The 143738-nt window shown below is 45.1% G+C and overlaps 2 protein-coding genes across 7 annotated transcripts; both read left to right on the plus strand.

Annotated features, from left to right (window-relative positions):
• The first annotated feature begins 1674 nt into the window (after positions 1-1674).
• Positions 1675-39307, plus strand: PAQR5 (progestin and adipoQ receptor family member 5). Of its 6 annotated transcripts, none has more exons than XM_075007283.1 (9): positions 1675-1733; positions 5745-5914; positions 17654-17840; positions 21613-21740; positions 22075-22280; positions 26552-26678; positions 34800-34899; positions 36817-36958; positions 37587-39307. In XM_075007283.1, the coding sequence occupies exons 3-9, from the start codon at positions 17790-17792 to the stop codon at positions 37817-37819; spliced, it is 987 nt and encodes a 328-aa protein (XP_074863384.1). In that variant the 5' UTR covers positions 1675-1733; positions 5745-5914; positions 17654-17789; the 3' UTR covers positions 37820-39307. The 6 variants fall into 6 exon arrangements, with proteins under 6 accessions (XP_074863384.1, XP_074863387.1, XP_074863385.1 ...); XM_075007284.1 differs by lacking the exon at positions 1675-1733 and adding an exon at positions 3150-3281; XM_075007286.1 differs by lacking the exons at positions 1675-1733; positions 5745-5914 and adding an exon at positions 1870-1964.
• Positions 39308-41419: 2112 nt separating this feature from the next.
• On the plus strand, positions 41420-70320 carry KIF23 (kinesin family member 23). The gene is made up of 24 exons (XM_075006867.1): positions 41420-41445; positions 42329-42398; positions 44241-44369; positions 45582-45687; positions 47287-47423; positions 47760-47869; positions 50746-50916; positions 52385-52426; positions 52861-52973; positions 53118-53239; positions 53675-53777; positions 54143-54222; positions 54316-54435; positions 54923-55082; positions 55964-56131; positions 56461-56618; positions 57035-57208; positions 58828-59007; positions 59385-59693; positions 62444-62674; positions 63751-63833; positions 64201-64282; positions 64442-64512; positions 68821-70320. The coding sequence occupies exons 1-24, from the start codon at positions 41435-41437 to the stop codon at positions 68834-68836; spliced, it is 2946 nt and encodes a 981-aa protein (XP_074862968.1). The 5' UTR covers positions 41420-41434; the 3' UTR covers positions 68837-70320.
• Positions 70321-143738: the final 73418 nt, after the last annotated feature.

The raw sequence follows: 143738 nt of genomic DNA on the forward strand, positions 1-143738 counted from the left end.
TACAGCGCACATGTTTATTAGATCCAGGACACGGACCGGATTAGGCGTAACTCTGGGCAAGGTCATGTCTCCTGCGCATGCCCATGATGGCAGTGCAGCCGGCGCTCACTTTATGGAGCGTGTGTAACTCACACAACTGCTGAGTTGGGTCACTGTCCCATGTAGTGGCACCTACACCGCTTAGAGTGATGGAATAAGTCTCCTCTCCAGCCTTAGCTGAGAGCTGTGGGCTCTTAGCTCAAGCTGCAGAGAGCCCCTGTGCTATGCTCCTGAGGTCCCAGGTTCAAGCCCTCCTGTTGGCAGTTACATGTGCTATCTTAGCAAGGCTTGGGAGAGTCCAGTCAGCTGACATTCAAATGGTGTTTGTGCAGAGCATGGCTTGTGGCACTTAGCTCCCCCCTCCCTGCCAGGCCTGGAGTATCCTTTGAAGATGCAGTTGGGGCCAATGATGCAGAGTGGCTGAGAGGAGAGCAAGACCAAAGTCAGAAGTGGGTTGGAAGTACACAGGCCCTGCTGATGGTGAGGAGGGGACAGAAAGCCCCTGTCTTTCCATCCTTGGGCAGTGTAACTGAACACTCTGAAGTGCTTCCAAAGCAGCACCCTGCTCACGCTTCCACCATGTGAAGTTAATGGCAGTGTCCCCACTGCTGTACTGTGTGGAAAGGTGGCTCTGGCTCTGAACTGAAGATGTGCTGGCCAAATATCAAGTTCACTGGGGAAGTGTTTTCCCATTGGTTTGCTTCCTAGTGTCAAGCCAATGGACCCAGAGCAGGAGCAGGTGGGCTGGGGCCTGTGGGGCTAAAGCCATGTGCCTCTGCCACAGGTACTAAAAGCCACTGGGTACTTAGCTAAATTGCATAAGTGCCTCTGGATTACACTGGTGAATCAGTTTTCTGCCCTTTTGCTGGCAACGGGGTGGGGGTGGGGGGGAAGGTAACCACTTTGTACCTCTGAAGAGCATTTTCTTGTTCTCTGGCACTGTGCTGCAGACCCCAAGGATTTTGTGGTGGAATGCTGGTGTCTATGTCGTGCACGATGGTTTGAGTTTATCAATATGAATGAATCAGCTGCATACAGATTGTACCCAAAGTACGCCCACACCTGACCTTATCCAGAGCCATCTGGCTGTCAGAGGGGATCAGTGACTCACCTCCACTGTTCCAGGTAAGCTGAGCACTTGGGCAACCACCCAGGAGAGATTCAGGTGCCACCCAGTTGATCAGCAGAATGCCCACAGCTGCCCACGGCCAGCAGCTTGCGTTTCGTCTGGTGGTGCACATCGGCAAATGCCTTGACACCTGTAACAAAATTCATTCCACCTGGCCAGAAAAAACGTAGCGGGACCCTGCCCACCTGCAGTTGGAAAACTCATTTCCCAGAGCTTGCAGAGAGGCACTTGACGGGAATGTGTAGCCTGGCAAGGGTCCTGTCAGGTGCTGTCACAAGGCTCCTTTTGCTTCAAGGGCTGGATTTACTGCCTGACCTCTGCTTCTGCATGCTGAGTGTTTTCCATGGTGTAGAGCTACCTGCACTGATTTCTCAGGAGTCTGGCTTTTCTGCGCCCTTGGCATAGGGTGTGCACACATTAACCTCATGATGGGCGGGGTTCTGCAGTCTTTCCCCACACCCACTCTGCTGCCTGTCTTGGGCACTGCACATTATTTCCCCAACACTAAGCTAACAAGAAGCACCTTAGAGACACACACAGTTCTCAGTGGCTGGTGGAGTATTTGGTATGTCTGGAATTCTTTTTTCATTTATCCTTGTAGCAAAGGCCAGCGTTCACTGCTGGGATTGACCGTGTGTTTCCAGCTGCTCTGGGCTACCAGAGCTGCTCGTGGAGTAGTCATGCAGCCAGAAATCAGAGTCATTTCTGATTAGAGCGTTGAGAGCCATGTGGGAGCTGGCCCTGTTTAGCTGCACATGCAGTCAGCAGTGACTGGCAGACCAGCCCAGACCCAGGTGTAAGTATTAGCAGGAAATGGTTTGTATGTGTAGCTGTAACCATAGCCGGGTGTTTTGAGCATTTGAACTATTTGCAGAGCAAAGCTGGTCATGTGACATTTGGTTCTGCTCCCTGAGTGGCCAACAAACTTTTTAGCAGGACAACAACAAAAGCCGAAATAAGTGCTTCTGGCACGAAGGTGCAAAACATCCAGGGCTTGGCAAAATTTTTCTGACTGTCACAGGGATCACCTGACTGTTCAGAAATGCTGAACTGCATGGCCCACAGCTGCCACGGAAGGGAGTGTGAGCTGTTTTGTCACTATGTTACTAGACCTGTGTCACAAATATGAGAGGTTGTATGTAGCAAGAGGTCTGAAATACTCGTGTAGCTAATCTTCAGTGTGATTTCTTGTACAAATTCAGAGCCAGCAAGGCGGCCATGAAGAATATTGCTGTTTGGTTTTGCATGGCACATGCTGGTACCAATAGCGTGTCTATTTCATTGTCCTGAGCACTTCGTTGGCACTGTATTTTACATAGCTGCCTTGGGTGGATAATTTTATAGCCCTAGTGAATGAAGTGGCATTGAAAAAAGACTGCAGAACAGTTGTGATGCAGGCTGATATATTTCAGTCTGAGGTTCAAAAGAAAAAGTTTCAATGCAGTAGTTTGAGTACATGGTAACTCTCATCCAAGGCAAAGCCTTGGTTCTAGTTTTGGTTCTCTATGCCTTAAATATTGAGTCTGTTCTGGTCTGGCTATGGTCTGAAGAAGTGGGTCTGTCCCACAAAAGCTCACCACCTAATAAATTATTTTGTTAGTCTTTAAAGTGCTACTGGACTGCTTTTTTGTTCCAAGACAAAGCCATGATTAAAGGCCTGGAGCTGGAAAGGGGAGGGTTAACATACCCACAGTTTAAGTTTATTTCGAGATTCTTTCCCCTCCTTGTGATTAAAACCTGGGACATTGTTGTATATTCATGAAGCCTGATTTTAAAATGGCCATTATTTGTGGCCTTCCTGAGTGGTGAATAATGCATTGTGCCTCAATACAGGTTTTTAACAACTTAATAATAATAGTAGAGTAATGGCCTTGTATCACACTTGAGTGATTTCAATTATCTTAATCAGTTGCTATATTCAAATATAAACTACTCACATCAGCGAGGGCTGAACTAAAAATTGGGGCCTTATCAAAGAGAAGAAGAATTCACTTGGTTTTGCGTCCAGTGACTTTGGCTAGTCAAAAGAACTGTGACCAGCAATGCTGTGAGCTTGGAGGGCACAGAACTGCCCAGTCCCAGCAGGAATACCAGGGACTCTGCTTTGTATGAGGTATGTTGTCTCCCAGAGTTTTTGTGCATGGTGGGTATATGATCTATTCCAGCGACTCAGAGGGGATTGATTGCTCCCCTCCCTGCGAAGTGGTATCTTCACCTGAAGGTCAGTGGGAAAGAAGCTATGAGCAGCATTCCTTGTAAGCTGAGTGCTTGGGTGGCCACCCAGTTGAGATCCAGGTACCACTCAGTTGATCAGCAGAGCGCCTGCAGCTGGCAGCGTGTGTTTCTATTGGTGGTGCACAGCCACACATGCATCTGCGCACAGAACAAAATTTATTCCACCCACAGATGGAAAACAATAATGGTAACGTTGGCTGTGACCCCCCCCCGCCCATCCTGCTTGCCCTTTTGTGATCTGTCCACTTTTTCCCTGGCATTTTCTTTCTTTTTGGAGGGCCTGTTCCTGTCCCATTAAAGCCAAAGGAAGTTTTGCCATTGACTTTACAGAGTAGGGTGGAGGCCCTGATGTGTGGTTTTACTCTGCGGAATGGTGGTGGGAAATATTGTATCTATTGTGTCTGTGTCCAGTGTGCATAACTGCCACACACAATGATCTGGACTATTTTTTCCCCCCTGGGGAACCTCTGGTTTGGCAGGCTCTGAAACTCAGGCTGTTCTCTGGCTCATGTGCTGTTGCTAGCTGTAAAGATAAGGCTGTTGAGACTTGTGCTTAATTAACAGCTCTGTTGATGGGGTGTTTGTGTGAGTGAGAGCGTGTGGCGTGCCAAGAGCCCCTTCTCACAAGGCATGTCCTTCATTTTTCTTCTCTGTGCAGCAAAATTGGGAGTTGCTGAGTCCTGCCAAAAAGCAGCGAGAAGTATCCAGGTGACAGCCAGTGAGTCCCACTCCCTGTTGTTGTTAAGAATGATGCTCACCATAGCAGCGTCTGGAGGCAGGGGCAGGGTGCTAAGGAAGCAAAGCCTTATTTGTGAAATACGACGCTGGCAGCGCTGTTGGGAATGAAGGGGCCATTTTCACACGGTCTTTTTCCTGCCTGTAACTGTACCTTTGAGCAGTCCCCATCTTGTAACCTCTTTGGCTGCTCCAGAAGCGAGTTGTGGCCATGTGCTGCTCTGTGCATCTCCCGCCCTCCCCATGTCGCTCAGGAAATGTGGCCTTCAGGGCAAAAGGGCGAATTAGGCTCTGGTGGATCCCGGCAGCTGAGTTTGTCATAAGCAGGTTTGAATTCACAATGGGACACGTGTGTTTATCTGACCAGGTTTTTGAGCTATGCGATTATTTCTCCTGTTCTTTCTATTTCAACTGATGACAGTGGGACCGACTCTGCCCCTCTTACTCATGTTGAATGGTCTCTTCCTCCACTCTAGTGCCACTGAAGTCTGCGGAAGTGCATGTGACGTGTGGTTGGACCGGTATAAAGGTGCCAGGATCGGGTCCAATATAACAGTCTGTTTCTGTAGTACAAGTTGGAGCTCCTAAAACTGACACTCTCTGATCTGACAACATACCTCGTCTGGCAGGGCCATGGATGCCACTGGGCCAGACAGCGGGGCAGGAAGGTGCAGCCTCTGTCCTCTGGCAGCAATGGGATTGGGACGCTGCAGCAAAGCCCATGTCTCCCCGTCAACCCTGGGGGAGCTGCCACACAGGGCTGGGGCTGACATTCCCTGGCAGCCCTCCTCCTGGGGCTGGAGCCAGCTTTCCCGAGTCCAGCTTCTTCCGACAGCCCTGCAGGGCCAGCAGCAGCCACACAGGGGTAGAGCTGCATCCCCAGTGCAGGCTGGAGCAGGCTTCCCCTGGCAGACCTGGGGCGGTGGCAGAGGGCATGCTGCAGCAGCATAAGTGGTAGCCTAGCAGCAGCTGCAGACCCGCAGCCCAGCCCAACAGCAGGTCGGGGAGCAGCCCAGTGGCGGTGGAGAGGCAGATGGGGATGGCAGCCTTCCCTGGCCCAACACATTCTCTTGTTTGGGATAGTTAAGTCCTGATCGTGCTGGACCAGGGAGGTGCAACCTGTATTTGATAGTCTCAGAGCTCTTTGACATGAATGAATTTGGATCTACAGACCCCTTGAGGGTAAGCAGGCCTGTGAGGTCTTTATCCCCATTTCAGAGGTGGGTAAATTGAGCCATAGAGAGGTTGGACTTGGGATGCTAAAGAGACAGGTGGGTTTATGCCCTGGGTGCCTGCGCTCTGCTTCCTGCAGGTCTAAGTCAACTTAATCCAGATCGTCATCTAATCTTATTCTGGAAATCAAACGTGACTCAGCATTCATTTGCCCCTAGTTCTGGAGATCGGCATGCGTGCTTGCTCACCTGGCCTGCCGGAGCCCACATGCAGTGCACCACAGCTGGCTAATGTGTGTGCCCTGCAATCGTACCTCCGGCAGAACTTTCCTGCTTCTGCTGCCCTGCCCTTAGGAGTCCGACAGGTTGTTTTTGTTGCTTTTGCAAACCCGTCAGCCCACTTCCACTCACGTAGGTGTTTTCCTACACCCTAGGTCAGCCCCCAGGAATGCTGCCACTTGCCACATATTTCTAGAGCAGGGCTGATGTGCGAGTGTTCGCCTGCACAAAGAGGAATAGCACTGCCACCTGGGTGGCGACAAGGCTGCCAGTTCTCTTGTTACAGGGCATCAGCAAGTGCACCCCAGCTCCCAGAGGCAGAAATGTAAGTACAGTGCATATTTCCTTCCCTGCTGGTTGGCTAGGTTTTATGCTGGTTTTTTATGATCTTTTATGTTGCTTGCAGTGGAATGTACTGAAACGTTACATAGGACATGTAAACAGCACCTTGGCTGTAAGTAAGCTTGGAAGAATTAGATTTTTTTATTGTTAAATGTTGATTTCACCATACACACAAACTAATGAAAAAATATTTCCATTGAAAACAATAAAAATTTGCCACTCGGCAAAGTAAGAAAAATGTTCCTTGAGGACTTGTCAGGGTATTGACTTCATTTTCACATCACACTGGCAATTTGTGTTTTAATGCTTATTTAGTACCCAGAGGTACTGAGACCTCATCTGGGGTGAGTGAAGTGTCTGCTCTACAGCCTCAGGTGAGAGGCAGCTGGCCTTTAGGTCATGTGGTAGAGTGCAGGGCTTTAGATCCTATGCTCACAGGCTCTATCCCTGGGGCTAGCAACCCAGGTCTGTTGGTGTTACACTTATAAAGCTTTAACTTTTTGACTCTCAACCTCTATTAGCATTAAACAATTATTGTCTAAATCCCCAGGCCTGACCACTCCACAATTTCACACAACTGGGAAAATTTAAACCAATCGAAAACTTTATAAGTGCTTTAAAAAGAACCTGTCAGTATTACCTGTCAGAATTTAAAACAAACAAACAAACAAAAAACCCTGCAAAGCCTGACTACATCCGGTCTGCGAAAGAAAGCGCGAACTCTCTGTGTCCACTGAGAGAGAGGATGGAAATGAATATGTATTTTGCATGTGCCATGAGAACAGTTGGTTTAAGGAGTTACTTCCTTTGTCCAGTCCTGCACCTTCATTCCAAAATACTATACAAGCAGACATGCGTCCCACTAAAATGCAGCTGTCTTGGGCCCTGGACTCAACAAAGTGCCTTCCCACTTGCTTAAGTCTGCTTGACGCTGACTGCCCTAGGACTTAGGCATACACTTAAAACTTCTTTGCAGTTACGTGCTTTACTGGGTTGGGCCCCAAATAAGTAATAAATTATATGATGATAGTAAAAATCCTATTATGAACTCCTCACCCTTCTGCCAACAAGCTTTTGGCATTTCTCATGTTGTTACCTTTAGAGGCAATTGTGCAGGATGGCTCAGTCTCTGGTTTTCGAGTTGAACAATTCTCTCTTGTGCTGTACTGATTAAATCGTAAAAGTTAATTATTAACAGCTAAAATATTTCTCTTGAATTTAAATCCTCTCGTGTGTGCTGCTGTGTTTTAACGCTGATTGTGTCCATATGCAGCCAGTGCTAATAAATGTAACTATAGAAACTCTCCAATGTGAGGCAGAGCTGGTTACCTTAAGTCCATAGTTCCCTGCATGAAAGCAGGTCCTTGTAAAAGAGAAGTGATTCTATTATGGGAATGTCTGGGCTTGTCATTTACTGAAACCCACCTGCAAAAGCTGGAAGTTAAACTGTCAGGCTGAAATTTTCCTGTGTAAACCAAACACTGAGCGAAAGGATGGCTCCTGCGCTGGGACATGCGGGCATGCACCGAGTGTTATGTCTGTTGTAGGAATAGCTACTCGGTGTATGTGGGCGTATGCTTTGCTGAGTTTGCAAGATAAGCAGGGAGGTGTTTCTCCGAATTCAAGCTTCAAAGCCAAACATGGGTCAGAACTGTGAGGCCGTTTAGGTGCAAGTTGACTGGAGAAGGACATGAAGCTTGAGCAAGGGGAAGTTGCGTTGAAGGGAGCTGGCGGAACGGTGAGGAAGTTTGTTTCTGGGTTCAGGGCAGAGGGGCTGTAACTTTCCCCAGGAACTCCCTGATGCTGGCAGCTGTATGCCGCACTCACTGGCGTGTGCATCTCACCCCCTTTGCTATGCTGCTCTCAGGAGGCTCGTTAATGTTTCTCTCCATTCAAATTGGTGCAGTGGCCCAGAGGTCACAAGTGCTTCCTCTGCTGGGGGAACAGAGGGCAGTGGGCCGGGTGCTGCTCCTTGCTGGTCGTTTCATCCCTTCTCAAGTTACTCACCTTTTCCTTGGGGCTTGAAAGCTGGGATTGCTTTTCGGACACTCTGGCAGTGAGGACAGAAGGCATTTTAACGGTGCAATTAACAGCATCTGTCTAATGAGATGTGGTTGTCTCCACTGCAGTTTTTGACATTCTGGCTGCAGAGAAGCAAACACACTTGCCCCAGCCTGGCTCACTCCATTCTCCCTCCCTCTGTCTCTTCCTCACGTTCAGTGGGCTGGGTCCAGGCTTGGGATACAGGAGGGGCGGGGGTGGGGGCGGTGAGCTGGGGGGGCAGGTTTGGAGGGGCAGGGCATGAGGGGTTTGGGGTACAGGGCTGGGGGAGAGGTAGATGAAGCAGGAGGGAGGGGTTCAGGGCTAGGGCAAGAGGTCGGAGCAGGGGAGGCAGTGCAGGCTGCTGGTGATGCTTACCTCAGGCAGTTTCTGGAAATGACCAAAATCTCCTCTGCTGGCAGAGGCATGGTCTGTGCCCTGCCCTTTCTGCAGATGCTGCTCCTGTCGCTCCCATCAGTGCTGGCTCCCAGCCAATGGGAGCTGTGAAGTCAGGTAGCATGCGGAGCTGCCCCGGCTACTCGTGAGCTGAGGAGCCAGAGGGGAGACATGCTGTCCACTTCTGGGAACCTCATGGAGCCAGGGCAAGCAGGGAGCCTGTCTTCTCCGAACTGTGCTGCTGACTGGACCTTTCATGGCCCAGTCATCACTGCTGATCCGAGCGGCCAGGGTCCCTTTTGGACCAGGCAGGCGGCTCGGCAGTGGGGCGCCTAGCAACCCTAATATCAGGGTAGCTTCTTGGGTACTTTGACTCTCCATGGTCAGCTGTGAAGGACAATGCAGACAGCAAACTGACAAGATAGTTGCACAGGGGGAAATGGCTTGTTCCGATGGCATCTCGGCCGGAAAGGAGAAGGGTCCCAACTCTGAGGAGTGACTTGTTGGAGCAGCCGCCCATTTGGTGTAATGCAGGCTAACAAGCTAGGTAGTTTGAAGATGGGGCCTGTGAAACTTAAGATTGGAGTTGTATGAGGGAGCTGCCTAGGATGGTACAAAGCTGGACAAGACATGCCAGGAGGTCCTTTCCATCTGGCCCTACGTATGCTGGTTTGTATTGATACCCGACAGTAACTCTCTCTGAGGGCACACTGCTCACCCAGGGTGCATTTCAGAAATGTACTACTAGCTGCTCGTAGATACTGTACAGGTGAATGCAAATTCAAGAACCAAGATCCATACAGAGTCAGAGGCTGGTCATTTGTATGCCCAGTTACTGATTTGCATTCCTGGGAACCCAGTGTTTCAGGTACTTGGCTTTGTCTGAAACTAAAACTATGGGTCATACGCTGATCAGCAATCCAAGGTATCAGCCAAACAAACAGGTAGACTAGCTCACCCTTCTAGTTTGGCTAAAATAACTGAGTTTGTTTTTATACTCTCCCATGACTCCCTTCAATTGTGTCCACAGCAAACATGCTTGGGCAAAGGATACAAACTGGTAGAGCTTGTTCCAAGGTTGTGAGGATCTGAGCACCAGAGGGCTTGATCCTGCATGACCTGGCATTCTTCCAAGGGGATTGGAAGCATCCCTCCCAGGATTTGGCCCCTGGCTTGTAGCACGGTCAGAAAAATACCTAACAGACCATGCACGGCATGGGATGAGACGAAGCCCAGTGCCTGTAGGATCTTCACTGGAAAGGCTGAGCGAAGGCAGGCAATTGCAGATCATGGCAGAAACCAGACCTGAAGCCAACGCTTCAGAAGCATTTCTGCTTGTTGTGCTGGCACGCACCACGCATCCGGGAGATGCACATATTGTTCTTTCCAAATTGATGATCAAACGTTAATCCTTTCTTCAGACATGCAGCTTTGTGGGGTGGAGTTCAACAATACCTCACTCGTCACGCAGCACAGCTTGGGTTTTGCACAGTTACAGACTGCACAATGCCACTGGAAGCTTGCATAGGAGAGAATGAAGCAAATCCCAGGTACAAAGCATGGGACATTTGCAGGATAAGAAGAGGGGAGTGTGTTCAATTCTCCAGGTAGAGGATAATTGTAAGGTGGAAAAGTATATCAAAAGCTTTGCTTTATATGCAGTTTCTCTACTGTTACTGCTGAGTATGTGTGTGGCACAGCTCAGAATTCCTCTGATTCTGTATGGGCTGGTGCCCGTCAGCTCTTAGCACGGTTGTGATTGGGACGTTACGTGCAAGAGAAAAAGAGAAGATGGAATAATTGGGCTGTCTATGGAAAGAGGTGTTTACTGATATTGCAAATAATGAAACTGCCATTTCCAACTCTCTTGTGGTGCCAGTTTTTCTGTCACTTGGATAAGGCTGTTTTAAATACTGTCCAGGCACTGGGGTTGGTATGTGACTATCTGAGTAACCCTGGGCTACCAATCTTCTAGTAGGTGAGGCAAGCTGATAAAATACCCATGTGGAGACTAACCCTTACATGGCCCGTCTCCAGAATCTTTGACTCACAGTGGAACACATGCTCAGTCTGAAAAAAGTTTGAGAGCCTGGGGCTGATTAGTCTCTGGCAGCCTGCAACAGACCTTGCAAATAGGGCTGTGCAAAGTTGTCCCAAAAAAAAAAAAAAAAAAAGAAATCTTTATGGCTATGTCTACTTGACTTAAATCCTTGTACTCTGGGTAGAGCATAGATTATCTACAAGTCTCCTCTGCTTCACTCTGTCTCGAGACAAAACTTCTAGCTGACTCCAGGAGTACCCCAGGTGTTGTCCTTCGGTTTCAGTAGATCTTCTCCGTGTTGTCCAATGTCTTCCCCTTTTGTATTTTTCCTTTGTGGGTTCCATGTGAGAGCTTGACAGACTGTGCTGGATGATGGTTTTCTGAGAGCATGGCCTAGCCAGCCCCATTTTCTTCTCTTGATTTGAATGTCAAGTGGCTCTTATCTTGCTCTGTTCCAAAGCTCCTCATTTGTGACAAAGTCTTGCCATTTGATGTGAAGGACGCACCTCAGGTATCTGTTCACAAATGTCTGTGGCTTGTGATTTGGAGACTTTTTAGTACACCAGGTCTCGCCTCCAAGCAAAAGCACATTCTTCACATTTGTGTTGAAGATCCATGGTTTCGTCTTACATAAGAACGGTCATACTGGGTCAGACCAAAGGTCCATCTAGCCCAGTATCCTGTCTGCCCACAGTAGCCAATACCAGGTGCCCCAGAAGAGGTGAACCGAAGACAATGATCAAGCAATTTGTCTCCTGCCATCCATCTCCCATTCTCAGATGTAATTTGTGAACTCCACATGGGACAAAGAGTCTTGGATGCAGCTGTTGCTTTCCCTATCCTGGCATTGATATCCTTATCTGTTCCTCCATCTATGCCCATAATACTCCCCAAGTAGGTAAACTGCTCCACATCATCCTCTTCCAGTGTGATGATGGTGGTGGTGTTGGACTGGTTGATCCTCGTTGTCTTGGTCTTTCCCTTGTTAATGCTCAGTCCAGTCACCTGAGGCAGTTTTGTCTAGTGTTGTGACCTTTTCTTCTATGCTTTCGTGTTGGTGTGAAAGGAGGGTGACCTTGTTGGCAAAATCAATGTCCTTTAGCTGTTTGAAAAGTGTCCACTGAAATGGCTACATCTACACTGCAAAGTTATTCTGAAATAACTTTGCTATCATCTATACTACCCACACACACAAATAAATTCAAAATAGTGGGTTCATTATTTCGAATTTCATAAACCTCTTTCTATGAGGCATAACACCTATTTCGAGATAGGGTGCTGTTAAGACACAGAATAGGACTATTTTGAAATAAACCATAATGGCATCCAATGGCACTATTTTGAAATTGACACTATATGTCCGGACATGCTGTTTCAAATTGCATTTCGAGTGTAGCTGTGTTACTTCAAAATAAACTATTCCAGAATGGATTATAGTAAGGTCTCAAAGTACGTGAATCCAGAGTACGCGACCCCGCTGTTACAGAGCTGACCCCCCAATTCATACTTACGCTCGTGATTTGTACGTATGCGCTATGCATGGGGCGAGAAGCAAGTGTACAGTACTCACCCCCAATATCTCTCACTAGCATCATTTGGAAAGGGAGTTTACCCACACGGTATCTTTCTTCTCACATAAGAAAAGCGAGACTTCCACCACTCTGCATCTTTTGCCCCGAATAAGAAACAAGTCCACACAACTGACATGTTTTGTATGTATTTTTCATGTCATACTTAATAAAATATATATTTTGTATCATCTAAACACTGTATTTATTTAGATGGTTCATTGTGTTGGGATTATTGCTGCATGGGCTGCCTAAATAAATTACATAAGAATCTCGCATGTTAGTGTGTAAGCTTACGGACTCTTGTACAACACATCTTCCTTCTCTCTCGTGCTCTCATTCTGTGAATGTCTTCCTCTTACACGCGTGTAAAATTTTTCTTTATCAGTGAATTTTACCACAGTCATGGGCCCTAAGAGGAAAATTAGCAGTGGAGCTAGTGTTGAAAGTGAGAAGAAGAGGAAAGCTCACACTGTGAGAACTTTTGAAGAAAAAGGTCAAGGTTTTGGACTCATTAAGAAGTGGCGCATCGAACTCTGAGGTTGTGCTGAAGTTCAACATGAACGAATCCTCCATGCGTTCTATTAAAATTCATGAAAGTAAAATATGCAAAGTAGTGGAAGACTGTGAACCAGCAACAGCCAAATTGATCCAACATGCGCAGGATCCAATTCTTACTAAGACTGAGAAGGCCTTAAATTTATGGCTAGAGGACATGAATAAAAAGCACGTGCCATGTGATGGAAGGGTGTTCCAGGAAAAAGCTCTCTCTTTGTATGAGCACTTCAAGACATCCATGGGTGGTGGAGGATCTACCACATCTACAAAAGCATTTTCAGCAAGTAAAGCGTGGCTGGCAAGATTCAAAACCCGATACTTGCTGCATAACATACAGTTAACAGGGGAATCAGCATCTGCCGACCATGCTGCAGCCAAAAAATACCCAGCAAAACTAAAGAAGTTGATCCAGAAGAAGGGATATAGGCCAGAACAAGTGTTTAATGCAGACAAGACCGGCCTTTTCTGAAAGAAAATGCCCAATCGAACCTACATTTCAAAGGCTGAGAAGCAGACACCTGGGTTTAAGACAGAGAAGGACAGAGTTACACTCCTATTTTGTGGCAATGCTGCTGGGCATATGATCAAGCCTGGGATGCTGTATCGCTCTGCAAACCCCAGAGTATTGAAAGGAAAGAATAAAAATCTCCTCCCTGTGCTTTAGCAGTCTAATAAGAAGGCATGGGTAATGGCACAGATATTTTTGGACTGGTTCCACAAGTGTTTTGTCCCTGAAGTGGAAAAATATCTGGCTGCAAAGGGAATGGAATTCAAGGTGCTGCTCATCATAGATAATGCTCCTGGGCATCCCAAGTCTCTACAATTGGCACACCCCAATGTGGAAGTTGTATTCCTTCCTCCCAATATGACCTCCTTTATCCAGGCACTTGATCAAGGTGTGATAGGCACATTCAAGGCTATCTACACTTACCTCACCTTCTCCTGCATCCGAACTGCTATGGATCTCGATCCCGAGTTTGATGTAAGCCGTTGTTGGAAGGACTACAGCACCTGGGACTGCATTACGCATGTCAAGGAGGCTATGGAGGAACTTAAGCCTGAAACTGTGAATGAGTGCTGGAAGAATATTTGGGAGGAAGCTGTGAATAACCTCACAGGCTTCCCCAAGGTAGACGATGAAATCAAGTGGATTGTTAATGTTGCTCATCAGGTAGGCGGTGAAGGATTCAATGACATGGCAGAGGGCGATATAGAAGAATTACTGAATGGTGATGGGGATGAGCTAACAGAAGACAACCTAGAAGAACTTGTGAAGAGTGCAGAGGAGGAAGAATTAGAAGAGGAAGAAGAGATCAAGCAGGCATCATGGGACCGCCATAAGTTCAGCAAAGTCTTTCAATTCCTTAAACAGCTAATTGACAAGCTGCAGGAGTATGATCCTTCAGTGGTAAGGAGTTTAAGGACCACTTGGAAAGTGAACAGATGTTTCTTCCCATTAAGGGTGATGTTCACGGAACTCCAGTGCAAGGAGCAGCAACTTTCTATCACCACGTTTTTCAGGAAAGTGCCGCAAAGAACGCGATCTCCCTCACCAATCTCTACCATCACAGTCTCCCACTGCATTGCCGCAAGGACCCTCCTTGCACACTCCTGCTTTGTCGCCTGCACACAAATAGGTTGTGAAATAACCCACTAAAACTTCTGTCACAACTCAAGCCTTGCATTCTCCTGCTTCGTCACCTGCGCTAATCGAAGTGTCGCATTCTCCTCCTACCTTGATGTCTGCATCACCTGTTCACAAGAGAACTTCACAACTTCTACCCTTTTCTGAAGTGGGCCCCGATGACCCTCCATCTCTTCAGGGATTGGAGGAAGAGGATCAGGAATAAAAAGCCCCCATCAAGCTGTATAATGCACTTCATCATTGTCTTGATCCATCATCTCACTGTATAACATTGTCATCATCATCATCAACATTTCTATAGGGAGACCCCAATTTACATGAATTCAAGCTTACACAGGGCTAACAGGAACCGAACCCTTGTGTACTTTGAGACCTTACTGTATTTCAAAATAAGGCTGCAGCGTAGGGGTAGCCTATAAGGCCGAAAGAAGAGCTGTCAGGAATCAGAATAAGCTGCCTGAGTTAGATTTTGAAAAGGTTTCTCAGAAATAAAGATAACCCTCCCCCAAATCTCCAGGGAACTGTGATCAGTCCACAGCTATTTCGCTGTTCCCCTGCCATTCACACGAGTCCAGGATTCAGCCTCTGAAAGTCTCCCACTCGCAGCCTGCATCGGTCGTGCCAGCCACGACCAGGGCCTGACAGCTTTATGGATAGGAAAAGATGCCAGGAGACGGGGAGATAAAGGGGAGACTTACTTATTTCCCAGGGGTTGTGTGCTGTTACCACGGCTGAACTGCCAGAAAGCATGGAGGAGTTTGTACTCTGCACCTTGTTGCATTGGACTGGAAGCACTGAACACTTCAACTGATACCTGCTGGAATGAGGAGAGGCTCCCAGTAGTGAGATTACTCATAAAAGCGGAAGGTTTGGCAGCATTGCCTGGCTTCCCACTCCTTTCAGGAGACCCCACCTGCCACTCATCTCACCACCAGAGCCTGCTGATGCCCAAGGACGTGATGGAGCTGAGACCGTCTGCATAGTAGCACAATACTGCCCAGGGAAGGCTGGTCTTCATTCCATTTCACCAGGGTCGCTCTAGATTTACTCTTGATAATGATAAATACAGTAAAAAATTCAGACGCTGCTGGATGGAGCATTAAGGAAATGCCACTCCTGCTGCACGGCCCCTTTGACACCCACTCCTATGGGGTACCACCTAGGGAAGAATTTGAGGAACAAGTGACATTCTGCAAAGAGTCAAATCCTGCCTTGAGCAGAACCCATGGCAAGGATGACGGGAGTTTTCAGTGCAGATCGATTGGTGGCTACAGACCCCAGGATATTAAGATAAGTGGGCATTTGAGCATCTTCCCAATACTTCTTGTTTAGTCTAGAAAAAGACAGACTGAGAGCGGACATAACTTTCAAGTACCTAAATGGTTGCTACAAGGAGTAGGGAGATCATTCTTTGTGTCCTAACCTCTGAGGTTAGGACAAGAAGTAATGCAAGGAAGGGAGGTTTAGGTTGGACTTCCTAGCTGTTGGTGGTTAATTACTGGAATAAATTGCTGAAGGTGATTGTAGAATCTCCATCATTGGAGAGATTTAAGAACAGGTTGGATAAATATCTAACTGGGATCATAAAGATGGTGCTTGGTCCTGCCATGAGCGCAGGGCACTGGACTCAATGATCTATCTATTCTTCTACTTATAGTATTCTGCGATTCTATCAATTGTGTGGAATTTTGACTCCCCCATGACAGAACAGATGGACAATTTTTATCATGAAACAATGCAGTTATGGGATGACCAAAACAGTCTGTGAATTCAGCTAGATTTTGGCAATAGTTTTTTGGTCCAAAAAAATAAAAATAAAAAAAAAGGTCGGGGGGGAGGTCCAAAAAGTTTCAGAAATGATTCAGACTGAAATGTTTCCATTGTTTTGCAAGATGTTTCCATTTTGAATTTCCCTAAACTATGTCTCAAACCCAAAAAAATGAAATTGTTTCAACTTTTTCAGAGAAGTTTCATTTTGGTGTAATTGGAAACAATTTTTTTTTTCCAGCTCAGCCACCAGACTGAAATACCGAATATTTGCTCAGTTCCATCCCAAACATACAGGTTTACTAAGGTCCACATAGACATAAGAATGTAAAAACAGCCATCCTGGTGCAGACTAAAGGTCCATCTTGCCCTGTCTTCTGACAGTGGCCAATGCCCAATGTCTCTCAAGGAATGTACAGAGCGGATAATCAAATGATCCATCCTCTGTTGCCCGTTCCCAGCTTCTGACAAACAGAGGCTCAGGGCTCCGTCCCTGTCCATCCTGGCTAGTCGCCATTGATGGGTCTATCCTCCAAGAACTTACCTATTTCTTTTTTTGAACCCTATAATAGTCTTGGCCTTCACCACATCCTTGGGCAAATGAGTACCACAGGTTGACTGTCTGTTGTGTGAAGAAGTACTTCCTTTTGTCTGTTTTAAACCTGCTGCCTATTAACTTCATTTGGTGACACCCCCCTCACCCCAGTTCTTGTGCTTTGAGAAGGAGTAATTAGCACTTCCTTGTTTTTCTCCACACCAGTCATGAATTCATAGACCTCTCTTATATGCCCCCTTAGCCCTCCCTTTTCCAAGCTGAAAAATTCCAGCTTGAGTCCCCTCTTCCCACAGGGCAGCCGTTCCATACCCCAATCATTTTGGTTGTCCTTCTTTGTACCTTTTCCAATTCCAACATAACATTTTCGAGATGGGGTGACCTGATCTGCACTCAGTATTCAAGGGTCACCCCTGCAGATGGCCAGTACCTCCATCATTTCCCTGGCCTGTGCCAGGGCTGGCCTGCCAACTAGCCCCTACTGTAGGCATTTCACTTGCTGGCAGAGGATCTGTGTTGCACAACATCCTGATTTCCTCCTTGGTCTCTAGAGGCCTGGGCCCAGCCCTCACCATCCATAATACCTCGGAGTACCCACAGAGCAGCTTCCAAGGGATTATGCAGAAGGGCATTACCCTGGAGGTACCCTTCTCCTTTCCATGCTTGGAACTCGTGTCCTCCAGCTCTGGCTATCCTCCGCTCTCTGAAGAAGTAGGACCGATCAAGCCTTGAGTAAGGGCTACAGGGGCTGGTGCAGATTTAAGTATCCATATCTACCCATTGCTTTAGGGTGAGGTTCCCTCCTGCAAAAGATCATCCTAAGGCACAGCTTTTACCCCAGCCCATTGCGATGGCCTAAGCTGTGTCTAGGCCTCACATGGGTGAACATCACTGTACTGCCTTCCCCATCACACCTGCCTTTGCTACACCCTAAGATGCTACAGAAATGAAAATGGGAGAAGCTGATGATGAGGTGACACAGACTAGACCTGCCAATGACCATTTGAATCCATTTACCTGGCCTGGGGTCCTTTCATAGATGATTCATAGACTCATAGGGCTGGAAGGGACCTCATGAGGTCATCGAGTCCAGTCCTTGTTTGTTTCTCTTGCTGTAGCACTTTTCCTTATATTTGTCATCTTGCTCTCCCTAGTACCATCTGGAAGGCACAAATAAGGAGGAATTTGGCTTCAGGTGCAGAAGACAACTTTTCAGGAGTCTGTGTCTAAGGCGGTGAAGACTTAACAAACATTCCCAGCCAAAATCAACACCACACAGCCCAATGCGCAATGTTGAGTCTGAAGTTTCCCAGGCTACTCAGTATTAATCAAGTGCCGAAAGTAAGGTTTTGTTAAGCTATCTGCTGTTTGTCTGCTGATCTGTGTGGGCTTAGGAGCCTCTTAAAACCTGAGTCAACTTTTTAATGATAACTTTCTTCCAGTACAGGATTGTGCAAGGTGGAGGGCAGGCCCCCTTGGTGGTGGTGGGAGTGAAATTTCATAAGGGGGGCATGCAGCACAATCAGCTGGGTTTCAGGCTCACTCATCGCATTAACAATGTTGAAATCCGTCACTGTTTTTATATCTATGTACTCGCATTTATATACCGATTGATGGGGAAGGGGGTTTCATATGAACACAACTGAAATTTCCATCTGTTCAGTTTACATTACACAGGTTGCGGGGACCCTGTCAACTGCAGGGACAAAAAGTGGGGCCTGTCATAAAAAGTTTGCTCTCTCTTGTTTTAATGCTCCACATATAAGTCTTTTGACTAAAGCATGTGCATCAACCCCTGTGTGACCCTCCAGCTGGCTGAGAAAAGCACCTGTTCTTGTGGAAAAATTTTGAAATAGTGAAGTTGTTTTGTTTTGTGAGAAGCTTTTTGTTTGGAAGATCTTGAAACAGAGGCATTTTTTTAGAAAGCAATGTAGAGAATTTTTTCAGCATGTTTTTAATTTTGTAAATTGGAAACACTATGAAAATTGTTATAAAACCTACATTCACTAAAATCCAGGGTTTTGATCAAATATTTTGATAATTTTCAATAATATTTGAAATTAGTTGAAATCCCGATATGTGTGCACTCCTACACTCAAAGCAAGAATATTTTTGTGGTGGAAGATAGAAAAAACGTAAAGATTTGTTGCATAAAATTTCATTTTCCCAGTAAGGTCATTTATTGGATGAAAATACCTGTAGTTCAAAAGACGTTGGCCAATTAGCATGACCTTTTCTGGGGGCGGAAAAAAAAAGAAAAAAGCTTAATGAGTCAGAAAAAAGGTAGGGAATGAAATTTGGCCCACCTTTAGGCACTCTCTTTCTGAAGAAGACACACAAATGTGGCTTTTATTATGATTACTTTTGATTTAAAGGAAAAATGGAGAAGACGCTGGAGTTTAATGTTGTCTTGACTTTGGTCAGATCAAGGTCAAGAAAACCTGCCTGTTCTTGCCTGTGGTGAAGCGTCATTTAAATGAGGTCATGCGCTCACAGTACAGGAGGGTATTTCACCCACTTAGGAAATACAATAGCGTGTTGCTAGAGAAACTAGAAACTTGTCTGGACCGTTAGCTGTCAGGTGACCATATTAGCCAAAAGGAAAATGGGATGCTGCCTGGGGCTACCCTCATCTTGCCTCTCTCATGCGGGGCTGGCCTGAGACACTCATCTAAACCCTTTCTCCGCAAGCAAGTCTGGATTTGCTGCTTGCCAAGCCCTGCGTCCAGTGGTCACTCAAGGCTGGCTTGCCTCCTACCTATGCCTTGCCTTCTTGCCCTCCTTGGGTCTGACATCACTGATCGCGCTCTGCGCGATTTGGGCAAAGCGGGCACTGGCATTTGTTCTGTTTTCTCTGGACAGCTGATCAAGTTAGCAAGAGCAACTGGGACAAATGCCTGGTTTTGCACAAAAAATTTGGGACAGTCAGAACAGGGCTTTAAAAGGGGACTGTCTCAGCTAGAATGGGGCATATGAGTCACTATAATTAGTTACAACTTCCTAGTGCTGGATTTTGCCATCATTGCTCCTGTTAAATAACAGCATTAATGTTCCCTGTAAGCCGAACACTTGGGCGGCCACCCGAGGAGATTCGGGTGCCACCCAGCTGATTAGCAGAGCGCTCACAGCTGGCAGTGTGTGTTTCTATTGGTGGTGCACAGCCACACATCCATTGGTGCACATAACAAAATTTATCTTGCCCATGGGTGGAAAAGAATTAGAGAGGCCACTGAAAAGCATATCCAAAGTGGAGTCCCAGGAGATTGCTTGCTGAATACAGATGGCATAATCTAGCCCTTGGAAAGGAGCAGCTCATATGTTAGCCTGGGCTGTGTGGGAGGACACGGCATGCTCGTCACTGTCACAGCTGAGTGCCAGAGCAGCAATTCATTTTACATTTTTTTGGAAGAGGCTGAACTTTAAGGACAAGTGTTTGAAGACAGGTGCCCAAAGCCATGTCTGCACTGTATCTGGGAAAGCGCCTCCCAGCTGGGGCCGGAGGTTTGTGCTGGTGGGGCTTGCGCTAGCATGTGGAATAGCGCTGTACACAAACTGTGACTCATGCCTCCTCCGCCACGACAGTTTGAGAGCTAGCTCCAGCCCAAGCCACAACATGCATGCTGCAATTTATAATGTGCTGGTGCAAGCCCTGCCACGCAAGTCTGTGGAGTGAGGATGGGAGGCTCCCTCCCAGCCAGAGGTGGGAAAAGTACTTTTAAAAGTTACTGAGTAAAAGAGCATCTGCTTTGGGGGTGTACTTAAGTACGTCACTGGTGTCCATCTGGAGAACTACTTGAGTAAAAGCACCCCCCCATTGTACTCAATTATCTAGCAGTGAAAGCAGCTGCACTTTTACCCAAGTAACTTTCTGGGTACTTTTTCCACCTCTGCTCCCAGCTGCAGTGTAGTGATACCCTTTGTTCAGATGGAGGTATGTAACTCAGGGGGCTCATTTTCAGAACTGCTGAGGACCCAGCAGCTGCTGCTTTCTTCCTGATCTCTGGAAATCAGACCCAAAGAGATTCAGATTTGGCTCCCAAATGGAAGCACCGCAAACCAGTGAGCAGTTTTGGAATGTCCTAATTTTGCAGAAATGGGTAGGGCAGGAGCCGAGCTGCAGCCTTGCTAGTCATTCTTCTGCTCTACTCTGCACTGATTACGGCTCAGTAGGAGTATTGTGTCCAGTTCTGGGCACCATGTTCCAAAAAAGCCGTGGAGAAGTTGGGGAAGGTCCAGAGAAGAGGAACACGAATGATGAAAGGTCTAGAGAACGTGAGCTATGAGGGAAGACTGAAAGAACCAGGCTTGTTTAGTTTAGAAAAGAGAAGACTGAGAGCGGACATGACAGTGGTTTTCAAGTACTTAAAAGAGAGTTACAAGGAGGAGGGAGAAGAATTGTTCTCCTTAGCTCCGAGGATAGGACAAGGACCAACAGCAGCAAGGGAGGTTTAGGCTGGACATTACGAAAAACTTCCTAACTGTCAGGGTGGTTAAACACTGGAATAAGTTGCCTTGGGAGGCTGTGGAATCTCCATCACTGGAAATATTCAAGAGCAGGTTAGACAGACATCTGTCAGGGATGGTCTATATGGTGCTTGGTCCTGCCATCAGAGCAGGAGACTGGACTCACTGACCTCTTGAGGTCCCTTCCAGTGTTCTATGATTCCACCTGCCCCAGAGGGAACAGAGGCTAGATGCAGTCAGCAGCTGGAAGACCAGACATCATCTGCAGTTCTGCCACAGCCTGGCAGAGGGTCAGCTTCTGCATGTCAATGTCCTGTGAGCTCAAGGTCCTAAACAAGAATTTCCCCATGATCCTCAGACTCTTTAGCAGCTCTGGTCGCAATAGTCCTCACCCAGCTGGCCCAGCTCCTGAAAACCTACTGCCAATTTTCTGCCACAAACCTCCTGCCCTGTAGTCTCCATCCTGTGAATAAAACACAGTTCCTAGTATTCTGCACTGCTGCTTGCTGAAGTGCTGGGAGATGTTTAGTCAGAGTGTTGCTGCAGGACTGGGCATCTCGTGCTCTGGATACAATTACAATGAGACAAGGTGAAATAGACAGACTGTCCTGCCTATCCAAACCATGGGCTTCTGATCACCCCCTTGCAGGTGTTTCAGGAGCCGGGCATACTGTTTGGCTATCGCCATCCAAGAAGTTCTGCAGCAGACTGTCTCTTCAGCCTCTTCCAGATGACAAATGAAACACTAAATATATGGACACACTTCTTGCCTGCCTGGTACTTGAGGGTTCCTTCCCACCCCCCCTTAACTGCTGTGTTGTTAAATGTTTAAAATCACCCCCAGTGGATGGCGGCTTGTGATGGGGGTGACTGAAGGAGTAGAGGAGGTGGGTGGGAAATGTATTCTAATGCAGTGTGAGTCAACAGGAAGGAGGGGCAGGAAAAATCTAACTGAGAACTCACCTGATAATCAGTGCATTCGTCTTACTGCTGACAAAAACCCAATCAGCATGATGAAGCCCTTGGGAGTGGGAGTTTGGTTGTGGGTTTTAGAGGGGCTGGGCTTTCACCAGCAATGCCTATGGTCCTAACTCTGTGCTTTGTGTTTCAGGTACTTCCTGTGGAAGTTATTTGCCTTGTCCTCTACGCTGGATGTCAGCAATGACATGTATACCTGGCCCTTTCTTGCTTACATGGTCACATGCTGTATTTATCCTTTCACATCCAGCTGTGCCCATACATTCAGTACAATGTCCACCCAGGCGAGACATATTTGTTATTTCTTTGATTACGGTGCCCTTAGTACGTACAGCTTAGGTAAGTCTTCCAACGTTGTCTTACTACATGTGTACAGAAACAATTGGCAACATCTCCAGAAGTGCTCAGGTGACAGAAGACCCAGATCATCAGGGAAATTAGGCCCCGAACTCCCATGGATTTCAGTGAGAATTGCGAACCTAAAGACCTCTGAGGATCTGGACTGAAGTCTCATTTTCAAAAGGCGACTTTGGCATTTAGGAGCCTAAATCTAATTAAAAGTCAGAGGAACACAGGCCTTTAGGCTTTTAAGTCACTAAGTCACTTTTGAAAATGTTGCCCAATGTCTCACGTCTTCTTGTTAGTCTGTAATGCCAGAAGTATTTGCGCATTGCTGTAGGCATTTTTCAGCTATAAATAATAATTCATGCTTTGCACTTGCATAGTACCTTGAAACATGGAGATATGCGTATCTCACAGAGCTGGAAGAGACCTTGAGAGGTCATTGAGTCCAGCCCCCTGCACCCATGGCAGGGCTTATCACCATCCCTCATAGACTTTTTGTTCAATCTAATCTGTCCCAGTACCTTGAAAGGCCACCTCATGGATTGAACTCACAACTGTGGGTTTACAAGGTGAGTGGTCTAACCACTGAACTATCCTACCCATCTACCCACCATTCAAGAATCTCCAACCACTGTGCAAACATTAATGACAACACCCTCCTAAGGTATGTCAGTATTATTTGATCCCTGCTACAGAAACCAAAGCACGTGGAGTTTAAGCGACTTGGCTGAGGTCACACAGGAAGTCCTGAGGCTGCTGTAATTGATGCTGGGAGTCAAGAGATGGGAAAAGTGGTTTAGAGCTCCCTTTGGTAGTGCTCTACCCTGCCCCCATCAAGTCCTGCACCAGTCCAAGGATTTGAGGTCCTTCTCCTTTAGGCAACCACAGTAAGACTAGGGACCAAATGCTACCTGAATCTTGACCACCCCTGGGTTCTCTGAGGGTCATTCTGCGATGCGCAGAGTGGGATAGTTCCTTTGCCCTGGCTGGTGCATGCTACTGCCAGCAGCAGGCATGCTAGCCGGTGGGGGCACTTCCCATGCTGCCTGCGGGGTGGACGACATCTCCCTAGAGCTGCTGTGGAAGTGGGTCACGTGTTCTTCCCTCAGGTACCACCTTCAAACCCTGCTCCACAGATTACCAAGGGGAGATGTGGAAGACCATTTACCCTTTACACTTGCAACATGACCATGTTGAAGACACATCCAGAGCCTGAGCATATTGAATAATGCTTTTGTTCTCATAGGTTCATACTCTCAATCTAACTCTGATGCCTGCCAAAGTCAAAGAAACGGTTTGCTAGTTACTGGTACAGCTTGAACCTCTCTACCTGGGCACCCTCGGGACCTGACTGGTGCTGGACAAGAGAATTTGCCAGACTACAGGAAGTCAATATTGTCTAGCAGCTTTACCAGCACTCCCACTGCTTACTGCGCTCTTAGAAGGCATATAGGGGTAAATTACAGCTGAATAACAACACAGCACACTGAGAACCAGAACTGCTGGCTGGAAACTAACTTTATGGGACTGTAGGAGACTTGGCCACACCTATGAAAGGTGGTCATCCAGCTAACCCTATGAAAGATGGTCATCTGGCTAACTAAAATCATGCTGGATTACGGATGTTGCCCGATGAGAGTGTTCCAGATTAGAGAGGTTCAACCTGTAGTTCCCCGTAGAGCACTTTCTTAATTTTTTTGAGACTGCAGAACACTGAACAAAAATACTTGTTATGCGGAAATACTTGTTATGCAGGAAAAAAAAACCCACACCTGAATACCAACATATACAGCAAAACCAAATGAAGTAATTTAATCGGTATCAGAGCAATGAAGAGGTAAACTTGCATCTGATTTTAATAACAGAAAATATATACTTTTGAATTATTTTTACAAATTTTTACACCTGCGACTTGTTCAGGGAAACACCAGTGTTTCGCAGCACATAGTTTAAAACACACTGCTCTACAGCATGTAAACATACAATCCTGCATGGACTGGATCTGTTAATATTTGGCAAAACCACTCTGCTTTGGAGCTGGGAAGTAAAACGGTGACTCTCTTCTATCGTGATTCTGTGCTGTGTATTAATGGCTAATCTGGGAGGTAGGCAGGACCAAAATGACACTGTGATGGCTCTGTAGCAGCAGTTCTCAAACTGCGGGTGTCCCCAAAGTGGGCCACAAATAATGTTCCCTCTAATTTTTTCCATACATGTTCAGAATAAATTTTTATGTGCACTGAGGTATGTGCTAATGTGCACCACCAGTAGGAACAAACACTGCTGGGCACGCTCCGCTAATCAGTGAGGTGGAACTGGACTCTCTCCTGAGTGGCTGCACAAGCGCTCCGCTTATGGGGAGAGCTGGTCATGACCTTGTTTTAAAGAGGTCACCAGGGCTGGCTTACACTTGCTGGGACTGAAGCAGAGGCCAAAGCCTGAGCCCCACTGCCTAAACCAAAGCTGTGGGCAGCAAGACTCAGGTTACAAGCCCTCTGCTTGCGGCTGAAGCCCTTGTGGTGGGGTTGGGACGGGTTCAGGCTTCAGTCCACCCCATTTAGGCTTATATAGTAATTTTTGTCTGTGCTGTGACGTTTGAGAACTTCTGCTGTATAGCTCAAATGCTGAGTGCATGAAAAGTGCGGGAGAATAGCACCATGCCCGAGATGCAGACCTCTCACCATCTCTGAATTAATCCCATGCTTTGGGCTAGAGTGAATTTCATCAGCTGTTTATGTGCGGAGTAGCTGTTGGCTTGTAAAACATGTGCCACTGATGTCATTAGATTTTGCCAATGCACAGAGTAAAAGGATTAAATTGCAGGTTCCCAACAGCTCCAAATCCCCATTGTCCCCACTAAAAACCAAGTCAAGCAAATTCGCCCTGACTCACTGGTTTGGATGTCCTGCAGTGCCAACATAGCCTATTGTGTCTCTTCTCAGGAGACGTGTCCAGCCTCCTTGGAAGTTGCTGGTAATTCTTATCCAGGCATTGCGATACCAGGGGATGCTCAAAGTGCCCTGCCCTGAGTCAGAGCTTCACCTCTGTGATGTGTCTAATCTGCATCTACACAAGGATCTGGAGGGACCTGGCTTTCTTGCTTACAAATCAGAGCTATTTTGACATGAAGTTACTGCCCTTGGGGTTATTTATTATGGTTGTAAAGGAATGGGCCTTGTGGGAGGCATCATCTCCGTTACAAGGAATTCGTGCTGACAGCGACTGGAATGATAAAGTTATCTTGAGCACTTAATAAAATAATTCAAGCATAGATCTCAATACACACACAAAAAAGCACATATGCGGCAACCATGTAAGTACAACAGAGATGTCAGAACATCACTGCAGTTTAAAAACATCCGCTGATGGGTCGGATCTTGCAATCCTGACTTAGCCCTACCAATCACTGGGGGAAAGTGCCACAGTTAGGACTGGCTGCAGGGTGAAGCTCGTGGGGGTTTCTGGGGAAAAAAAAAATCTGAGCGGAGCAAGCTGAAGCAAAGTATAACTGGTCACTTTACAACAGGAAAAGCAAATGGGTTCTTCTCAAGCTTTATACTGCGGTGAAGCAGGAGGGATCGGCTGAAGTCAATGGCATTGCATTTACACAAACCCCAAAGTGAGTGAGAACAGAATCAGCCCAGAGTGACATAATTTGCCTTAATTTTTTAAAACAGTAAAAGAGGTGTAAACCTCACTAGCAGAAAGCATTCAGGCTGAGCTGCCAATAAACAGGCGAATGCTGCTGTTCTTAGTTAATTTGTTTCTCTCCTGCTTTTGATGCAGACCAGCTTCAAAGGTCTAATTAATGAAGTGTTTAACCTCAGATCTGAAATGATTCAACTTTTCCTTATTTCATCTTTCTCTTGTGTTTAAATGAAGGTCCTTAGTACCCCCGCACACATCTGATCAAGTCAATGGCAGACTATCCACTATCAGAGCAACAAAGGTGGTTGAAATCATGTCATTTACTGGAAGAGCTTCTGTTGGGGGGAGAGAGAGAGAGAGAGAGAGAGAGAGAGTGTGTGTGCACGCATGCATGTGCAAGATACATCTCTCAGCCGCAGACGCTGGTGCAGTAAGAGAGTGCTTCACCCACCTTGTCTCTAGACCAGCACAGCTACGACGCTACACACCTGCCATCAGTCAGCTTCAAACAACAATGGACTTATTCTAATAGTCTTGCCCCGACTCTGGAGGCTTATTTAAAAATCAATACTGCTAATAATAATCAAAACTAACGTGGGCACTGATTTTATTTTCAGGTTCCGCAATTGCTTATTCAGCATATGCCTTCCCAGAAGAATGGATCAATAGCACTTTCCATCACGGTTATGTACCCATAGCTGTGCTTAACACAGTCATTAGCACTGGTCTTTCCTGCTACTCCAGGTACAGTTACCTCCTGATTACCCCACTGCGGCTGCTAAAGAAGGTTTATTTACAAATGTAGCTTTGGGATGTGTAATAAGTGCTGGGGACACAAAAGGGAAAAGGATGTTTAATTTTAGAACCACATCAAACACGTGGAGCAGCTTCACAAGAAAACGTGAAATAATTTATCAGTGAAGCTTTATTTTTAGAGTTGCTGAAAGCTAGCTTGATATCTTGCTGTGTTTAATATGTCTGCCCAAAGTAACTGTTTTGTTTTGTTTTTTTCTTTAAATACAGTATGCGTGTTATGTGTGGTAAAGGGTTTAGACCCCTGTGCTGCAAACATTTAAGCATGGATTTAACTTTAAGCACCCAGAGAGTCTGACTGATGTTAAGAGGGCTGCTCATGGGCATAAAATTTGGAATGGCATAATGGTTTGCACAACTGGGGCCTCACATGTAACTGCCTCCTTTGTGAAGGGTAATAAACATGAGTGCACTTTATGCTTACCATGAGAAAATCATTAAACTCTAACTGACCTGAAAATCTGACTTGCTTATAAGCTGAAAGTACCCTGGCATGGAATTTGCATTGGAGCAACGTTTCTAAAAACTTCCATAGTACTCAGCTAGCTTCTGGTTAAGGAATCCAATTTTAATTTGTGACAGAAATCCTCTTTAAAGCCTTTTTTTGTAGAATGTTAGTTTCTCCCATTATGATGACACAGTTTGCTTCTGCAGCTGATCATGGATGTTTGGTTTTGGAGCTGCATGACTAATTCAGCATTATTGGTCAACTGTCCTTTTTGTGGCATAATGATCACAATTTTTCCTGTTAACGTGTGTCCATTACAAGAAACACATACAGCAGTCACAATAGCATCTGCTTATTGAGGGGTGCTTCCCTTACTGTTCCAGTGGCTCTAAGTACACTTCTAGCCTGGGGCCACTGCTGGCATGTAAATATGTTTGAACTGCTATTGCCACAGACCTGGGAGAGCTGAATTCCAAAAGGTAAAAACATCAGAGCAAAATGGAAGAGTAGTGGAGGGGATTCTGCTGGGGCAGAGACAAAAAGCAGCTCTGGGGGGAACACACTGATAGCAGTACAACAATCATGGGGCAAAGCTTGGGTGTCCCAAGTGGGTAATGAGGCAGTCACTTACTCAGAGAAGCAGCGCCTTTGAGTTTGTAGCGGTGCTTGTGGATAACTACTCGCTTGAGTCACAGCTGCAGGCTGGCACCCATTGTTATGTGGGCTGTATTGTACTGTATGTGGCAAGTATTATGTGGGCTGCAGAATTATGAAATGGTCTTTTCAGACCACCTCACTTGTCTTGCGGTTTTGTCCCCCTGCTCTTTCTTTTTTTTTTTTCTTTTCTTTTCTTTCCCTCAGTGTCTTACTGCTTCGTTTGTTTGTTTTTCCTCCTTGTTATATTGGTTGACTTTTTCTGTTGTCTCTTCAGACAAAGAAAGATGGGCAACAATAGTTTCACTATAAGATTTGCAATGTCATGTATTACCAGTTAACACAGTTTTGAAATGTCAATGACATTTGATTGGTCCAAGTGTAGTTTTTTAACATATTTTAAATTCTTTTTAATGTACAAAACAAAACGCCAGCATCACCCAACTGCATAACTGTAGATATGGTCATGTAAAAAGTTTTATACTGCTCAGTAAATCAGCTAAGACTGTGTAACATATTTGTGTCAGTTGTACCAGTGGTGCTGCCATCAAATGTCACCTTTTTAACTAATAAGAAATATTGTGGCTATTGGGCCTGATTCTGCTCTGACTGTACACCAGCATGATTCTATAGACTCAAATAATATGATTCCTGATTTTAAGCTAGTTTGAGTGGAGAATAAGACCTGCTGGTTTCTTAACTCCATCTCTGATGGGAAGAGAGTCCTTCCCCTTCCTACCAAACCATCATGTTCCTTTATGATCAGCAGTGCAAATTGTTGTCCCCTGTGAGTGGGCAACTTTGTATTGTTCATAATAAACATGTGTAGTTGATGCTGAACTTTTATTGGAAGTTTTTATATATTTCCTTAACATGCCTTTGCAAAACAGAACTTACCTGTCAAATGAACTGCAGTAGCATGGAGCTTCAGCTTACACTGTGCCAGCAATGACTTTGTTGGCTACAAGACTCTTCATCTCTTCTTTTGTTTCTGTCTGTCTGTCTCCTTTCTTTTAGGCTCAGGCGTGCAGCTGCAGAGGAAGAGCATTGCCACCCTGTGGCACGGAATCACTCCCCCCCCAGGGGTCTTGATGTTCAGTGAAATACACTAGGAGGGTACACTTCCGTAAAATCCATAGTTTTGTGAATGTTTCTGCACCAAACTCCTCTTCCTGGTTTATGTAAATGGCCAACTCCCGACTGCACCCCCAAAGGGTGCATTAGACACACAAGGGGCAGAGAGGCTACTCCAACAGGAAAAGAAAAGGTTGGCAAGAAAATGGCAGAGAAGTTTAGGATGTGACTGAGTCACTGGGAAGTGAAGGCGTTCAGCACCATGAAGGAAATGTAATGCTTAATGACAGCTACAAATCTCACTTGCTTTTGTGTAACACAATCCTTCAGTAGTCTTAATTGCTATAGCAAGTTACACCGATGCAACTCTGCCTTAAAATCAATAAGAATTATAAACAGCAAAATTTGGTCTAAACTGCTGCATGTTGCAAGCAGGGTAGATGAACACATTTAGACTTGCTGCTACTCATGAATCTCCCTCTTCTGTCTTTGTAAAAAAACCACTTTGTAGTATGCCATTGTAGTCTTGGGCAATCCACATAGCTTTTATCATTGTTCCGTCCCTCCCCCCCCCGCCCCCACCCCAAAAAAAACCCAAACACACCATATTACCAGCTGCTTGCAGGTATTTCTAACGTGTCTGTCTGTGTTTCCACTCCTCCAAAAATACAGGGCACTAATTTTCATAGGCACGTAGATCATCTGAGTGAGTGAAAGATGTAGTTGCAACAATATGAAGTAACAATTTCAGGCTGAGTCACACTGAGGCCATCGGCAATTAAACATCACCTTGGTAAATCCCAAAAGTATGTGACTTCCTTGTAAAGCAACCAGCATCTGGATCATTTTCTGGCATGGTGCTTAAGACTAGCTGTATGTTGAGGTTTCTATCCATCACTGGCAATCTTGTCTTGCCACCGAAGCATTTGGTACCCACACGGTGTCTGGACAGGCAGCAGCATTCATTGCTACTTTTGTTGGAACTCATTGGTCTTCCATTCTTATAATATGACCCTACCAAGAAAACTATTGAAGCTAAACCAGTGGTGATGGAGACGAATATTGGATTTGACTTCTTTCTCATCGGATCCTGCCACTTGATATGGTGCAGTTGATGGAGGCGACAAAAAAATAAGAAACATCAGTCCAGTGATCTTCTGACTTCCAATACACCCTCTTTTCATTTCCATGCAACAGAGTTGGTGCAACTGTCCTTTGACAAACCTGAAACTTATTAGAAAACTGTCATGGTGTCCCCACAGAGGCCACTGAACCCAGGCTGCTGCTATTCGAGGATCAATATTTTCTGAGAGTCTTTCAGCATTGTCTGATATTGCTCAAGTATTTGGCAGCTTGACATCTGCTCCATGTCCCATGGGTACAGGTTAACAGCGAGCAGGTTATAAACAGAAAAGAAGCGTGCATGGGTCTGGATATTAATCTCAACAAAACTAAATCTGTAGCCATTACCATCAGAGTCTGCAGCTCCAGATTACAGCCAGTCAGTATTAACCTGTCCACAGGGGACATCAAGGAAGTAGCAGCTATTTTCATTTGCTTTAACTAAAAATCGAATACGACTTTTGGGTATTGGTAGGATTTCTCAGGGTACTTGGAGCCTTTAACTTCAAGTGTAGCTATACACAAAGGCAAGAATTATGGGGAATAAACAGGATGGACTGGAAGTATTAGTTGATAGGCTAAATGATGACTTAACTGGCATCAGAGAGACTTGATGGGATAAATCTCATGACTGGAAAATTGGTAGAAGTGGGGTATAGATGGTAGAGGAAGGACTGGCAGGGAAAGGGCACTTATTTGGTCTAGAAGGAAGTGAGAAGCAGATCAGATGAAACATTTGAACAAAGATAAAAGGGGAAACAATTGGCATGGCCTCATGGTAGGGAAATATGGTCTGGATGAAATTGGTATAAAGTGAGTGCACTGCAGGTTGAATGATCACATTCAACCATTGTTATCACTAGTTTACTGTCCAAATGAGATGGATTATCTTCTGTGGTTGTGCAAAGGTCACTCCTGAGTCCAGTACTATTAAATATGATCACTAATGCCTTGGATGATGGAGTGCAGGAGGACCTTATAGAATGTGTAGACAACACCAAGATCAACAGAAATATGAATCAGTGTGTCAGCATGAAGATGGAACGTCTCAATGAAGGCAGGAAATTTATCATGGTCATCAGAAAAAAGTTACTGTTTGCATACTCTGACCATACAGCTTGTCAGCTTCTTTGGAATCTTTCCATACTGGAGAGTTGGCTGGTGAGTAATATAGCATTGTGTTCTTTTATGTAGTTTACAAATACTAACAAGTCAAATGGGGAAGTGTATAAAAATGGCTGAAAACTTATTTGTGACTTTCAGAAGAATCAGGATGTTCTCTCACTGAGAGTTTCACTTCTCATATCCTTCTCAACCAATCTGTGCTGTAGTTGCACCTCAAGATTTCTTGCATGTTTTAGAACTTGGAAATCTCCCTTCAGATTCCCACATGGACCTAGTATGAAGACTGGATGTACTGAAGAAAAAAAGTATTTCTGGTTTGTTACATCTCACTTAAAACTTTTTGTAGAGCATAAAATCCCATGGATGATTGTGCACTTGGGTTTAAGAATTGGTGTTACATTTCAGCACTAGAAGTAAATGTAGATTTGTACATTGCTAAAAAGATGTACCAAAATGAGGGGCAAATAGTAGCATAGGTTTTCAATGAGTGGCAGGTCAGATGACAAATGGGATGGGAACCTACACTTGCACCTGAAGCTCAGCACCCTACAAGGAGGATGAAGAAAACCAGTAGGATTTAATTTGTTATGGTTTTTAATACCCAATGTTTACAGACCTTAATACAGGCTTTCACAGAGAGGTCCAAATTGTGTCAGAGCTTTGTTTGGGGCCAGCTACACATCTGCTTTGAAGAGTACTAGTAAGTACCTAATTCACTTCCGGAAAATCTGAGTTGTGTTGCAGGAAGTATTAAATGAGTGGAGAAATTGGCAGGGAGCCTTAGATGGCCTGCATGTAGAAGTATAAAGGCAAGGAGCAGTGAGGAACTTGAACTTGCTGTAATGAAACAGCTGCTGTGCAGCTACCATGCTAGTTCTCCTTGACAGCAAAAATAAGTGCACAGTTAATACCCAAATTAGCACGGAGACACACCAATTCAATACCCTGCACATAAACACACTGTGGAAGCAGCAAGGAGGAGATCTGAGGCTTACTTTCATCATGCTACACACCAGGCTTAATTTGCCTTGCTCTCACATGTAGCTTCCACTTGTGCTACACCACTCAAGGAGTTATAGGATCAAGGCCTCTGTCCCATCTTTTCAGATGCTAAAAGAAAGGAAAAATAGAAAAGTGCAGCTGAGGCTGCCATGAGAAACCACTGTCACACAACTAAATACCCCAAACTGTCAAGACAGTTGAAAACAATAGTTTTAACTGAGGCTTCCATTGTTTTCTTCCAGGAACTGTGAAAATGAAAATAAACTTGTTTGATTCCCCATCTGTACTTTCCAATCCACATCTTTACTCTTTTCTAGTTTTAAAATGAATAAAATGCAAATACAAAATTAGTGGACACCGTTCATTCCTTGATTAGTGAGTAAAACAACAGGGCTGTGAGCAGTGTAGTGCAGTAATTGTCATACAAATATATGTGCAGTTTACAAATGAATGGCTGTGAAGAAGGAGGTAGGTGATAACTTACTTATACTGAACTTGGTGGCCAAAATTCCATTTGACAAGACTGGGCCTGTTAGGTGTTGAGTAGCCCTTCCGTATCCAAACTCTTTTCACATCTTTCCAGAATACATTTGCGGTTGCATTGATAGTAGTGCTCTTTAGGTATGGAAGAATCTTAATGGTGAGGGAGCAGATGATTCACAATTCAGGTGAAAGCACAGACTGCTGAAGATGTGTGCCCATCATCTCCCACGAGCCTTGTCTGTGAGGTGGAAAAACATTAGGCCTTTTCTGGTCAATCCATGAGAAAAATCATATGTCATAGGGCCAGATTTACCACTGGCCTGCAACATCTTCATTTGTACCAGTGCATACGTGGTGTTTGATGCTACCCAGTTAGTATGGTGTCCTTTTTACACCCACTTTATAAATGATACAAGATAAACTGCACTGGCAGTGCTATGTGTGGAGTGACTTCTATATCAGCCATGAAGAGGAATCTGACTCCAAGGGATAAGTGAAGAGTCTGTAATCAATGACATTCCAAATGGATTTCTGCTCTGAATGGATTTGTAATACATTGTATTTACCATCTCTGTAAGTCTATGAACTTTGTTGTGTGCCATTGAGCAAGAACATGTCTGTCTAGTTCTGTCTTGGTCTCAAGCTCTTCATGTGAGTAAATGGAAGTCATCAATGAACATTTTTTTCTGCTGAAAGGTGTGGTGTTCTTTCTAACTCTCCTTTTCAGCATAATTGCCATTTCTTTCACTTTTTTTTTTTTGCACATTTGCTGAGGACTGCTACATTTTATTTAGATTTTGCACCAATAAAGTGCATCTCAACAATTTGTTTCTTGTGCTAACAAATTTCAGCATGTTATTTCTCCACCCAAATATTCTTTCTATCTCATTTACCATATGATTGTAACCAACAGGCTTGGTGCTCCTTATGTCCATTATAACAGTGATATCACAGAAAGGTAATAAGGGCCAGATTTATTTTGGATTTTAACAGATATGTTTGTATTCCCTGAAATGCTGAATTTACAGAATCTTGGCTGGGTGTAAAATAAGTGTTCCGGGACGTGTTTCATGCATTCTGAACTGAAACTCTGATTTAGCTGCATGAATGAACTTTAATGAGTATGGTATGAATTCTGCATTACTTATAAGGCCCTGCAAATCAATATAAACAGATCTCTCTTTATGACAACACTGAGTCTGATATCTAATCAAGCAGTACAAAAACCCACAGGTCAAAATAACTAGTCTGGCAACTATTTAAGAAAGTAAACTCTGTTTTTATTTTCCTGCTGATGTATGTTGCTAAATTTAAATGAAGCACTCCTAGTGTTTTACCTTAGGCTGCTAATACTACCTTGAAATGTGTGCCAAGATGATGTAAAAAGATTTCATACTTTCCCTGCTCTTCTCAGAGTCTGTGTTGAAGAGCCTGGTGCATGCTAATTTACATCTAGAAATGACATTAATTTTCGTCAATCAGAGCTTAGAAAATTGTGTCTGATTTGCTTTCTGTTCTGTAATTTTACAAAATGGTAAGAATCTTGTAATTTTGGATATCAATTTGTGTGATTCAACCATTATGGAAATAACTAGAGGATCCTCACTATGCTGTTAATTCCACTACGGCCTTCAGAAAGCAGCTGGGGAGGTGGCTATAATAAACTGCAGAAGGAACCAACAATTTCAACACTGCTCCCAATGCTGGACTCTTGTCACCTCAATGCTAGCAATAAGGCAGGAGGCCCAACAGGGAAGTGTCTGCCAAACTGTAGAATCCTCTGCTCCATTCATCGTTCCTTATTAATGATGAATGACCTCCTCTGGTCCTGAATTAGCTGATTCGTGCATTATTTTCAATGTAATTGTCTTCCCCACAATATGAGAGCCAAGGGAGGCAGAGGAAGTGCAGAACTGATGGAATTTAGTGGGGAGTGATTGTGGGTGCCTTCTCTCTTCTGCAGTTCCACTTGTCGAGTCAGACAGCTTTTTGTATGCTAGTATAGATTACAACTGCTATGAAAAAATGGCCTCGGCAACAACTTACATAAAAAGCATGCTCTGCCAGCCACTATGCCTTCAAAAACGTTCCTGGCAGTTGAACAATCACTATTTGCCTTTTTTAATTTGAAATGCTTTTTTAAGTAGGTTCTCCAAGATGCAGCAGCGCAGGCTCAGTAAGACTCTTCGCATGCTTGCCTTTGTGTACCCGTACCTGTTTGACAGTACCCCTCTCTTCTACAGGGTATGCTCTAAGCATTCAACCTTTATAAAGATACTGTAACATAACTTGGCTTCCTATGGTGAAGTAATGATCAACTATAAACAGGAGAGTGCATGAATTCAGGAAAATATATAGACTTAATTTTAAACACACATCATATCAGCCAGAAAGCACTGTTTGCTATTTTGAACAAATACTTGTTGGTGTACAGATTATTTTGTGCTTCTCCTAGGTCCTGGTCTGGGGTGTTGGGGGAGCTGTGCCTGAGCAAAATGTTAATAAGGTCATCAGTATTTAGACCATAATTTGCATAGACTGCAGACTGCTTCTATTGCTGGGTTCTACATCCAGTGTTTCAAACCCCAGAGTGCACTAATCCAGGCTGAGCCAGTGGCCACTCTGGCCGCGTCTACACGTGCACGCTACTTCAAAGTAGCGGCGCCAACTTCGAAATAGCACCCGTCACGGCTACATGTGTTGGGCACTATTTCGAAGTTAACTTCGACATTAGGCGGCGAGACGTCGAAGTCGCTAACCCCATGGGGGATGGGAGTAGCGCCCTACTTCGAAGTTGAACGTCGAAGTCAGGCACGTGTAGACGATCTGCGTCCCGCAACTTCAAAATAGCGGGGTCCGCCATGGCGGCCATCAGCTGAGGGGTTGAGAAACGCTCTCTCTCCAGCCCCTGCAGGGCTCTATGGTCACCGTGTGCAGCAGCCCTTAGCCCAGGGCTTCTGGCTGCTGCTGCTGCTGCAGCTGGAGATCCATGCTGCATGCACAGGGTCTGCAACCAGATCTTGTGGTGTTTAGTGCAACTGTGTCTGGGAGGGGCCCTTTAAGGAAGCGGCTTGCTGTTGAGTCCGCCCTGTGACCCTGTCTGCAGCTGTTGCTGGCACCCTTATTTCGATGTGTGCTACTTTGGCGTGTAGACGTTCCCTCGCAGCGCCTCGATGTGGTGCTGCCCAACGTTGAAGTTGAACGTCGACATTGCCAGCCCTGGAGGACGTGTAGACGTTATTCATCGAAATAGACTATTTCGATGTAGCGTGCACGTGTAGACGTAGCCTCTTAGTCCTCATACAAGGAGGGCTAATAGTCAAAGACAAGAAACCCTCATCACCTTCATACACAGAGCTTCAAGGATAGGTGGCATATCCTTTGGGAACACAGACAGGCAGACCTGCTGATGGGGCTGGGGCAAAAGGGACAGTGCCCCCGGGCCTGGTCTGGAGCTCCAGCCATGGCCGCAGTAGCAGTGGATGGACCTCCAGCCCTGTTTGAAACACTGCAGAATGCTGTGCCATCACTCTTCATGCGGTACAGAGAACCCTTAGGGCACTTCTGCCCTTGGCCCTGCAGCATCTGGGAAGGTGGAGTCAGGGCCTCCTCCCACCTTGCCCCTGGCCCTGCAGCAGTTGTCAGTGCCTTTGTAGACAATGAACCTGTTACATATAGATAGCTTTGGGCTTGAGTCTCCACTGTTTTCCAGTAGGGCGGGCACTGGAGCTGTGTGATTCTCAGCCATTGTCTAAACTGAAGCTCTGGGAAAAGGGCTTTACTTACAACACTGGCATATAAGGATCCTTTGGGACCTTACACTACTGATGAATAAGACTCAGATATACCAACATGCACTTGATTGTCCTTCCCACTTATGCCCCAATACATGAATACCGCTGCCCCAGCCCCACTCTCTGCTTACACTTGAGGTAAAGTGACTAGCACAGGAGACAGGAGAATGGCCTATGCAAGTTTTCTGCTTGTGAAAAGTTCTGCTTAGCAAAGTCACTCCGTCAGCCACCTCTAGCCATTTTGAGGCCAGAAGGTGACCTTAGCAGTGCAGCAGATCTTGCACCAATCCAGAGGTATTCCTCAGTAGTTTTCTAATTTTCCTTTTCTTGGTATCCCCATGTGTAATTGTTCCTTTTGCTATCACAGCTATATTTGTGTACTGGGGAGAGCTGCATGGAAGGTGTAATTCCAGTCCACTACAGGCACTGCGTGTTTGCCTTCCTCACGGGTTTTGTTTTTGTTGCACATTTGCCTGAGAGACTTGCACCAGGCTGCTTTGACTACATTGGTGAGTTTGGAACAGTGACTCTTTTATAGTAATTATTCTTTATTTCAAGATTCTAAAAGACAAAAGCTTGGGTCTCTCAAGAGGGATACAGTATGTCTGGAGCAGAATAAATGGTTCGTCTCAGGAAGTCTAGATACATTCACTGTTTCCCAGTCATGGTGAGAGTAGCCATGCATAGTTGTGCACGAAGCCATCTGCTGTTTCAGGAAGTTTCATAGGATCTTTAATGACCACAACATGGTCCTTTGCCATCCAAAAATGCACACCATAATGTCATGCAACATAGCACTGAGCTGGAAGAAAAACTGACTCACCAATACCACTTCTTGCAGCATATAGGCATTTCCTGGTGGACTCCCATCCAAGCAAGGATCCACCCTAGTTCTGCTTATCTTATGTAATCTCTAGCAGGCTCACAGCACAAAGCAGTATACCCAGAGCTTTGATTTATAATAGGAAGGGGTATAGTCAGTTGCCAAATAGATATTTGCCTTAGTTTAGCAGCACCATAATAACTATATAAACTAGTAAAATATAGAAATTTTTGCACATAAGATTTTCTAAGCTGTAAAGGTGTATTTTAATGAAATCTAGAGAAGTTTGTTAAATATATTTGTCTCTGTTGCAGGGCACAGCCATCAGCTTTTCCATGTGCTTGGGATCATTGGCACACACACCCAAATGGAGGCCATCTTTATGGACATGAATGCACGTCGTGACTGGCTCTTAGCTTCCTCATCCCTTATCTCTCTTCCTCAAATAGTTGGTTCAGTTATTATCTCTCTTATCATTACCCTAACTATCATTGGGGCTTTCTCAATGGCGCTCTATTCAACACCAAAATCTTCTAGGAAAGAATAACAAAGGCATTAGAGACGGATTTTTAGTTACATTGCTACAAAATGGAGATACAAAGTAATATTAGTACTGGTGGTGAGATTTTTCATGAATGTTTCCTCTGGGGGAAGACACTCAAGGGTTTGAGTGAAACATTTTATATTGCACTACTTTTCGTACTGATGACTTTAAACTTGAAGACTTTATAAAATGACTTTAAATCAGGTCAAGTTGATATTTTGGCATTAAATTATTTAAAAAATAAAGCTTTGTAAAAGGGAGAAATGTCATATTTTGCAAGCCAACACCTGAAGGGCAGATTTCACTCAAAGGATGAAACTCACTGTGGTCGCATCTTCTTAGTCAATGACTATTTAGCTGATTGATTTGATTGATCTGGGAAGGAATCATAAAACTTGATTATAACATGATGGTAGATTGTGTTTGTCATTCCATAGGCGTTTTATATATTTAATACATGGGGTGACATCTTGGGTCCAATGAAGTTAATGGCAGTTTTGCAACTATCTTCAATAAGAGCCAGGATTTCACCCTTGAATCCTAGTTGTAACGTCTCTTGGAAGATTATTGCACTCTGAGTTCAACGTTAGTATGGTATCTGATAGGGAGTCTAAAATTCCCTTGGCTTGCGTCTGCGCTTGTTTAGGGCCTGATCTGGAGCCCAATGAAGTCAATAGGCATTTTCCATTGACTACAATGACCTGCCATTCAGGTTCTCACATTGGGGAAAGTTCCTCTGACTTCAGCAGTTACTCCTGATTTACAGTAATGTGAATGACAGGAGAAACAAGCCACCATTGCTCCTATTTAAAACCTCCTGCCACTATGCACTTGGTGTAAGCAGACATTTCCTTGAAAGACTATCACTGAAAAGCCATGAAGATTGCAGTCTGGAATCGTAAACATTGGCTGGTAGTAGGTGGCACCCAGCCAGTGGACTGACTCTCAGCTGGTGACCAGAGTGTAATAGACTAGGTTGTAATGTTCATTAGAGTATTTTCACTACTGTTTTTATACGTAGGAGCGGTGCTCATATGTCTCAGGTCTTCAGGTTATTTGTAACCTGGCTATACATTGGATTATCTAAAACCTTGAAAGGTAATATTTTTGTTAGGCACAGAAATATCTAGGACAGAAGATGACTACAGCGAGATTATCAAGCTTCTAGATAACTGAATTGGTTTATTATTTCTTTTGAAAACAGTAGCCTCCATGAAGGTGTAATAGATGCACTTTGAGGTGACAGTACAACAAATCTTTTAAATATATTTTGGGAAAAGCAGAACTTGGAAATTCTTACTTTCTTCTGAAAGTTGATTTAAGATTTCTAACAGCATTTCTTAGAACTGGAACATAATGATCTTTTATCCAATATTTAACTTAAAATCATAACCATGACAAGAAAATGCTAATATCTGCAGTATGTACCAAGTCTGTTATAACAGAGCCACATGAAAACAGCTGTTCATGAAAATAAACACTAGGAAAATACTACTGATCTGTGTATTTTTTTTTTTTTTTTTTTAGTATAAAAAAGGAAATGTCTGGCTTTACTTACAAGGAGTGATCTGATTCTACTTCATTAATTCATTAATCTGGTACATCTTTCTCAATTAGTAGTCTAACTTTTCGGATGCAATAAGTCCTATTTTCAGTGATTATTGCAGTGGTTTATAGGGGTACAAGCTGTAAAAATAAAATGGATTTCTGTTTGAAATGATAGTGTGTACTTTAATGAAAGTATCACATAGGAATCTGGTCTTATGCTTACTCATTTTAACAGAGTAAGCTAGTTCAATTCCAAACCATATTCTAAATTAAGTCACACCAATGTAAAGAAGTAGTCTATTTATAAATTCATCATGTCATATAATTATATGTGAAGAATGCCAGACTGTTTCCTTCAGCCTGCCTATCAAGTCTGTATTCCCAGCACAAAGTCCTCCAAACTTAAGATCAATTTTTGGCCTATCCCATGCCAAACCTGCATTGTGTTCATCAGATCACCCCCAACAGAGACACAGGCCAGGGACAGGCAACCAAAAGCACAAGAAGAGCCATTTTTTTTCAAATTTGGTAAAAAGCTCAATAACCCAAACATGACAGTGCATGTGCATACGCGACGGTCCTTAATAAATAACACCAAACCATGCTTTTTGTAACCCATTTTAAGAACAGTGCACGCATCCCACAATGCATTGCACATATTAAAGGAGGAGTTAGCTAGCATTTCAAGATCACATATTGTTTGCTATTTTTGATGAGTTGTTCATTGTTTGGCTTTTACCGAAATATCAAAAATAATCAGGAGTGATTTTTTTTAAACTTTGGAACTATACCTTTGGGAGCTACAAAGAAGTCCTTAAAGAGCCACGTTACAATGGATAGTAACTTTTTTTTTTTGCAGTAATTTACTTACATGTACACCTGCCTTTTTATTTCCACTCTATTCCATCTGCCACAGTGGGTTTTACCCACAAAAGTGTATGCCCTAATAAAGGGGTCAGCAACCATTCTGAAATTTGACCTTTATGTATGGTTCGAGTGCCACTAAAGTCACCAATAGTCCTTACAACAGCTTCATTAATACAGAGGCACAGCTCTACAGTGTAGCTGGTGGGTGGTAGCATTAGCTGGTCTTTTGTTAAAACTCAAAGGGCATGAGTTTGAGCAAACTTCCAGATGCAAGGGGGGTAGGAAGGGCAGGGCTGAGCTCCCACCTTGCATGCTGATGAAAATTGACTTGTGTGCTGCTCTTGGCACTTCTGCTGGTGGTCGCAGACCCCTGCCCCAATAAATCCATTGGTCTTTAAGGTGGTACCGGGCTCCTTGTTGTTTTTCCAGCTATAGGCTAATATAGCTCCCCTCTAAGACTTTCCAAAATTAAGTGCATCCTAAGCACCGTCACTCTCAGCCTGCCTGGTGACTTCATGATTTAATACTCGATTTAATCAATCCACCTTGATGCCGGGGCGCAGGCCCCCGACTCGGGGCAGAAGCGGCCTCTGCTCTCCAGCTGGGAGCTGGAAGGAAAGAGACACGCGCTGGGTGTGCCAACAGATTTGATTGGGGCAACCTGGGTTAGCGATCAGTGGACGGTCCGTGGCTCCCTGGCAACGCTGCCCGGCCTGGCACGGACCGGGCCCACCTGCAAAGCCGCCCCGCCCTCCCCGGCGGGGAGAGTAAACAGGCCCGGCACCAAATCCGTGCTGCGGGGCGGAGCCGCCCTGCCCCACTCCCCGTCCAGCGGAGCAGCCCGGCTGCCACCCCAGGACTGCGGCGCTAATACGCGGGGATCCACCAACTCGCTGCCCCGGGGACTAGGCCTCCTCCGCCCACCTGCAGCCCTCCGTGTGTTAGTGCCCGCGTCGCCATGGTGACGGGATTGTCCTTGACGCGCCCGCACGCCACAGACGCTGCGTAGCGACGCAGGCCGGGCGAACGGCGCGGCCTGATTGGCCGGATTTGAATCACAGCGGCGCGCGGGCCGATGGGAGCGGAGGGAACGTTCAAATCGAAGAAAGAGAGACCTGGTTCCCTACCCTGCCCGCGCCTCGAGAGCGGCCCCGCCCGGCCACCGTCCCGCACCCCGGAGAGCGGCCCTGCAGCGCTGGCACCATGAAGGCGGCGTGAGTGCGGGGCAGCCCCGCGGGGGGGGCGGTCTCTTTCCTCCCCCTGGGCTGGAGGCGGCGCCCCGTTCGCTTCGCTCCCTTGTCCCGCTCGGCGCAGCCCCATGGAGCGGCGGGTGGGCCTCTGTGGGCCCGGCGCGTGGCACGGTGAAGGGCCGGATTACGCGCGGCCCTGAGAGACGCCCCCCCGCCTTGCTGTAAAGACACAGCCAGTTTGGTTCCGTAACAGCCCCCCCGGTCTCCTTCCCCCGCTTCCCTGAGGCGCTGGGGCCCGGGCGACCGCAGCAGCGAAGTGCAGAGGCCAGCCCCGGGGTCCTGTACCACCCGGGCGCGCAGCCCCCGCTCAGTCGCGCCCGCTGGGTCCTTGTCTCCTCCGGTGTGCGGCTTGGCGGCCGAGCTGGGATCCTGCTGGTCCCCCGCTGGCAGCGAGACAAAGAGCGGGTCTCGCTCCCCCGCCCCCGAGCGGGTCCGGCTCTAGGTGTTACCTCACCAGGTCTCTCTGCTCTTTGGCCTGTTTGCTGTGCGCTAGTTCTGTAGGCCCCAGGCTGGGGGCGCACAGCTGGATCAGAAATGTAAACTGACCGGCTCTAGGTTAGCTTGCAGCTGTGGCAGTAGTGACTGGTGGCTCACGTCCCTGCTGTTCTCTGTCTGCAGTGCGTGGCCTCGCCTGGAGTGTGTCCACACCTTAAGAGAGTCGGTGTGTGTGTGGGGAACAATTGCCCGTGTGCAGCCCTCCACTGGGAGGAAGCCTGAGGGGAGCCCCACACCCACCCTCTTGAGAGCCTGGCTTTCTTGTCCATTTCATAGCTCTGCCATAAATGTCAGCCAGCACTGGCACATAAGTCACCGTGTTCAGTTCTAATTTTCAGTTTTTTATTTTCAGTAGAACTAAAACTCCCAGAAAACCAGTGCTTAAGAAGCCTTCCAACTCAAGTCTGAAAGATCCAGTTGGGGTAAGGTGTCTTTGCTTTCCCCTCTTGCCCTCTTTTGGGTCATCTGGAAAGCAAACCAGCTGTAGCTTTTTGGTAAATCTTAGTAACATTTCAGAAATGGTGTTACAGTGTTAATGGCTGAGTGAGTTTCTACCAAACACCTGACTGGTAGTACTGTACAGGGATACTGACTTCTGTGATTAACTTCCCACTAGCACTGTGGTCTCCTTGGTTTGTGTGTGCCTGAGATAACTGGCTTACATTTATTTTGTGCTCAGCCTTCCCCCACACCCCCTGACTTTTTCTACCCCGGCTGGCACCCCTTGGGTTCCTGTGGCTGGGCCTGCTGGATGGGCAGGGGGGGTGTATGTTCCACCTCCCAGCACCTGTTGTGGGGCATGGGGGGCTCTAGCTCCCAGCCTTTGCACTACTGCGGGTCTGGCGGTGGCTCTGGTTGCCAGCCCTCATGCTGCTGTGGGGCTGACTGCAGGAATCCTGGTGAGGAGGTGCTGTCAGGTACCACCATAAAAAAGCCCTGATTGTGGTTAAGTATTTCTGGAGTCCATTTGTTGTGATCAGGCTTATGCATTTTTAGTTAATTTCTGATGTGTTTTTCTGATTGTTTGTTTGGTTTTCTGCTGAAAACCATCTGTGGTTATGGGGAATGAAGAGAGAAATTGAGGCATTCTCTCTGCCACTACATGGCTTTCCTTTCTTCTTTCCTATCCCCAGCAGTTGTTTTCCTCTTGTCTTTCCCTGATGCCATGACTTAAGGTGCTAAGTTAAATTTCTTGCTAACAAGAATTATATGGGATAGTAAGAATGTGTCAGTGGCACTCCCGGATTGACTGGAGGCATTTGAGAGAACAGTTTTCAGACACTGGTAGCGTGCTTCATAATCTTAGTCTGGCATGTCTGTGTGGTAACTTGGAATGGAAAGATTTTCAAGGACAGCACTGTCAGTAGGCAGTGGTAAGTGACAGAAGTAGACACAAGTCTGTTTAAAAGAGTGACTCTGTTAATCTGCTCATGTCACTGGGCAGTATTTTTTTGCCTTAAAATTCTCCTGTATTTGTCATAGTGGAAATCTCCCTAAAGAGAAGTAACCAGAGGATTTCCTGATGTGGCTCACTTCTGTAAATTGTGTGCTTCCAAGTACATATGAGCTGGCGCATTAGAAGATGCTGAAATAAAGTGATTCTTTTGGTGACTTTAAAGTAGAACATGCACTATTAAGAACTGCGCCGTGCAAAGTTTGCTGTAAAAATGTCACTACGTGGAAACATTTATCTAATATACATTCAACAGATCATATGTTCAGGGGCACTAAAATGTGTTGTAACTTTCAAAGGTACTTACAAACTCTTGAAGCAAGTGTGAATATTTCAGTTTCATCTTACTGGCTATGTCTGCACTAGCCCAAAACTTCGAAATGGCCATGCAAATAGCCATTTTGAAGTTTACTAATGAAGTGCTGAAATACATATTCAGCGCCTCATTAGCCTGTGGGCGGCCGCGGCACTTCGAAATTGACAGGGCTGCTTTTCGAAAGGACCCCGGCTACTTCGAAGTCCCCTTATTCCCATGAGCAGATGGGAATAAGGGGACTTCGAAGTAGCCGGGGTCCTTTCGAAAAGCAGCCCTGTCAATTTCGAAGTGCCGCGGCCGCCCGCAGGCTAATGAGGCGCTGAATATATATTTCAGCACTTATTAGTAAACTTCAAAATGGGCATTTTCATGGCCATTTTGAAGTTTTGGGCTAGTGTAGACATAGCCACTATGTCAAAAAACTGAAGAAGAGTAATTGTTGTTGTCACTATTATTATACTTTTATTCTGAGAAAACTGACTCCTTTTTCCCTAGGTGTACTGCAGGGTGCGTCCCCTCAGTGTTCAGGATCAGGAGTGTTGCATAGAAGTGATCAGTGAAACAACAGTTCAGATTCATCCTCCTGATGGCTACAGAATATTTCGGAATGGGGAATACAGGGAGGTACAGTGTATATTACTACTTAAGATTAACAGTAGAAACAAATTTTAGAAGGGAAAGCTTATATCTAATGCTCATGGTGACTTTGTCCAGCAAACTTCGGAGTTAATCTTGTCATAGACTTGTTTGACCGTTGTTATATCAATCTACAGAATGCTAGCTTTCATATCTGGCAACCAGGAGGTTGCCGGATAATCAGATATTCTGGCTAATAGACAGGTATACCTAGCAATACGTAACTATAAAGAAAAACAAGATTAGCTATTAAGAAACAAACAAATGTATGCAGAGTACTTTATTTACCAACAACAGTAGTATTGTACACTGTAAACTTATACTGTATTTGCTGCATTTATTTTGTATTTACTTTCACTATACCATACTTATGGAAAAGGTAACTAAAATTATTTACTTATGGCTAAAATACCAATTGTTTGACACTTCCGGGTGATAGAAAAGAGTTTACTGTATTTTTTTTTTTGCTTTCTTGCAAACTTTGATTAAATTATACATGTATTCCCACCTTGAGGTATTTAATTTTAAAGTTAAATTGCTTAAACACAATCACTAAAAATTGGGGAGCAAACATCCACAAACCCTCAACTCTTATGCTTTTAACTTCCACACATATATATTAGCACATTATCAAGAGCCTGATCTAATGCTCATTGAAGTTGGTGGAAAGTGTCATTTTGACTTCAGTACATGTTGAAACAAGCCTCAGCTTTGCAGCCTCACAACAGACACCCCTTTGATCCCATAATGGAGTCATAAACCATGCACATATCCAGTTTTTCATCCTCCCATTCAGACCTAATTCTAAACTCTTATTTTGGGAGAAGGAGGCTGGTGATTATTTTTCTGTGCCTGGAATGTGCAAGGTACTTTCTGAACACACACGAAGGCCCAACAAGCACGTGTTCTAACTTTAAAAAAGATGGTAGGCAGCAACAAAGTCATATGGTGGTGATTGGTATGTCCTAATACTATAGCATGAATGTTATTTGTGTAATGTAGTTATCTGTAGTATTAGACTTCACCAGAGTTGGAACCGTGTGTAATCCTGTGCATATATAACTTGATTATTCAAAATCTTATGCCAAAGAATCTACATTGCTTTTTTGCTAGTCTACTGAAAAGCAAAGTTTTAGTTATATAGACAGATATCTAAAAGACATTTACATTTGTGTGTGGGTTTTTTTTCCTGTTTGCCAGACACAGTACACATTTAAAGAAGTATTTGGAACTCTTGTCACTCAGAAAGCTCTCTTTGATGTTGTTGCTAAACCTCTAGTAGAAGATCTCATTCGTGGGAAAAATGGTATGCAGCTCTTTTGTATTTAACATACTGTAATGGCATTAGTCTCAGAAGGGTAGCTGTGGTTAGTCTGTAGCTTCACAAAAAAGGCGTGCTCCTGTAGCAGCTAAAGACTGACTAATGCGTTGATTAGGTAATGAGCTTAGAAGGGGTGTTACCCGTAGTCTCATTACCTAATAAAATGAGAAGTCCTGAGGCACTTTATAGACTAACAGATTTATTGGAGCATAAGCTTTCGTAGGCATCTGACAGAGTGGGTCTTTTGCTCACGAAAGCTTATGCTCCGATAAATCTGTTAGTCTAATAGGCGCTACAGGACTTCTCATTGTTTTTGCAAAAACAGGCTGACATAGCTACCCTGCTGATACTTTGTTAATCTTTAAGGTGCTACAGGACTGCTTGTTTTTGTAAAAGGATTTTAGGTATGAAATGCTTCTATTTATTTTTCAAACTGTTTGCGTTTCTCCTGGAATTTCTTTTTACCATGGTTAAAGCTGTTCAAAACTTAATGCCTGTTTTTTCTTCGCTTTTGCTTCTTATTCTGGCTTTCTCCCACATCATCATCTTCTAAATTTCCTCAGTTTGTTTGCTAAAAACATGTCTTCAATAGTCCTGTTCATGAAAATAGCAAAAGCTTCCTTGTAATAAGAGTGCAAAGAACCCCATCCACTCTAATTCCAAATTACTCCTGTTTCAGATGGATGTAGGACCTGTATGTTGAAGCTTAATTTTCTTGCATACCAATAAACCATAGTGACTTTTGGCTCTAAAACCATGATGCGGTACAATTTTTGCAAATAGCGTGGAGTCTTGGCTGGCAGCATAGCAGGTAGAGCATGAACCTGGGATTTGGGAGACCTGTGTTCTATTTTATGTTCAGTTGCTGGTCTGCTGAGTGACCTTGTGAAGTTGCTCCTCCCACTCCATGCCTCAGTTTCCCCACTGCACAGTGGAGACAGTGATGCTTTCTTTGTAAACCACTTTGAGATATACAGATGAGAAGTATACTTGAAGAGCTAAATGATGGTGGTAATCTGGTGACTGGCTCACATGACTGGTCAGAAACTGATAGCATGATGCCGGACTCTTCAGGTCCATTTGGCTGCTATATGTGATGCTGTTCAGAGCAGAATGAAAACAAACAAGCTTCACGTAATCATCTTTTAAACAATGGTCAAAATGGCTGCCTTCATTCTCATCTTTTAAATATGCTTCGTTGGAAAAGAGGACTCTGAGCACCTAGTTAATTACAGAGTTTTCCTAGTACTTTACTAAGCTCAGGCTGCTTGTGCCAGCTAGCCTTGTACTGAGCAGCATATTGGGGGAATAGCTTCAGGGTAGCTTGCCCAGTCTTGCTATCTGGCCAGTCACTGCACTGAAGACACACTGCTGTAGTCTTACCTCCTTTGGGCTAACTCTTCTCATTCCAACCCCTGTGTTGGTACCAATATGTCTTCAGTATCAAGTGCCTATAATTCCAGATGAGGCCTTTTTTCCCCCTAATCCCCTATCTTTATTGGATAGGATCAAGTGATGGTTCAAGCTGAAGTTTTTCTAGTTAATAAAGTCCAACTGGTAAACGTTTAATTGTTTTACTCCTAGGTCTCCTTTTTACCTATGGTGTGACAGGTAGTGGGAAAACACACACAATGACAGGTTCTCCTGGTGATGGAGGACTTCTTCCTCGGTGTTTAGACATGATCTTCAACAGTATAGGACCATTTCAGGCCAAACGATTTGTAAGTTGCTTTGTTTTAAGTCTTAAGAGAAACTTTTTTCCTGGAAACAGTCTAAAACATGGTAAAAGTTATGCTCGCTTCTAAATATTTAAATTGAAGGATTGCAGTCTTACAATCAAATTAATGTAACAAACAGCTGTATCAGAAGCAGAGCCTGGTCAGAAAAGGAGAATCACTTCACTGATGTGCCATTCTGTAATCAAATAGTTTGGTCTTTTTAGTCATGTTTTCACTGTTTCGGTGCTGAAACTTTATCACAGCTAATCTTTGCCACAACCTGCTGTTTTCAGTGTTTAAGAACATTACATGACAGCTAACGCCATTTGTTGCCCTCAGGTTTTTAAACTTGATGACAAGAATGGTGTGGATGTACAGTGTGAAGTCGATGCTCTGTTGGAGCGTCAGAAAAGAGATGCTATGCCAATTCTAAAGACTCCCTCCGGCAAGTAAGTAATGTAGCTTGTGGAATGAAATAGTTTCTTAATACGTATGTATGCAGTGTGTTAGGTGTGTTGCTCTCTGGATATTAGAGAGCCAAGGAAATATCTTTTATTTAAACCAACTTCCGTAAGTGAGAGAGACAAAAGTTTAAGCTACAGAGCTGTGCTCTTCAGGGCTAGCAAAGGTGCTCGTACTGTCATAGATGAATACAAGGTGGAACAGATGCAATGAGTTTACTACTTATACTAAAAACTAAGGGACCATTCAAAGTGAAGTGGGCCTTTAACATCTTTCCACTCACGTGTAAGTTTCCTCTGAGGATGAGGGCAGAAAACTCAGATGTCAAGGTGGAAAGAGTTTACCCTCAGGTGGGGTGACACCTGATGGGGTGCCCCCACAAAGGCTGTGGTTGGGAGTGAGGCAGAGGGCCAGCAGCCAGTCCTGTCGGAAGACAATGGCCTGTCCCTGCACTCATCAGCAACAGTGGGAAGAAGAGTGACATGCCCCCAAGCTGACTGTGCTCCCCTGGCTCTCAATTGTGTCACTTGTGGGAGGGGGCTTAGAGGAGGAAATGCAACCGTCCCCCATACTTAGCAGCAGCAGAGACTGGAGCAGGCTGAGACTGCTGTCGCCAGGCCTTTCCCTGCACCTATGACACTAGTCAACTCACATCTTTGGAGGTGGGGGAAGGGTGGTCACATGGTTGGCGGGGGGGCAGGTCTCTCCCCAGCAGTTACCACTGTTGTCAAATGGCAATTGTTTTTATCTTTCCATTTTTCTGGGAAAGTTTTATTTAGCTGTGACACTCAGGAATGGGAAGTGTACTGAAGCAGCTCTGTGTGATGTCATGAGATTGGCTTCACTTATCTTGTTTCTGTTGATAGATGTTGCTCCAAAACTTGAGTATCGACTGACCACTCAGGTAGATTTGAAGTGTTACCATATTTAAGTTACTTAAACTGTCTGCGTGTACATCATAGGGGTTTGTTGACTAAAGTTACTGTCAGGACATATTTCCCAACAAAACCTTGCTCAACAGAGGGTACCTCTACTAGGTGTTGACAACGTGGCCAGACTGCCCAGCTGTCTTATGACAAAACAGCCAACTGGAATCTCTGCGAACAGGGCTACCTGTTGAACCGGGAGCCCCCTCTGTTGACAGAGGGTCCTCCAGAGCATCTACGTGATTTTTTTTGTTGACAGAAACTGTCGACAAAGGCATTATGCCTTGTATGGGAGCGACTTAACTCTCCTGAGAAACCAGCTGCATTCTGTGGACAGTTTCTCAACGGAATACATTAGTAGTGTGGATGCCCCATGAGTTTTATTGACAAATGCAGCCTCTGTGCTTTAGTCTCTTGTTAGTAAACAGTGTGTTTTGTTTGAGTTCAGTAAATGGAAGGTTCTGTAAATATTACTGAGCTCTGCATAGAATTGACTGTCTTTAACTGCTTGGTAACACAGCTGCAGCTGAAAATTGTATCACTTTGTAATAAACATGACTGGTTAATCTTTCAACTGTTTTCTAAACTATTCTGGAGAGCTGGATATCTGGCATCAGTATTCAACAAGGACATTTTTGGCACTGTCGCTACATACCTATGCTTGCCCAATGCCAGCTGACTCTGGTGAAGGGGCTGTTTTAATTGTAGTATAGACATATTGGGCTATGGTTACAATCTGAGCTTTGGGACCCTCCCATCTTTTGGGGTACTAGAGCCTGGACTGCAGTGGGAGCCTGAAAACATTTACGTTGCATTTGCTCAGTGTCTTAGCCTGAGTCCAAATCCGTTGGCACAGTCCAGCCACAGGTTTTCAGTAGCATTGTAGACATAGTCCATAGACCAGGGCTTGACAGCTTTTCAAATACGAAAAGCCTTTGGTTTGGCTTGTCTTTGAAAATATTTTGAGAGCTACATCACATACAAAGGTACATACAGGCAGAGATAGTAAGTATATGGCAGGTGGCAAACAAATCCTGACAAACTAGGTGACGGAATAAACTATTGAGGGTTATCTTCTCCTCCCTGTCCCCTCCTTGGCTGTTCATTAAAAATACAGTTTGAGTGTACGTTTTGTTGTCACCATAGTGGCCAATTCCCTGTCATATTTAATGAGTTGCTTATCTTTGCATTAAATAATGTATAAATTGATTTGAATGACAGAATTTATCAGTAACTGAAAATATTGTTACTATTCACCAACCCTCTTCTGCTGTGATTACCGTTGAACATCTTTAGAGTTCCTCTGTTTGAATGTCAGAGTTTTCAGGACTTGAGAGGGTGTGGGGTACAGGCTTTGAGAGGATGATCAGGGCTGTGGTTCAGGGTACAGGAGGGGAATGTGAGCTGCTGGTGGGCTGGAGACTAGGTTGCAGTCTTCTGCCAGACGACATTCACCATGAGTAATTCCTGGTTGGCAGCACTGTGAGGCTAAGGCAGGCTTCCCGCCTGATCAAGGCTCCCACTGCCATCAGAAGGGGCCAGTGTGCTGTGTGGGGCACATGGCTGTGTGCTGCTCCACTCTGCTGGCACCACCTCCTCCATTCCCATTGGCCAATCACAGCTGTAGGAATGGTGTTTGCAGGTAGGACTAGTGTGTCAATATCTCTGCTTCCTCCCCACCGCATGCCTGTACTGGCCACTTGCAGGAGCAGCATGTGGGGTTGGGGCAGGCAGGGAGTAAGCCAACCTTAGTGGCAGCCTTGCTACACCTCTGGAAATCACAGCCAAAGAGCCATGTGTTAGTGACCTTTGCCTCAGTCAATTTTCTTTCCTGCTACCGTGCTGGTTTCAGTACATTCTCTAGAATTAAAAGCTATGTGATATGTTATCAGCTTGCTATGGATGCTGCATTGTAATAATCTCACTTGTTTTAACAGAAGACAAATAGATCCAGAATTTGCTGATATGATCCACGTACAAGATCATTGCAAAGTGGAAGAGGTTGAAGAAGACAATGTCTACAGTGTCTTTGTGTCATATATTGAAATCTACAATAACTACATATATGACCTGCTGGAGGAAATTCCCTTTGATCCAATAAAACCCAAGTGAGTGTCCTTTTTTCCCCCAATACTGCTCTTTGAGTGGTATCACCTGTCCAGGTTGTAATTTTGATATTAGGTTACCCTGATACTTGTTCACAACCCCCCATCTCTTTGTCCTGAGTCCAAAGACCCTGCCTTGGACTACCCAAAGAAATACTGGGGACAGTGGTGTAAGATATAAGCCACTAAACTAGACAGTTAAATCTGATCTGATTTTGCCACTGATGCCCTCTTGGATATGACTGTCTGTCTCAACATCATCTGAAAAATGGGGTCTTCCTGTGAGGTATGTGGAAGTGACTTGTTTAAGTGGTCATACAAGGTCTAAAAATGCAGAATTAGCTGTTTTGTTATTGGTATGCATTTTTTATTGTCTCTAGGTTAATTCTCTGTGCAGGGGTGCTGGCAGAATTGCCAGGCTCCTAGGCGAGGGTAGGGAGCCAGCTCTGTGCTCCTGTAAGGAGTGGGTTTAGGACAGCCATCCCTCAGCACTAGCTGGTGCATGTTATGTGGTGCTCCAGCAGGGGTTTAAAGGGTCTCTAGCTCCAGTGTTGCCACTGTTTCAATAGCAGCACTGTCTGGAAGCCCTTGGCCTTTTTGGAATTGCTGACCTCCCTGTCGGCAGGCCTGTCTCTGTCTTCTTTAAATAGATGTAAAATTACAACTACTGGTAAACACACATCTTTGTGAAACTTGACATGTTTATAGCAGCAATTAATGCAAATAAATTTGCCATGGCTCCAGCCAGCTTGTAGTCTTTTGGCTCTGTTCTTTCGGGGTTCCTGCTCTGATTAGGGTCCTCAGACAGACAAGTAGAACATACTGGCTATGTCATGAGGTTTTAACAGGAAAATTAGTTATTTGGTTTAGCCCTTCCTACATCCTCACTAGGGCTATGTCTACACTGGCCCCTCCCTTTGGAAAGGGGCATACAAACATTGTGGATTGAACATGCAGATGAGGCACTAATTTGCATATTTGGCTCATTTGCATGATGGCCACTTGCCATTCCAGAAGAGCTGCTTTCGAAATGCAAAACTGCCGTGTAGATGGGGTTCCCTGAAAAGGAAGCCCCACTCTTGAAAGCACCCTTCTTCCTGGAAAAAAATTAGGAAGAAGGGTGCTTTCGAAAGCAGCGCTTCCTTTCAAGGGAACCCTATCTATATGGCTTTTTTTTTTTTTTTTTTTTTTTCTTTTGCATTTCAAAAGCAGATCTTCCAGTATGGCGAGTGGCTGGCATTATGCAAATGGTGCATCAGATATGCAAATTAGCACCTCATTTGCGTGTTCAAGCTGCTTTTGAAAGGGAGGGGCCAGTGTGGACATAGCCTGGGGGATCACTATGTTGTCAATTTCTATGCATTGACTTAGGTTTTACATTATTTCCTGTTTTGTTGTACAAACCACCACCATTTCAAAGACTAGGTGATAGCTGTGGGTGCTGTAATATTTTACCCTATTCCTTCGGTAGGTGGAACAGTTGCAACACTCCTGTGCGGAATGGTGATTTTATGTATGTGCCCAGCCTATTGTCCCATCTCTTAGAAATGGAGATGCTGAATTTATTTTATGGTATCGTGCTGTAAATAAATTCAGACCCCATCTCTTCCCTGCTTCTCTAACCAAATCAGAATAATGCTGAAGTCTGTTACATGCTTCTGTGTGAGCTTCTGCATGTAGGAGAGTAGCAACAGTCCTTCAGCTTCACAGTGCATACTAGTCATTGCAGTTAAATATGGTTTATGAACTAGAGCAAACCAATAACTGAAGTGTAACTAATCCTGCTTGACTATGTCCCTATGCAATTGTATTGGCTCTTTGTTTTCTTGGCATGGGATAATGTTTAATGTCTGTTCAGGATGAGTTTAGTCCTCTAAGGATTTGCATGGGGCTTGCTGTAAAGGGCTTGCTGTCTGTCAGCTTGAGCCTAAAATATGTTCTTTGCAGACCACCACAATCCAAAGTACTCCGTGAGGACCAGAATCACAACATGTACGTTATAGGCTGCACAGAAGTAGAGGTCAAATCGACTGAAGAAGCTTTTGAAGTTTTTTGGAGAGGTAAGAAATGTGCAGAAGTAGCAGTCACTTCAGTCATGTATAGCCCTTCAGGTTATTGCTGTGTACAGTAGAAACCCTGTAGTCTGACAGCTTGGGTGGCCTCTAGATCTTCCCCTCAGGTTAAAGGTCTCTTTCGTTAAGCAGGTCAAAAGAAGAGGCGCATTGCTAACACTCAGCTGAATCGGGAATCCAGCCGTTCTCACAGTGTATTCATGATAAAATTGGCTCAGGCTCCGCTGGATGCAGATGGAGATAATGTCCTGCAGGTAAAATCCAGAGGCTAATTGTTTAGGCAAATGAGTTTGTGGGAATGGTGGTGCCTCCCTAGACCCCGGCTCATGTATGGGGTGTTCTAATAACTAGTAATTAGATGCAGTTTTTAAACAACTCATAAGTCAAAGCCCACTCTGTCAAGGTGAGCATTAATGCAATAAAGAGGGAACTTGTTATTCCCTTGTTCTTTCTTGTGGCTACTCTTTTATACAAATACTAAGCGTGCTTCACCTGGGAGAGGTTTTGCAAAAGGCATTCATGGTCTGAGACTGCATGAGATGGACTATGAATTCTTGGTTCCAGAACTGCAATTGCTAGGGCACTCAGTTATTAGTAGCTTAAGTTCAATGCATTTTTATTTCTTTTCCTGTATTGGAGAAGCATTGGAAATGGTATTACACTTTTTTTTTTTTCTCCCCCTTGAACAGGAGAGAGAACAAATAACTTTAAGCCAGCTGTCCTTGGTTGATTTAGCTGGAAGTGAAAGAACTAACAGAACAAAAGCTGAAGGAAATAGACTACGTGAAGCAGGTACACAGTTTGAATGGTCTCTTGCTTTTTCAACTATTTGTGGAGTAGGAAGCTGGTTGAATGGTAATGCCTCCTGGCTCAAGGTAAATTTTGTGGGAAAACCTGGAGGGGTGTCTCTGTTCTATTTAAATCAAATGATGATGCTCTTATATCCCCTGGTCCAGAAGGCTGGACACTACTCATTGTAGCATATACTTGGTGTGTTTTAATATAGCCAGAAAAAGCATGAAATGTTCCTGGTTTAATTAGACTAGTTTTCCTCCAAACAATGCTATTTTAGGCACAAACTGGTCACTAAGCCTGGAATATTGTAATGGAGGGGCAGTATCCAACTGAGCACTTAACACAAGTGCTGTTTCTTTCAGGTAATATTAACCAGTCACTAATGACCTTAAGAACATGTATTGAAGTTCTACGGGAGAATCAGATGTATGGAACCAACAAGGTACACAACAGTCCCCATCCTGTGTTTTCTAACCTGTTGAGATTTTTTGCTTGTGGTGAGAATGTTGTTAGATTTATTTTTCAATTTTCTTAGATGGTTCCTTATCGAGACTCCAAATTAACCCACCTGTTCAAGAACTACTTTGATGGTGAAGGAAAAGTGCGTATGATTGTGTGCGTCAACCCCAAGGCTGAGGACTATGAGGAAAGCTTGGTAACTTGCACGCGATTCCCTCCTACCCTTTCTCCATTTACACCAAACTTGAAGTGAATAGGGGAGGGAATCTCTTGCTTTGTCTCCCAAGGAACAAAACTGAAACTTGAAGGGGAAAACCACAATCTAACAATCCTGTTTCCCTACTCTTAGGAATGGTACTGAGGACTAATATACCTGAAAAGAGACATCTTCCTTCCTTCCTTCCTTCCTTCCTCTCTCCCCGCCCCCGGGCATTAAGTAGGCATCAGGGAGTGGAAAAATATGCACTTACGTATGTGTACACGGCCACTACAGGAACTGGGTGGGTTCTGCAGTGGTTGGAACTAACTGTAACTTGTGTGTGTTGGTTTTTAAAAAAAAAAAAAAAAAAAACTTTGCAACTTCATATTGTCCCTTTTAATGTGTGTCTCAGTACTGGAAAGTTTAGTTGGTGGCCATAGATGGTGTAACTAAAGTGTCTAATGCTGAATATTGTGTCTCGTAGCAAGTCATGCGATTTGCAGAAATGACTCAAGAAGTTGAAGTTGCAAGACCTGTTGATAAACCGCTGTGTGGTTTAACTCCAGGACGCCGATTTAGAAACCAGGCCTTTAAGGATGAACTGTCACGAAAACTTGAGAGTCGAGGTGGCCCAATTGGTGGAGGTAAAACCTGGAATGATGTTACATGGTTTCGTAACACATGCTTAGTCAAGTCAGCACTTCTGACTGATTAAGTACACTAAAATAAAACCAATCCTACATAATCTCTAACTTAGCCTTTTCGATAAAGTTGTGGGTATCTACTGCAGGGTTATTAATTATAATTATCACAGTTGGTTTTAGTATGTATGTATGTTTAAAATAAATTTTTTAATATAGGTTGAACCTCTCATCTGGCACCCTCAGGACCTGATTGATGCTCAATGAGAGAATTTGCTGGACCACAGAAGGACAATATTGTCTAGCACATTACCAATGCTTCCTGGGCTCTTAGAGTACATTTAGGATTAAATCGCAGCTAAACAGCACAGAACACTGAGATCCAGGACCTGTGGCTGGAAACAAACTTTATGGGACCATGGGAAACTTGGCTGTGCCCATGACAATTAGTCATCTGGCTGACTAAAATCATGTTTGATTATGGATGTGAGTCCATATTTAGAGAGGTTCAACCTGTATACGCTTTGTCCTTTGAGAAGTAATGGGTGTAGAAATAGGGCAATATTTGGACAAAAATAATTTTTAAACTGGATAAAAATTGTATGCTCAAAGGACTTCTAATCTCACTATGCTTTTCCCGTGCACATATCTTTTGTGTATAACTTTTTATTGAAGTTCTTACTACATGCAGCATGTCCCAGTCAAACCCTCATTTTGTGATGCTTGTGCCCCATCAAAAACTTCCACCAATTAAATGGTAGCTGATTTAAAATTCTCACGTTTTTATATTCCCAAAATGCTTTTGGGGTGAGAGGGACTGAGTGTGCCATGTCTGCTGTGGTACTGGAATGTTGTTTAAACCAGATTGCTTTAAATTCTTGCAGAAACAGAAGAACAATCTGTTACAGAAATGCTTCTGCAAAACTTTCCTCCATTACCATCATGTGAAATATTGGATGTGAATGATGACCAAACACTTCCTAGGCTGATTGAAGTCCTTGAGAAACGCCACAGAATGCGACAAATGTTGTCAGAAGAGTTCAACAAAAATGGTAAGCACGGATTCTTCCTCTGAAACCATTCCTCTGTTTAATGTAATGTACAAAAGGTGTTTGGGCAAAGCATCGGGACTAAAATAGCCTTATCTCCTGTCCCAGTGTGCATGTGGCTGAACATGCTTTTGTGCTTCTAAATTTGTTAGTGATGCTTTATGAACTACCTTGTAGTGTGGTGTACTAAATCGGACTTTAGGCAGAGTTGTGTCAGCAAGTAAGCTAGCAGAGAACAGGCAAGAGTTGACCTAGTCTAATAATCTGGAGTGGGGATGCAAAGAATTTTCTCAGTGAATTTATATGGATTACAATGTCTGAATCTGTTCCAGTACTCGCATTTAAATCTATGCTGCAAGAATTTGATAGCAGCATTGTATCCAAGGAAAACTACACACAAGGAAAACTTGCTGAAAAAGAGAAAACAATAGGAGGACAGAGAATGGAGATTGAACGTCTGGAAAAAAAGATTAAAACATTAGAGTACAAGGTTTGTTCTTGCATAATCTGAAATTGTCCAGTTCTTAAGCACAAAGCTAATACCCTATTTAGCAAATGGCAAACTTAATTCAGAGCCAGTTTTCCACTAACCCTTTTTCTCTTTTGGGGTGGGGAGTTGGAGGGAAGATTTTAATCAAAATATTTTATTTGTTTTGGCTCTAGCATGGGAAGAAGCTAAATTGCTTTAGTAGAATTAGATATTGCTTAACAGTTATGTGCTACAAACTTCTGAAATTGTTTTGAAATTTCAAAGGACTCTTACTGGAGAGTCTGTATTAAAATTGTGGATTGTATTCTAAAGCATGTTGAAATATGATTTTTCTCCTTTCCTCTGTTGTACACCCTGTCAAGAAAGCGCTTCCTAAGGAAACTTAAAAGAAAAAAATACTATGCTCTTTCCTCCAGATTGAGATTTTAGAGAAGACCACTACAATTTATGAGGAAGACAAACGTAATTTACAACAGGAGCTTGAAAGTAAGAGCCAGAAATTGCAGCGTCAGGCTTCTGATAAGCGTAGATTGGAAGCACGATTGCAAGGCATGGTAACAGAGACAACAATGAAGTGGGAGAAGGAATGTGTAAGTGTGCTGGCCTGTTAGAAAGACTTAATGGAGCAATGTTTATTATACCACGCTAAGGCTGACATTAACTTTTGTGTACTCAGCTTTGAAAGTAAGACAAGTTGATCTATTCTCATCTTGAAATCTGACAAGTTTAGAATCTATTCCTTCTGGTTCATGTTTTTTTTTTTGCCTCCTGAAATCAGTTTCTTTGTTAGTTGCGTCAGTGACATAAGCACGTGGGTTTTGTACCATGGAAAGAACATTAGCAACAGTGTATTTTCTGCCAATTGCATGTGACTGTAGGGAAGAAAATAGCTTCTGAGCTGTCTTTAGCCTTTGCAGAAGCTGCAAACAGACAATAGGGATGTATCCTTTCAGGATTACCTGTTCTGTTCATTCCCTCTGGGGCACCTGGCATTGACCACTGGTCGAAAGACAGGATACTAGGCGAGATGGAACTTTGGTTTAACCCAGTATGGCCTGTCTTATGTTCTTATCAACTTGCTATAGCAGCAATGAAGGGTCCTGTGGCACCTTACAGACTAACAGAAAAGTTTAGAGCATGAGCTTTCGTGAGTTAACTCACTTCTTCAGATGCTGGTCCTGGAAATCTGCAAGGCCAGGTATAAATAGGCCAGAGCAAGGCTGGGGATAACGAGGTTAGCTCAGTCAGGCAGGCTGAGTTGTATTGTCATCAGTAGATCTGGAGGTGTGAACTCCAAGAGAGGGGAAGCTGCTTTTGTATTTAGCCAGCCATTCACAGTCTTTGTTTAATCCTGAGCTGAGGGTATTGAATTTGCAGATGAATTGTAGCTCAGCAGTTTCTCTTTGGAGTCTGTTCTTGAAATTTCTTTGCTGCAGGATAGCTACTTTTAAATCTGCTACTGTGTGTCCTGGGAGATTGTAGTGCTCTCCTATGGGTTTTTGTATATTGCCATTTCTGATGTCTGATTTGTGTGCATTTATTCTTTTACATAGAGACTGTCCAGTTTGTCCAATGTATATGGCAGAGGGGCATTGCTGGCACATGATGGCATAAATTACAAAATTATGATGGCATAAATTATAAAAGCAGCTTCCCCTCTCTTGGAGTTCACACCTCCCAGATCTACTGATGACAATACAACTCAGCCTGCCTGCCTGAGCTAACCTTGTTATCCCCAGCCTTGCTCTGGCCTATTTATACCTGGCCTTGCAGATTTCCAGGACCAGCATCTGAAGAAGTGAGTTAACTCATGAAAGCTCATGCTCTAAACTTTTCTGTTAGTCTATAAGGTGCCACAGGACCCTTCATTGCTGCTACAGATCCAGACTAACATGGCTACCCCTCTGATACCTGACAACTTGCTATAGTGACCCATTGCCTAAGCTAAAGACTTAATAGTGTCTGTGTGTACTACTAAACTACTCCATCTGTTCCTCAGGTGCACAATATCAAAGATTGCAAGATAGCTTTGAAAGTTGTCCAGCCTTTGTTTACATGATGAGTACCTTGAGGGGTCTACATCTTGTCTGGAAAGACTTCATTCTGTTTGGAATATGCAGCTTTCCTCAAATCGGTTTTTGTCGCTGAACTATGGTTGTATAAGTGTTTTAAATAAAGACCAATACCTGTGCCCTGTTCTCACATGCAGGAACGCCGTGTGGCAGCCAAACAACTGGAGATGCAGAACAAGCTCTGGGTCAAAGATGAGAAGCTAAAGCAACTGAAAGCTATTGTAACTGAACCAAAGAATGAAAAACCAGAGAGGCCTTCGCGGGAGAAGGACCGGGAGAAGACTTTGCAGAGATCTGTGTCTCCCCCACCAGCACAAGTATGTTACATGTAAAATCTGTGTGTGTGGGTGCAAAGGCAAACTGGTTTTATAGAGCTAAATGCAGCTGATTATTTTTCTCTAATAGAGCCCAAAACATGTATTCATTCTCATGCCCCATTCCCACCAACTACATTCTTTTTTTCTCCTTCCTCTGGTGTATTGTCTCTTGGCATGCCCTTTGACCTTACAATGACTAATCTGAAGGCTGCCTTGGCTTTTTAAAGCTGACAGTAAAACACCTAATTATGTGAAGTACATGCTTTGATTGCTGTCTTCCTACATGCAAGTCAGCCATACGGGGTGTTTCCTGAAGTGTTCTACTTTACCAGTTCAAAACTGTATGTGTTCACTAACTTCTCTCCCATTTTCTTCAGTTTTCTAGTAACTATGTCACTCAAGTCCCTAACAGCCAGCCTCTCATGGGCCACCCACAGCTGCATAGACGCTCTAACTCTTGTAGCAGCATTTCTGTGGCCTCCTGTATTTCGGAATGGGAGCGGAAAGTTCCTCCATACATCAAGTGTATCAATGGCACATCTAATGCAAGGAGTAGACGACAAGAACCAGAGCAAAATAAAAACTATAATGTGTCAGAGAGAAGGCGAGGGATGCACTGGACTGGAGTCATTGAGGTCCCCAGCTGTAGAGATGAAATAAAAATAGAAGAGGACCAATGCTGCAGGGTTAGTGCTACTCCTAGCAATGACTACTTGTAGCAGTGCTTCGATGCCATGGCTCAGATTGCTATTCTCAAAACAATTCCCGAAATTTAGTTCTTTGTGGCTGGGATTGTGCTGGCATATGTGAGCTCACACCTGAAATGAAATTGGACCTTTATTTTACAAATTTGCTCCATGCTTGACTGCTGCCTCCACATTGTGAGTCATGGTACTTGCAAAACACATCTAATTTGCTTTCTAAAGTCAGCATAGAGAAGCCCCGAAAGGAATATGACTGTGTCTTGTCAGTGTGTGTAGCTCTCTCTAGGAAAAACAATAACTTTCTCTGGCTGTAAACCTCCTTTGTCTGTCTGTTAAACTTGTCTGGCAGCCTGCACTTGCCAAAGGAATTTTTGTGGAAACTTAATTTATTTGCTGGAACCAGTGTTTTGCACCAGCAGTCTCACTTGCAAGAGCTGAGTCTGGGATTTAAACAACTATTAAAATGCTCTTATTAAATTTGTAACAGCAACGAAGGGTCCTGTCGCACCTTACAGACTAACAGAAAAGTTTTGAGCATGAGCTTTCGTGAGCACAGACTCACTTCATCAGATGTTACAGATCCAGACTAACACAGCTACCCCTCCGATACTTTACTAAATTTGAACATTTGTAATAAAACTGGTGTTTTCACTTGCAGTTCTCATTCAGTTCTAATTGGTAGAAGTGATTCTTCTGTGTACCAGTTCATGTCAAGGAGATGCTTGTCTTAACACTATGCTTTATTGTCCTGCCCTTGCTACAGGGGGTTCAGGTAAAATTAATAAACGGATACAAATATCAGATTATTTTGATGTTCAACAGGCGCAACATATCTCAATTGCGTTGTGACTTCATCTCTCGGGCTACCTTAATAGTATTACAAACAATCTTAGACATTCATCAAAGTTCCTGTTACAGGGAGACTTTTTTTGATGCAAGTGACATGCTTTCATGCTTATGCCTTCAAAGTAAAGTATACCTCGACCCCCTAATGGTAGCAAGTTAAGGAATGAAGTCTATTGTAAAATACAATGCACTCTTTTTAAAGGATCTATACTAAGGCAGCTTTTCAGAACTTTCAAAAAATTACTTATGGAAGAATCAATACTTTAATTCATCCGTTTAAAAAAATCACCACAGGGAGCATTGAAGATTTCTATTTGCCCAAATCTTAAGGCTGCTTTCTGCATCCTGGTAGCATGTAGGAGCTTGTAAATAGTGTTTGGGGAGAAAAGAACCAGCAAGAAGGGTGCATTGTAAACCTTTTAACGTGTTGCTAAAATACAGTGTAATCCAGACTTGAGCATTGGAAGTGCAGTGGATGGTGTTAGTATCCATGGATTCAAGTTACAGAGGAAAACTACCCCTCTGACTAGTCTTGCTAGTTTCATCTTACTTGCCTTAAGAATGCCACTCTCTCAGCAGCGTCAGCTCTAGTATCCTAAGAGGAAAAGGCTGAATTTGATGGGGACAGTGCCCTGTGTGACTGAATCTTGCATACTTTGGATGGGTCAAAAAGAGGCCCTTTCTTCTTCCCTGTACTCATTGGCAGGAAGTTAAGTGACCCTACTGTTGAGTGTATTTGATAGGTGAAAGTGCTGTGTGTGTATATATAAGGTGCATGTTTTGAAATGCTGCTGTTGATGTGGAGCAGACGACCAGCCATGGAGAGGGTCAGTCTGAACCCCAGCTGCAAGGCAGGAGATTGCCACAGTACTGCCATTATCTTCTTTGGAACTGCATGACGGGGGTGACTACCCACCGCCCCTTACTCCATGAACGGTTAGATTAGGGGGCTGCAGTTTATCAATAATTCTTTGCAACTGGGATTTTACTTCTCAAATCAGATCTTGGTCAAGTGCGACTTTGATTCGAGAACTGTAAATTGTAGCCTTGTGCCCGAGGTCCCTCATTGTTCCTCAAGAAGGTTCCTGTACCTTTTCTAAGACTTCAGCCCTCCTCCTGTGCACCTCCCAGTGACGAGCCCCATCATGAAGCTAATGCTTCTTGTAACATTTTCATCTGTGATCTCATAAGGGTGTCCACATTTAACAGGCTATCTGACTACCTTTTTGCATTTTAAAAGGAATTTCTAGTTCTTCCCAGTAGCGGGTGAATGGTGAGTGGATATCTCTATTCTGCTGTTACTGATGTGTGGGTAACAGAGTTCCAGACCAGCCTCACTCTGGATAGGGGTCTAATGTCAAGCTACTTCCTTACCTGCAGTATTTGCCCAGAAATACACTTCAGGCCTCTCATCTTTCAGTGGTTGCGCTGAAGTAACACTTCCTAAAACCTGAGCCATGAATCTGCTCCCTTGATTATCTGAGAAATAGACCATATGACCCAGGGATGTGTCCGTGGAAACTATCTTGTGTAGTTCTGCTTTTTCAGGCCTCTTTAGTGTGTGTAGAATCCATTGTTTGTCTGGGAAAAAGTTAAAATCCTTTCATCAGAAGTTTTGGTTAATGAATCCATCTGACTGCATAGAACTTAGTGAAAACTGCAAAGACTGAGTTGGCCTCAGTGTAATTCTTCTAGCAATTTTGTGTTAGTGTCACTAATGATTCCCTACAGCATCGATTCTGCTTAAAAGTGTAGAGGGGAAAACGTGGCCTTCGTCCAGATACATTTTAACCAGGCCTGAAAAACTGCACTTCCTTTGCTGGTGAACCTGATGTAAGTTAACTGATTATGCTTATTTCTTCTGGCTCCTTTTCTGCTCTGATCAGACTGCACCTCCAGTTCGTCTCAGGCACAGACGATCACGCTCAGCAGGGGAAAGATGGGTGGATCATAAACCACCTTCTAATCTGCCCACTGAAACAGTCATGCAGCCCCACGTCCCCCATGCCATCACAGTAGCGGCTGCAAACGAAAAGGCGCTAGCTAAGTGTGACAAGTACATGCTGACGCACCAAGAACTAGCTTCTGACGGGGAGATTGAAACTAAGCTGATTAAGGTAAAGCAGAAACCTTTGTGGTGTTAAATTGTATTTCACTGACTGGGCACTTCCTATGTTCGCTTGCATAAGGATATGTTCTGACTTAAAGTTCTTTTGTTGACTGTGGCTTTGAAAGTTGCAAGTTGGGGAAGGAGATACTTTAGTCCCTAGAAAACATTCCTAGTCCACTTGCTGTACCTGAATGTACTCGTCTAAGTTCTTGCATACCAAGCTTCGTTTGTCAGCTTTATTAAAAGGAAATTGCACTTATCTTTTAGCCCATTGTTTAAGACCACATCATAATCTGTGGATGTGTATCAAGCATGTGATTTGCCAATGGCTTTCTGAAGTCTAGTTTCAGAGGATTGACCATCTTTTTAAATCAGTATCATTCAGTTTTCTAAGACATGAGCCTGTCTTGCTGCACCAATGACAATCTAACACCATTGTTTCATCTAACAATGAAATCTAACACTTTGAGAATGTGTGGCTTCCAGGTGTGAATCTGGCAATCAAGTAAAGCAAGTTGGGAAGGAGTGCAGGCTTAGAGTGCGGTGGGACTGCTAGTTTCACATAAGGTGTCTTCTCAGGCAGATGGCAGCTTTCCATGTGTTCCTTGGATGTACGAATTGCCACTTTACACTGAATAAACTACCAGCAGCTTACCTTTTAGCTTGGACTCTTACAGCATTGTCACTTAAAAATAAAATCCCTTCGTTCTCCCCAAAGGATTTGTTGACCCTTTATCCTGTCTGCCAGCACAATTGCAGTCCTGTTGTCCTATCTAAACTGGTGAATGGAAGGACTGAAAACAGGCCAGACTCGGTAGTGTTTGTAATAGGCTATTTTAAGAATTTTTTGCCCTCTTTTTGGGGGGGGTGGGGCAGGTGACAACCACTGATTTGTATCAAGTGGTGTTGGTTCACTCTAGTACACGCTGGAGTGGGCTTGCTCTCTAGATTGAAGGGAGGAGCTTCCTTTAAAGAAATGAGTTATTGCAAACTCTGATATCAGGTACTAGCTGGTCACAGATCAAGTGCTGTGCGAACATAATGTCCAAGTAATTATTAAGTAACTTTGTTTCTTTCCCTCAGGGTGATGTTTATAAAACCAGAGGTGGTGGGCAGGCAGTTCAATTCACGGAGATAGAGACTCTAAAACAGGAATCGCCAACTGGGTCAGTCACATTTAATTTTATAATTGCAAAAACGTCAAGGACCTAGTGTCCAAGAAAGTGCGCACACCTCTAATTCCATCAATGGTCTGGTTAGGAACTTCAGAAGAATGAAGCTGCTGAGATTCTGAGCTGGAGTTACTGGCTTAATGTATGTACAACTGAGGGGTGGGTTTGTCATAAACCCTGTGGTGACAGGCAGCCACTGGGGTGCTGCTGGGGTTTTGGGGTATTAGAAGCTATTCATTCATCCTCTCTCTGGATGTGTAGCCCATCCCTAGGTAATGCCTTGTGCAATCACTTATTATAGAGTCTACTGAACTGTCTACAGTGATCTTTCAGGACTAACTCTTCTTTCCGCTTCCTTCAGTCGAAAGCGAAGATCTTCACCTTCAAGTCCTCCTCCCCCAGAAGATGCTGCAGAGTCTGAATGGACAGATGTAGAAACCAGAGTAAGTTACGAGTGGGCAGACAGATTCCTATGTTGTTGTGAATCTGGAATAATGCTGTTATCTGCCTTTTATGCAGCAGACTCTAAAATCCCTTCATTCTACCCAGAGGATTTGTTGACCCTTTATCCTGTCTGTGAGTAATTGTACATGTCTTTTCAGTGTTCGGTAGCTGTGGAGATGAGGGCAGGATCCAATCTTGGACCTGGATATCAGCATCATGCTCAGCCCAAGTAGGTGGCATGCTAACTTGTTGTTAGTGGAGCTTCTAGCTTTCTTGCTCTAAATGCTCTTTGGCTGGTAAAATATTATTCCACTCCAGTCTTACCAGGTTTAAGGTAAGGACTGGATCCTAAAATGCTAAATCTGATGGTCTTGGCCCTCTGCAATTCCAGGTGTTTACTCCTTTTTTTTTTGCTGGTGTGAATTGGCTCTTTAGCTTCTCTTGCTGCTTTCCTGGCTTGGATTATCAAATATCCATGTTACATCACCGAATGGACAGCTGGAGACAGCTAAATGCCCTGATGTTTGGAATGACAAAATGGTCTAAAATATGGAGATGGAAGCCAAGATTTGGAAATGTGATCAGTGGTATTCTTTTAATACCCAGCTTGATAAGCCTGAAAGGAGCCCCTGGCTTTCAGAGTTGAGCTGATGTTCTGAACGTCTCCACTTTCGATCAGAGTTGGGTCTCCAAAATCACTTGTCATGCTTGGAAGTCTTGGCCTGAGTCAAGTGTGGCAGTAAAATCTGCCATGGCTCTTATATGTTCAGCAGCAGTTTGAGTGAGCCCATAAACCTGTGCTGGAACATTGCTACATCTCTGAACTGTCCAGGCACTCAATATGTTAGGGTCTGAGGTGAAGAGAAATTACTAACTTGTGCCCCAGTTTTCTTGGCCTGCATGCACTTAAGGTTGCACAGGGTTAAATAAATGTCCGTGCCTGACAAAGTTTGGAATACTCTGCAGTTAAAGGGGGTATATCGGTTATCTCTGCTTGGTGCAGGGTTGGGGCAATAGTTCTAAGTACATTTTCTTCACAATACACTCATCTCTCGCTATATGAGCACAGTTAGTTCCCAGATTTCTGCTCGTAGGGGAAAACTCCATAAGAGTGACACTGAATTCCCCTTAAAATACATGCAAAAGTCTCCAATTCGTTTCAAGTGCTTCTAATGTGATGTAAACCAGTTGAGTTTAGGTACTTTTCTGATGTATTTGAATAATTGGGCACCAGAAATGAGGTGAGGGAGGGAGTCCATCCCTCCGTCCATCCCATTAGATGTGTTACAGGTCACCAGCAGGGCAGTTAAAGAAGCTGTTTGCAGTTTCTTACCGCTGCTGCCTCAGGCAGATATTTATCAATAGATGGAGCTGCTGGAGATGGCAGCTATGTCTGTCACTCAGGGTAGCAATTAGCTTATGCCTAGGTGCTGAAACCTTTAACGCTTGAGTTAATTGCTGGGAGCAGGAGGGCTGGGGGAGCCACCCTGTGTACCAGCCCTGATGAAGAGTCTGTGGAGGGAGGAGGAGGAGGAGTGTCTAAGACTGGGGCTGTTGAGGGATGCAGGGGGCAGGGCCTAAGACTGGGGGCAGTTTAGGGCTGCTGGGGGCTCTCCAGCTGGGGGTGGTTTGGGGCTGCTGGGGGGGGCATGTTAAAGGTGGGGGTTAAAACCTGGCTGAGGGTGAGGTCTGCAGGGGGTTGGGGGTCTAATACAGTAAACCATCGAGTTACCCAGGGGTGGTTCTTGCAACCTCTACATAACTTGAATTTTCCTGCAAGGGGAGGGGAGCCAGAAACCACCAGTGCTGGTCAGTTTCCTGGCTCCCAGAGTGACAGGAGCTGGGAACCAGGGGCAGGCTGGTTCCAGTCTCCCCATGGCTTGTGGGCCGGGAAACTGATCAGCTCATGGCTGGTCAGTTTCACGTTCCCACCAGTGCAGGGGAGAGAACCAGGCCAAGAGCCTTCTCCCTCTCTTCCCCTAGCCGCAGGCCTGTCAGACAGCTGCATATCTGAGGGAAGGGAGGGAGAAGGCTCCAGCTGCAGGGCTGGGGGTCTCCATGCCCCCTGCCTGGGACTCCGTGGCTGGCTCAGCTCCAGCTGCGGGTCTCCCCAGCCAGGGACCCTGCTCATATATAAGCAGGGGAAGTTGGCTCATATAGTGAATAAAGGTAGGTATATATATATATATTCCTCATTTTAGTGAGTACTTATTAGTAAAGTACTTATTAAATGAGGGATGAGTGTAACTGTTTGGGGACCTTAGCGATGGTGTTGAACAACCTGGTGGCAAAGTTGACGTAGTTCACATTAAATTCCAGATTGGGTACTTCATGCTTCTAAGAAAGCAGCACAGGCCTCACTGTGTAACGAAGCCCTGTGTCTATTCAGAGCTTTGAGTCCAACCTACTGAAGTTGCAGATGACAGCCGGAGGTTTCTTGGTGATCTTTTGGGTAGCTCAGCCTCACACAGGAAAGTTTTTTTTTTTTTTTTTCATATTCCCAAAGTTCTCATCTCACTAGACAAGTAGACTTTTTTCACTGGATGCTATGTAGCAGTCCCCATTTCTAACACAAGTCCAAACCAATGAAACTTCACAGGCTGCAAGACTGGGTCTCAAACACTTGCTGACAGCATAAGTGTGTGTTAAGCAAGTCTGGTAGCCTAGGTGCTGGAGAACAGAGTTCACTTGCAGATTTGGCCTTTTGCAGATAGGTGCTGACAGTGCTGTGGAAGTGACCCATTCAGCTCAGGGGAAGAAAGCTTGCAGTTTTACATGATGTTTACAGGCAGGAGAGAGGGCTTCAGAGGTAAAAGGGCTTTTCATGAAATAAAGAAGTGGGGTGGGGGTATAAAATCTGGGTGATGTGATAATGACCAAAGAACCTTGAGAATATTCAGGCCGAAACAGAGGCTGAACACCTTTAAGAAGCCAGTGCATTAAACTTCAGTGTACAGGCAGGAGAACTTGTGTGTACAAGTCCAGTAGCAGTGGTGGCATACATTTGTATTTTACACTTTGGGAAATGTCTGGTCAGAAGACTTGTGATTTCAGGTCTCCTTACAGACATTCCCCTTATGAGCACACTATTATTATGGCAAACTTTTTCCTTCATGTCTCCATCCCTGTAATCTTGGAACCTGATCCTGTACCAACTGAAATAAGTGGGAGCTTTGTAACAGCCAGATAGAGGAGCAGGATGAAGTCTTCGCTTTGCCTGCTGGGTCGCGCTGGTGGTGCATTGAATTCTTATTGTGCTGGGCATGTAAACTGTATGCAAAAGCACATTTTGAACTTGAGCTGCTCCCTAATCTGATGTCCTGAACAGAACACACAGCATAGTAACAGAGAGTGTGCTAGTCTATATACTATCAAAACAAAAAAGCAGTCCAGTAGCACTTTATTAGGTGATGAGCTTTTGTGGGACAGACCCACTTCTTCAGACCATAGCCATACCAGAACAGACTCAATATTTAAGGTGCAGAGAATCAAAAATAGTAATCAAGGTTGACAAACGAGAATAATATTATCAAGGTGAGCAAATCGGAGAGAAGAGGGGCAGTGGGAGGGGGGGTGTCATGAATTAGATAAAACAAAGTATGTAAAAGAGCACCTATAATGAGCTAGAAAATTGCCATTGCTGTTCAAACCATGTGTTAATGTGTCGAATTTGAATATAAAAGAGTTCAGGAGCCTCTCTTTCTTTCCAAACTGCTGTGAAAATTCCTCGTCAGTAAAACAGACTTTCAGGTCGTTAACAGAATGGCCCACTCCATTGAAGTGCTGGCTGACAGGTTTGTGGATCAGGAGTATTTTTTGTCTGTTTTATGCCCATTAACTCTTTGAGAGAGTTTGAAGTCTGTCCAATATACAAAGCATGTGGGCATTTTTGGCACCTGATGGCATATATGATGTTAGTTGAGGAACACGAGAATGTGCCTATGATTCTGTGAATAACCTGGTTAGGTCCAGTGGTGATATCTCCAGAATAGATATGTGGACAAAGTTGGCAACGGGCCTTGTTGCAAGGAAAAGTTCCAGGCTTGGGGTTCCTGTGGTATAGACTGTGGTTGTGGGTGAGAATCCTCAAAAGGTTGGGAGGTTGTCTGAAGGAGAGAACAGGCCATTTGCCTTAGGGCCTTCTGGAGTGTGGCATCCTGATTAAGGATAGGTTGTAGTTCTTTAATAATGTGTTGCAGTGGTTTGAGTTGGACGCTGTAGGTAATGACCAGTGGTGTTCTGTTGCTGGCTTTTTTGGGCCTGTCTTGGAATAGCTGGTCTCTCCACGAAAGCTCCATTGCCTAATAAATTATTTTGTTAGTCTTTTAAAGTGCCACTGGACTGTTTTTTTGTTTTGTTTTAACAATGTAGTTGTCATTAAACCAATTGATTGGCTTTCCCTCACTGTTTATGCTTAAATCCTTGTATCTGTACAACCGTGTAAATCTACGTAAGTCTTGACCACTATTGTAGAAAGCTGCACTGTGAGAATCAAAACTTTGATCTGAAAGAGTTCTTGTATTTAATTTTATTTCAGGCGCAGAAAACCATGATGAGAAGGAATTCACTATTGTAATGGAATACTGTTCATAAAATGGGGATTTTAATCCATTCTTCAGAATTTGCAGCCAGTGAAGTTTCGCTAAACTTACTGCTATGACAATGCTGCAGAAATTTGTTTTATAACTGGTTATGCTGGACAGCGGCTAAGGGAAAGACTTTTTCACAATTCTGAAGAAATAAATGTATCCAACGTATTTGTTTTTTGCCCTGCTTTGTATTATGTATCACTTTGAAGAGAGCCTTCTGTTTTTATGTCTGTCTGAACCTCTTGATATTATTTTGTATCCCCTGTAGACTGAATCATGCAAGGCCTTTGCCTTGTGTGCTTGCCAGATTTTCTTTTTATAGTGTAAAACATATGTTCAATTTTGGTCATGATCGTTTGTATGGTGTTTTTAATACACAAATGCTGCTATTTATTTAGCTGCAGTAATGCACTTTAGAAATATTTCTGTATCAGTTCAGGGTTTTTTATTATACTTTGCAACAACTAATATGGACTACCCATCAAAACAATTTCCCAGCAAGATATGGGACTTAATTGTTGGAGTGACAGTGTTCTGTATATCTGCAAATTGTCTTTTGAAGTCCTTTCAGTCTGTGAGCCATCATAGTAACAAAAAGCAGGAGCTTGGTGTCATGTCTATTCAGTTCTGTGCAACAAACAAGTAATGATGCTGATTGCCTCAGCAGTAGAGATAAGTGAGTATTTGCTTTCACTATTGTGAGGCTGCAATTGTATTAAACATAGATCTGCAAATGTATTAAAATAAATACTTGTATTCAATGGCTCTCTCAGTATAGACTTGTTAACTGGGGATATCATTTACTTTTAGTGCATGTAACCTGGACTTTGTCTTAATGGAGACATGAGGCCAGAATTTCAATCTTACCTTTTTAAAAAAAACAAAACAAAACAGCTCCCACTCCAAAAATATCCTGCAGCAATGGATCTTTCAAATGGGGGTTTGGCATACTTGGAAACTTCTTGGAATTCACTTTAATCCCTAATGTTAAATGTGTCAGACAGAACCTTCAGGATCATAGGCTGCCTTTCAGCGCAGCCAGTTCTGCTTCAAGCTCCTGGCTTTATCTTTTGATTGACAGGGTTTTCTTGCTTGGGAATTGCTGTAGGCTAGGAATACGAAAGTCCCCCTAGGAAATGTGGGCTAACATGTTTCAATAACTGTCACACTGTCTTTTTAAACCAGTTTGACAGTACCTAGCAAGAATGGGTTTAAACATCTGTCTCTACTGCCTGCTAAAGTGCTAAGGTTGCTTATATGTTTTTGCTGAACTCCCTCATTTCCTAGTTTAGGCTAGTGAGCCCTTAGAGTCTTAATTAAAAGGTATAGTGTGCAAAACAAAAAACAGTTAGATGGTGAGGACTTGTCCAATTCTGGTAACCTCTCCCTTCTCCCCCTGCACACCCAGCTAATAGTACAAGTCAGATTTTTCATAATAAAATCCTTAAGCAAAATGATAGATGTTTGTTACTTTTATCTATAGCCCTGAGCAGACAGTGGAGCAGATCATGTTTCAAAGCCTTTCCTTTGGGAAAACCAGGACAATGAAGCCTTCAGCCTCTTTGGTCTGCTAGTGCTACACTGTCAACCCAGGCCCCATGCCACAGTTCTGAAGAAGCCCCAAAAGCGCTGGCTGGTGAAGAACACAAGTTGCTCTGCTTTCTAAGCAGCATTTGCAGGCTTCAGGGGGCAAGCTGCCCTTCTTGATCCTGTTCCTTGCACTCTGGGTGGTGAGACTGACGTGCTGCCACTTTCCACACCCTTTCAGCTGCAATTCCACCAAGGGAAAAGTTGAGCGGGAGTTGCAAGAATCCACAGACGAGTGAGTGGCCCATACATAAGCAGGCAGGCCAGGGATCCGAGTCTGCCATTAGCTCCTCCCCTAGCTTGATAAAGTTATGAACAAGATTATAGCTTATGACATGGGACTGGACTCATGAAAAATGGTTGAAGGTAAGCTTAAAAAACTAAGCTGTTACCAATGTTATGAGTGAATATGCCACACTCCTGTTTGTCCCCACTTCCATATAGCCTATTCAGTATCAGGATACAAGCATTGCTGCAGGTCCTTATTCCTTTCTGCAACTTATTCCTAAATACTAGGAGGAGAAAACAGAAAAGGATTCAAATAACCAATGAGGAAGGCTTATGGGAGGAGCACATCTATTTCTCTCTCAAACCTCTGCAAAGGAGGAGAGGGAAGGGAAAGAGCTGCCCTGTCAGTAGCTTAGAATGGGGACAGAAGTTGCTTGGAAGGGTAGGAGGTTTCACTGCATCTTGAACTAGTGCCACTAGGTGGGGTGCAATAGCAATGCTGGTAGTGTTAGGAAAGTGTAACGGTCTGTTTGTTCCAACCCCACAACTTAATTCTTCTGAGATGGCCTCTGTCTAGTCTCACTTGTGGGAAGTGTCTCCTCTCTCCAGCATTGCTGGGTTTTAGAAACCTGGTAACCAGCACCCTATCCATATATGAAATGCCCACTGCTTAGGTGGGAGAAGGTTCTGTCCTTTCCAGGCCTGGAAGCAGTCAGGGAAGTGTGGTGCATTTAGGGTAATTTGTGGAGTTATGCTGTTGAACACTTGGGTTTTGCCTGGGGCAGGATTTCTGGTATTTTTAGGTCCATGTTAGCCACACTTCCTTTCTCTTGGTGCCAGGTGTACAGCACAGACCCAGGCCTCATGGTCTGTTTCCAGCCTGGAAGCCAGATTCTGTGTAATGTAACCCAGGTGATGTAATCTAAACCCATTGCTTGGTACTTCTGCCGAAGAGTTATGTGGCAGTACTAGTTAACCCATACTAGTTGGGCAGAATGGCTTACTAATCCAGGCCCAAGTGTTGACCTACCCAAGAAGAATTTGAATCTGTGTAGTGATTGAAGGGGCTGGTGAGCTGAGCTAGTAGAATTGGCACTAAAACAGTCAAATGGGACTGCAGCCACCTTTGTTTCTAAGAATATCCTTCAGAATGGTTTACAATAAGCCCCCACCCCAGACCCAGTGAATTTGTGCCAATTTGATGGCTACGGGTGTTGCTGTTTGACAGTGTTCAGGCCATGTGCTGCAAACGCATCATTGTAAGCTGAAAAATATGATGGGGAAGCTCCTTGTGCACAAGCAGTCTTATAGCTGTCCCTAAGCTTCTGACTGCCAGAAGTTTGAGCCTGGATGAGGGGATGGATCATGGGTGAATTGTCTGAAGCATCTGGCAGCAGTCACTGCCTGCAGACAGGATAGTGGACTATCAATGCACCATTGGTCTGGCCCAATACGGCTCTTATTGTAGATACAAAATGTTTTGCTATGGAGTGTGACTCTGGGTTGTGGTGGTCTTCACAGGGGTTGCTGTTAACCTGTCTACAGCCTGACCATAAGCTTTTAGAATATTCTATTAATGGTTGGCAGAATGGGGTGCATAACTCTTAACTAGGGATGGAAAATCCCATTTAATTGGTTAACCAGTTAAAGTGTCGGGGGGGAACGGGGGGGTTACTCCACTCCAGTCCAGACCTCCAGCTTCCTCCCACTGCCCATGGCATGCTGGGGATCAGGGTTACTCCAACCAGGCTGGCTTACCAGTTAACCATTAACAGCGCCACTCTTAACACATGGGTGCCCAGCCTTGAATGTTGAAAAGCTTTTGGCCTTATTGCTTATGGGGAAAATGTTTTGCTTTGAACTTGAAGAGCTGACAGAGTTTAAGAACTGTTTGAAACCTGCATCCTCAGGTGGTGTGGGGCACGTAGGTGGCTAGCAGACTTTTAGGGCTTACTACAGAGAAGGATGTGTCTGTTCATCTGTTGGATTCAGGCGGCAGAAGGAAGGAGCTGAAGCAAATGGGCAGTGTGGTGCAGCAACAGTCACTGTCATCAAATGTGGCCAGGTTGTGGGTGGGAGAGGAGTCCTGTGTTAGATTGCCCAATGCTGCCCCACAGAGGCACTTGGGAGGTATGGAATCTCTCTCCATGTTATGGCTGTGCTTAACAGTCTTTTAGCAATCTGCAAGAAATGCAGGGGGGTAGTGGTGTACATTACTGCCTATGAAGGACCCCATTAGTCCTGCCTGTGTAATTCTACATGATAGTCTCAGGGTGAGGACAGAGAAACTGACACTTGCATTTCTGCTTCTATATAGCCTCTGGAACCAAAACCTGCAGAACAAAAGAACCTCTTTCCTTGTTGTTCCTTTCCAGCTGGGATAAGGAGGGAATGGAAGACTTAATGAATTAGACTTGGTGACCCATGAGAACAAATGGCTTTTTGTTTAAATGTTTTTTAATTCAAAAGACTGAGGAAAAACTGGGAAGAGAGATCGAACTATTTCAGTGGGGACTTGTCAAGTCACCAGCTAATTCATATAGGGGATAGAGGTTGGATTTCTGCATCTTGGAGTCAGATTATTTTGGCATTTTTCAATGTATGAATCCTGTTCTGCCTTGTCCCACCTCCTACCATTTTAGCCACTTTGTCCCTCTCCTGTCAGTGAAATTGAATTCCAGTGAAGTCACCTTCTTTTCTTCACTCCCGTGCCCACCACGCAAAGATTCCTCTAAGGCTCATCAAAGCATACAATTTACTCTGCAACCAAGACTTGGCATTTATTGTGGGTATCTTTGTTTGCTTACCATTCTTGAGCCTCCATTGACATTCAGTGGAAAACGTTTAAAATCACCAGCAGCCAGCTCTAGGAGAGCTTCCCGTGAAAAGGTCTGAATGGGTGCTTTCTCAGGTTTAGTTAGGGTTGTATGCCATCAGTGTGTGTTTATAAAGTGTGGAAAAAACTGTAATGAAGGAAATAGTTAAACGTTCTTTCCTCCATTGCATGTGGTTGAGTACATACACCTGCCTTTATTGTTGAAATCAAGGGGCAAACAGCAATTAGCATTTTGGTGTAACACTTCATAAGGCCCCCACCCTCCCCATTGTGACAGGGGGAGGGGATGTGAGGGAGCGTCAGGAATCTCCGCCAGGCCTGATGACAGCGTAGGGGAGTGATGTGGCTGCTAGTTTGCCCCGTAGGTGCTGGAAAGGAGCAATGGCTCTTCAAGCCCCAGATGCTCTCCGTAGCTGTAGACAACAAGCACGTTTCCAGAGACACTCATCCTCCATGTTGTTTGCCCTCCTCCCTACTGCCCATGTGAAGAGCACCTGTGGATGGAAGAGGTCTCAAACTGCGGCTGAGGAAGGCACGGTTGCACGGTGCAAACGAGGCCAGCTTAATTCTAAAGAAGGAAGTTCTTGCTTGTTTCCTGTGGAGCACAACCCCCTCTCCCATCTTCGGTGCCATCCCCTCTTCATCCAGCAACTTCTTTCCCTGCCTCTCCACCCAAATTTTCAGCCTCATGCCTTCCTTTTGGTTTTTGAGAAACCCTCCCACCCCCCGCCTCTTCTTTATCATCCTCCAACCCCCCTTAACAAAATATCAATTCATAATTTTAAATAAACAAACTTGATATAAAATTTTATTTAAAATAGTTACAAATAGTTTTTCTTGGCCCCTTGTGGTTGCCTGGTGCAGTCCCATCTCGCCAGTTCCCTGCACCATGGGGGCCAGCTGCCTGAGCCCTGTGAGCTGCCCACTAAGCCCCTCCCCTGTCCCCCATCTGCTAGCAGGTGGGGGCCGAACAGCGTGGAGCAGAGGTCTATCTTTGCTATCATGTCATCCTTGCCCTGAGCAAGGTTCAGGGGAGCTGAAGTGGAGCAGTGGATCAGGAACTCGTTTGAGGCTTCACAGTTTTCATTCTGCCACAGCCCTGCCCTGCCTCAGTTTCCCCAATAGTAAAATGGGACAATGATTCTCTTTGTACTGCCCTTTGAGGGCTGGGGGAAAGTGCTACAGCAGAATTCAGGATTACTGGGTTTAAAGATCTCCGCTAAGTGCTCCGAAAGTGAGGCACCTTAACTTGGAATGGGCCCACTTCTGAAAACGCTAACAATAACGTACTGATGGTGCTGTTGCTGGGGATAGCGCTCTGCATCTACTGTGCCACTGCCTAGGTGTCTGTAGAGATCTCGTACAGAAGGGATCTTTCCCTTCCTCTTCCATGATTTCCTTGTCATGGTAGCAATACACCAGCACTGACGCATGTTGTTCTTACTATACCATTCCAGGAAGCCATTGCAATTCTGTCTTAGGGAGCTGGAATGGTGTCTTACAAGTACCAGAAATGCTGTATCTCAGCAGTGTATGACCACAGCTCTCACCTGATCCTCTAGACTTTGCAAGATCTAGACTAAAACAACAAGAAGTCCTGTGGCACCTTATAGACTAACAGAGATTTTGGAGCATAAGCTTTTGTGGGCAAAGACCCGCTTTGTCAGATGCATCTTTTTTTCCCATTTTAAAAAAAAGAGAAGAAGGATTCTTTCGAAGATGGGATTTACTTTAGAAAGAGCAGTGTCTACACTGGTTTTCTTCTTTCGAAAGACGCTCTTTTGAAATAAGAATGTGCAAATGGGTGTCAGATATGCAAATCTGCACCTCATTTGCGTTTTTGTTTTACCTTATTTGCAGACCTCTTTCAAAAGAGGAGTGCAAGTAGAAACAGCCTTAGTGTATGAAGTTCAGCTGGTGCGTGTTTAATTTTTGCTTAGTAACTTACTTCGGTCTGTCTGTTTTCACTTGCAATCGATTGTGAAATGGTTTTATTATCAAGCTCGGGGTAAATAATTGTTACACCTGTTGCTCCTCCCTGGGTTACACATCTTTCATTGACAGAGCAAACTCTACGAGCTTTCTCTATGTGATTCTTCTCTCCAGAATCAGATGGATTTGTCTGTCAGTTTAGCTCCTCTTGGGGCTGTGCTTCTTGGTGCTGTCAAGTCCCTGTACCTGCGTCCTCCCACAGCTGTTATCAGAATCTGTGTTTCTCTGTTGTGGGGGCTATTGGCATATCTGTGCCTTTGCTGGGAGAGACCAGTGCTTCTGCCCCAGCAGCATGGGGTGGTGGGGTGCCCCTGAGAACAGGTAGGCAAGCCCAGTGGTGTGAGCAGCAAACTGGGTGACAGCCTTAAGGGGATCTCTGTGATACAACCTGTCAGAATTGCCTTACATGATCTTCCATAAAGACGTATCAGAGAGGTAGCCGTGTTCCACCTTGCTGAATAGACCTTGTCAGATCTGGCCCTCCCTTTTACTGGGACCCCACTCTTTAAATACCCCTCTGAAACCACCCCTAGCACCCCCACTCATGCATCTAATGAAGCAGGTTTTTGACCACGAAAGCTTATGCTTCAGAATATCTGTTGGTCTATGAGGTGCCACAAGACTTCTTGTTGTTCATAAAGACAAGGTCCATCTGCATTCCTACCCAGCCTTTCCCAAGGGTGGTTTCCTTCTTCCACATGAGCCTGACCGTGTTCTGCCTCAGACTTCACAAGACAATGGAAGAGAGGCATCTTCACCCCCTGGATGTGCAGAGGGCCTTGGGTTTTTACCTAAAACATACTTCCTCTGCAAGTCCATGTAGATTTGTCACTGTGGCCAAGACAGTGAAGAGCCTTCTGGCCGTGTTGCAGAGAATATTCATCTGGATCGGCTCTTGCATATAGACCCATTACAAGCTCACAAAGGTCCTGCCACTGCTGATTTTCTGGGCTCATTCCACCAGAGCTCAGCTGGCCACCTTGGCGCACATTCCAATCCAGTACATCTGTAGAACTGCAACATAGTCCTCTGTCCGTATGTTCATTTCTCACTACACCATTGCTCTGCAGGCTAGCGACAATGCAGTAATGTGGCTCTGCCGAACTCTACGTGGCCATGAACTTCTACCTGCCTCTGTGGGTATTACTTGGAGTCATCGAATGTGGAATGAACATGAGCAATACATCTCAAACATGAGTTACAGAACAGGTAAGAATAGGAGAGTTGTGAACAAGACACAATAAGTAATTCTTCTGCTCTACTCTGCACTCATTAGGCCTCAAATGGAGAACTGCGTCTGGTTCTGGACCTCACATTTTGGGAAAGGTGTGGAGAAATTGGAGACAGTCCAGAGAAGATCAACCAGAATTATTAAGGTCTAGAAAATGAGACTTTTGAGAGAAGATTAAAGGAACTGGGTTTATTTAGTTTGGAAAAGAGAAGATTGCGAGGGGACATGATAGCAGTTTTCAAATACCTAAAAGGGTGTTACAAGGAGGAGGGAGAAGAATTCTTCTCCTTAGCCTCTCATGATCAGACAAGGAGAAATGGGCTTTACTTGCAGCAAGGGAGGTTTTGGCTGGACATTAGGAAAAGCTTCCGAATGATCAGGCTGGTTCACCCCTGGAACAAATTGCCTAGAGTGGTTGCAGAATCTTCATCAATGGAGACATTGAAGAACAGGTTGGATAAATATCTAATGGGTGATCTAGATGGTGCCTTGCCCTCCCATGAGGGTAGGGACTGGACTTGATGACCTCTTGTGTTCCCTTCCAGTTCTAGTATTCAATGATTTTATGGCACTACAGAACTCCGCTTCTGGGCTGTGCCTGTCCAGATCACAAAAGCCAAGTACTGAGTGTGGGTCTGTACTGATCTAGTCCTAGACTCCAAATTACAAGTTAATAATTATCCTTTCTCCTCAAATTACACTATTTCTCACAAATACAATTCACCTTATCTTTGTCATGATTTATATTAATTTACTGTGCTGTTAAAAATAATGGAATCACGTGCTAAAATTACACTGCCTGTGGCAACATTCAGTTTTACCAGAAACAAAAAAAAAACCCAAAAAACAACCCATAAAGTTACTGTTTTAAAACAAAAAAACATGTTTCCTGAAAAACATTACTTTTCTTCTTGTTTTTTGCCACTCACTTTGGACATCCTCTCCAGCCAGGGAGAATGTAGGTTTGACTTCCTGGCGGCTGATTTGATATGAACTAATTCACAAGAGAAGACACTTGCCTTGTTATTTCCTTGCAGAGGAGTTCCATTTAATTTTCTATGTCTGTGTTGCTGAAAGTGCTGGAGTTGAGCAAATCTGTTTGGAGTTGAATTACAGATTAAACATGTTAATGAGTGAACAATATTGTTACAGTTTGCTATGTTTTTGATGAGGACAAGCAAGCTTTTTACAGTGGGCCCCAATTTTCTTCCCTGCAATTAGGAGTCCTCCTGGCCTGTCTAACGTGATCCAAACTGGTGGAAATTCTGGTTATGTTCATATAAAAATATGTTTTTGGCAAGTGTAAGAAAATAATATGCAGAATGTAAAAGCTTTATTGATCAGACTAAAAATGTTAATACACCTACATAAAACGTTAACAGTGTTGAAATACGTTACTGAGCTGGACAAGCCTGACATCCAGTAGTTGACTGTGCTGTGCCCCCCCCTTAGGAAATTTCTGGCCCTCTCCAGGGCCTCCCCCCCTTTTGCACATCCGTTTCAGATAACTCATCCCACATCCATTGCTCCTTCCTCCCGAATCTTTTTCTGCTCAAATCGTATTCAATTCTTTATTTTACACACTTGGGTTTATTTATAAAATACCATCAAGCTCTCGAAAATCTTTTCGTAATTGAAGAAAGTTGTAAAATGCAATTCTCATACAGCAATGCAGCTCTACACCTACAATTTGTGGAAGTTTCTGGTTGGTTTGGTGGCTGGATTATTTGAAAGATGGAATTGTCACTAGAGTCCATCAGCAGTGGAATCTTGTGCACAAATGTGAATGCTACTTCTTGTTCTTTGTTGTTGAAAAGGGCAGGGAAGAGTTTTGGCACTGAAAACCAGAGAAGTGAATACATGAATTCTTATAGCACTGGAGCACGGGAAGCTTCTTTTCTGGTTCTTCATTGGCTCAAACAACTATACGCTTTCATACAAAATGTAAGCAAATAGGTGATCAGTTAGTAAGGCTTGTATCCTGTTCTGCTTCTAAGTTAAAGCACTCCAGCAGGGCTACTTAAGTTTTGAAAATGTTTGCTAACTTCTATGAGTCTGATTCTCTGTTCCTTCTCATCTTTTTCCATGCATGTGTGGAATAATTTTTAGGTGCATCCAGGCAGGTACCAATGTGCACCGCAAGTAGAAACAAAGCCTAGCTGTGAGCACTCTGCCAATCACCTGGGTGTCATCTGAAACTTTTGAGTGGCCGCACTGTACTGATGCTTGTCTTTTTTGCATTGCGCTGAATCAGAGGCAGGGGGTGCAGAAGGACTTGCATCTTTCCAGTAACCAGCAGATTTTTCTGCAACACCCATCCTCACCACTGTGCGGAATAAATGTTATGTGCACTAAGACACGTGTGAATGTGCACCACCGAGAGGAAACCAAAACCTAGCTGTTGCCGCTGTACTGATCAACGGGGCTGCATATTAATCTCACCTCAGTGGCTGCACAAGTGCACACGGATCTTCACTCTTCTGCCAGGTCAGACGGAATAATAGGGAAAAATCTTTTGGGCAGAATAAGCGCTGTTTCTCCAACCTTGCACATAAACACCTGAGCCTTGTTTCTGCCTTTAGTAGCATGAAATAAAGAGCCCCCTGAACTCTTGAGCTTGCCTGCGTGAGAGTGTTTGGTGCCATGCTGGCTGGGAATAGGCAGCATTTGCACTGGAGTGGGAAATCGCTAATTCAAACGGGGGTTCAGGCCCTGCTGCAGACAAGCCCTCATGGCACTGGGAAAGAATGTTTTTTACAAAGAATTGTCAGTGTGATGATAACACACCGGCGCAGCAGGTGGCGATGTTGCACCAGCTCAACAAACCTAATGCCCTGGGTGGAGAGCTGCTCCTCCACTGCAGCTCCATTCTGCAAGGCCTTACTGCCTTGGGAGACGCATGTTGGGAACAGATGGCGCATGGCGTCTGCAGGAGGCACTCAGCAAGCTATAGGACTGAGTCTTTAAAAATGGGTTTGGGAGCAGGGGATTGCCAGGGTTGCACTAAAAAAAAACAACCCACCACTACAGGCAGTCCTGGGGCACCTTATAGACTCACGGATATTTTGGAGCATCAGCTTTCGTGGGCACAGACCCGCTTCGTCAGATGCAGCTGAATTTTTTCAGGCATCAGGGGGTGGCGACAGAGGGGGTTTTTGCTGACAGAGGCACATCTACCTGGCGTGTGCTAATTCGCGGCGCAGTTATACAAATGAACAGCCATTTGCAACTGTGAGACTGCTCATTAGCATGACGCTGCCGGCAATAGCCCTCTGTGTAGAGCAACCTATCTCAGGCTGAGTCTATAACTGCCCTCTCTGACAGAGTTGTGTGGGAGGCCATTGGAGTTGGGGGAAAGTTAGAGCAGCTTTAGGGTTGTTCTAACTTGGGACTGGAGGCGAACCAGAAATCGGGCTACTCAGCCAGCAACACACTCACAAATAGGAGGATGACATGAAGACGTCCTAGGTGTTAGTGTGACCGCGGAGAGAGGGGGCTTAGGCTTAAGCTTTACAGCTCCCTTCACTCTCCTGAACCTGGTCCCGGTGGACCACAGGATGTTCCCCTACATGTATTACTGCACAGCTGGGATAGCTAATTTCAGAACTATTACACAGTTTTTCAAATGGCTGGGAAAGGGGAAGTCTGGGCGGGAGGAGAGAAGTGGGAGATTCTCTAGTAAGGTGCCAGAGGTGCGAGCAGGCTTAGTGTTGTCCCCTACCTGTACCAGGTGGGACAGCTGGACCCCCAGGCTTTCCCCATGGGATGATAACAAGTAGGCGTCTGCTGAAGGGCTGATTTTGCTGGGGCAAAGTGTATGGGGACCTGCCAGGAACCGCCGTGGGAGTCACGTTTCAGGGTATTTCTCTGTTGAAGGTTCCTTGTATCTGCCGGCCCCTTGCCACCAAGCTCTTCCCCACAGCTGCTGGGAAAGTGGGGGCAGGAGGAAGAGCAAGTCTTACCCCCTTCCCTGAGGAATGATGATTTTGCGGCACTGATGTTGAGGAGCTGGGGCTCTGGTGGTCTTTTCTGTGCTGTGGAATCTTGGCCTTGGGTCCTTATTGGACTGCACTTGATGTACAGGCCAAAGTCATAGGGCGCTGTGGGATTAGCAGGAGAGCAGAACAGTCTTTCCTAGTTGTACGTATGTGGTCAGCGGGTGACAGGCTTACATGGAACATTTATTTCTGGCAGAGAAGTTCAAACGCTGGCAATTGTTGCAGAGACAGAACATGTCAGGTGGCTTTCCACCCTGCCTAGAGGTGTTATATGCCAGTGGGCCAGTGCCAGGCATTCCAATCGGCTACTATTGACTGCAGGGGAAGAATTATTTTACCCCTCGCAGTCCAATCTGATGTTGAACGTAGCCCCGGTGGATGCGCACCATAACCTCTGCTGCCTTTCTGGGACTGGTTATTTAACAAACCGTCCCCTCCCCACCCCTCTTTAACTCACCGACCACACTGACTTCTGTCACTTGATCCTGGTCAGCTGGCCTCAGTAGTAGCAGGTCTGGCCACACTGCCACTTCCTGCAGCTCCCGGTGGCTGGGACTGGGGAATTGTGACCACTGGGAGCTGCAAGTGGCCATACCTCTGGCTGCTCAGGTAACCAAAGCAGCTGGTGGCCCACCAGCGGCTAACCCAGGGAATTGTGTCTGGCCTCTGGGTTATTGCCACCCTGAATGAGAGTCTTTTAACGACAGTGTTTTGTTTGGTGAGGTATTACTGTGACATCTACCAAGACTTCACTAAGAACTAATTATTTCTGTTAAATTAGAGGGGTGATTGACCTTCTGGTAAAGGCCTGGTACTTTTGGGGTCAAAATCTACGTCTGTCTCTGTCTGCCTGACCTTTGATGAATCAGCCAGATCCCCTTGACATAGGAGTCAAGTGCCACAGTGGGCTGCTGTGCCTGGGTCCTGACACCCTGCACCGGCCCCCTGGGCAAGAAGAGTGGGCTGGTCTACATTCCCAGAAGTGGGGCAGGATCAGCTAGAGTCCTGCCTCCAGCTCTGAGGTGCTCAGAGGGGGCAGTGGCCTGCCACTGCGGGATTTAAGCTCTTTGTAAAATGGAGCTCCAGGAGCTAGGAGGTCAGTTCACAAAGGACCCTCTTGGCCTCTGATTATGACTGGCATCACAGGGAAGTATAGATATTTTGGAGCGTATGCGTTCGTGGGCAAAGACCCGCTTTGTCAGACGAAGCAGGTCTTTGCCCACAAAAGCCTATGCTCCAAAATATCTGTTAGTCTATAAGGTACCACAGGGCTGCTTGTTGTTTAAGGTACAGGCTAACATGGCTACCCCTCTGATACAGGGAAGTATGTTATTCTTGAGCACGACACCAAAAGTTGCTCACTTGTGGGTGGGGTGGGGGCTGTGTGAAATGCACTGCCCCCAAAGGGTGTAAGGACCATAAAAGGGAACCAACCGCAAGAATCACTGTCTATAGTTACAGGCCTTTATTTCCAAACTTTCTTATTTTCAGAACTGTGTTCTATAATAAAATGGCCCTGATGCCCCACTCCAATCACTGTGTTTTGCCATTGACTTGAAATGGGAGCAGAACAGGACCCTGTTTGACAAAGGATGCTAATGTATTTCGATACCCACCTTGTGACAGTTTTCATATGAATTTCTCAACGTAAAGTTCACCTGATCTTGGACTAGCTGAAGTTGATATTACCTCGGGAATTCTTAGCTCCAGTACAATAAGGTATTCATCTGCCCTGTCAGTAAGTTTTTCTAGCAGAGGGGTTTGAATGTGGTGTTTCGTGCAGATTACATGTCCACTGTAAAGTGACTAGGCACTACGTCTAGGCCTGTGAATTAACCAGCACCAGTTCTTCAGAAGCGTTTGAAAAACCACATGGTAAACACCAGCTCTCGCTGTTGATCAGTTCAACTTCCAACACAAATTTGATTCCAAATAATAAGTAATTAACTTTATCATGTTGGTCTTGCCATTTATAGCAAAATGCCAACGTTAGCTTGGTAAACAAGACAGAGTTGCTATTTACAAAGTCAGCATGGGCCCCATGCTGACGACAAAGTATAGCTAAGCCCGGATGAAAAAATCAAGATGATCAGCGATATACACTGTGTTTATGTCTGGCTGAGTTTTAGATCAGAACCAGTTTAATCTTATAAAACAAGGAAAGGAAACCTCACTGCAATTTATGATTTTTGACTCCATCCTTTGGCCTTTGGGGCAGCACGTTGCAAACTGGATTCTGGTATTTACGGCAGGATTTACATGATAATAGAAGCTGCGGTGACTGGAAAAGTGAAACCTTCAGGCAGTGTTTGTTACCCTGTGTGTGTGTGTTCATTCACATTTGCACAGGGGACCAGGAAAAGGCAGATACCAGAAAGCCTTTGCTTTGTCCTAGGTGCTGCATATGTGTTACTCTCTGATTGAATGACATTTGAAGGAAACCATATTTAGTGGGCAGTGTTGCCTTAGGGGAAAAATAGAGGAGATGGGTTCATACTGCAGTATTGACATTCAGGTCTGGACTTCCATCCTCCTGTGAATGTCTGAGATGGCATAATGCCAATGTTTTGGTTCAGCCCATTATAAAGAAAGGGGCTTTTTCCAAAAGGTGGATCTGGATTTACAGTGGGATTCCAAAGCACTTAAGCTCTGGGGCTGTTCCAAACTGGGTTTTCGTTTGGGACATCTCTGACTTTCATTTGTGTTGGAATATGCCTGTATAAATATGTATAGATGTTTGTGTATGTTTAAAAATGCTAGAAAAATCTCACCTTGTTAGCCAGCCAGTGAACACTTCAATGGAGTGGGCCATTCTCTTAAAGACCTGAGAATGTGTGTCCTGGAGTAAAAAGAATTTAAACAGTTTAGAGGGAGAAATTTGTAAGTTGGAATTCATATTCAAATTTGACACATTAACGTGTGGTATGAACAGACATCAATTACCTCACGCATTGCAAGGACTGCTTCCCTTTCTTTGATGCTTGTGATTGTCTCAGGTAGGACACTTAACATACCCTGGCCCCACATCTGCCCCCGACCCCCCTGTGTCAGTTTTTATTGCAATTTTTTTTTTGGTCTTCTGTACTTCCAAATGTCAGTCCGTATTGGAAATTAAATTGATCTGATGAAGTGGGTCTGTCCCACGAAAGCTCATCACTGAATAAATCATTTTGTTAGTCTTTAAAGTTCTACATTTCTGCTGTTTTGTCACCCTGGTGGGGTAGTTTTGTCTCTGTATGAAATCATTGTGTGTGCACATATACAAGGACACAAAACCGCTTCTTGGAGTGCACTGGCATCAACAATGTGTCTTTTCTTCCCATTGCCTATGGCCTCAAAGTTACTCATTTACCTCCAGTGTCCTCAAAAGCAGAAGTTAAGAGTTGCAGTAAGGACACAGCTGACCCTCTGCACAATATGCACCCAAAGCACAGCTCTGCTAAGGCAAGGACAGGGGAGAATTTAAACAGGGCCTTGCATCGGTCCAGAGAGGCCTGGGTCCCTTCCAGTTTCTGAGGCCCCAAGCCATGTAAAAATAAATGATGACGCATGACAGCACAATAAGTCACCAAAAAAAGAGAGGCATAATTTGAATATTAGTTCACTAGTTATTGCTAGATGGGCATAAAAAGTCCTGAAGCTTATCAAGTGCCAAAAAATTAGTGTTTAAATTTGAGGCTCCCTTGGAACTTGAGCCCAGTTGTGGTGACAGCGGTCCCGGGGGCCAGGTGGGGGAGGGGCCCAACTTCCTGCCCCCAGAAAGGGTGGGGCCGAGGGTGGAAGGGGTGGGCTTAGGGCAGTCAGCCCTGGCTCCTGCCCCCATGTCGCATGCAGATCAGCAGCCCAGTGTTCCAAGGTGCTTCAAAGGGGCCCAGAGCTCCCGCAGCCAAAATAGTAGCAGCAGGAGCTCCAGGCTCCTGTGAAAGGTGGGGCCCTGGGGTTACGCCCCCTGTAGTAGGCCTGCTTGAGGCCAAGGCCAAATGGTCCCCCCTGGGTCCCACCTCCAATTGGCCCTAATTGCAAGTAGGAAGTAAGGCCAATCCCTTAGAATTCTTTCATAATGTGAGTTTGTTAAACCCAGGGAGTCAGCTGCCAGCCTGAATCTTTATGTGGGAACTGCGTATGTCTGTGGGTTGGGACTTGAAGAAGAGGCTCTTAGGCCTTTTAAAAACTAGACAGATACTTCAGGGAGTCAACTTTATTGCAGTGGCTCGTGTCATTTTCCGCAGCCCCAACACCAGAGTTGGTTGAACATTTTGCCTAAAGGTGGTGGTGTTCCTCAGCTTGAAAGAAAAGCATTTGAATTTTAAAGACAAAATTTAAACTGCACACTCCCAGAACTCAAAACCAAACAGAAGGAGTTTTAGTCGGCTTGACAGATGCACCCACCTCTTGGCCAACATGAGCCAGGAAAAAAAAATTAGCTCCAGGGCGAATGTATTTCTGGAGTCTCTGACCACCTGAGAGCGGACATGATTAGAATGAAAGTGACTGCTCAGTCTGAAGAAGTGTAGGTGCCCAGATGTAACGTCTAATCATGTACTCTGAGTCCCAAACCCATCTTCTAGCTAAGAAAAAAAATAAAATAAACATTCAAAGGTCAGTAATCTCAATGGTGGAAATAATCATTTTTGTTCCATGATCTTAATCTTTTATTGCATGCCCAGCTGGAAGAGCAAGGGAAAATAGTACAAACTTAAGCTGTATAAACCGATGAGAAAGCAATTTAATTTCACTGCAACTCTGTGGACCTTTGTCACACTCCTTCTTGTAAAAATATTGACTTTATAACACCTACACTTTGTTCTTTTCCTTAACAGGATAGCTGCTAAGTGCTGTTAAAACAAACATCACATGTTCCATGGGGCTCCGACAAGGCCTGCAATCAAATCCTTTCTAATAACTGCTTAAATACTCTCATCAAGCTTGTCCTTGGTGTTTGCTTTAGGACATTGTGTTTTTCTCCTCCGGCTGTATTTACTCAGCACCCGAGAAAGATTTAGCTACAGGTCACCAAAGTAAATGCCAATTTTTTGCAGGCTGGCTTTCATTACTGGGGTCGTCCTTTCAAATCAGGCAAGAGGGATGTCTTTCTAAACAAACTGCCTTGTTTTTAACTTCTGGTAATCTCTGTGGAACCTACAGCCCCTCCCCACAGTTTTGCTTTAACTGCAAATAAACAAAAAGTAATGAATGAGCTAAAAGATTGTCTGGGGAAGGCGAAAATGAGGCCCAATGTGTCAATGACCCTGGACTGCCACAGCATCGCAGCCAGTTAGTTAGTGGGAAATAACACTGTCTTTTCATACCACCTTCAAGGTCAGGTGAAATGAACTAAGCTTGGATTTGACAACTTGCAATAGGGTATAGAATAAACTAGAACCAGGTGGGTGACAGGCAGGCCCTGGGACACCTGGTGTTATTTGTGGGGGTCTGTATTGTCAGGGGCATCGACGGGTTGGCCAGGTGGGCGGTGTTTCCCGGTGGGTTTAATGCTGCTCCTGGGATGGGCTTCGTGGGTCTGGAGTTTGGCTTGTTAGGGCTTCCTCAGGCAGAGCGCTAGACAAAGCAGGTACAGCCGGTGGAGGAAACCTTGGCCTGGGTGAACTGTCCTAATGCGTTGTAGTGTCTCCTGTACCACTCTCCTCTTGTCTGACAGGCTGGGCCTGGGCTGGAGGAGCCGGGCCGTGGTGGAGGAGGGAGGAGCACGTACGCATGGCTGTTGTGTCCCTTGTTCCCTCCTCCAGTTTGGGAAGAGGGCAGGCGGGGGGTGTGGCTCTGAGGGGCAAGCAAAAGGGATTTCAGGGCTAAAAAATCAGCCAGCTGTAGGAAGCAAGCTGTGATTGGTGGAGCAGGCTGGAGGGGGAGGAGTTGGGGCCTTTTAAAACTGGCTCCCTTGCCCACCTTCTTCAGTCTAGCAAGGGAAGGCTAGAAGCAGCCAGCAGCCTGGCGCAGTGCGATGGGGTGGGTATGTGTGCTGCTCAGTTGCTGCTGACACTGGGGTGTGGGTGTGGGTGTGGGTGTGGGTGTGGGTGTGGTGTGCTGTGCTGTGCTGTGCTGGCAGGAGATAAAAGAAGTCTGCAAATGAAGAGCCCAGACAGAGCTCACCTGAGCTGCTCAGGCTCCTAGTGCCACAGCTGGTGGGGGTCTGGAGGAAGGCATGAGACAGGCTCCAAGCAGCACTCTGCGAGGACAGGCTGGGTATGTGTGGGTGGGGGTTCTTCTGCATTACCTCCCCCAGAGAATTGGGGAGCAGGAGGGGAAGAGGTAGGGTTGGGGAGGCATGGGCTGTGAGGGGGGGGGAAAGAGCCCAAGCGTGGCCAGGCCTGAGGGCAAAGCCTCGGTTGGGGTTTGTGTGGTAGGTTGGCCACAGCTTCCTGTGAGCAAACGGGCCTGCAGGAGGGGCTGGCGTCCTTTGACTCGGAGGGGTTTGTGGCGGGTGTAGCAGGAAAGGGAAGCCATCTGCTGGCAGTGGGCTGAGAGCAAGATCCCAGCCTGTGGGTGGGGAAACGCCCCTCTTCTAATGGCTGGCATGTGGCCCGAGGCACAAAGGGTGGCTGTAGATATACACCTGCTGGCCTGGCTCCTGCTATTTCTGTGAAGCCAGCTGGGGTGTGGGCAAGAGAGAAGGGTATGGAGTACTAGGCCCAAAGGAGAGGAGAGGAGAGGTGAGGAGAGGTGACCATAGACCTGGCACGAGAGGCAGTTTTGTTGGCAGCTGGCTCACGCTGATCACCTTTGCCACTTCTGTGGGCGCTTCCTTGGCTAGCTGTTCTAGGACCATGCTCCGCAGGCAGGCCATAAACTGCTTTAATGCAAGCTTAAAGGGAGCTCTTCCTGTCTGTGCCATACTGCCCAGTGTGGGTGTAACACACATACCTACTGGGTGTGGTTCTCTGTCCCATCTAGTGGTACATAGGCCACTTACGAAGAGAGAATGAGCCTCTTCTACAGCTTAGCTGAGAGCCCGCTGGCTTTTAGCTCCTGTAGTGGCTCATGCACTAAGCTCCAGAGGTGCCAGGTTTGGTTCTCCTCTTAGCATTACACAGGGCCCTTATTCAAGTTACAGAGACGGAGGTGCTTGTATCTGGCAAATAACAGTGTGATCCGGCAGGTGGCTGTGCGAAAAGAGCTGGGACAGGAGGCTCGTACAGTGTTCTGCGCAGCAAGCCCTTTCAAGGGGCAGGACTCCCTTACTGTATCCTCCACACCACCAGCCACAGTGACCAGTCTACTACAGTCCCTTACATTCTTGGTCCTTTTGTACCTGACAAAATGTGGATCACATGGATCATTAGTAGGATCTGGCTTCTGCAGCCCCCCAAATGCAGGATCCAAAGTAACAGCCCCACTTATTTTCCCACAGTGCTGTTACACGCAAATACGTTTCCTAGGGTCTGTTCTCTTGGGGATATTCCCATAGCTTATGACACACCAAGTCATTGCTAGTCATGCTGCGCTCAACTGTTCTCACGTTAGGTTTGGAAACCCAATGCTAAGATCAATATCGTTAGTAATAATCTTATAATTTAAGGTGCTTTGTAACCCTTCTATCTCTCATTGCTTGAGTGAAGACAATGTTCTTATGGCATAGATTTTTGAGAAAATGCAAAAATGTCTACGATGGTATGCCTAATTTGCAAGTGTGGTTCACAACTGCATGCACAGTTCTGTGGCTTTCATAAATAAACACAATCAAGCCCAGGCAGTACTAGCTTCTCCCACCATCCGCCTCCCTTTGGCCTTTTTGGGGTTCACTGAAATGCAGACTAGCTGAGATGATAGTAGTAGTGGAGATAATATTATTTTGCTTCACACATGTATTGTGTATTCATACCAGAAAGTGCTGAGAGGGCTTAGAATTGGAACGTCATAGACAACTAGAACTGGAAGGGACCTCAAGAAGTCATCGAGTCCAGTCCCCTACCCTCATGGCAGGACCAAGCACAATCTGATGGGTTTTTGGCTAAACTGCTCTTAAAAATTTCCAACGATGGAGATTCCACAACCCCTTAAGCAGTTTATCCCAGTGCTTAACCCTCGTGACAGGAAGTTTTTCCTAATGTCCAACCTAAACTTCTCTCGCTGCCATTTAAGCACATTGCTTCTTGTCCTGTCCTCAGAGGTTAAGGAGAATAATTTTTGTCCTTCGTCCTTTGTCACACTCTTTTAGGTATTTGAAAGGTGTTATGTCATCTCTCGGTCTTTTTTCCACACTAACCCAACCCAGTTCTTTCAGTCTTCTCTCGTAGGTCATGTGCTAGACCTGGAATCATTTTAGTTGCTCTTTTCTGAACCTTCTCAAGTTCCTCCACATATTTCCTAAAATGCAGTGCCCAGAACTGGATGCAATACTCCGGTAGAGGCCCACTCAGCGCATAGGAGAGCGGAAGAATTACTTCCTTTGTCCAGAGTGTGGCCAGTGGTGTAGAGGGGCAGGTGCATTTTAGAAGATCCAAAATGTGAAACTTCCTGAAGGATTCTGCCTGATGGTGGGATTTATGCGTGTTTGTCGTATCCCATATGGCTGTTCCTGTCATTAACGGGTGACTTGGGAGATGAACCCACTTTCCTCCCCACAATAGTCAGTGTAGCTGGTATTGCCTGGTTGCTGTCCCATCCTGGTGACTCTGCAGAGTCATACGTCAGGTTTTATGAACTGATAGCCCCGGTACAGAACACTTGTTCTAAAATAGGACCAGTGTCCTGGCTGACATGAACAAGGTTCAGATGTCAACCATCATTCATATGCTTGTGTGTATATCTGAGCAGTTGTCCTATTTTCTGCACCTCCAAAGGATTGCAAAAAAGTAATATTTTAAATATTATACAGTATTCTTCTCTCTCTTCCAGAATAAGAAGCAAATTCTGGCATCAGCAACATTATTTGAGCGGATGAAAATGACCCCTTCTAGTTGGACAGCCGGTAAGTAACGTTGGGAGTTTGACACTTGCATTGTTCAGTTGTTTGTGCTTTCCTCTGTGAAGGTTACATGCTGTCACATTGAAAGCATTGTGCCTCTAGGTGCAAAACAGCTACGACCGTGTAGTCCCTGGAAATACTGATTAAATGGCAGGGCTCCTGTTCTATCACATCTAATGGCGAGTCACAGCAGAGGCAAAGCTGGTGCCATCTGAAGTAAAAGTGTTATCTCGTTTGGGGTTTCTCAGGTGGCTGGTCTTAGGGTTGTAGCAATACTGCTAGTGGGTTTAGGTAATCGCATGGCCAAGTTGAGAGGGGAGGATGCCTTCAGCAGCGCTTCTGAACATCACACACTGAATCCCAAGCTGGGAAGTTTTCAGTTTTTATTTGGCATTCGAGGGTTCTGCATTATTTTACATCCTGCAGTAGAGGATTGTACCACGCACACATTAGCATGAACCACGGCTAACTTTCAAGGAAAAGTCTTGGCTGGCTTTCACTGTTCTCCTCTGCTGAGTTATTTCACCTCGTTGTGGTCTTGCAGTACATTGCTGTATCCTGAGCCAAATTCTTCTTCCAGTTATACCAGTATAAATCCAGTGCCAAATAAATTGGCTCACACTAGATTCCTGCTATAATGAAAATCTGGAGTAACTTCATTGGTTGCCAGTGGAGTTACTCCTCATGCACATTGGTGCAAGTAAGAGCCAAATCCTTTTGGTTGTAATTTTGCAGGACCTCTATTTGCTTCTTCAGCTGACAGATGGTCCTTCATGGTTTCCTTCAGGGAACTGGAGCTGGTCAGAGGAAAAAATAATTGAAAATTTTCAGCAAGAAAATTGACATTTTTTTTCAAAACCTTTTACAATAAAATTTCCCAATATTTTGGATCAGCTCAATTGGAAGCCAGGGTTAAAAAAAAATTTAAAAAAAAGCATAATTGTGCCTGGGGGGAGTGACAGGCCTCCACAATCTCTTTCAACAGCTGGTAATATTCCTCACATGATTTACTGTCCCTCCAGATATGGAGGGAAAATACCTTGTATTCTGCCTTGTCTTCCAAGGATGGGATTATTTATGTCTAAATGCTTGTTTAATGAACAGAGATCTACACAGGCTGTAGACTAACACTCATGCTGGGAATTGTCTGCACGTGAACTTTAACCTGGAATAAAGTGGGGTATGAATTTAAAGTGGATTGACTGTCAATGATCTGCTCCATATGAGGACATGTTATTTGGAAAAAGAGTGCATTATTCGGAATGAGTTTGGATGGAGTAAACTCATTTAGAAAAGGGTATTTTTCTTCTGGAATAATAACCACAAATGGAATTAATCTGGGTTAACGAATGTTGTAAACAAGCCCTTAGTATAACACACACTGGGATGGTTGTACCCCAATTGTGGCTGGCTCACTATCAGGTAATGGCCTACTGTTGCTACCTAATAATAATACAATTAATCTTTTAGATCAAACGGTAAAGATATATGCTACAGTGCTGAAAGTCATATGTTCAGACTGTTGTGAGCATCCCCCGTTTAATTAGAAGGTCAAAGCACCTTTATTGCAGCTCACAATAAATTGTTCCCCTTCTATCTAAGATGATAAACTGTTAGCTTTGTATAGAAAAGCTGCCAGCTGGGTGAGGGGAAAAAAGAAAATAAAAGATCATGGGAAGCACAATTCATCTTTAGCAATTCAAGCCTGCCTTTGTCAACCTCCAGGAGGTAGAACTTTTCCTGCCTGGCAGGAAGGGCCCTTGCCATTGAAAAACATGATCGATATCAAGGCCCTGAATGCTAACCGAGATATTTAAATCACCCGGGAGACCATTTAAATGGAAAAATCAGTAACTGAAGCATGGGAGATTGATTTTAAATAATTTTTATGGCTGTCGGCTTCAAGCTGTTGTCAATAGTTCTGCATAAATCATAAAATATATTAAAAAGTTAGCCCTGACTGACAGCAGGGCTGGATAAACCTTGGGATTGGAGCCGTTTCAAGGCGTGGGGAGCCACGCAAATCATGTTGCTGGCAGGTTAAACCGCTGCTGTAGGGACGGCGGAAGGTAAACAACCGCTCTGCCACACCATTTATTCTCCAGCACTGACAGTATTTGAGCGCCATCCTCTCTGGCACTTAGAGAAGTGCTGATTTCAAATAAAAAAAGTTATGGAAGAAAAAGATGAGACAGGCATTTTTATACCCTGAGCCAGAGGGATGTTTGTGCAAATCCAGCATCAAGTCTGACACTGTTACTTCTTTGCTGAGAAAAACAAACCCAACAGCCTGGCACAGATCTGCTTGGGCTATAAATGGGTGAAGGCTAGTAGAAAAGGGAGTGTATGTCGTGGCTTCTGGGTTCAATTCCTATCTCTGTGTCTGCCTTTGGTTAAGCCACGTAGCCCTGTGTCCCACTATTGCGTCCGTAAAATGGGGCTGCTGAAATCCATCGCGTGGGGGGTGTTCTGGTGTTCAGTTAATCCATGAAGAATTCTGCAAACTTTGCATGAAAAGGGCATATGTGAAATGTTTGTCGTCTGTGTTTGAGGGGGGAAAAGCCTGTGGGCAAGTCAGAGAAATCAATGAGGCATTTGTTTAAATTTCTGAGCTGGTAATTCAGAGAGCAGGGTTCCTAATATTAAAGGAACCCATCTGAGGGAAGCTTTGTCTGGCATGCTGGTTTGGCTTTTCATAGCAAATCAAAGGGCACCATCTGGATTCCACTACTTATTTATGATACAAAATCAGTCCTAATTCAAAGGCCTTACCATTTACCATCTTTCTGATGACAGCAATCACTACTTTCACCTTAGCCCATGTTGGAGCTCCTCAGAAATAATAAACAGAGGTTGGTTGGCACCGATTTGCGTAACATCTATTACCTTGGTCTCGACAATCAAAAGCCATTTATAGTAAATGTGTTTGCTTTGTACTGAATTACTCACCAGGCTGCCAAGTACAGCCACACCAGCTGTTAATTAGAGTTTAGCTTTTATGACCAAAAAGTCTGCTCTGTTGTTATGGAAAATGGGAATAAAAAGTCATTTAACCTATTGTGATGTGAAAATAAATGATGACTTGTTGGTTTAATTAAATAGTCTGTTTATCTAGCCATCAGAGTGTTTGAACACACACACACAGGATTACAAACAGCATTTTGCTGGCTTGTTTCCTGTTGTCTGAATGTTGTTTGAAGTACTAGTTACCTATGAAATGGCCCGCTGAACTCCACGTGAATCTCTCAGCAGAAAGTCCAATGCATCATTTTGTTTCACGTGCTACACAATGTGTTATAAAGGCACAATCCACACCCCACAACAACACCCACCATCACCAAAATCTTCCCTGCCCCCCTACGTGATTGTTTTTATACTTTTGATGCACAGCAAGAGGCATATGCTTCAATATCGCCTCATATTGCATAGGAGTGCACCTACACTCCTTGATATTGCTGATCCATTCCCACTAGTCTTGTGTAGGGAAGTTACTATTTATCTGTTGCAAGGGGGGAGCCATATTAGAATTAATTATTCAAAGACAAACGGAAGGGTCTTTTATCCTGCTCCACACAATGGAGCTTCCAAAGAAGTTCCTTTTTGCTTAAATTGAATGATCCAGAATGCTGGTTGTGTTTGTGTTGGTGGCTGTTCTATGAGGGCTTTCTGGTTGAACGTCATGAGGCAAATCTTTGGCATGGGAAGACAGGTAGATAGGGTGTGATGAATCCAGCAATTTGGCCCTGCGAGATGATTGGTGGAGCAGCATCAAATGGCAAATTTGGCTCATATGTCTGGGTGGAGATTTCACAGATGGGAGCAGCCCTCAGAACTACCCTTAGATGATATAGGACAAAGTGGTCTTTAACTGAAGATGATGGAGAAAATCAATTTAAAGACCAAAAGGCTAACTTACTCTTACTGAAGATCACTGAATACTGTTATGGTTTTTCTAGGAGAGTGACCCAATAAACCAGATGTCATTTTGGATACAAAATTGCCTTGCTGTTTTGGGATACTAGGCAGGAGGAAGTGGGGATTTGGGCATAATAATTTCACGCTATGGTCCACGCTTCCGTAACGAAATGGGCTGTAAGACTAAAGCAAGACTGTTTGTGTCCAGTACATTTGAGAGTGTTGCAGAGCAGTGCACATACTCTGTGCCAGCCTGGTCTAGTGAAACACTCTAATTGATGTCTTTTTTTATTGCTTGAAAGAGCTGCTTTAATTGGTGAGTCCCCTTTCCCTGAAATGGTCCGAGAGTACAGTCAAGACATGGTGGTTCTTTACTCATTTGTGTTAGAGCCCCACTGCCTCCTCCTGCATCTGTCTCACTGGTGGAATATTTTGTCAGTTGCCAAGGTCACAGGTGAAATTCCCAGGTCTACAGTAAGGGAGCAGATTAGTACGATGGTATCACAGTGGCACTCACTGCTATCTGAGTTGTACTGTGTCAAAACAGCAGGTCCCACATTGTTATGGAGCTACACCCTCTGTCAGGGAGGCAATATGGTGCTTTATGGTGAGGGTGTGAATTTTGCATCTGTAATTCCCATGATCCTCTTTATCTCCTGCTCAGGAACTGTCTGATTCTTGTTTCTCACACCGGAAGTCCCAGTCCTGAGACAGTCTGAAGGAAAGGGCATGGGAATAAGGTAAAAATGCAATTCTGTTGCTATAGGTTTGTAGCTTTGTAAAAGCCACATAAAGTAACAGCAAAGAGCATGTCCTGCTCTCTAGCTCTCTGTCCCTCTGTTTGTTCTTGGCAAAATGTACAGCTCATGGCAAACCTCTTTGATATATTCATACAAGGTGCCAATGGGGCCAGCTCTCATCCATTTCGTTAGCTCCAATTTCTGCCTGGGATGAGGAGGACTTTTGAAAAGGAGATGTGGAGCAAAGCTGATGTACAGTATATTCCTGTTTGTCTTTGTAATGGGAAGCTGGCAGTCAGCAGCAATTACTCTGCAAACGGCCGTTTGAATAATCACCGCATTGCAACACTTCCCTGGCCTGTGGAGTTCTGAGAGGAATCTGTCTGCCTTTGGACACACAGCTATATTTATGCAGCTAAGTTATACACTGACTATCTCTGAAACCAAACAGGGACACTTTGTGCAGATAATTTATCAACCTTTTTAATGTGACTGGGTGTTGCTGGTCTGTGTTTGCTTTGTATTGGAAACTATGTACAAATATATGCCTCTCTCTCTAAAATCAACCTGCCTCGTTTGTACTGACCTTGTGCAGTGCAGTCTCGGCTAAAGGCAAGCCAGTCCCGTGTGGCTGTCTGGAGACAGCCTGCTGCTTTCTCTTCAAATACTCCAGAAGGAGCTAAGGCATGAAGCACATGCATTGTATGCAGAAGTGAGTCTCCAAGAGAGTGCTAAACTTGTCCTGGTTGTTTACGTATGCTTTTGTACTGTTTGTGTAGTCAGATGTCTCCATCTCATTTTTATCTCCTCTTAAAACAGCTCCAGTTTATAGTTTAAACACATTAATCATCTCTAAACCTTTAAAGGGCTTTTAAGTGGGGCTGTTGGCTTTGTTTGCCTTTTAATTTGTATTTAAAGATGCCCTGCCCAATTCGGAAGGCAAATGCTTTACAGGGCATCTAAGGAGCATCTTCTCAAACTGCTTATATGTAAGTAGTAGGCTGCCAAGGGCTTTTTTTTTCACAATGGAAAAAAACTTGTGCTTGAGTGGTAAAATACATGCATGGGCGGAGGAGCAACCACAAGGTCTAGGCCGCACTTGAATTCTCAGATTAGGGTTGAAGTGGTGTCAAAGGCTCAGGTAAGGCCCCTGCGTCTGTGCAAATGTCACACTTTGAGACTGTGAACTTGCCTGTGAGCCTGTATTGTAGAGGTCTGGCTGCTCTGTATGTGAGCCATCGCTTCTCCTGGAACACGTCAGAGCTGCTTAAATGTGCCTCAGTGTCCCTGCACTGCCGACAGCCTCACGTTGATCAAGGGCTGGGGTTCAGATTCAGGGGTTCCAAAGCCTTAGGGGCGCAAAATAGAAGTGCAATCTCACAAGTGAGTGAGCGAGGTCAGCATCGTGTTGGGCCGACAGCTTGTGGCGATGGCTCTCTTTATGAGATTCTGATCTGTCCCAACAAGAACTTGCAAGGAAGCCTGGTCCCAGACTACAAAAGCTGTTAGTTTGACGGCCCTTTGGGTTTCAGTGTTGTTTCAAATTTCTCTGCCTTTAACCCTGGCTGCCAGGGCTGGTTGTTGCTTTCAGTTGTTTAGTCCCAAATTTGGAGTAACTTCCTTAACCTTTTGAAGAAGACAAAAGTTCTTCAGCTGATTCATTTAATCTCTCTCAAGTGGCATATTACAGACACGATTTTGCAGTGACCCCCTAAAGCACTGCATTAGCACATTGTGGTAAGACACTGTGTTTGGGAGCATTTCTAGAGAATATGGTAGTCGTCGTCATCATCATCATCATCAATAACCGTGGGCTCAGCGCCCGTTGGTGTCTGATGCCTCTCTCACTGTTTCCTTCCATCTTTCCCTATCCAGTGCAGAGTGGCTTAATTTCTGTATAAAAGCTCCGCACCAATCTACTACAGCATCTATCCATTCTCTGTGAGGTCTGCCTCTCCTATTCGAACCGTCCATTATGCCGAATACCAGCGTCTTGATTTTTCGTTCGTCGTTCATTCTGCAAATATGCCCATTTAGTTGTAGCTTCCATAGTACTTTTTTATAATGGGAAAAGAAAAGCCTGGAATCCACTTGGGATCAAAACCTGCCACTCTGGGAAGTCAGAGGTTCAGAGGACTGGTCCTTACATAAATAACTCCTCATGTCCTGGTTGCTGGGTCAGCACTGATCTAAAATTCTGACTGCTTTAGTAGCCTGTCTGAAATTAATTTGGTTTTGACTTATTATCTTCTGGAATGTATGTCTGTTACATAAGAGCCATCACAGGTAATGGTCACACCTGTTGTCCACCCTTGAAGCCGTGTCTACACTATGCGATAGGTCGACACTGCAGCGATCGATCCATGGGCAGTTGATTTATCGTGTCTGCTGTAGATGTGATAAATCAATCTCTGAGCACACACATGTCGATGCCGGTACTCCACCAAGAAGAAAAGAATAGCCGCCGTCCATGCAAGAGCAGTTCCCTGCTGACCTTTTCACTTGCAAGATGCCACAATATGTTGACAGAGCTATGCTATTTGCATTGCTGAAGTGGCTTGATGGTGCTGCATAGTGTAGACAAGGCCTGAAAGACCAAGTCTTTGGGCATAGCCTGAATTATTCTCATGGCTGCTCCAGGCCAGAGTGAGGTATGCTGGAGGGTTGCAAGCGGGGGAGCTTGAGTAGCTACTGCCAGTGTTAGATCTCATTTCTGGATAATTGTGGAGGTTCAATTCCCAGGTATGGGACGAAGTGGGGATTTTATTCCCCTTGTTATGTTGCACGTATTTCCTCCTGTCCTGTTGTACCCCTATGTGGGTGCCTCAGTTTCCCTGGGCACAGCATCAATGTATAGTTAGTGATGTGAATTTCAGTGTGATGACTTCTGACGCTACACAATGGCCCTCCGTGGCCTTTGTAACGTAGGCAACCAGGTGACACCTTTTCCCCAAGGGAAACAGGACAAAGGTGGGAGGAGGAGCCTGCATGGTTTTGAGCTGGAACTGGACAGCTGGGGAGGGAGAGCAGTTTTATCTAGCTGGAGATGGAGAAAGGAGGCCAGGGCCCTGGCTCAGGGACCTCTTCTTGGTCCCCTCTTCCCAAGATAGATTGTACTGATGGCTTCTGGTTCTTGTGCTGACGAGTCTGTTCTACGCTGTGTCCTTGTTGCCTAAAAATCTTGTTCTCCCTGCTTAATGAGAGTCATGTCTGCCTGCAGATGGGGTGCCGAGCCTGGTGACCCCCACCCTTTGTCACAGCTGTTAACCCAGATTTTTGCAAAAGGTACACACACAGTCTGCTGCTTGTCCTGGAGCTTCCTCCCTAGGTGCTGTTGGTTGTATTTATCCCGGAGGCATACAAACACCTCGCTCCACCCTTACTATAATTCACCCAGTTAGGCACATGGACACTGCACTGAGTGACAAATGGTTCTGGAAATCCCAGTGGTAAGGAACCATTTTCCTGCTTTTTCAGTGTGCCCTCAATGTAGCTGGGGTGTAAGACTCCCTTTTATTGAATCTGAATGTTGACATTTCTCCCACAGCTATGTTGGAGTAGGAGCCTATCAGTTCCATTGCAGACTTGTGTTTGCTCACATAGGCTACGTCTACACGTGAAGCCTACATCGAAATAGCTTATTTCGATGTAGCAACATTGAAATAGGCTATTTCGATGAATAACGTCTACACGTCCTCCAGGGCTGGCAACGTCGATGTTCAACTTCGACGTTGCGCGGCACCACATCGAAATAGGCGCTGCGAGGGAACGTCTACATGCCAAAGTAGCACACATCGAAATAAGGGTGCCAGGCACAGCTGCAGACAGGGTCACAGGGCGGACTCAACAGCAAGCCGCTCCCTTAAAGGGCCCCTCCCAGACACAGTTGCACTAAACAACACAAAATACACAGAGCTGACAACTGGTTGCAGACCCCGTGCCTGCAGCATGGATCTCCAGCTGCTGCAGCAGCAGCCAAAAGCCCTGGGCTAAGGGCTGCTGCCCACGGTGACCATAGAGTCCCGCAGGGGCTCGAGAGAGTGCGTCTCTCAACCCCTCAGCTGATGGTCGCCATGGCGGACCCCGCTATTTCGAAGTTGCAGGACGTGCAACGACTACATGGTCCCTACTTCGACGTTGAACGTCGAAGTAGGGCGCTATTCCTATCCCCTCATGGGGTTAGCGACTTCGACGTCTCGCCGCCTAAAGTCGAAGTTAACTTCGGAATAGCGCCCGGCGCGTGTAGCCGTGACGGGCGCTATTTCGAAGTTAGTGCCGCTACTTCGAAGTAGGGTGCACGTGTAGACACGGCTATAGAGTCACATAAAAGACTGAGTTAGTGTTTATAAAGCCCCGTGTAATGCTCCAAGCATTTTTATATCATTGGTGTCCCAGCTAGGTGCTGCTGAACACACCCAGGTGTGTAGGAATCAAGCTGTTTTGGCTCCTTTGAGAAGCCCAGATAAAGTATATGCTACTCTCACCTGCAGGAGAACCTCTGCCCTTGACCTGTATTTCCAAGTGGCTTTGTGGAAACCTCAATATGTTTTGTTTCCTCCAGGTTTCAGAGTTATATGAATCCTCTCCAGGTGTGACTGACAAATCCAGGCATATGTCTACACGGCAGTTAAAAACTCACAGCTGGCCCGTTCTAGCTGTAGGCTTTTAATGGCAGTGTAGACAGAGGCTAAGTCATGCTCACTCAGATGCCCATGGAAAGTTTGCTGGGGTTGGAGGGAAGTGTCCCCCACCACTGATTTCTTTCTCTTGTTAAAAAATGAAACCTAACTCCGGATGCTGGAGGCCTTAGAGGAATGATTTCATAGATTTCGACTGACAGGTCTCCTCAGACCCAAATATCCTGTTCTTTATTGAGGGGAGATCTTATCCAGGATCTCCTGGTGTGGTGTCCTCCTTCAAGAGGGGCAGTTTCTCAAATAATGCTGGACTGTTTATAGAAATCCATGAGCTAGCTAAGGCTCCCGTGAGCTCCATTCCCTAACCCTCATGCCAGTAACATTAAAATATAGCTTAGTATAATTTGGCTATAAGCCTGAACAGAACCAAGGCAAAACAGACACGCAGCTCTTGTGAATCGGCAGAACTCCAGCAACTTCATGGGTTCTACCCTGGCAGAGATTGGCCTGCCGCAAGGCCACTCAATCAGCGCAAAACTACATGACAAACGCAGACAGGGTTTAAAAGAACTTCTCAAAGGAAACAAACACAATCCATACTTCTCCTATGTTTGTATTGGAAGAGCCCCAACCGTACCAAACTGCCCCAAATGGCACTAAACTGCTTCATATCAACCCAAAACACAGTTCCAGGGCAGGAAGGGTGATGGCTGGTTGTTCCCATTAGCTAAAACAGATAGATCCAAATGCACAGTCTGTCCCTTGAGAAGATGACAGAGTTGACATGCTCCCTGGACAGTTGTGGGTTCACAAACCAGCAACTAAATTACAGCAAGGCCTAAATAATGATGTGTTTACATCTGTCAGGTGACTCGGTCCCAATATTTTTCAATATGTAAAATAAAACTGGACCGTGCTCTCAAATGTACAAAACCCCAAGCTTCTCGAGGCATGAATGAACGGAGAAATGCGTGATAGTGAATGTGGTGTCGTCTTTTCTGACCTCATCCTAGATTAAGGACGCGTGAAAGAAGAGCTTTTTAAATCTCTCTCCCATTTTTTTTTAAACCCATTCACCTCATCATTCTTGCATAGTGACATCTCAAGGTGCTTTGCAAACCCTCCGTAAGCACCAAGCTAGGATTGCGTGACTCATGTAAGCAGGTTCTCTTAGCTTCACTTGGGACTGCTCAGGTAAGAGAGGTGATCACGTGTGTCCCTAGTGAAGGAAGCACAGAAACTATTAACTCCATTTCACACCTCAAAGCGTTCAGTGACTTGCCTGCAGAGGGGTGGTGGCAGACTTAGGAAGAAAGCCCATCCATTAGGCCCAGGCCAGAGGGGTAAAGGAGAGCAGCAGAAGGGGAATACGTTAGCCCCAGATTAAACAGGTTCCTGTTCCCCAGGTAAACTAACAGAGGCTACTCCAGAACTAGCAGGAACTTGCCAGAATCAACCAGGGGAATCAAGCCAATTAAAGCACCTAGGGCCAATTAGGTGGTTTCCAGAGACAAGTGAGTCAGACTAATCACAACACCGGGAGCAAATTAAGACCCACATAAGACTGGTTGCAAAGGGCTCCTCTTCTAGTAGCTCAGTGTGCGCGAGGAGCTGAGGCGAGAAGGTCTGGTGGAGCACCTGGGAGGGGCAGGCACAAGCAGGTATCAGAAAGCAGAACCTGACACTAAGGAAGGTGTGGAGAAGGGCTGTGTCTGAGTGGCCCAGGAATCATAGCCGACACACAGCTTTTATTGGAGACATTTGCAGGCAGCTGCTTTTACGGGTTCCCTGGGCTGGAGCCTAGAGATGACTACAGACTCCTGTTCCACCCACTGGTCTCTCCCCATTACTGTGTGGGAGCAGGACTGGTTTTGGCAAAGGTGTTTGTCCTGCCCTGTAGGACTTGGAGGAGCCACACAGACTAGGGAATTTCATTTCCCCCTCATCTTCCATGCTGGCCAGTGAGGAGAGGGGCTCAACAAACAGAAAGATGATGCCCAAGAGAAAATGCCTAAACTGAAGGCTGATGTGAGCTTCTGAGGCAAACAACCCACCCAAAACCACAGACCCACCAAGGGTGAGGAGGGGCTTTGTCACACTTTGCCATCTGAGACCAGGCCCTTTGAATGATTCGACATATTGTTGACTTAGCCTTTAGAAAGAATATTAACTCAACGTCGCAACGTCTTTGCAATCCTGGTCTAAAGAGACACTGACGTAGTAGCTGTTTATAATGCTGGGTTAAGGAAGCATCCACAATCTGTAGTGCACATATGACTTCTTTTTCCCACTTCCTCCTCTGTCTTCTATAAAACTGCATAGCTTGCTGAGGCGATTGCCTTAAACTAAGCAGCTTTGCACCACTGTATTTACATCTTACTATAATTTTGGCTTGTAATATAATAAAAGCAACTGCTCAGCAAAGAAAGGAAATGACATCAGTGGGATTAACTTCATGGGGGTTAGAAATGTTCTAGAAATACAATAAGTGGGGAATTTATTTGTCGCAAGCAAACTTCACTGGCCCCTGAACCTAGCAGAACACGGCTAAAGGCTAGCAAGCAGCTTCACCTTCTAAGACGCTGATGCCCCCAGCTCCTGATCAATGGAAGTGCTCTTACCCTTTCAGGATTAGAGCCGGAGTGCTGAGTCAGTCTGTAGAGAGTCACGTCCTGTGTTAATGAGACCCGGCGATCCTAGTGCCGAATCTGCTGAGTTCTAACCCTGGCTATGACGCTGATTCCCTCTCTTGCTCTACACAAATCGTTTCAGCTGAATTGTGGTGCGTCATGTGTGAAACAGGGTTAACACTGAGCTACCTCACAGATGGGGTGGGAGAGAGGAGTGACAAAAGTTTGTGTGATGTTTTAGAACTGAACACAGCCAGGCTACGGAATGGTTTGCTTCTCAGAAGGAGGTGTCGGTCCTCCAGGCATATGTCGGACAAAAAAATCACGCAGGATTCAGTCACGTAGGAGGCAGTCACGAGCAGTGGCTGGAGGTTGCTGCTGTCTGACGGCTGTGCAATGGCCTGGATGAAAAGCTGAGGAAGAGGCTCAGTCTTGTTTCTCAGAGCAGGTGTCTGCATTGTAGAGGTCCCCTCCTGTCAGTGGCTCGCTAAACCAGCCAAGTTGTCAATTATTGCTCTGTTCACTAGCAATCTGACCTGAACTACTGGCCTATACGTGGAAGGCACCACCAGCCCAGCGCCTCGGAGCTGAGCCACTCTCCTCAGACAGCAGCCGAACACAGCCCAGTGTTAACTTTGGGCTCTCTATGGAATGGCGTTGTGCGTGGACCCAAATCCAGTGCTTCAGAGCAGTCCACATTGGCTTAGAAAGACCTGGTCCTTATGGGGGACGAGCCAAGATGGCCGCTAATGCGGTAGGCAATGTGTAGCAAGTTGTATGTTCGTTGAAAATAAGGCAAAGTCATAAAATAAACAAATACCCTCCTGCCAGCCAATTAAATGCCAAATGAATGGCAAGCTATAAACCAACAACAACTGTACACAGTAGGCATTTGGCAACAAAAATGATTAAGGGTCTGGAGCACAAGACCTGTGAGGATAGGCTGAGGGATTTGGGCTTGTTTAGTTTACAGAAGAGAAGACTTAGAGGTGATTTAATAGCAGCCTTCAACTTCCTGAAGGGGAGCTCTGAAAAGGAGGGTGAGAAACTGTTCTCAGTGGTGTCAGATAGCAGAACAAGGAGCAATGGTCTGAAGTTGAAGAGGGAGAGGTGTAGGTTAGATATTAGGAAAAACTACTTCACCAGGCAGGTGGTGAAGCATTGGAATGCGTTGCCTAGAGAGGTGGTGGATTCTCCATCCCTTGAGGTTTTTAAGTCCTGGCTGGACAAGGTCCTGGCTGGGATGGTTTAGTAGGGGTTGATCCTGCTTGAGGCAGGGGCTGGACTAGATGACCTCCTGAGGTCCCTTCCAGCCCTATGAATCCGTGATTCTGTAAATGGTTAATGACAGCTCTCAGAGAGTGTTAGCTTCCCGCAGTACACCTGATGTGCGTCTTGACTGGAGCATCATACATAATACTCCCTTTCGTGTTTTCCAGCTTACATATTGTTGCCCAGAGCTACCACCCAGCCACAAGCAGAGCCTTGAAACATCCCTGAAAAACTCTTGTAACAAAAGGAACCCCAGATCATGTCTTTGTCACTGACTGACCCTAAATCTGCTTCATGTTTCCTGCTTAGAACCCCTCCCTTAAAATCCTGGCCTTGTTGAAAGCAAAATTCTCCCTGACATTAGTAGGTCAGGACAGCATCCCCAGCAGCTGTCAACTCTAATTTCCAAGTGGTGGGCCCCCAATTATGCCCCCCCCCCTTTTTAACACACAGAGAAGCAGTTCCTTCTCAGCTTTGTAATGGATTCACTGCTCAGCAGCAGCTGTGGGACAGAGTTTCTTTTATTTTCCATTACAGTCTCATAAGGCAGAAATGGAAGAAATGAAGCTTTGCAAAAATGGCTGGGAGGCTGTGACAACTCGTCGTTTATTGAACGTGAGGAAAACTTCCTTCCTTGGGCAAAGACTCTTCTCTGTGAAGTGTGGCAAACGTAATTGCTATGCCTTGGTGAGGAGATCTGAGGGCTGTTATGGACATGTACTTGACTCTATTTGCTTACCTTGGCAAGGGGTGCCCCCAGAGGATGGCAACCCTGATGCTGTAGAAGCACTGCTGGAGTGCCGTACTGTCCTTCCACTTCCTGTGTATGTGCAAACGGAAAGGGAGGAAATAATTCACATTAGACTTATAGCCCTTGGCCCAAGTGTTGGATTTTTTTCCAGGGGATGTTTCACAGATGGTTTGCATCAGTTCAGTTTTTTTTTTTTTTTTTTTTGATCCAGCCAATAATATCTGCTAAGCTTGGGCTGCTGTATGGAACTGGAGAGAATTAAAGAAAACCAGAGTCAGGAGGAAAGAAAATCAGGTGCTTTCTCCACAGGATCTGAAAAATAATCAGGAAAATTGTTGAAGTGCCACTGAAATCTCTGTTTTTGCAGGCTGGGGCTTCCAAAGCGGACTCAGAACATTGCATCCCCAATGCCTATTAGCTTCCAACAGCATATGGGTTTCAGGTCACATGCTGTTTATCTGTCCTTAATTTCTCATTATGGAGGGGTTATTGCCTTGGGGTTGATTGGACGAGAGTTCTGGCAGGTCTCTTCTGTGGCTCAGTGTCCCACTTGGGGTACCATTGTACAAACTCTCAATTAGCTGCACAATGGATGCAATCATACTGACATTTCGCACAAGAGGTGTTAAGGCTTATCTGCTGACTTAGACGCTCTGTGAGCTCCTTGGATGGAAGATGCTACAGAAAAGCAGACATGGTCCCTCTCCTTTTTGGGTCCTGGGCTTTCATGCTCTAGGCTCAGGGAAGCTAGAAAAGAGAGTTTCAGTGGTTAGCAGATGGTTGGTTGGTTTATTTACTCCCCATCCCCAGGCCCAATCAAGTGCCTGTTTCCACTCAGCCTAACTGTGTCCCGAGACAAGCAACGTAGATACCTACGTGATGCTGGCATTCTCTGGGGTACGGACTCACTGCCTTGCTCCACTGGCTTGCCCGCTGTCTCTGGTGATTGAAACAGGCCTCCCCTCCTCATACCATCTGTTTAGTGTTGTAATTACCCTTTAAAATATGCTGAGACTGAGGCCTGGTCTACATGTGCAAAAGAGATCTACCTAGACACAGTGCTCAGAGCTGATAAAATTTTGCATCTTGTGTGAAGTCAAGGAAAACTTTGTTATTTAGCATGTTGGTGGAATGGGGGTGGGAGTGTGCCAGTCAATCCAGGGGCGAGCAAACTTTTTACGTTGGTCCCCACTTTTTGTCCCTGCAATTAGCAGCCCCCCCCGCACCGCCCTTTCAATGCAATCCAAGCTGATGGAAATTTCAGTTATGCTCATATAAAAAAAACCCTTTCAGCGCCTGTAAGAACGTGAAATGTAAAAACTTTGTTAATTGGTATATAAATGTGACTGCACATACATGAAAACTAACATTTTTAATGAGGCGGCTGAGCCCGAGGCCCAGCAGCCAATTGTGCTGCGCCCCCTTATGAAATGTCATGCTCCTCTGAGGGGGCGCACACCCCTGATTAACCAAATACTCCAGTTAACTAAGGGTGACACTTACCATTGGTAGAGCAGCTTTCAAGAATTAGAAGTCAGTAAAATGAATGAAGTATAAAAGAGCATCCGGGTACTTGCCACTCCACTGCCAGTGCAGCACTGCACAGTGGTTGGTTTCCTGACCCACTTCGGTTTATTGAGCTTTCTGTGTAGTAGGTTGTCTTATGAGACTCTATATCACTATCAGCCATGCAGGGTGTGCACTCCGATCACTGACAATACACTTAATCCTAAAACTGTACTGAACACAACTGAATCTTTGACGATTCAGAAGGCACTTCAAGATCTTGCAGGGCCCCAGGGTTCTCATTATCAGCATCAGTTATCACAGGAGATGAAGAAGATGCAGGCAATTGGGCTGAATTGGTAATGAGCCTGCGACACAGTTGCAAGCTGCTTTTGTGAGCAGTAAACTAGTGCTAGTTACTAGCCTGAAGATTTGTATTGGGAGATATCAGAAAGGCCAATTAATAAAACTTTCTGGTCACTAAAGTGCCAAGTAATGCAGCTTTTACTGTAGTTACTTCAGCCTAACCCCCGCTGTAGGTGCAGGAAGGAAGAATTCTTCTGTCGATCTAGCTACTTCCTATCAGAGATGGAAACACCCCCTCCAGTGATGTAGGCAGTGTCTCTCCTAAGCTTATGGGCAGTGGGTGAAGCTTCACCCTGAGGGGGCTAGCCCCTTGCCCTGCCTCTTCTGGCCATAGCCAGGCCCGCACTTGCTGCTGTCAGGTCCTGTGGCCCTGGCTGGAATGGGTGTGGGGTGTTCAGAGGTTGGCAACTCTCCCCTATTGCCCTGACTGGGCTGTTGTAGGTATGGTTGAGAGAACAGCCTTGGCCAAAGTCATGCTCTCAGCCTCAACCCGGAGTGCACTGGAGCTTTTGGCACTGGCTGGAGCGCCAAGCTTGGAGCCCTTCCTCTGTTCCAGTCCTTCGGTCCTGGGCCCTCCCAGTGGCCCCATCCCACCCCTTATGGCCCAGCCTCTGTTCTACCTCTGCTCTGCCTCTCCCTCTCCTTCACCCCCCTGCTCTCCCGAGGCACTGCCTCCTGCTTGCTCCTTCTATCTTCTAGCAGTGAGGAGCAAGATCTTCTCCAGACCATGGCAAGGGAAAATTTTTCCATGGCCCCCAATCCATCACTCTCTCCCGCACCAGCCCCATGAGCTTTGAGGAGGCTTACCCTCCCCCAGCCTCCACTGCGTATGTCCCATACTTAAGAGTGGGCTAGGAAGTACCATACATACTAGGAGGGTCCAGTTGCCTGAGAAGTATCCTGATGCTAAGAACAGCACTGCAGAGCTTTTTGCCATTGGTTTGTGGTAGGACATGTCTACACTGCCTTCTGGATTGACGGTTGGGAGTCGATTCAGTGGGCATCCACTGAGCATGCTCCTGTCAAATCCAGCGCTCTACCAGAACGAGAAGTGTAGGCGGCGGTGACAGGAGAGAGTCTGCCATCGACTCACCGCAGCGAACACGCTGTGGAAAGTACGTCGATTTCAGCTACATTATTTACATAGCGGAAGTTGCATGATTTGGATGGATGGTCTGCTGTGGCTTGAGTCATCTATCAAAGGCAGCTGAGAACATCGGCTGTTTGTTTTGAGGGAAGGAATTTCACTCTCACCAGCCCTTCCATGTCCTTTTGATTATTTCCCCTCGCCCCTAGATTTGGAAATGAACAATACTACATAAAAAACCCACCTATCGCTCATTTCTCCCCCAAGCAAAAGAACCTATTGGATCCTGAATCTTCTGGCTGGCTGCTCAGGTCAAAAGGGGTTAATGACTAAGACTTAGCAGGTTCTGCTCCTTCCTACACCACGTAGATCTTGGGAGACCTCGAGCATGTCACTTATCTTCTCCATGCCTCAGTTCCCCATCTGTTCAATGGGGATAAGGGCCCAGCCCTGCCCTGCCTGCCTTGGGGGATTAAACACATTGAAGGTTATGAGGCACCCAGATACTATGCAAATTGGGGACCATGTAAATATCCAAGAAAGATTTTTCACTGGTGACAAGATTCACACACTGTCACCTGTAAATCAAAAGTAGTTTACAGAAGTAACTTTGCTAGATGTTGTGAATCGTTCCTTATCATTACTCATCAGTTAGGATTTTCAATGCATTTTAGGGGATTTAAACATATTCCCTAGTAATTTTACTTTCCTTCCTACTAGCAATAGGTTATTCCTGCTCCTTCACAAAAGTCTCGCAAACAGAAACTTGTAAGTTCAAGAGGGAAATTGATAGAACCAAATATTCAATGTTCTTCCACAGAGCACGATCTTCTGCATCCATATTCTTGTTTCTTTAAATTGAAGAACAATGTTTGTCAAAAGGACATTCCATTCATTCATGTTCTATGGGTATTTTTGCCCTCATATTCACGCACGATAACGGTGCTAGGCCATTTCCTTCCATTTGCCTCTGGTATGTAGATTTGATTCTTACAATGAATAGATAGTCGTGGAAATATTTTTATTTACATTAAAACACTGGATGAACTATGTTTTATGGCTAAATCTCAAACTTGTACAGCAGATGACAAATCCCATATCCTTTTTGCTATGGGGACTACGGCTGCACTAGCCCCTTCCTTTCAGAAGGGGCATGGTAATGAGTGAGTTGGGAATATGCTAATGAGGTGCTTCCATGAATATGCAGTGCCTCATTAGCATATTGGCAACTGCGTGCGATTGGAAAGCACCTCTTTCAAATTGCACGCTGCTTGTGTAGATAGGGGCCTTTCAAAAGGACTCCCCAGACTTTGAAAGCCTCTTCTTCCTATTTGGTTTTAGGAAGAAGGGGCTTTTGAAGTCCGGGGGGGGTCCTTTCAAAAGGCCCCCACCTACATGGGCAGTGCGCGATTCCTAAGCAGTGCTTTCGAATCACACATGGCTGACATTATGCTAATGAGACACTGCATATTCATGGAAGCACCTCATTAGCATCTTCCCAACTTGCTCATTACCATGCCCCTTCCGAAAGGAGGGGGCTAGTGTAGACGTGGCCAGGGTGTGTACAAAGGGGGCCAGATTACAGCCTCTGTTATGGTAGTGTAGGTCCAGAGCATTTCACTCATCTCAAATGATTTATGCTGGTGTAACTTGAAACAGCTCCATTTGAAGATAGAGCTCTTCTGGATTTATACCGGTATAAACTGAAGGTCGAATTTGAGTCAATATTTCTGCTGATCAGCCCTTCTAAACTCTTTTGGGAACATTTGATTCCGAATAATCATCCTTAAGGTGCGCAGTGGTGTGTACCATTGTTTTGCTCACTCTGTTTATTTCCTGGTCCTTCAGCTCTGTAACTGTAGCAAATATTTTTTTCCATAAGATGTCAGTGTGCCACAAGAATTTGCGTGTTTGTTTTGTGTATAAAGTGCCATGAAAACCCCACGAAAGCCCTTCCTCTGCCCCTTCAGAGTCCCTTTATAGCTCATGGCATGCATTTTAAAACTTTGGTTTGCTAAGAGCAGGCAGAACTGGCACATTGCTCTAGTTCTATGTATTTCGTCCCACAAAACAATAATCACCAGCCTTCAGTGTTTGTCCCTTAGTGAATGCTTCCCAGCGCAGCAAGGACAGATTAATGGAGCCAGAGAACCATTGAGCTATGTCCAGCCAATCAGAGGCCTGATTCTCCTTTTATTAGCTCCTGTCTTGCATCAGTGTGATTCTGCTGACGTCATGGAGCTCCTCCTGTTTTACACTAGCGCAAAGGAGGAAAACTGGGTCCTAGACACTGTTTCTCTTCCATTTGTTTGAAACAATAGATGGGAAAATGTTTTAGCTCAGGGGTTCCCAACCTTTTCGCTAGTGTGGACCCCAAAGCATCCTCTCTGTCCCTAAACCGTTTGCAGGCACCATCAAAGCCAGTTCTAGCTGCTACGTACGCCTCGTAAAACGGAAACGGAATGTAAATCATTAACATTTAGACATTCCAGTTGTGGAGGCGTCACTCTGCTCATCAGTCTCCTTTCTCTGCAGCGATCCTGATTTCAGCCACAGAGCCATGTTGAATATGTGGCTAATGTCTGTACACTTCTAACCGTCACGATCATTTCGTCCCACAAAGGCTCCACAATGTAGACTTTTGGCACAGACAGCAATTACCAACATTATTGGAAGATATTTAATTTAAAAATAAGAATTGATTGTAATGTTGCGATTTATTTAAAACTTATTTTCTACGATCATTTTTTTTTTAGCTTGTATTTTTTTTTCGTGGAACTCCTGCAATACCCTGGCGGAACCCCAGGGGTTGGGAACCGCTGTTTTAGATAATATCCTGGTTCTTGCACACAACATTGGTACAGCCAAAACCAGGAGAAAATAATTGATACTTGTGGCTAAGTTAGTATCTTGGAGGACTTTCCCCGTCCTGATTAAACCAGCTAGGACTGTCACTGACGGAGAGCCAGGAAGGATTCTATAGGTTGAGCCTCTCTCATCTGGCATCTTCGGGACCTGACCAGTTCCAGACCAGAGAAATTGCAGGACCATGGGAGGTCAATACTGTGTGGTAGGGGGAGGGATAGCTCAGTGGGTTGAGTATTCACCTGCTTAAACCCAGGGTTGTCAGTTTAATCCTTGAGGAGGCCATTTAGGGATCTGGGGCAAATAGGTTTAAAAAAAACAAGGGCGGGGGGTGCAAGGATAGTGCTTGGTCCTGCCAGGAGTTTGGACTCAATGACCTCCCAAGGTCCCTTCCATCTCTATAAGACATGTATCTCCATAGATTTATTTACATTTGCCAACACTTCCACTGCTTCCTGAGCTCTCAGAAGACATTTAAAGGAAAATTAGAGCTAACAGAACACTGAGAGCCAGGACTGGTGGTTGGAAACAAACTTTATGGGAAACTTGGCCACTCCCATGATAAGTGGACATCCAGCTGACTAAAATCACATTGGATTACAGATGTTGCTGGAGGAAGTAGTTGTGGAGTAGAGAGATTTAACTTGTGTTAAGTGTGGCCACTTAAGCATGGGGAGTAGAAAGTGTCTGATGGGAAACTTATGTCTTATTTTTGGTTGGTTAATTGCTCCTGATTTTCTGCCACCAGTATATTGACTTTTTTCAGTGGATGGGTTAGGCGAGGAAAAAAGGGGGTGTCTGAAATTTAAATAGGCTGGCAATTATTCCTATGTTAGCATGCAGAAATGTGAAAAGCCTTATTAGTATGAAAAAAATGCACCTGAGAAAATCACTGGGGGAGAAGGTAGCAGGGGGAGGGCATTAATTTTAATTGGGAATTTTGCCTAACTCAGGGCTGCCTTGTACTGCTGCTGTATATAAAAACCAAGTGCCTCAAGATTCAGCCCTTGAGACGGGAGTTAACGTGCAGAGTGTCTCATGCCAGCACTTCTTTTGTGCTTGCTACAAGCTGTCAGGCGACTCTGATGGATGTGTTCTTGGAGTGGAAGCTGCCTGCCCTGGAGAGCTTTGATTGCAGACCTGCCAAAAGGAAAACCACCACACCCTGGTGTGACAAGGGTAGATTTTTCCCCTGCAACGTTCAGCTCCTCTAATGCGTGTCAGTGATTGTAGTTGGGTAGCTGAGAGGCCCTAGTTAGGATCTGCTACCTCGTGGGCTGGGTACGAAACAATCTGTAATGCTGCCTCAGAGCCACAGGGTGTCACAGCTGGAAGCCTGGGCATAAGCACTGTGCTAATCAGGTCATTTATCCAGCTGTGTGCCTGAGCAAGGAGCTGCTTTCAGGTCTGGATTTGCTGCGATGAGCCTGATCCAAAACCCACTGGAGTTAATGGAAAGTCCTGTTAGCGTTGCGAGGAGTTGGATCAGAGCCTTATGGCAGACAATGGGCTGTCCCTGTTCAGAACTGGATTAATAGGAAAGAGCTTGTGTTCCTTCTCCTTCAAAGGAGATGACTTCAAGGGCTGCGGATATTTATTTCTCTCAGGGTAACAGTCATGCTTGGATAGTTCAGATGTTTCCTAATCCTTTTTCCTTCTCTAGTTTCAATTCAATTTTTAAATCCAGTAATATGCGTAATAATCCATAAATCTGGGATTAGTATAACATTATATGTTCCTTGAAAGCCTTTTTGAGCCCATAGCTCATTTAATCTTTTTTTTTAACGTTAACTACTTCAGGCTCTGTCAAAGGGCTCTAGAACAATTTGTCAAGTGGGGGTGCTATGGACCACTGAACCAAACAGGAAATCCTGCATGTGTGATGGAAGCCATGTCCAGGCAGGTGTGTAGCTCCACCTGTAGTTCAAGCACCAATGATACTGTCCAGTGAGCCCAGGAAAAACGTCTTCAATGGCAACCAAACTAAGATGGCACAGATGTATGGTAATGTATGAATTTGCCTTCACTGCAAAGAAATGTCTTCTGGGCAATGCATGTCGTCTGGAGGACAAAGTGCATTGTTTGTTGCTAGATTTGGAACTGTCCAGAGGACCACTTCCTGACATGACTTTGATGGCAAAGGAAGGTGGCTGAAAGAGGTATTTCAGGAACAGATGTTGCCCCCACTTATCTGTGATGATGACAGATGTGCCCCAAGCAAGGCATGCCCCCACCTTTCCCAGTGCCAGGGAGATTTCATGGCTCCATCTTTTGTCCTCATCGAGAATCTTATAAAACAACAATAGAAGCATTTTGGAAAGTGGCCGGTGTACTGTTAAATACGAGGCCGATAGGAAAATGTTGAGTTTCCTCCTTTAGTGCCCACAGGACTTCACCCAGATCATGCCATGCTATCGTGTTTGGCACAAAGGCGCAGAGTTGCTGCCGCTGAAGGAGATAGGAGCACAGGTGGTGTTCCCTTTGATCCTTCCAGTCAAGAGCAGGGGCCAGGCAGGGAGAGATGCACCCTGGAGGTGAATGCCTGGCTTCGAACATGGTGTCGCCAGAAGAGTTTTGGCTTCCTTGACCATGGGATGCTGTTCTAGGAAGGACTGCTGAGTGTGTGTGTGTGTGTGTGTGTGTGTGTGTGTGTGTGTGTGTGTTCACCTATCAAGGAAGGGAGGAGCATGTGTGGCTGCAGACTGGCTAACCTAGTGAGGAAACAGGCCTGCTGATCGAGGGAGGAGGGGATGAGAAAAGAGGGCATATGCTCCAGGACCCTTTGATTCAAAAGGGCCTGGTGCTCCTGACTGCTACTGCGGCTGTGGTCGCCAGAACCCTGGGCCACATGCTCTGGCTGTCACTGAAGGTCTAGTGGGGGGAGGCTCTGACCCACCAGCTCTGACCCTTCCACCCATGGCCCCACTCTGTCTGGGAGTGCAGGGCTGGTCACTCCCCACACCTTCACCAGAGGCCTGGCAATTCTGTCAGCCCCGCTGGGAGGAGGGCTTTAAACTAGGCTCAGAGGGGGATGGTGACCAAAGCCCACAGGTAAGTCCGTTTGGAATTTGGGTGGGAGAACATGGGCTGTGACAGCATGAGTAAAGGAGAGACAAGTCAACTGGTGGGGAAATCAAATCCGTGTCTTAGCGATCTGTATGCTAATGTGAGAAGTATGGGGAATAAGCAAGAGGAATTCGAAAAGATCATAAATAAATAGAACTATGACATAGCTGGCATCACAGAGATGTGGTCGGATAATACACATGACAGGAAAATACAAGTATAGAAGGGTAAAGCTTGTTCATGAAAGACGGAAAAAGAGAGGAAGTCTTGTCTTATATATTAAACATATATATAATAAATATATACAAAATTTATAACACACTTGGACTAAGGTTTAGTTGGACATAGTAGATAGACTTGTTGAGAGTCTCTGGGTCAAGATAAAAAGAGTAAAAAAACAAGGTGATGTCATGGTAGGATTCTACTACAGACCAGCAAACCAGAAAGAACAGGTGGATGGGGCTTTTTTTGAACAGTTAACAAAATCAAAGCACAGGAGTTGTGGGTGCTGAGGGACTTCCACTATCTAGACATCCGTTGGGAAAGTAACACAGTGGGGTGCAGATTATCCAACAAGTGCTTGGAATGTGTTGGAGACCATTTTTTATTTCAGAAAGTGGATAAAGCTACTGGGGGGGGGGTGCTGTTCTAGATTTTATTTTGACAGATAGGGAGGAACCAGTTGAGAATTTGAAAGTGGAAGGAAGCTTGGGTAAAAGTGATCATGAAATGGCGGAGTTCATGATTCAAAAGAATGGTAGGAGGGAGAACAGTGAAATAAAGGCAGTGGATTTCAGGATGGCAGACTCCAGTAAACTCAGGGAGCTGGTAGGTCAGATTTCCTGGGAAGCAGGTCCAGGGGGAAAAACAGCTCAAGAGTTGGCAGTTTTTCAAAGAGACTTTAGTATAGGCACCAAAGCAAACCATCCCTCTGCATAGGAAAGGTAGGGAGCATGCCAAGAGATCTCCCTGGCTGAATCAGGAGCTCATGAGTCATCTAAAACTCAAAACCAGAGTCCTACAAAAAGTGGAAACTATGTCAGATTACAAGGGATGAATCCTGTGTAAACAACCCAAGTACATATTAAAAAAATTAGAAAGATCAAGGCACAAAATAAGATCAAACTAGCTGGAGGCAGAAAGGGTAACATTAAAACATTCTACAAATGAATTAGAAGCAAGATGAAGACCAAGGGCAGGGCTGGTCTGTCCCTTAATGAAGGGGAGGGGAAATGGTCACAGAAAATGTGGAAATGGCAGAGGTGCTTCATGACTTCTTTGTGTCACTTTTCACCAAGAAGGTGGGTGGCAAGGGGGTGCCTAACATGCTGAATGTCAGTGAAAATGAGAAAGGAACAGAAGCCAAAACAGGAGGAGAACAAGTTAAATATGACCTAGACAAATTAGACTTTTCCAAGACACCAGGGTCTGACAAAATACATTCTAGAATACTCAAGGAGTGACTGAGGATATATCAGAGCCATTAGCTATTATATTTGAAAAATCATGGAAAACGGGAGAGGTTCCAGAATACTGGCAAAGGGCAAATACAGTGCCCATCTATAAAAAGGGAAATAAGGACTACCCAGGAATTACAGACCAGCCAGCTTAACTTCTGTACCATGAAAGATAATGGAGCAAATAATTAAGGAATTCATTTGCAAACATCTGTAATATAACAAGGTGATAAGTAACAGTCAGCATGGATTTGTCAAGAACAAATTGTGTCAAACTAGCTGATAGATTTTCTTGATAGGGTAAGAAGCCTTTTGCAGGGGTGGGCAGGGAAGGGAGATGAAAGATGTGGTATGTCTTAAGTTTAGTAAAGCTTTTAACACAGTCTCACAAGACCATCTCACATAGAAACTAGGGAACTGCAACCCAGAGGGAGCTGATAAGGTGGGCTCAAAATAGTGGGAAAACCATTCCCAGAGAGTAGTTATCACACAGTCATGCTGGAAGGGCCCAATAAGTGGGGTCCTGCAGGGATCAGTTCTGGTCTCAGTTCTGTTCAGTATCTTCATCAGTGATTTAGGTAATGGCATAGAGGTATGCTTATAAAGTCTGTAGATGATACCAACCTGGGAGGGGTTGCAAGAACTTTTGAGGGTAGGATTAAAATTCAGAATGACCTGGACAAATTGAAGACATGGTCTGACGTGAATAGAATAAATTCAAGAAGGACAAATACAAAGTATTGGAAATCATAGTGGACCACAAACTAAATATGAGTCAGTAGTGTGACACTGTTAGGGGGGAAAAAAAAAGCAAACGTCATTCTGGGATATATTAGCAGAAGTGTCATAAGCAAGATACAAGAAGTAATTCTTCTCTGCTCTGATCAGGCCTCAGCTGGAGTATTGTGTCCAGTTCAGGTCACTACGTTTCAGGAAAGATGTTCAGGAAGTCCAAAGGCAGCCAGTCTATTAAAGTCTATCCTGTGGTCAGGAACGACTGACCAGTCACACAGGGAATGAAAAATCTCTGTTCTTAAAATGACAGTATACCAGGAAAGGGCTAAGAGGTAGTGGCATTTGCTTTGGACCACAGAAGGAATTTGGCCCACATTATTCTAGATTTCATGGTGACAAGCCCTTTAGAAATAACTAAGATGAACAGGGTCATCCCAAGGAAGCTGGGGCGGGGCAGGGGCACCCCCCCCCCCCGTGAATGGTGAATGTGACGGAGAGGGGAGTCAACCCCCTGCTGCCTCCGTTGCATGTGGCCCTTGGCCCCAGGTACTCTCTGTCCCTCTTGTCCATAGAAAGGTTGGGGCAGCTGCTGCAAGGCCTGGGGTGGCTGCCTCAGCTCATCCTAGGGATGGGACCCATCTGAAGATGAATAGAAAAGGCCAGGTTCTTTGTTCCATGCCCCTTTATGCTGCTGGTCAGAAAGAGAGCCAAAGCGTTTTGATTGCAGAAACCAGGGCACAACTAGTTGTGTATATATTGTGCTACCGGGTTCCTATTTGACCCATGTGGTGTAAGTGTAGCTTAGCATAGTTCTGCCTGCACTACAGCGTAAAGGGTGTGGCAGGAGCATTCTTTACTGAAAAGTGTTTCCACAAATGTGTTCAGCTCTGGGCCTTGGCACAGCTCCAGGGCTGCGTTCACTTTCGGCAAAGCCGGGGACATAGGAGGTCTTTAAGTGGCTGAACGCTCCTGTGCCCCCCACACTCCTGATCTTGTGCTCATCTTGGCTAGAGTAGAGAACTTGGCCCAGAACTTCAGCTAACCTTGTTAGATGCAGAAATATTATTAAACTGGAAATGAATCTTGTATAGTTAATTTTTCCTGCCAAAACAAACTGGTTCAGGGAAGGTCCTTGTCTCTGACAATACCAGTGCTACAATAATACCGACATGAGATCCAGATGGAGAGAGGGTTCATCCTATCTGCACAGAGGGAACCAATTAGAACATACATTATTTCCCAAGGAATTCTATTTTCAATTTCCTTCCTGATTATGCTGCTTATCTGTCGATATGAACTCTCCGCTGAATTCACTTTGATATTTCTTTTCACTAAGTCTCTTGAACGTGCAGATTTTCTTTTCCATTTGTCCTTTTTAATCACAATTTTATTTTTAGTTCTAGCTGGTCCAGAATGACTGTGAGAGCACCAAACCCTTCAAACCCTCGCATTCCAATCCAGTACAATCGTGTATGTTTTCCAAACTGCGGAGATGAACACAGCTCCCGGGCTGCAATCTCTTTTGCTGCTCAGGATTGGTATGTCTCCTGCACAGCATGTGACATTCAATTTCCTCAGGTCACCTTTTATTTTTTTTTCCTGGTCTTTGATGTTTCTCTCTCTTACGGTAGCAAGAACACAATAATGGAAAAAAGGTCTTGTGCTGTGTTCCTCTGACACCTCATAACTCAGCAGAGGATAAGGCTGGGAGAACAATCAAGGAACACCTTGATTTGGTTCTGCCATCCTTGGTGTTGATGATGCAGAAGGTGTTGTCCATCTCTCCAATACAGAGAAGGCCAGGGCTGCTGATGAGTGTGGGCTTTCAGACAAGACATACAACTGAACATGTGGTGATTGTTAAAGATCCAGCTGGATATCTGACAGAAGAAGGGGTCTTGGACCCTGTTACTTTGTCCTACTTACATTCTGCCCTGCAGTTTGAATTGAATAAGCTATTCTTCTCTTTCCTTACAGCCTGAGTCGTGCGGCTGTCTTTCAGCTCACTGATGGCTGCTTCATCAATGGGAGAAGCTCTGGCGTCTCAAGCTGGTTTTAGTCTAAAATGCATGTGAAAAATGCCAGGTGGGCCAGTGGTCAAGGTTGGAGGGTGACCCAGCTGAAGGCCAAGGGCTTAAGGGGTGGGGCTTAGGTGGGGTGACCATATCTCCCCTGCCCAAATATGGGACAAGGGGATTGATGCCATCCTGGCCAAAACGGGATGGATAGTCACCCTATCTGGGAGTCAGGCGGTAGCTGCTCTGTGGGGGCTGTTACCCTCTCAGGTCAGCTCCCTGCTTCCACCAGCTGGGGGTGGTCACTGTGGTGCCACTCCCCAGCTCCTGGCTCCCTCAGCGAGGGAATTTGGGAGGCAGCTGCTCCACGGTAGGGGAACTGGAAGAAGTTGGGGAAAATCTGCACTGCTGAGCTGGTCCAGCTCCTGGCTCCCCCAGCTGGGGGAAGCTGGTGGTGGGGTAGCTGTGTGCCAGGGGAAGCCGGCGGCAGCTGCAGGAAAATACGGGGCAATTAGCCCCTTTGACAAAATAAATCGGGGGGCCATCCTGGTGTCCCAGCGGAAATCAGGAGAGACAGTCACCCTAGGCTTAGGGCAGTCAGCTGTGCTGCCTCTCACGCTGGAACCAAGCATGGAGTGGTGGCACAGCCCTATCACAGAAGTTCAAAGGGGCCCAGAGCTCTGGCTGCTGCCACTTCTACTTCAGCAGCATCAGTGGCTGGAGCTCTGGGCCCCTTTGAAGTGCTGGGCCCTGGGGCAGCTGCCCCCTTTACTCTTCCCCTTGCCTCCTTTGTTGGACTTGTTAATAAGCAAAGCTTATTATGCTCCTCTCCCAGTGTCAGGGTAAAGTGATGGTATGCAATCACTGCCAAAATGGAACAGGGTTGATTTTCTCTGACTTTTTTCTGCGATTTTTTAAAAAATGGTTGTTGCCAAATTTCCACTTCTGGCAAATGCATAAGTTTGCTTAGGTTGTAACTTCCATCCCAAGGTTTTGCACGTGACTTTTGCTCTTTCACAAGTCTGTACATCTAGGTCTGAGAGTCTTGCGTATGGCAAACAGAAGAGCACGAGTTAGTTTGCTGTACAAAGAATTATTTTTGCACTTTGAAAGTTAAAGCATTCTTGCCTGGTTTTAGTAGAGAGCATCACTCCTGCAATCAGTGGGAAAGATGCAGATGGTTGTCAGTGCATGATTCAGACAGGCAGGAAAGTGCAGCTTGCTGAATTTTTACTCCCAGATACTTTGGCTCTAGTTTCCTGTTAGTGGGCCAAATTCTGATTTCGGTTATATTGGTGTAAAACTAGAGTGACCACTCCAACTTAGGGCGGCGTTAATGGGTGTAAGTGAGACTGCAGTCTGGTTGTTTCGTGGTGCCCTGGTTTCAGTTGTCCATTGCTTGGGACTGGCTCTCCATTGTGTGGGCTAATAAAGAAGAAAGCCACATATACAGGTTGAACCTCTCTCATCCAACACCCTTGGGACCTAACTGGTGCTGAACAAGAGAATTTGCTGCACAATGGGAGGTCAATGTTGTCTAGGACATTAGCATCTCTTCCACTGCTTACTGGACTCTTAGAAGACATCTAGGGATAAAAATTGATTTATCGGCAGTGGACTTCGATATCTGTCTTATACGTAGGAAGGTCAACAGGAAAGTTTCTCCCATTGACATTCCTTATTCCTCACCTCTCGCAAGGAGTTCTGGGGTCGATCTTCAGCGGTAGTGTGGCTCTAGCCAGATGCTAGATCTACACTAGGGTAGAAAGTTGATTTCCAATGCGCAATTCTAGCTATGCCATTAGCTAGAATCAACTTTCTGCCCTAGTGTAGTCCAGGGCTCTTCAGGCTTGTGCCGATGCTCCATATGGTACGGGATAGCATGAAGTACAGGGGTCAACAGCCAAGCCTAGAAAGGTCGATTTTGCTGCAACTTAACACATGGGGCCAAATCAGACTCCAGAAGATAGATCTTCCCATGGTCGATTGTCTGGTAAGCATAGATTCACCCAAAGAACCCGAAACAACCACTCATCTTGTCCTGGAGGGTACAAAACTGGATACTCTTACATCCCTAGACTGGTTCAGTGGATGGCGCTCAGAGTAGCAGCTGTCAACCTTTGTCTATGCACATCTCACGTACTTGGGCCCATCTGCTCAAGTGGTGCAGCGTTATGTGTGAAGTAGGATATCTATGCACAGTGGATGTGTAAAATCTGGAGCTAATTTCAGGCTGACTGCAAACTTGGCCTTGACTGTCTGGTGCTCAGATTTTATTGACTATAAAATTTAACTTAAAAGGAGTAAACTGTTCTCTGCTCCTCACCCCGTGGATTAAAATAGCAACAGTAAAACAGGGGCATTGAGGTGTGTGCCACAGCTGGGGGGCTGAGGAAAATGGGTTAAGTACCAGCTTTCCTGGGGAAATGTATGTAATTCCCACGTTACAAAAGTGGTCAGTTGGAGACCATAAATATAGGACCAGTAGGTTACATTGCAGGAAGCTGAAATGAGATGACGAGAAGTGCAACGGCAGGCTTTTTTACTTGTAGGGGGAAGGAAAAAGAGAAAACAAGTTTAAAAAGATTTGAATCTTATGCTCTGGGCTTTAAACTACAGTTAGGATGTAAACACTGGGATAACATAGTCTCCCTGCCTAAACCTCAGCTGTAATAAATTTGCTGTGATAGTTTCTGAAACTGAAATGTTTTTGTTAGTCTAATGAAAGATATAAGAAGACAAAGAAAGAAAAGATGTAGTTGAAGTGGGTCTTGCAAAAGTAAACAACCCTGGTGTGACTCATTTCGCTGCATGTGTGTGTCAGATGTGGGTCTGAACCAGGGCCTCAGGTGTCGACCCTCAGAGCTTTATAGAAAATCAGAATAAAATTCAAATCTCTGGCTGAGAAAATCAGGTGAGATATGATATGGCAAATCCCACTTCCTAGCAGACCAAGAGGAAGGTCTTGCAACATGCTCCAAAGATGATCAGGCCAGGGAAAAGCCATGACCTCTCCGGAATTTCCTTCCACAGTCAAAAGTCCCTCAATATGAGAGCATTTTTAATTCATCGAAGCTACTGGGTTAGGTAAATGCTCTAGGGACTCTGAGTGCTCTGGCTTCGGTTTAGACAGGGATCTTTTTTTTGACTATTTTTTGTGAAGTGTGTGTATGTGATGAAAAAAAATGACGGAGAAAAATCGCAGCCTGGGAAGAATCAGTGTTCTCTATAGGTTGGGATAAAGTTGTTAATTAACCTAGCATCATTGCACAAGGGAAAATTGGAAGAAAGAATTTGAACGCTCTCTGATTTGGTATAATAAGGGACTAGCAATTAGTTTTTCTGAACTTCAAGACAGGGCAAGTCTATGTAGGAATTCAGGCTTTAGTTATTGAGAGAGTGCTAAAAAGAAGTTCCTTTGGGGAGGAGTGGGGAATGCAAATCTCAGAACAAATGGAATTGGTGGGGTCTTTAGGAAAACAAGTACAGCCCTCTTTGGGCTCACTTTGTTCTCTGCTGGGACCCGAAAGCGGAGTGCCTGGGCCAGATTCTCATTGCTCTGGCAGTGGAAGGGAAAGGGGACTTACAATCAATCTAAATTACCTTGGCTCTCAGCTTGTGGTCTCTTTCCTGTGCCAGTGCCCCTGAAAGGCATCTTAGAATGAAGTAGAAGGTGGCTCCCCAAAATAACCCAGGTAGGAATTTCAAATCCCCCTCTGCAGAAGAACAGATTATAAACTGGGGAGAGAGTTCTAGGAAAAAACCTGTTTCTTGTCTAGCCCCCGGCAGAGCCTCACACATGAGCTCATGGCATTCGGCAGAGGAGGAAAGATGGAAGGACTCGGTTGATATTGGGAATTATGGGCCGGATCCTGCACTATTGAAGCAAATAGGAGTTTTTCTGCGTAGATTTCAGTGGAATTGGAGCCAGGCATGTGCCATGTGATGGGCTGAAGCCTCAATATGCACCCAAAAGTCAGAGTTCTCTAACCCACCTGGGTACTTAGGGGAGGTTTACACTTCAAATGCATAAGAATGGCCACCCTGGGTCAGACCAAAAGTCCATCTAGCCTGGTATCCTGTCTTCCAACAGAGGCCAATGCCAGATGCCCCAGCAGGAGTGAACAGAACAGGTAGTCGTCCAGTGATCCCTCTCAGGTCATCCATTTCCAGCCTCTGACAAACAGAGGCTAGGGACACCACTCCTACTCATCCTGGCTGATAGCCACTGATGGACCGAACCTCCATGAATTTATCTAGTTATTTTCTGAATGCTCAAAAAGCGATAGTCTTCACAACCTCCTCTGGCAAGGAGTTCCACAGGCCTACAATGTCCTGCATGAAGAAAAAAGTTCATTTTGTCAGTTTTAAACCTGCTACACATTAATTTCATTTGGTGACTCCTAGTTCTTATGTGATGGGATGCTCCTATGCTGACATGAGAGACGTCCTGTTGGCCTAGCTAGCACACGTCGGTGAATGGTGGTAGTTATCTCAAGGGGAGAAGATGTCCTGTTGCCCCAGTGCCATCTACACTGTGGGCTAGGTTGGTATAAGCACTGTGCTCAGGACTTTTCATACCCTTGAATGATGTATTTTTACCAATATAAGTCTGTAGTGTAAAGCTGAACTTACCTTGTCTCCATCACCACTAAATTTTCAGTGATGTGCCAGGGCATGGGTGAAAAGGGGTCTTTGAGCCTAATGAAATTTTAGAAATCACAAGAAGACACTGGAAAGCTAAAGGGTCGCCAGGAAGGCATTTTGCTGCTAAATATATATGTATTTGTTGAATCCTTCTATTGACCTAGAGCCATCTACACAGAGACTTCAGTCAGCTGAACAATGTCTCTCGAGTGTAGATTTTTCAAACCCTTGACTGGCACCATTAACTTGACCTACATTCCTAGTGGAAACCAGGCTTTTGACCAAAGGGTTTTTTAAAGGAATCAAGCGGATGAGTTAAAACTGTGCCCTAGGTGAGGAGCATCCCAGCAAACATGCCAGCGCAAGAGCCAGGGTTAGAGCTGTGCAGTGGCTGATGCTAGGGCTGTGCGCCAGGCTGAAAAGAGACACCAAAGGGAACATGCAAGGTAAGTCTCCATAGTCTGCAGCTGATAGGCTTGGGTACTGGCCAAGGTCCTAGTGCTCTGCAAATAGCTACGTAGACAATGCTTGCAAGTTGTGGGTTGAGTTGGATCTTGTGTGAGTTGGGTTTTTCCCATCAATTTTTAGAGCATTGGTGCAAATCCTATTAGTCCAACTCTATTAGCCCTGGTGGTGTAGCCATACACTTGGCCATTCCAGGACCCTGAACCTAGAAAGAAGAGGGGGGAGCTTGGTGAGCTGAGAGATGCAGCCTAGCGAACATCAGCAAAAGCTGTGTGGTTGGTGAGAGGCCATGTAGCAGGAGCTCAGGATAGGAGGACTACAACTTGCTTGTCCCAGCCAGAGCAGGGGCTTAACTGGGCTCTGGGGAACTTACCAAAGTTGGCCTGCAGAGAGGAAGGTGAACAACAGACCCAGGCATGGAGGCCTGTGCACTACCTGCTTGCTACTTGTGGGGGATGAAATAAATAATGCTTTGGTGTGAAGACACTGTGTCATGTGAAGCAGCTGCTGGTCACAGGTCCCCACAGCCAGGGGGCTCGCAGGTACGAGGCCCAGCTGGGCCTGTCAGGAAGGGTTGTGAACTGGGGCTGCAGCCCAGACACCAAGTCTCAGTGTTTCCACTGCATGGCCCATCCTGAGTGAGATGGAGGAATCCATGTTTCCAGTGATGAGTGTCTTTCTTTGATACTTCCATAAGCGGGAGACTTTACATGCACAGAATTAATGTCCCTAGGTCCCTCTGCTGTATCTCCAAGCACCAGCGCCACAAAAAAATAATCTGTCTTCAGCATGAAACTGATTTTAAAAATACCCTTCCAAGCGCTGGTGCAATCCTTCTTGCTCAACTAGGTGTGCCAGGATTACAGAGTAACACATGCTCTGTTATGTCTTATTGTTTAATTGGTACTTGGCACATCCTTCATACCAGCCTGCCTGGGACCCATTGGAGATAAACTTATCTGCCATTAACATCATCTGGAAGTTTTTATGGGGTTGATGAAAAATATACCTGGGACAAATAATTGTTTTATGTCTTAGGGTAGAAAGACCTCAGAGGCCTCCCAGGCACACAGTAAGAGAATCATCATCCATTAACATGAAGGTATAATCTGTCTCACATCCTCTTTAACATAGGGCTGTGGGACCCTTTGTAGGTAAATATAACATTCAGCTGTCTTCCTGGCACATTGGAGAAGGGCAAAGCTACCTCCTTGGCAGGTTATAATGATAAACATTAGTCACCCAATTTAGTGAAAAATATTGTTTTCTCCTAATTAAGCAAATTGTTGCAAGCTAGGTCGCTGACTCCCAGGGAAGTTACAGTTTCTGCCTTCCAGGCGTGCTGACAAGAGAATAGATTTATCTCCAATTCAGATCACTGGAGATGCCGCTCGGTGTTTTATTACCATATGCAACTCTGTGGATGTCACTAAGAGATTAATGAAGAGGAGAGGGCGGGCAGTGGAGGGGGAAGCTCTACAACCGACTATGCATGACAAATATTAATTATATTTCATTTCATATGCAGATGATGCAATCAGCTGTGCAATGCTGGAGATAATACTTTTGTCTGGGTTTGTTTTTTGACCTTGAAAGGCCATGTATTCTGCAGCCCCCACCTATAAATCAGAATTCATATCTTAATTACATTCCGTGGTTTGAGTTTCTGTTCGTATGTGCAGATTAGCTGAAGTTAACATACAGAATATACAAGATAACGGTGTAGAGGATCAGTGTAGTTTTAGCCCTGGGTTGTTGCTTTTCAAGGCTAAGCATAGTCCATTTGACCATAGCGATGTCCAGATGCCATCAACTTCTCAGGCTTCATGGCATAGATCAACATCCGACTGCCAAGGCCAGAAAGGAACTTTAACATTAACATAATTTAACTTAAACATTTGTAATTTGCGTGGAGCATAGGTTATCTACAAGTCTCGCCCACTTCATTCTTTGTCAGGACAAGACTTCTAGCTGACCCCAGGTTTTGCCCTTCCTCTCAGTAGATTTTCTCCGTGTTGTCCCAGGTCCTCCTCTTTTGCATTATCTTTGTGGGCACCATGTGAGAGCTTGATGGACCATGCTGGATGATGGGTTTCTGAGAGTATGGCCTAGCGATTCCCACTTTCTTCTCTTGATGTGAACATCAAGTGTTTCTTGCCCTTCTCTGTTCCAAAGCTTCTCAGTTGTGACCAGGTCTTGCCATTTGATGTGAAGGATGTACCTCAGGCATCTGTTTATGAATATCTTGGGCAGGTTATTTTATGCTTGGCCACTTAAATGAAGTTTCTTGCACCTTTTTTTGAAGCATGTGGTTGTTCTCACTATGAGGAACGAAAAGGGAATGACAGGAGTGTTGGTCTGACTTACTGTGGCAATTGCGGAGCTCCACTGTAGGAAGCATTTAGGAGAACTAGTTGTGAAATGGTTTTCCTTTAACAGGAATGTTTTTGAAACATTGAAGATTTTCTGGTCCTGAATCAGGACAGAACCACACAACCTTGAAAATGTTCAGAAATGGGAACTGCACAACCAGTGTCAGCTTGGGAGATTCAAAACATTCAATTTCGACTACTTTTATCGTATAGAACTGGAAGGGATCTCGAGAGGTTATCAAGTCCAGTCCCCCGCACTCATAGCAGGGCCTATAACATCACTGTCATTAATGTAAATTAAAAAAAAAAAAGTCATGCAAAATCAGAACACTGGACTTTTCTTTCTTAAACATTTTGAAACAAGTATTAAAAGTTTTGTGGTAAAAATTATTTGTTGAAACTGACCCTTACCTGCGAAAAAATTTGGTTTTGACAAATTGGCATCCCCAAAAAGCATGATCAAAAAATTCTCAACCTGTTCTAACATCCAGAGGCTGGGGATCTATTGAGGTAAATGCTGCGATGCCTTTCCCAGTCACAGAAGAACAAACAGCATCTTCATTGTGATGGGCCTGCTGACTAGAGTCAGAGCTCAAGGCAACATAGACCCAAGGCTGAGGACTCTGAACATCCTGTGTGCCAGAGACATGCCCCAGAGATCATTTGTAGGGGGAGAAATGCTGGTGTGTTGGGAATGCCAGCAGTATGGTCACGGGCTTTCATACAGCTGCAGGTCCGTGGGAGCTAAGGTTCCCAACTTTGAGTTTTGAAAACCAGCCCTGCCTCTTCCCTCTAGGGTTTGCCCTGCCACTTCTCCTCAAGGTTCACCGCTGCTCACTCCTCTTTCCCTTAAGCCTTCCCCATTGCTGGATACTCTCCACTTCCCTCCCTGCCCACTGCTGGACTCCCTCTGTTCCAGGACTGGGACAGGAGCTGCAGCCTGCCCCTGGCTGCTCATGAGATTCAGGTAAGAGGAGGCCCCAGTCGAGCAAGGGTAAAATGGAGGGAATGAATCAGGGCCTCCCTCCTCTCACTGCATTAACTGGATTTTAGTGACCAGTCAGTACATCTTCTCAGACGCTGCCCAGTCCTCATTTCAACCAGAATTTCTGATTGAACGCCACATACTTGGCAATCCAATAGAAGCTTGGACAGTGGGTCATCTATGCTTCATCTCTCCTGAACCAGCAGCAGTTAGTACAGGATGAACCTCTCTAGTTGGGACCTGACTGGTGCAAAGCCATAGGAGGTCAATACTGTCTAGTAGCATTGCCACCACATCCATGGCTTACTGGGCTCTTAGAAGACATTTAGGGGTAAATTACAGCTAAATAACAGTGCAGAACCCTGACAGCCAGGACTGGTGGTGGGAAACAAACTTTATGGGACCACAGGACACTTGGCCACATCCATGTTAAGCAAAGATCTGATGAACTAACATCTCGCCAGATTACGGATGTTGTTGGACGGGGGAGTGCCGGACTAGAGAGGCTGAACCTTTACTTGGCTGTGTGGGTATCCTGCAATTTTCTTGCAGCTGGTGGGGCACAGAGCCAGTTCTGCAGTGCTCCAGGACCCTTCCTGTACAGAGAAGCGCTAGGCATCAGATTATAATAACCATAGCCAGGTCGAACCATCACTGGCATCACTGGAACTACTTATGGCGTAAGATGCTGCTCCGAGCAAGGCAGGTATCAGAATCTGGTTGGGCTGATCATATGGGCTCAAGGCAGTGCTCTTCATTAGTAGTGTGGCTTTCAACCAGGGGAGGTGACAGTATCCAGCATGGGTAAAAACACGGTTTTGCTACGTTACTTTAATGCACAGCACAGTAACTATTGCAAATAACTAGACGGTGAGCGGTAAGAGTCAAGACTTTAATACTGTCTCTCTGTAGACACTTGTCCTCTAGTAATTGTTGGAGAAATGCCAGGGAGTGTTCATATACTTGGAACAGACAGAGCAGGCCAAATTAACAGCTGGTGTAACTCCATTAACCTCAGTGGAGTTAACGCCCACTAGGGATGACCTTGGGTCAGCGGTGGTTGTCAGTTGCACGTCACTCAATGAATGGCATTTCTCCATGCCTGGCAGTGCTATTATTTTGTCACTGCTAAAATGAACACTACTGTGTCAAAGGGCAATCTTCAGTCCCGCTGCTTACAACCTTCCACCTAGGTATGACAGGTCCTCTCCTGATGCTCTTTACCGGATAATTATACTGCCAGCACTTCATAAAAATAATGCAAATGCTAAGTATGTCAGCCTGTGTTGCTATTTGAATGTTCAGATGAGGATGTCTGGCTTAAATACTGAGGGTGAGGCAGCCTTGGGGGAATTCAGTTTTCTGAAAGCTTGAGCATCTTGTGTGCTCGGCAATACAACTCAATGCGGGGCTGTGGGGGGGATTTGAGTGGCATGATAAGCTATTGGAATATTGCAAGAATGTATGTTTACAAAAGGGGGGGAGCAAATCAGAACTCCCAGGCTGTGTGTTCCCTCTAATTTTTTCCATCCGGGGGTGGAATAAATTTTGTTACATGCATGAAGCTATGTGTGGATGTGCAGCACCAGTAGAAATGCACACTGCCCACTGCGGTTGCTGTGGGCACCCTGCTCGTTAGCTGAGCAGCACATGATTCTCTCCTGGGAGGCTGCCCAAGTGCTCCGCTTACAGGGAACACTGCTTCCTGCTGTCACATGTAGGTACCTCTCTGCCTACCAATCTGCCTGCATGGTTGAATCCCCTGGGTCAATTTTTGATCCACAGCAGGCTGCTACATAGTACAGTGCCAGCTCTGCCATCGCTCTCCTTTCCGCGCTCATCTCAAAGCTACCGTGTGTGCTCTGTGATATGGGATAAAGGGCACTGGAATGTTAATACATAATTTGTGCAATGTAGCTGAGGTCTCTGAGGGCAGGAGCTGGAATTGCCGCCTTGCCCCAAATCTGCCATGCCACCAGTGGGCAACTGCTATTTCCCATTCTGGAAGAGCTAAAAATAACAGTGCTGTGCACTTCACAAAGGGTCTCTCACCTGTGGCTAGCCTGGCACTTGACCCTCTCAGCAGCCTTGTGAGATTGGGGTTTTTCACTTACGTTACATATGGAGAAAATAAGCCGTCTTATTTGACTTGTCTGAAGTTACACAGCGAGTCAGAGGCAGAGCCAAAACTACAACTCAGGAATCCAGACTCCTTGTCGTCTGAGAGAATTCAGGTCTGGAGTGCAGACAATGAATAAAGCAAACTTTATGAAGTATCCATCCGGCCAAGGTGCCAAACATCATCATCAATAAACCCCTTCAACTAACCTTGCATGAAGTAACAAGCAGTCCTGTAGCACCTTACAGACTAACAATTTCATTAGGTCATGTGCTTGCATGGGTAAGAGTCGCTTCTTCAGATAAGTGGGTCTTACCCACGAATGCTCATGACCTAATAAATTCGTTAGTCTCAAAGGTTCTCCAGGACTGCTTGTTATTTGGGAAGCTACAGACTAAAACGCCCCCCACCCCCTCTGAAGCTACTTGCATGAACTATTTTTGTGTTGCAGTAGCCATCCTGCTATCTGGAAAGCAATCTATTCCCCATGACCAATATGTTTTCAACATTATAAGGAACACATTTTTACTCCTGAGGAGGGTTCAACTATTAGAACAAAATTCCAAAGAAGGTGGTGATTTCTCCATCTTTTGATGTCTTTGGATAAAGACTGGAGGCCTCTCTGGAAACTTATGGTCTAGCCAAAACACAAATGATGCTTTAGTCAGACAAGGGATTTGCCTTGGTATGAGGGGTCACTGGCTGAAAACCTGTGATGTACAGAAGGTCAGACTAGCAGAGGTTCTGGGCTTTATAAACAGATCTGTTTTTGCAGTTACCACTAGCTCCTTAAAAAAAGCCAAACCTGATTCTCAGCAAGTCCTTTCTACCCAAACAGCCTCTCCCATTTGTCATTACTGTACTCGCATAGCATTGGTGCTTTCCAGCAGGTTTGGAATTGAATCTGCCTCATTTTCTGAACTGACCTGTGGCTCACCTTAACTAAAGGAGAAACCTTCACTAACGCAGCTCCTCTTCGTTAGAAAATTATTCTTCTTTCTGTGGGTTGGACGTAGGAAAGCAGCAAACAATTAAGAGTGCAACAAACTGTGACCAATCCCAGTTTAGACGATATTGCCATTTTATTTGACAAAGCTGTTAAATATTTAGTCTAACACAGCAAGAGGATTTATTGGGAAAGCAGTTGAGGTCAGCTGCAGTGCTGTATGCCAGGGGACATATTTAATGTTGGACAGATATCAGAGAGATAGAGAATGAAATGAACTTTTAACTATAGATGTAGGTGTAGATATAGGCTAGGTAAGGATAGCTTTGTGTCCCCCAGCAAAACTGGAGCTGGTAAAGTATGTGAATTGTCTTAATATTTAAACTCAACAATCCTTGGCTAGTGTCCCAAATTTTTATTAAAATCTGCACGATTCAAATTCTTTGTATATGTTGCTATTTTTTCTCTCTCTCTCTCTCTTAGATCGTAGTGTTTATAAATGTCATCACCTAGAGCTTTCCCATGAACTCTCTTGAACTTCAAACAATGCCGGTGGTTTATTGTTATAAAAAATTGAACTACAGATTCTAAAATTAGCAATTAAACAAGTTGCTCTGCTAGAGAGGCAGGTGTGCTCCAGCAGGTGAGGGCACTTGGAATGAGCTTCACCAGGCTCGGGCTCTGGGGTTGACCTGCTTGTTTCCCTTCCTACTCTGTGTGTGTCTTGTCTATTACCTGTATTAGGAAAGGACTACGAGCCCATTGTGCTAGGCCCCGTGCAGACTCTGACTAGAAGGACTGTCTCTGTTTGAGGGTAGCTAGGGTCTCTTACTACATGCCTGTGTTCAGCATCTAGCAGAGGCCTTTAGGTGCTACCGCCATACAAACAATAACAATTTAAAGGGCACTGTTTACACTGTAGGTGTAAAACAGTAACATTCAGTCCTGGTACTGTCTCACACCCACCTGGCTTAGGTGTACGGGACTCCTGAAGGGACCAGAGTGTGTGGAATTAGGCCACAAACAGTTAAAAACAAGTTTCCTTGTGTCCATTTTGGGAGAGTTTTAAGCAGAGCCATAACTGGGTATTTTTGCATCTCAGGCAAAATATTGTTTATGAGCCCCCTCTCCTCCAAACTAAAAAATGTGTCTCGTGATGATTTATGTGCCCCCAACTGCTGAGAGTTCCATCAGCTTCCCTCCAGCACCCCACAGCCCCATGGTCCCCTCCCACCCCTGAATCCCTGTTCCCCTTCTTGCTCCCTTCTGCAGTCCTGGTCCCACCCCACCACTGCCTTCTGTCTCTCCGAGCCCCCTGCCACCTTTCTGCCCCACACCACAGCAGATGGTGCCACAGCCCAGCCCAGCCTAGCCTAGGCCTGTTGTATTTTTGTTTTTAGTCACTTTCACTCTCAGCACTTGGGTTCTTAATTGACGTGGCAAACCCTATAGGGAATGTTTCTTGTCTTAAAAATATCCAAACCAAAATGTTTCCATTTGAATTATAACAGATATACAAAGACTTCTAATTTCAGGGCTAACTGCTTCATTTTAGAGCTCACGGAGTTGAAGCTGGTCTTTCTCTAAAGCTGCTGACTCCACAATAGAACCCTTGTTTAGAACCCACCTTCTGCTATAAATAATAACATAATTATATAATAATGTAATATGCCCCAATAAAATATATTGCCCCAAGCGATCCTGTCAAACTAACATCGAATCTAAACTTTCTGATGGTTTGTAGTGGTTGAAAGAATGCAGGGACTGAGCCTAATCTTCCCCCTTTTGTTTTTGAGGCACAGATTTTAATGAAGTCACTTGGGGTTTTGATAGAGTGAAGACTGCAGAATTTGACTCATTCAGTTCAACTGCTTGCGTGTAAAGAGAAATAGAGGCAGGACTCTGGCCTCACTGCCACCTTTGGGAAGAGCTGGGAGGTAGACTAACTTCACAGGTACTTGTATGTTGAATAGTAACAGAGAGGAAGCCGTGCTAGTCTATACACTATCAAAACAAAAAGCAGTCAAGTAGCACTTTAAAGACTAGCAAAATAGTTTATTAGGTGAGCTTTCATGGGACAGACCCACTTCTTCACACCAGGTCTGTTCTGGTCTGGCTATGGTCTGAAGAAGTGGGTCTGTCCCACGAAAGCTCACCTAATAAACTATTTTGCTAGTCTTTAAAGTGCAACTTGACTGCTTTTTGTTTTCACAGGTACTGTTTTCTTATGTCGCTGTGGAGGCCCAGAACTCATCTGATGCTTATTGTGCTATAAATAAGTGAACAAAATGACTTGTGACTTTGGTGTCTCTTCTCCCATTGGTTTGCTCAGATAACCCACGCTAACGTTAATAATGCTCAGGCCTTGAGATGAGGGTGCAGCTCATCAGAGAATGTATCAAAAGGCCGTTTTAGCAGTGGGCCTGTTTGTGCTCTCACCAGAGGCCCATAGGCAGGAATTTGTGTGTGTGTGTGGGGGGTGTGTGCGTACGCTTTTTTTGTAAATATGGAAGGCAATTCATTTAAATATAAAGGAGTTCAAAATAGTCACGTAATGAGTGTGCAAAAGAAAGCTTAATGAATTAGAGTGGAAGCAGCGATTGGTAATATTATTTTGTTATAACATACTCAAATGTGTACAGTACTAAAGGTTTTATACAAATTACCTTCTGGGATCTTGTTGTATCGTAATTGAACAATATTCCCTCATCCCCCTCCCTTTCCTGGTGCTAGCAGCCAAGGGCATGTTGGGAAATATAGTCCCTTCTTTGTTCCAGGGCCAGCTTTATAGGCAGGGAGCTGGCCAATGAACTACAGCTCCCAGGGTGCCTGGGGTTCCCCCCATCATGCCCTGAAGCCTCCCTCTGAACAGTGCAGCAGGGAGGAAGGGAGAGAAACCAAACATGGGGTCAGGGGTGTTCACACCCTTTGCTCCTCCCTGGTGTATGAGCCCGCACTGTCTCTCATTCACACAGCATGAAGTCAAAAGCAGGCAGGCAGGAGAGAATACAGCCAAGAGTCACAGGTTTATTTTTTCTGCCTATAGATTGCTCAGCTGCCATCTAGGCCCTGGTCCTGCAGTATATGATGTGTTTTCTTGCACTGAGCCAATGACAGATTTGAGGCACTAGATAGGCATTACAATCAAGTAAGTGGCAGGGGACTCAGAGCCCCTTGTTATTAACCAGACTCTTGCATTAGTGCTTCTTGCCACTGGACTGTCTCTCTGAGTACCTAGCGATAGTTTGTTTCTTTAACTGGAAAATAGAATACATACACATTGCCTGCCCTGACTGAAAGCGAACATGTTTGGTGTTTAATTGTTTCATTATTTGTTGGCGGTGTGTGTCAGGTGGCATGGTGTTTTCTTCACCCTCCCGAAGCATAGAGAACTTTATTTTCATCTTGGGCTTTTTCCCTCATCTATGCACAAATAAACAAGGTAGCTGAAGAACTCTGATCTGCAAAGGGGGAGGAAAAAAAACCCTTAATCCCCATTTAATAACCCAGTGTCAGCAGGTAACACGTACAATATGGCAAAGGCTCTTCTGCACCAGGTCAACAGGGTAGCTATAATTTTTAGCAATAAGCAAAGCCTGGTTTTAATTACTTCTTTATCTATGCATGATTAAATATTCATTATGTATAACTAGATGGTTTCTTTGTATATAGATCCTTATTAAATTTAGCTGGCATGCTGCCTACGCAGCACATCTAATAACGTACGGCAGCTTTGAAGAAATTTTTCTACCCTACCCTGTCTCTGTTGAATTGATAGAAATAGTTAGTGTCTCTCTCTCACCTGTGGGACTGAGTGCTTTGGAAACACATGGAATCCTTTAGGAAGGGGAAATGATGGCATTTTGGGGATAGGCTTGGGAAATATAAACAATTGGGTAACTCAGAAAGGGATATGCCTGGGGCTGGGGGAGGGAAGTGGCTCTCAGATCTTGTTTTTTCACAAGCTTGCCAGCTAACTATTTTAGCCCTGTGCAAAAAAAAAAAAAAAAAAAATCCCTTCTTTTAAAGTAGAGCCAGAGCTGAGGTCAATATTTATGCAATGTTTTATTACAGTCTGAGTGTACTTCTTGATTGAAAACATTTCCTAGAGATCTTCTGGAAAATCAGATTAATATGTAGTTCAAGCTTCTATAATAATTTTTAAATAGTGGTTCTGCCACTTAAGTCTGTAGATACAGCACAAAGATTTGGTCCCTAAATATGCAATCCATGGGGTTGTTTGATATAAACTCAAACCTGAAATTGTATCTTAATTGGATGTATAGACATAGGTGTGAAAAACTGTGAATCTGGCAATAATCAATTGTTTCCACTTTTGTTTCTAATGAGTGTGGGATTTATGTCTTGGACGAACTTTGAGACTGGACTATTTTAATCTATGTACCCAGCGAAGCCCTTGGTCTTTACTTGTTACATAGCCAACCTGCGCTAGGTACAGCTTACTATGTGTCATGAGCAGAAGCAAATGTTGACTTTATTTGTTCTGTCTTTTGAAAACTGTGCAAAGATTCCATGTTACATTGATCTTCTTGAGAGGTTATGTTGACCTGTGCCAAATGTGAGGGAAGCAGTAACACACATTGCGAAAGCAGCACTTATGTTAATAGGCCAGCACGTGGTCCACTTAACCAGAATGAAGTGGAGCAGGCCTGATGGGGCCCTCGATTTAAGGATGGAAAGCCACTGACTTCAAAAGGAGCTGAGAGTGCCCCAAACTGTTAAATGCAAGGTGCCTGGTTTTTATAAAGACTAAACCTGGCTTCCGTGGCCTAAGTATGCACTCAGGTTCAAAACTTTTGCCCAGTCCTTGGAGTGACTAGATTTCCCATTGAAGAGCTTTGTAGTGGCAGCCCACTGAGAGTGCCCTTACCTGTGGGTGGTGAGATGCTCAGGGTTGGAATGACTTTGAAGGTACATTTTTTGTCACTCTGGTGAATCAGGGCTGCCATTCCATGGAGGAGGGAAGAAGTACTAAAATGATATCTGCTCCAACCCCTCCATGAGTGACTGTTTTTCCTGCTGAAAAAGCTCAACTGGGTGCAGCAGTGGGATTCTTGACCTTCCACATCCAGAGGTTTCCTGGGTGAAGGGAAATCCCTGCTCTTCTGAAAGAACCATTCCACATCCTCCGGAAAGGGTCTGTAATGTGGAGTGTTCTCTGAGGATTCAGCAATTCTGCATAATTTTTTAATTGCTGAGTGGGTGGCCAATTTCTCCCCGTTGATCCACTGCACTAGGAGTATTATCCTCATGCAAATTCTCTCTGATATTCTTCACATTTCTGCATTACTGCAATTTCCAAGTTCTTAATCCTCGGTAAGGTAAACCTGCTGTCCAGGCCATGAGACCAGGTTCCTGTAGTGTCTTGTGTGTCACATGTGAGAAACAATGCCACGAGGTGGTTGGAATACTTACTGGGACTTTGTGGTCACTTTTCTCAGACCCATCAGATGCCCCATTGCCCTATTTTGAGGCACCTTCCTAATTTGCTCTTCATGTGAGCATCAAAGCTTCACGATACACACTTTGACTTCAGTCCAGAAGTTCTGTGTAACAGATAAGAAGAGGGGGACCAGATGTTCCATGCGCTTGGTAACAGGACGCAATGTCCTGCACATCTAGGCTGCCACTGGTAGCTGTCAGGGCTGGCTGTGAAGCAGAAAGCTGTGTTTCCAGGGCAGCAGTCTGGCAGCAGGTGTGAAACCAGCAGGTGGCTTGCGTCCAGTGCCCAGCAGAACAGTCTCAGTGTAACAGAACCCCTCCCATCACAACTGCACTATGCAAGCAGGCCCCGCAATGGGTTGTTGCAGTGGTTCTGAACCTGCAGCCCAATCAGCATACAGCTGCAGCCCATCTGATACCCTCAGCGCCGTACAGTAGTATACATACTGTGTGGATGCAGCCCACATAACACACAGAGCGCTACAGAGTTGGCCCACAATGGTAAATAGGCTGAGAACCACTGGCCTACTACTGTATGTTCTCCCCACAGGGGCTCTCCTGGCATTTCCTGTTCCGCAGCTTGCTGCCATTGCTAGCTTGCTAGTCCTTGGATCGTCCCAGGGGCTTCCCGGGTGAAGGGAAATCCTTGCTGTTCTGAAAGAAAACTATTTTCTTAATTACCAAATGTACTTTCTTGCTTGCCCAGCCTCTTTGTTTTGTTAATGCTGGCTCTCTCTAGACCCAGTGCGACACAGACCGATAGAAGAATATGACAGGTCCACTAGGGAAGAGCACCTGCGACTCATTCCACAGGAAGCCTCTTGCACCCAGACCGTAACTCAAGCACATAAAACTTCTTCCCTGTCTCTCTCACTCTTCCTCCTACCCCCAGGGTTTTCCATTTCTGTGTTCTAATGCACATTACACTTCCACCTGGATGTGTGCACACAAAGGCACAGGAATGCCAATAGCTGTGTATTTGGCTCTGCTGAACCCTCATGCAGAAAGTGCTTATTTGCATGCACAAAAGCAGATTTTTAATCATAAAACCAGGAGGGCTTGCAACGTTTGTGGGGTCCTCTTTGAGGCCCACTTGGCAAATTTGCTCCATTTGGTCATCTTGCATATCCTGTGCATAGACAGGTGACCTCGATAACTGTTGTTCTCTCAACTCATCTACCCCTGACAATGGTTGTTTGTGTTTCTGCTAAGAACCTCTTTATTGATTTTTTACAAATTGAATGAAATAGATAAAGATTATAAAATTAATAATGTATTTGTTTCTGTCACCAGGATGGCATTGTTTAATGAAATCTAGTTCAGCCAAACATAATTACTTGATAAAATAAATCTCTAAAGTAATCACATCTGTACTGATAATGCTTAAGCCAATTGTGCTTCCAAACAGATCAGCCAAAAGAGCTATTTGGTTCACGCTCTGAGAGCTCGCTGTAGCTTGACTTTCATGGAGTGTTGACAGATAATCACATGGGGAATATCTTCTCTAACTGGAAGGTGGACGTTGCAGTGGTCGATCTTTCGGTGTTCAATTTAGTGTGCCTGGTAGGAACATGCTAAATCAAACTCACAGGGCACTCCCATTGGTGCCAGTACTCCCACTCTTTGTGAGGAGTAAGGGAAGTTGACAGGACTGTTTGCTGCTGTTGGCCTCCCGCATTGGAGACCACATAGATGTTCGAATTAAGATCAGTTGACTTCATCTATGTAATTAATATCGCAGGAGTTGCATGTCTTACTTCAGCCTTCCCCTGTAGTGTAGACCTGGGCAGAGGGAGATGATGTAGTATATGGCAGAGAACTCCCAGGGCAGTTCAGGTGAAGGTAGAGGGAGAACAGTACATGGTGAAGACAAGCCTTTAGCTCAGCAGGTGACTTCACAGACATAGACAAGCCTAGCACCTATGGAGCCAAGTTATCATATAGGGGCATCTAAAACTTAGGGTTGCAAAATCGTGTTGTCCTTGCCTTGAGAAGGCCAAGAGAAGGCTGAAATTAGCAGTACTCATGATCACGTAAATGGGAAAGAGTTTGGCCTAGAGGAATGGCCACTTAGTTTGATGCCATGAGTTCTAATGCTGGCTTGGCCATGGGTTTGTTGTGTTGCCTTGAATGAACTTCTCCTCTCTTCCTCAATTCTGCATTCAGTGGAGGCAATTCTGTCTGAGAGGCTGCATCTACACTATGAGATAAATTTGAATTTAAGGCAGTTAGCTCGATATTACCATGTGACTGTCTTCACTATAAATACAATTAGCTCGATTTAGAGAGCACTAATATCGATATCATAATATTGTTGGTACCTGGCGGGTATAGCGTCAAGCTCGAATTCAAAAGTGCGATTAAAGGCCAGTGTGGAAGTGCCATGTCTGAATTTATTAGACTTCAGAGATGTCCCATATGTAACCCACAATGCCCCTCAGTGCTCCGCTCTGACCACTGCTGTCCAGGTGCTCAGGAATTAGGTAACAGGAAGACCTTCATGCATGTCAAAGTGGGACCCAGGAAGCTTGTGGCGGTGGGGATCACGTTTGTATGAGAGCCTGAGAAATGTTTTTATTTCTTCCTTTGCTATTAGCGTTGTCAGCACATCTACCCATTACAAATAGCCCCAGTACGGAGCTTGTGATTCTGTCTCTACACTTGGTATTTTTTGCTGCGCTGCCTAGCACCAGCCACTGCCCCACCCACCATGTGGCAGACAGGCTGTTGTGGGGGTCGTGCTGGCATAAGAGGCCACAAACTTCTTCTCGGTGGTTTGCATTTGTGCGTGCCTCACCTCCCTCTCCCACAGGCGCCACACAGTCAGGGTCTTTCCTGCGCTGAACCACATCACGTGGGTAGCCCCCAACCCAATAAAAGGACATGCCTGCCATTCAGTGCTGACCATGCTGCCAGGCAGCGCCACGTCCTGGCTTGAGCACCCTTCGGGCTCCAAGGGTGGGAAAGAGTTTCAGGAGCTTGCAGCTGCCAAGGGGAAATCTCCCCTGGTGGCTAAGATATTTGGTGGAACTACTTTAACTGAACCCACTTTAACCCCCCCGCGAAACCCCCCTCACGGCCCAGCAAGGAACTGGGGTCTTGGTGCCACTGGAGGGAAGTCTCCCCCAGCGGCTAAGATATTCAGGGATAGTGGAACATTTCAACTGACTCTGCAGCCACAGACCACAACCCACCCCCCCGCCAAAAATATTTTTGTGGGCTTGTTGCCCATTGCAGACACCTGCTGCTTTTTGCAAAATCTTTGGTATTTCAGTTATAAAATCTTTTCCCTAACCTTTCCTATTCTGGTCCTTCTTGCTTGGGCCCCCCAAAATACAGGGGAACAGTGGGTGGAGGGCCAGTTGAGATTCCTGTTTCTGTTATAGTAACAGAGAGGAAGCCGTGCTAGTCTATATTCTATCAAAACAAAAAGCAGTCAAGTAGCACTTTGAAGATTAGCAAAATAATTTATTAGGTGAGCTTTTGTGGGACAGACCCACTTCTTCAGACCATAGCCAAGTGGGTCTGTCCCACGAAAGCTCACCTAATAAACTATTTTTCTAGTCTTTGAAGTGCTACTTGACTGCTCTTTGTTCTGTTTCTATTTCACTGCCATCCCCCCTGTTGGCAATGTTTGTGTAGTGAAGAGGAAAGACAAAGATTTTTTTTTGAGCCTCTTCTGGTCTCTTTCTTTTACCTTTGCCTCAGCTTTTCAGGGTCCCCGTGTTGTTTTCAGGGATCGGATGAAATCACAGGAGGGGAGAGTCAGTGGATGGGCAGCTGAGGGCACAGACTGTGCATAGAAGCTGAATAGTGCATTGGAAAGCCAAATATCCTCCCCTCGGCGACTCTTTCAAGCTTTTCAGGTCCATGTGTTATTGTCAGGGATCGGATGCAATCACGGGAGGGGAGACGGTCAGTGGGTGGCCAGTTGAGAAGACACACACTTCCTGATTTTTATGAAATCCTTGATAATTCAGTTACAGAAGAAAGAGATTCCTGTTAACTTTGCCATCTCTGCGGGTGCCCTACTTTTCCTTCCTTTCAACAGGAAAAATGGACATTTGCTTAGCACAGGAGGGGAATGAGGAAAATGTAGTGTGGGAAGATGATGTCAAAGACCAATGAGCATACCCAGAATGCTCCAGGGATGAGGGAACTGTGGGACAGGTTCCCACAATGTGCTGCTGCAACAGTCAGTGTTTGCCATTTGAGTATGGCAGCAATAAGTCGACTTTGCGAGGCGCATGTGGGGAGGTGAGGATAGTCAAAATTAAATTTATAAATTCCAGAATTAAAAAATCAGTATTAATAAATTCAATTTTATCTTGTAGTGTAGATGCATCCTGAGAGTTGTAAGTCCATTCACATTTGAACATGTAAAATGCCATTTAAAAGACAAGGATCCAATTCTTTGAGAAAAGAACTAGATGGACCTATCTTCCCTGAATTTACCAATGACTGTTAACTGGGAATGGGCAACAGGGGATGGATCACTTGTTGATTGCCTGTTCTGTTCATTCCCTCTAGGGCACCTGACATTGGTCACTGTCAGAGGACAGGAAACTGGGCTAGATGGACCTTTCGTCTGACCAGTATGGCTGTCCTTATGCTAATTGTAAGATGGAATAGATGGGGCCAAAAGGGGCAAGTGTCTTTAGTCTGCTTGAGAAGTAGCTGTTGGTCTAAAGCTTCCATGCCAATTAATTAAATCATGTCTAAATTAGTCATATTAAAGATCAATTTAAACTGCTTAAATTGCTGCGTGGCAGTGAAGACCCATGTTCTGCTACTCTTGTCAGGTGGATAGACCATCCCAAGAGAGAACAGACTTATGCACATGAAATTTTCACCTCAGAAAACTCTCTCCCCACTCCCTCAGCCTAGCTTGATTTTGGATGACCAGGCCAATTTGGTACAGAGCCAGGACCTGTGACCTGTGATCCTCAGGATGCTGGTGGCTGCCGATCATGTAAGAGGAATATGCCCTCCTCCATTTGTCTGCAGTACGCATTTAATTGAAACTAAGCGTATCTCAGGAACACTCTCTGGAATACATTCAGGAATGGTTTCTGGTTGAATTCACAATATTAATTAATGAGCTGGCATTTCAGAATAAAACTTGGTTTGCTTTATCTTTTGTGGTGAGTGGTTCTTCTCAGTGCTCCTCTTCTGCTCTCCCACCCTTTTTAATTTAACATTCAGAGATCTCCAATGGAATTTTTAAAAAAAAAAGATATTTTGTTTAATAAAGAACTGATGCTACTAGAATTTAGGAAGAATTATTTTTACTGTGTGGGTGCAACAAATGCAGATTATTCATCCCTTGAAGGCTAAAATATTTTAACCTTGAGTGAATTTTCTCCTTTAAAATCTGTTTATAAGAAAAATTCTAGGAGTCATCATGTGCAAGCAATTTCCACCAAATAACTGGCAAGCCAATTAGCTTGCTTAAAACTGTTGTATTCATTAGCATGAAAACAAAGCCAAACTTTTAAAAGATAACTGTGTCTTTTAAATATCCGTCTTCTTGAGCCGCAGTGGTCTCATAAATATGCATTATTATATAATCCTTCTGACAACATGCTCCCATTAATGAGAAACACAGAAAGCATTCTAAATGTTTCAGATTGTGACAAAAAACAAAACAAAAGCAAAGCAGTTTGACTTAAAGGCTCTGACTCCCTCTTTAGTCGGTACCCTGTTGTGTCTCACTATGTGGCCTGCCCGGTGCACCATATGGAACAACCCACTCTGAGCTGAGTCCCTAGTCTGTGCCAGAAACACAACAGTCCCTAAGCTAAACAGCACAGAATGCTTCCTCTTCTCGGTGATTTCAGAGGGGATTGAAGATGTTCAGTATTCACAGGACAGGTGCCTTCCTGTGGACTTACTGCATAAGGCTAGATCTGGGGGACTGAGGGTCAGAATGACTTCGTTGTGACTCACACTATCTTATAACTTTGGTAAGGAATTGTTTTTCTTTTTAACCAACCAGAATCCCTTTTAAACATCTCCTTCTAGGTCTAGAGCAAAGGAATTTTAACTAATGTTTGAGGAATTATTTCAAGGGGAAATACAGGAGTACAATGCAGGCTGAACTTCTCTGGTTTGGCGCTCTCTGGTGAATAGTCTCAGAGGGGTAGGTGCAAAAGGAAGGGGTGTTACTTAAAACAGAGTAACGGCAGAAATGTTGAAAACGTCTTAGCCCTGTTGGCGCTGGTATTGTGTATGATGGTATTTAGGGCTTAAGTATACACATTGATGATGTCCTTTATCTGTGGTGAGCTCATTGTATGAGATAGTACTGCCTTAGTCTTTTCCTCCTGAGCAGAAGTATCGTAGAAGACTGGAGGTGGCTAAAGCAGTTTGTGTCTCAAAAGACTCTCTCAAGAATCATGAAATCCTAGGACTGGCAGGAACCTCAAGAGAACATCAAGTCCAGTCCCCTGCCAAGTTTGACCATCCCTGACGGGTATTTATGCACTCTGCTTATAAAACTCTCCAGCGATGGAGATTACACAGCCTCCCTAGGCAGTTTAGTCTAAACCATGCTTAACGATTGTTTACTGGGGAGAGGGGAAAAGCAGACATCATTTTGGAATGTATTAACAGGAGTCTTGTAAGCAAGGTGCAAGAAATAATTCTTCTGCTCTAGTCTGCACTGACTAGGCCTCAGCTGGAGAATGGTGTCCTGTTCTGTATGCCTCATTTCAGAAAAGAAGTGAACTAATTGGAGACAGTCCAGAGAAAAGCAATAAAAAGGATTAAAGATCTAGAGAACATCCTTTCCTTACTGTTCAGGACTTTCTCCCTCCTGTCAAAATGCCAACTTGCAGTGTTTGGTTGAGTGCCCACTTGAGGGCATTTTCACATTAATACCACTGTTAGCAACTGATTCTGTCAATCAGGATTTAACTTTTACAGGGCAGGGCAGGTGAGCCAAAGCCTTCTCCACCCTCAGCAGAGCAGAGAACCTGAGTAAGGGCATGTCTACATGGCTGAGCCAGCTCCTCCCAGGCACAAGCAAGCACTGCTTGAGAGACTGCCCTAAAGAGAGCAGCAAGGCCACAGAAGCTGATGCTAGCCACTGAGTACAGCCTGGGGGGGTGTACCATCCAGACTGTGGTTGCACTGCTATTTATGTTCACCTGTATAGCATGGGGATTATTATATGAGCTGGGGAATCACCCCCTCGCTTGCAATGCAGCTCTGGCCTAAGGAGATGTTGTTGATGCCTGCTGCAGCAAGCCTTTGACTGGGGATTCAGCCACATGCAGCTCCCCTTTTTGGCATGGCAGCTTGGGGGCTGTATGGCAGTGGGGAATTGGGCTCTGTAGCTCTCTGCCCTGGCTGCAACTCTCAATTATTGCCTACACAGCTATTTGCAGGGCTGTAGTGTGGGCCCCAGTCTGCCCACCTGGGCTTGGAGGTTGACGGCTGTGAGCAGTACTGAGGCGCTATCAGGGTCTAAACTCACCCTCACTTGTTTATAACTCAAAGACTAGCACAGCCCAACTTGCTGTCCCAGCAGCATCCCTCCAGCACCTGCCCCTCAACCTCCCTAGCTCTCAGGGCAGAGTTAAGGAGTTCCTGCTTCCCACAGTGAGTTGAGAGCAGCCAGTCAGCATCTCCTGCAGCAGGCCAGCTGTGCCAGAAGAGGGAGAATATGGAGATATATCTATGTCACAGAGCTGGAAGTGACCTTCAGAGGTCATCGAGTCCAGTCCGCTACTCACACAGCAGGACCTATCACCATCCCTGGCAGTACAATCTATTTGCCCCAGCTCCCTAAATGGCACCCTCAAGGGCTGAGCTCACAACCCCAGGTTTAGCAGGCCAGTGCTCAAACCACTGAGCTATCCATCCCCCTTGACCTCAGAGCAGCTCAGTGCAAGCTCTGAGTGAGTGCTGAGCACCACCCTTTCAGCTCCGTGGATTGCAACTGAGACATCGGGCCTCTGTCTTCTTCCCAAACATGCAGTGCCCAGAGGGTGCAGAGAATTAAGGGCTAAAATTGCTGCCCAGCCCACACCATGGGAGAGATGTGGGATGGGCCAGAACCCTAGGCCTGTGTTCAGGTAAAGTTTGGCTAATATTGATGCTGAGTGTAGCAGAGCCTGAATTCAGGGTCATCTGCACATTTAGTCACGGGGGCCCGTGCAGAGCCACATGAGTGGGGAGCTCATGGGAGCAAGTCACTCAAGTTCCGATCTGGAGAAGTACCGAGAGGCCCAATACTGTCGTGCGAGAGCTCTGAATCTCCTGGCTCTGAGCACAAGCTTTTCTGAAAGGGTTCTGCCAACTCCTCTGTCTCTTCAGACTGTTCTTGGGTGGTCTCTGGCCTTCTGGGCGGTGGTCGGTCATTTCTGCTTCTAATTTTGCCAGGAACAGGAAATGCTGAGGGCCAAAGTGTCACTGTGGACAGGGGCCAAAGTCTTGGGTTAATTCTGCTTTTATCCAACCCAGTTTGTCCAAGTTTAGCATTACTAGCGTGCTATTTTTGTAAGCATACACCAGCCCTTTCTATGCAAGGGAGGAAACTTGAAGCAGCACCTTGCAAGCTGTCCTTACCCTGGAACATACGGACAGCCACTGCCTCTTTAAAAAAAAAAAAAAAAAATCAATGTATGACAACCAGTACCGCTGAATTTGTTATTCGCTATTGCAAGGATGTAAGAAACTGCAAGTATCCCACATCTGATGTGTAGTAAATGCTGGCAAATACTGATTTAAAAAACAAAACAAAACAACAACTACAGGTTAAACCTCTCTAGTCTGGCACCCTTCAGATCTGACCGGTGCTGGAAAAGAGAATTTGTCTATCAGCATTATTGACACTTCCACAGTTTACCGGGACCTTAGAAGACTTTTAAGGGTAAATTACAACTAAATAACAGCACAGAACATTGAGAGCCAGGACTGGTAGCTGGAAACAAGCTTCATGGGCCAGTGGGAAACTTGGCCACACCCAAGATAAGTGGTCATCCGTCTGGCTAACGAAAATCATGACGGATTACGGACATTGCCAAATGAGAGAGTGCTGGATTACAGAGGTTCAACCTTGCTATGTGAAAGCACAGGAATGTATGTTTATGAAAGCCAGCTGAGTTAAGGAGCAGTTACGATAGCCGTCTCTGGAATCTGATTAATTGGCTTAGGGGCAGCATCGCATGGGACATAAGAACTCTTTGCTTTGGATAAATATGACTTCTAAACTTCTGTTGGGTCCTATCAGATGGTTTCCTGGTTCTATAATACATCGCTTGCCACACAGTAAATCAGCCAAAGTAGGTTTTGGATCACCTTAATGTTGCAATAATGCCAAAAATAAAAGTTGAGTGACTCCAGCCAATAGACTATCAAATGTTGCGTTTAGTTGAGGAGAAGGTATAGAAAGGCAAGAAAAATCAGGGCAGATCTACACTACAGGGGAAGGTCAAATAAGGAGTGGAATTCCAGCTACGTTAATTTCCTAGCTGGGGTTGACGTATCTTAATTCGGGCTCCTGCAGCATCTCCACTAAAGGAGGTTGATGGGAGATCATTCTGGTTGACTTCACTTATTCCTAATGAGGAGCAGGAGTACCAGCACGGATGTAGGTGCCCTGTAAGTTCAGTTTAGCACATCCCTAGTAGGTGCACTAAATCGAACTCTGAAAGATGGAGCGCAGCAGTGGAGAGATCTTCTCACTGACTGATGGAGGGGTGGACTGTGTGTTTCCTCACTGCACCATCTTAGCTTATTGTTGGGTGTGAGAAACATTGTTCTTAGGAGATTTCCATGCAATCTTCCATCAGATGGTCTCAATGTGCCACTCAGTAAAACAAAAGTATTTAACTAGGGAATCAGGATGGAAATGGAAGTTTAACCTATCTCCCTCCCCCACTGCTCTCAAGGTGTTAAGTGCTACTTATACTGTGTACTTTACTGAAATATAACACTTAGAGACTAAACTGATAGAAGTTGCTGGCATGTGCAATTTAAGGCTTATGCTATAAAAATGTAACTTAGCTGTCCCCCATGGTTTTA

The sequence above is a fragment of the Carettochelys insculpta genome, chromosome 12, assembly GCF_033958435.1.
Source record: "Carettochelys insculpta isolate YL-2023 chromosome 12, ASM3395843v1, whole genome shotgun sequence".
NCBI lineage: Eukaryota > Metazoa > Chordata > Testudines > Carettochelyidae > Carettochelys > Carettochelys insculpta.

Excerpts from the sequence above, each read along its gene's own strand:
- PAQR5 (XM_075007283.1), top strand. The coding sequence starts at position 17,790 with ATGTTGAGTCTGAAGTTTCCCAGGCTACTCAGTATTAATCAAGTGCCG. Across the intron at positions 26,679-34,799 it reads GGTCTTTCCTGCTACTCCAG|TAGGTTCTCCAAGATGCAGC; the intron begins GTACAGTTACCT and ends TGCTTTTTTAAG. Across the intron at positions 34,900-36,816 it reads GTACCCCTCTCTTCTACAGG|CTATATTTGTGTACTGGGGA; the intron begins GTATGCTCTAAG and ends TTGCTATCACAG.
- KIF23 (XM_075006867.1), top strand. Across the intron at positions 54,223-54,315 it reads AGATGTATGGAACCAACAAG|ATGGTTCCTTATCGAGACTC; the intron begins GTACACAACAGT and ends CAATTTTCTTAG. Across the intron at positions 56,619-57,034 it reads TTAAAACATTAGAGTACAAG|ATTGAGATTTTAGAGAAGAC; the intron begins GTTTGTTCTTGC and ends TCTTTCCTCCAG.